Source organism: Pogona vitticeps, chromosome 5, assembly GCF_051106095.1.
Source record: "Pogona vitticeps strain Pit_001003342236 chromosome 5, PviZW2.1, whole genome shotgun sequence".
Classification (NCBI taxonomy): Eukaryota; Metazoa; Chordata; class Lepidosauria; order Squamata; family Agamidae; genus Pogona; species Pogona vitticeps.
The window spans coordinates 26,858,061-27,002,239 of NC_135787.1; the positions used below are offsets into that span (position 1 = coordinate 26,858,061).

General features: G+C 39.1%; 2 protein-coding genes across 7 annotated transcripts; one reads left to right on the forward strand and one right to left on the reverse strand.

Annotated features, from left to right (window-relative positions):
- Positions 1-8,975: 8,975 nt before the first annotated feature.
- Positions 8,976-59,189, reverse strand: ZGRF1 (zinc finger GRF-type containing 1). The gene is made up of 30 exons (XM_078376651.1): positions 59,021-59,189; positions 56,098-56,171; positions 55,880-55,960; positions 54,549-54,605; positions 53,781-53,966; positions 50,911-53,080; positions 48,238-48,311; positions 46,401-46,499; positions 44,894-44,977; positions 44,143-44,340; positions 42,351-42,444; positions 42,164-42,267; positions 40,233-40,389; positions 38,270-38,919; positions 37,023-37,155; positions 34,821-34,996; positions 33,296-33,486; positions 32,461-32,600; positions 29,155-29,301; positions 28,190-28,304; positions 26,367-26,620; positions 24,235-24,394; positions 21,535-21,612; positions 19,922-20,069; positions 18,692-18,819; positions 15,355-15,478; positions 14,285-14,461; positions 13,717-13,851; positions 12,384-12,645; positions 8,976-9,783 (listed from the first exon to the last, which is right to left on the reverse strand). The coding sequence occupies exons 2-30, from the start codon at positions 56,116-56,118 to the stop codon at positions 9,671-9,673; spliced, it is 6,456 nt and encodes a 2,151-aa protein (XP_078232777.1). The 5' UTR covers positions 56,119-56,171; positions 59,021-59,189; the 3' UTR covers positions 8,976-9,670.
- Positions 59,190-59,236: 47 nt separating this feature from the next.
- On the forward strand, positions 59,237-95,332 carry LARP7 (La ribonucleoprotein 7, transcriptional regulator). 6 transcript variants are annotated; one of them, XM_020802142.3, is made up of 13 exons: positions 59,237-59,369; positions 65,654-65,869; positions 67,147-67,247; positions 67,344-67,427; positions 68,683-68,847; positions 69,807-69,915; positions 71,241-71,612; positions 74,376-74,514; positions 81,324-81,481; positions 84,254-84,372; positions 88,212-88,371; positions 89,382-89,473; positions 94,949-95,332. In XM_020802142.3, the coding sequence occupies exons 2-13, from the start codon at positions 65,662-65,664 to the stop codon at positions 95,027-95,029; spliced, it is 1,788 nt and encodes a 595-aa protein (XP_020657801.2). In that variant the 5' UTR covers positions 59,237-59,369; positions 65,654-65,661; the 3' UTR covers positions 95,030-95,332. The 6 variants fall into 6 exon arrangements, with proteins under 6 accessions (XP_020657801.2, XP_072857898.1, XP_020657800.2 ...); XM_073001797.2 differs by having other exon boundaries at positions 71,244-71,612; XM_020802141.3 differs by lacking the exon at positions 59,237-59,369 and adding an exon at positions 60,383-60,588.
- The last annotated feature ends 48,847 nt before the right edge of the window (positions 95,333-144,179 follow it).

Sequence of the window (144,179 nt, forward strand, 5' to 3'; positions counted from 1 at the left end):
GACTCAAAACAGCTGGAAACCAGTAGACTCTGTCTAGAGGGGCGGGGTATAAATCGAATAATAAAGCCACTGGCAATGGTGCGGCTAAAAATATTGTAAATAAATAAAATAAAATAAATAAATAAATAAATAAATTGGCAAGGAAGCAGAAACAGACTAATCTTTCCGTCCCAGAAAGTTCCAAAGGTTTGGGATTGCAAGAAACATGCCTCTTTTTTTTCTTTTTCCTTTATCGCCCCCCCCCCCAAAGTGCCCCTTGGCAAAGCTCCGAGATCTTCCCCCCTTCTTATTTGCACACCGTTTTGCCCCGGCCGGAGGAGGAGGAGGAGGAGGACGGATGTCTTATTTGAGTCCTTCGTCCTCCTCAGGTTGGAAGCCAAACGTGACGGAAGACAAATAGACTCGGCGGGAGTCTGTGGCCGTCTTTTTCTCCCTCTCGAGAGGCCCTTGTGTGGTCTCTCCAAAGGGCGGCCCGGCGAAACGAGGCGGAGCTGGTCGGCACAAATTGGGGGGGGGGGGTTAGGGTAGGGTCGGAGGAGCAGCCGGTGCGGGAAAGGCCCGGAAGGACGGCAGTCTCTCCGCGCCGCCCGGGGTCCAAACTGCCCGGCTACCAGGCCCGGGCCCTCGGCTCGGCCCGGCCCGGCCCTCCTTGAGGGGAACAACAAAGGGCCGGCGCAAGAAGCGGGGAAGCCCAAGTGATTTAAGGGCCGGGAGCTGGGAGGAGGGGCCGGGCGACCTTTGGAGAAGCCTTTGTGTGGTTGAAGGAAGCCTGATCGCTGGGGTGACGACCTCCAGAGTTTGAAGGGGAGGGCGAGGAGAAAGAGAGAGAGAGAGAGAGAGAGACCAAATATAAGGATGCTTGGCTGTCAAAGATCATAGAGAGCATGAAGCTACAGTCTGATCATATTAGTGGGTCATAGTAGTAGTAGTTGTAATGATGATGATGATCACGTTGATTCCGACTCATGGCAATTCTTTCCAAGGCTTTCTAGCTAGAGAGTGCTCAGCAGTGGTTTGGCATCCCCTTCTCCTGAGGGCCCCCCGGGACTGTGGATCTTACCCAAGGCTTACACAGGCTGGCTCTTCTCCCTGGAGGCACAGGGGGTAGAGGGGCAAAATGTCCACTGTTTCTAGCAGAAGGCTGTGGCTCGAAGTGTAAGGTGGAAACTGGGCTAAGGCTAGTCTGTTTCTTAGCCTCTCTGGCAGGGGTGTCAAGTGCTAAGAGAGAGGAAGAATCACTTTGCTAAACCCAAGTCACACTTTCAACATGGGACTTCCCAACCTGACCCCATGACTGACACATCTTTGGACTTCCATGCTTTGTCCCCTTCCCCATTTAAAAAAATCATCTAGATTTGTGGGGAGTTCTTTTGTGCATTTGCAATTGATTCTAATAAATATATAGTGTGTTCTACTTTTGGATTTTGGATTTATTTTTGGAGCACAATGCTCAGAATACCCAGGAGTAGTATTGAAAGCTGTGGTCTGAAAAATAGAATTTATTATCTCTGCATTCGGGCAAGACTTTGGGGGAGAACTGTCAATTTTACTCTGCAAAATGAACAAGAGGATACCCAAAATGTGGCAAGGCAGGCTTGACACATTTAGAAATGTAGTAATGCATATTTGCATATAAAAGGTGAGATGGGGAGATTATCTAAAACCATTAAATCCTGAGTCTGAAATTGTGTGACTACACTAGTCTTTGTGCCTACATTCTCATTGTTGAATATAAATCCATGATGAGTATTTCATGACCTGTCTCCTGTCCTGGTAAATGAAAGAATTTTTTTTCTTGACTGGTGAGAGAGAAACAGTTGGGATAGTGCTGGTACTTCAAAATAGGCCGAAATATTGTACAGCTGGAAGGGAACCCAGCAGTCATCTAGCCCAACCTACTGTGAAGGCAGGAATCCATAGCTAAAGCATCCCTGACAGATTCCTATCCAACCTTTGTAAAAAGAAAAAAAACCCTACCTCCTATACAAATGGTAGGTAGGGTCTTTTTCATGGTGGCTCCAACTTTATGGAACCAGCTTCCAGAGGAGCTTTGCCTAGCCCTGTCCCCGTGGACTTTTAGGAAGCAATTAAAGATGTTGCTTTTCAGGGAGGCTTTCCACATGGACCCCAGCTGACCACCACCCCCCGCTTTTTCTTTCCTCTCCTTTTCTTCCCACCCCTCTTTTCTTTCATCCACTCTGGGATTAGTCAGTGTGGACAGTGGCCCCTGCTTGTTTCACCAAACACAGAGCTCACAAAGGTATCTCAACACACCCTTTACCTCGCTGCCACCTGTTGATCTCTTTACCAGCTCTGTTTCCTATGAAAGACTGAGGTCCATTCAGTACTTAACATTGAAATAAAAAACAGGCTTATTGATTACATGTTGTTTTAGGAATAGTTCTTAAGCACAGTCTTAAAATTACACAAAGCTTCAGTATTGTATTTTCCTTTAACCGTTTCTATCTTAACTAATACCCACAACACTCTGACTATTCACTCCTTAAATTCTCTCTCAGCCTCAAACCCAAACTATCTCCCCTCAAAACTCTGTCTCTGACTGAACTCCCTAGACTCTGACTCACCCCTCCCTTCTAGTTTCTCTGGCTCTGCCTCCCAACAGCTTTCATTGGTACATGCAAATAATCATCTACCTGAACCAAAGCAGGGTGATCGCTACAGTCAATGCCATTTGTGTGTTTTTTAGGATTATTGCTGTCAAGCATGTCATATTTTGATGGAATTATCCTTGATCATTAGTCAGAATTTCTTTCCTGGTAGTTTGTATGTATCTGTTGGTTTGGGTCTATGCTGTGATGCAACAGAAAACAAATTTGTGCCTTGTCCCATGTGATAGTCCTTTGAAGATAGATATCAAATTAATATTCTCCTTTTCAGGCTGGACACATAGTGCTTCAATTGTTCCTCACGGGGCAGGATTTTCAGACCCTTTATTATCTTGGCTGTCCTCTAGACACATTCCAGATTATCAGTCGACTTCTGAAACTGTGGTGCCCAGAACTGGACACAAAATTCCACACTAAGTCTGGCCGAAGCAGAACACAGTGATAGTATTACTTCCCTTAACTCAGACACTGTACTTCTGTTGATGCAGCTTAGAATTTCATTAGTTGGGCTACAACATGTATTGACTACTGAGTCATGTCTGGGTCATTGTTTATTGCATCCTTTCCACATATGCTCCTGACAAGCAGAGTGTCACCCATCCTATATGTGTGCCTATCACCTATTGTTTTCCTGCCCAAATGTAGACTTTTACATCCTGTCAGATGAATGAGAATAGAGAAAAATCTTAATCTGGTTCTGCAAGGATAGTAATGGAGCCAGGTGGGTTTCCCTGGAGAAGGCACAAACATATGGAGAACTCTCTTGTCACTGTCCACTTAGTGTTTCCCTGTAGTAGCAATCAGAGGCGGGCCATACGCAGTGTCAGGTTCATGGCGAGAGATATGTTCTGTCAAGTCCTGAGATCAGGAACCATATAGAAGGCCTTAAAGATCAAAACAGCACTTTGTTGGGGGATAAAGTGAAACGTGTGAACAGCCAGACTAGATATTATTTTGGTCCCAGTTGCTAACCTTGCTGCATGGGATGTATGAAGAAAAGATGCATGAGAGTTGTTCCTACCTGCTTACTGGTAAAGGAAAAGGCATTGAATTCTTCATACTTCAACATTCTGCTTGCTGTGATTAAGTTTTGCTTATATGCCTACTTCAGTTTCCAGTGCAATGGAAGAACCTCAGCAGGACCTGGAAGGATCCATCCTGGGGTTGCCACATGTCCGCCTAGCTTTTTAAATTCTCTTGATGTCTACTGATGCTTGTGATGATTTCGATGGTTTTATTGTTTAATGATGTTTTTAGCTATGCTTGTAAGGTGCCTTGGGTGGTTTTTTTAAAAAAAGTGAGAGGGGAGAATAAAAACCTTAGCATACAAATATAATTTTTTAAAAAATAAAACATATCAGGTCTTGGCCCAGAAAAATATTTCATCTCTATTTTGTGTAGAAGGCCTGCACACCATAGGACCCAATCGTCCTAACCAGACTCTTGGCCTGCCTATATTCTGGACATTTGTGTCTTAATTCAGAAAGAGGAAAGCTTGTTTAATTTCTGAAACCAGTTGGTCTTTAAAATGTAAGCAGACTGACTGACTGACTGACTGACTGACAGACAGACAGAGACAGATAGACAGACAGACAGACAGATAGAAGAGTATGCAATGATAAATTTGCTGATCTTTAAGGGACCACAATACTCCATTGTTTTAGCAATCCAAAAATCCCACATTTCCTCTCTTCTTAGTGGTGAAGCACCTGTAGTGGTGTAGTATCTGGAAACAAGCAATGGTCTGGCACACTGTAGCTATATTAAGTAGATGCAGTGAAGTATATACTTGCAAACTATTAGTCTTAGAGAATGTCATGTATTCACATATGGGGTGATCAAGGTGGGACATTATTGCTAGTCTGTGTTGGGGCTGATCTTCTGTCTATGGGAATATATAGGCGCCGCTCAACAATATTGATTTTATGTGTACAGAAATGGGATGATCCTTGTCTTTCCATGAAAAGGAAGAGTGCGTATCTTTCTCATGGGATGTTATATGTTCATAAAGATGTGCAGACATCATCAATATCTGACAGGACTAGCATTATCAGGTCATATCTATGAGATAAGAAAGATTTCCTATTACTCTGAAAAGGTTATGTTAAGAGATGCTACCGTATTTGCAATCTTGAGTACTTGAATGAACCCAAAGCTGCTTAGTCAATACGATCTAGAGGAAAATTTTTTCTAGGTTCCAAGTGGAGACAAGGTAAATCTAAGTGTGAAACGAGGTTTATCCTCTGGCTATCGTACAAAGAAAATTAGGAGAGAATAGCGTTAGGAAGGATGAAGGTAACCCAGTGCTTGCTCAGCAATGAAGCTTACTGGGTGGCCTTGAAGAGGCCCTCACTTGGTAGGCTTAATCCATTTTGCAGGTCTCTGGGGGAGAAAAAGAATGAAGGCTGTGTCCCAGCAAAGGAAAGGGCCAGAGACACCTTTTCCTCATCTAACAGTATCTTTCCGTTTTATGATCATCATAGATAGCCGAGTACAATGTCTATACCAGCCTTCCCTGAACTTTGTGTCTTCTAGTTGGGTTATCATGTACAGAATCCTCCAGCCAGCTATGCTAGTTCTGGAAGCTGTATTCCAACATCTATCTTTAGGAATGAAAGTGCAAATGCCTTCAAAAAATTTCCACTGTTTTTTTTTAATACATAGAAGCACTACTTGCACACAAAAGAAACACCTTCCTGTAGTCCTATCTACTTTGCATGTTCAAGAAGCAAGGAGATACTTTTATTATTTATCATAATTATTTTTATTGCATCCACTTGCATCTGGAATAATAAAGGGCTCACTTCAGCACAGGCATCCGTAGAACCAATCCTCAAAATCCATGTTTCTTTCTTTATAACTGGGCGAATAACACAGGCAAACCTCCGTCCCACATTAAAAAAAAGAGTACACACACAGGTTACCCTGCTGAATGCTTTGATTTTTAAAAAAATACAGTACCTGGTTCAAGTTAGTAACGACATAGCTATTTTTACACTGTCTTGGCACTCAAAAAGTGTATGAAGTGGAAGGAAGTAGCCAAAGCAGAGACATATCTTCAACAGAGCTCCAGAGGGCACAGCAATTTCTTACTTTTCTTAGCAGAGAAACAGCTTGACAGATGGGTGCCCCTTTTGGGGTCTCACCAGGAGATGCCTATACCCATGCAGCCTGGAGGCATCTCTGGCTTGTAGCTACTCCCCCCACCCCATGTTGTGGTTCTCTTGATTGTTTTGTTTTCCCATTTGCATGGCAGGTGCAGGCCTCCACATAGTGATTTTAAATTCCAGCCCTCCTCTCCCTCCCTCTTTTTTTAGGGCGGCAGCCTTTTCCCCTTCTCTAGCCTATAAGCTTCCCCCCCCCCCCCCCCGCTTTCCCAGAAACTGAAGGACTGCATGACGAAGATGCAGTTTCTCTCTCTCTCTCCCCCCCCCCCCCTTTCTCTATAGATGTGGCCAAAAGAACAGCCGATTGTGAGAAGAGAAGCAGCAGAAGCCCAGAGACGAGCCTGCAAAAAGGGACATTGAGCAGGCAGGCGAAGGTGGGAGTGAGAGAGCACTAATCGCTGAACCAGGAGACAAATACGATTACCAGCTCCGAGCCTTGAGTCAGAAAGTCTCATAGACTTTAAGATGTTAATCCTCAAGCTAATCCTTCCTTTGGCGTGTAGGAATAGTGCAGCCACAAGAGTTGTTTTGTTATTTATATTGGCGTTTAATAAAACTCAGGCAGTGGTGAATGGGTTGCCCACTCTCCAATGGTAATTAATTCCCTATTTCAGTGACCCAATTGTGCTGGGATAGAGCAGCGGGACAGTCCCACTGCCCCAACCCGCCTTTGTGCAGCTTACACGGCTCTCGTGCTTCAACAGCTATGGAAACCCATTCTTTTGATGTCATTCAAGGAGTTTTCCTTGGGCATCTTCTAAACTTCAAGGACTCTTTTCTTTTCCCAAATGCATGAAAAGCAGGCCTGGCTTGACCACCTCTGTAGAATTTAATGATTTGTTGAAAGGGCCTTTGGGGAAGGAGGGGGCACAAGAAAGGAGAAACACACAACTAGAGAAAAAGAGTAAGGCGGGGTGGCGGGGAAAGTGACAGGCTCTTATCAAAGAAATTTCTGTACATCAGAGTTCCTAACACTGATTTAAACACCTCCGGAAGATAGTAGAAATATTAATAGGGCTTACCATCAAATGGCACTCAGCAGCAGAAACTGGTATAAATAAAATATAGCTGCAAAGACTTAAATTAATACATAAAAATCATGCAGCACCTTCAGCAAAGCTGTCCTGGCACAGATAGTTCTTCTACATCTTTATACATACTTCCAAATAAGAGGGGGAAAATCCCTTAGCAAGTCACAGAAACAATTCAGAATTCAACTAAGAAAATACAGAGTGAACCATATGGCCAGGGAAGCTTGAGTTGGCTGCATTTTCCTTCAGACAAAGAAGGGATTGAGAGTTGAAGGAAAGGAGAAAAAAAACCCAACTTTCCGGCTGATGAAGCTGTTGTCTGGAGGCAATGATCCCAAATCTCAAGGCTTTATTCCAAGCTCCGACTGAGACGTGATATGTCATATGATTAGCATCTTTCATATTTACAAGAGAAGTATAGGCTGCCAGCCTTTAGAGAAAGGCGAGAGAAAAAAGGGGCATATGCTGAAATCGACTTAGCATTTGAAAGAGAGAAAGGCGATCGGATAAATACACTTAAACGAGGATTTAGTTTTACTCCTGTTGAGTTCTAATGGATTGTTGATTGAGATTTTAGGGAGCTGGAACAGGGGTGTCACGAGTAATTTAAAAGATGCTATTCATCCCTTGACTATTTCTTCTTCTTCCACACTTTGCTTATTAATGGCTTTAAGCAACAGCTTGAGCTAAAACAAATCCTTTAAAAATGACCAAAATATGATAGTGAAGCTTGCTGTTACGCTAGAAATACAAATAGCCTGCAAAGTTTAGTGTGCAATAAAGTTTTGTTTTCTTGGTCACAGCTTCAAAGTCTGTTGGCAACAGACTTGCATCACATCTAAATAATTGTGAGGTTCTGAAAATGTTCTTTCTTCACTTGAAGAAAGTTAAGATCCTCTTGCTAGGTCTCTTACTGGCACATGAGTGGCAGAGAGTACACTGGCACCACCTATTGGACAATTTTTATTTTAAGTAGGATTTTAATATTCATGTATTTAATATATATTTAAAGTTGAAAGCCAATGTTCAAAGACATTTTGAAATGTGAAGTCCGTGTATTAGCATTTCCTGTCGCATATTCTAATAGATATAAAATCTTTTTTTTTTTTTAAGGGATAATACATTTACACAGCAATCGGAAAGATGATTGTGATATAAGTTAAGAGCAAAATAGTTTAACTGCAATTTGCAGTGGAACTATGGCACTAGAAGAAGGGGATTTCTCTTCAACACTGTTTTCCCAATGAGTACTGCCTCTCAAATGTTACAAAATTTCTCTTTGCTGTGAGGAGAGAAACAACAGAGGTTTTTCAAACTCATTTTTCTGTGGGTTTATCTACAAGTGAAAACACAACTCATCTAAAATTTAGAGCAGCAGAGGAAAACCTGTAGCCCTCCAAAGGTTGCCATACTACACGTCCCATGAGAACTAGCCAGTAAGATGGAATTGTAATCAGACAGAACAAGAATTCCCACCTCTAGATAAAGTGGCAATTTGCACAGTTACAATTAGCCACCTAAAACTATAACAGTTGGTTTCATCTACATAGTAGCTTTATGTACCTCTCATTTTAGGACAATAAACTAGAAGTAAAGGATGCATAATTTCGGTGGGTGGGTGGGAGGTTACAAAACTACAGGGGCTTTGTATGCCTATCCATCATTTGATTAGTAATCTATGCAGATTTTTAAAAAACCTTCACCAGTCTAGCATTTGCATGTGTCTTATGTATGTGAGAAATGGAAAAACCTAATGTAAGCATTGTTTATAAAAGCCATAGAATACTTTCAATTTAATTGAACCCTAATTCCAAACAAGTATGCTTTAAATTATGTAAGAACCCCAAACATTACTGGCATTTCATGCTTATAAAGCATGTATCAGATGAATAAGCCCCTTGCTCACAGTAGATTTGCACCATAGTAATGTGGGTAGTTTTAGAGATCCAATTTGACTGTTATGGTTACAGACAGAAGCTATAGGCAGGCATATTCTACATTTATCTTATCAATAGAATCAAAAGCTTAAAACAGAAACTGAAGCAAGAAATTGTGCTCTATACACACTAAGGAAAAATTTTCAGGATTGAGAAGTTTGCAGAAATGATATTACTTACACAAAGCATGGCTAGGATAAAGCTAGAAACTCATTAGGCATGCACTGTCAAAATTGTTCTTGAGAACTGACAGAGATCACTGTTTTTATTTCAGATAGCTAAACAATAGATATCTGAAGTTTTAGTAGTAGTTACAATTACAAAAAAAAAAGTTACTGACCTCATGTATTAACTGTCCCCCCACGATTTGAGTGTTTCAAAAAAATAGTTATGATTATGCATATATTCTTTAATGATCAGCAGTGTATATAAAATACTCAAATTAGCCAATATGCTTAGAAAGCAGACTTTTTAAAAATCAGCACTTTTTAATTTTTTTACAAAAACACATCAAGACTGTGTTATATAAAAATATAACCCTTTGTCAGCTACAATTCAAAATATACATATATCTAAACATTTGATTGAAAAATACACAATCAAATTGAGTTTTTTTAAAAAAATCTCTTTATTTTGCTTTAAAGTAATTAAGACACCAGTATAGTAAAAATAACTATAATAAAAATGCATGTTGAAAAGGAAGGCTCAGTCACTATTGGTGGTATCCTGTTTACCATGCCCTAATTATATGGAAACACTTTACTAACCTTTTAATAAATGTAACTGGAATACTGGCGGGATTTTAAAAAGCAACAACTATATTCTGATGGTATTCAAGGTATTTTACATGTTCCACATAGAAAAAGCACATGTGTATCCATTCATTTTCTGTGAAAATTGTTGATTTTTTAGACCTTGGGTCGGTTTATTTCTTCTTCCTTCTTCCTTTGTAAACAAGATTTAATAATATCACTCAGTAGCTGCTCACATTCGCCAACATGCTGCAATCCATTTTTTCTTTCTAGAAGTAAGACAGTACAATTATATACTAAAACGTCAGTCTTCATTTTAAATATTAATTCTCAGCATACACCTGCCTGCATTAAAAAAAATGTTAGCCACCGGTCTGCACAACCAATGAAGATTTAGATTTATTTCCTAAATAGATGCCTTGTATGCCTGCCTGTTAAAATCTGATTTGAAAATAAGACAGTCTCTGAAAGGGAACAGGAATCTTTAAAAGGAAAAATAGTTCAAAACTGAACAAGATGTGCAAAAAAAAATTTTTTTAACTTAAAACAATAAAAATAGTTCGGTTACTTACCTGTAACTTTGGTTCTTCTAGTGGTACTCTGTGAATTCACACATATGGGTTAATCCTGTGCCTGCGCAGGACATCTGGAAGATTCTAGAGCAGTGGTGTCCAACCTTGGCCCTCCAGATGTTCTTGGACTTCAACTCCCAGAAATCCTGGCCAGCAGAGGTGGTGAAGGTTTCTGGGAGCTGTAGTCTAAGAACATCTGGAGGGCTAAGGTTGGACACCACTGCTTTAGAGCTTAAGAAAAAAGAGTCAATTAGCTCACACACACCCCGACGGGGTATATAAGCCCCACCTCCTCCATCTTCCCTTCAGTTCCTCTTTTTCCACCGTTCCTGTAGGACGTAGGAAGAGCAGAGCTACCAACCGTTAAGTGTTCTAGCATTAGCTAGCCTTTGTTATTCTTTTATTTTCTTATTTTCTCGGTTGTTTGACAGAACTTGTTGTATTTTATAGTTATATTTTCGTTCTCTCGCGTTCCCCCCAAATCAACAGATCCCCCTTTTTTCTTTTGTTTATGGCCCCTCAGGGCTTCAAGCAATGTGCCGTCTGCTCCCGAAAAATCCCCTTATCAGACGGACAAGATAAATGCTTGTTTTGTTTGGGAGAATCACATCTTGATCAGTCTTGCATTGCCTGCAAAGTTCTTTCTAAGCAAGTGATCAAGTTAAGGCGCCAAAGACTTTGATCTTTCTTTTACAAAAAGACTGTCTCTAGCTATGGAGAGCGCCTCTCTTATAGCACTGTCTCCTCCTTGTGGCGCAGGATTAACCCATTTGTGTGCATTCACAGAGACCACTACGAAGAACCAGTCTTTTCACAGAAATTCAGATCACAAGTTAAAAACATGCAAAGACATGGGTGTTTAGACTTGGTGTTACAGTGGACCCTCGACTTACAGACAGCTCGACTTACAGACTTTTCGAGTTACAGACTTCTCTGGCTGCAAAATTTAGATTCGACTTGCAGCCAGAGAATCGACTTACAGACCAGAAAAAAACCAAAATGGAATAAAAATAGAATAAAAACCGCTGGTTATGGGATTAATCGGTTTTCAGTTCATTGTAGGTCAATGGAGATTCGACTTACAGACTTTTCGACTTGCAGCCACCATTCCAGTACAGATTAATTCCTTAAGTAGAGGGTCCACTCAAAGACTCTTATCTCTGCATATCTATTAGGTCTTTCTGACATGACAAGAGATAGTTTGCAAAAACTAGGACCTCCCAGAGATACAGCAGGCAGAGAGAGACCCAAGAATGCTACAAACATATGCTTATTCAAGTTCAGTGGTTTAGGTATCTGGGTGTGGAGCCAGAAGTTGGGAGTTCAATTCCCCACTGCCAAGTACAGCCAGCCTGTGTGACCTTTGGCAAGCTGCACAGTCTTGGGATGGTTCCAGAAGAAGGGAATGGTAAACCACTCCTGAATACCCTCTACCTAGAAAAACCTGAAAAATCTGACATACGTCAAGATTGACTTGATGGCACATTATTATTCTTATATTCAGTCCAGGAGCTCTTGTACCCAAAGGAATCCAGGTAGCTACGATCTGTCCTACCTCTAATATGAAAGCAGGCAGGCAGAGACGAAAAGCAAAATGTCACCCAATCCTCCTCAGACTCAGGATACAACTGCATGAGACATCAGGAAATCTGTCTGCCAGTCACAGATTTTTAAAGTATCTTAATAGCCTGTATGTGAGGCTGTTTCTGTGTCTAAACTGACTGCCAAACTACAGGTACAAACGTGGTGACTAGAAATTTAAACAGGAAAAAAGACACACCGATGAAAGGGTTCTTAACCTCCCAACAACATACACATATTGCAGTAACAACCTAATTCAGGGCCTTAGAGTTATGAATCTCACACATCACATCCACTTTAGTCCCAAACTAGTACGTCAGTTGTGAAGATTTATTTGGAGCCTATATTCAGTTGCATGGTTCATCATTCCAAACATGTAGGTTTTCTCCCAATTGTGCAGGCCAATTAAAAATAAACAGGGGGTTATTGTCTGGAAGAGGAATTCATGACAGAGAGACCAAGTGGTTACAGGGACAGTACTTTTCTAAGTGCTGTTCTTTACTTACACATTGCCTAGGATAAGAATCGAAATAAGTAGATGAAAGAAGGACTGTTGTACTATGCATACTGACAGTAAAACAGTTAACAATATATAGATGTACAACACCATAGTGTAAAATATGTAGCTATAAAATATGTAAGTAAGTGAGAAGGTGAATTTTTATGCAGAGGAACTGTACAGACATAACTGGTTACATCAAAATACTCTACCTTACCTGAACAATGCTGAATGACACTTCCCCATAATTTGTTCTTTCTTAAACAGTTCAGATTTCCCACTATCAATAAATGTCTCTTTCCTCTTGTCAGTGCCACGTTCATTCGCTTTTCTGAATCAATGAAGCCAACTTGTTTTGTCCTTACACAAGATAATATAATGATTTCCTTTTCTGCCCCTTGAAAAGCATCCACAGTGGACACCTGGACAGCTTTAATTTGGAAAGTGTCTGAGTTTATAGCACCAAGTAAGTTACAAATCTGAAGACAGAAACAAATTCGGACAGTCATATTTTATAGCATTAAAAATCATTACTTTAAATGAAATTATCATCATTTATGTGCTTAATATTGTCTGTGAAGTATCTAATCTGAACTTACTCATAAAAGACAAACCTGAAAAACACAAATATCAAACAACACATATCAATTCTCCCACATAATGTCTGTATTGCCATGATGTTTTCCTGTTATGGAGAAATAATGACTCCAACACTGAGACATACCACCATCCTACTTAAATATAACTTTTCTGCATACCAATTAGTCATCAGAAATTACTGACCAGTATCTGACTGGAGATTTATTCTGGTGTGAATATAACCACACACACTGTGGCAGCAAACTGCCTCTAATTAGCGAGCTACTACTTGCATTCCTGGTTGTATGTAAAGTGATGTAACTGGCACATGATCAGGGATGTGAACAGCAACTCTTTGATTAGCAGCAATTTGCTGACACAACTTGTGCAATTATAGCAAAGCCAGTATAAATATTCAGCAGGATTTTGGCTATTATCTCTTTGTAACAGAAGAGGGTGAATTAAATTATTTTAAAATATACTGAGATTTATAGTTAGGACACACGTTTCAAACTTTCTGAGTTTCTGGGCATTTCTGGAAATTTGAAAAACTGATGTGAGCACAATGACAAAAAAGCTTCTATATGCCAAAATGACTACACTCGAAGCTTGCTGAGACACAAATATGAGTGCAAGTGTGATGTCCCACACATATTTTGTATCAAAGCACAACAGAATGCCAGTTGCAAAGACAATTATTAGCTGTCTTCAGCCTTCCTGTTTGTCTTTTAATGCCTCTGGGGCAAAGGAAGGAAGAGAGGCAAAATGACTAGATGACAATGCCTTGCCTTCGAGCACTTCCCTTGAGTAAAATAAAACATAGAGATGGTCTAGAACCACCATGCTGGAGGAGAGTGTGGGTGTGGGGCAGAACAAGTTATCTATGAAAGACTTATTCATTTGAAATGAGAGGGAAAGGTTCAGGAGAAATTAAACTTCCTATAGATCATAGTCCGAGGTGCCAAATGTACCTTGCTCATTTGTGACTTATAGAGGGTTATCACCCCAATCATAGATCCTTCTGCTCCACTTGCAATCAGAGCTTCAATTAGCTTAACAGAGAAGGAAGCTTCTGCCATATTATGGAAACTATTGTCTCTTTCCATCTAGAAAACAAAAAATATATTTCAAACTATGCAACTCAAAAAAGCCAATGAGAAGTTATCTAAACAGCTTTTGGGAATATAGAAACATGATAACTTTGCTCTAATTGTCACAGTATACTTATGATGTGGTTGTCACTGAGATACTGAAACACATGCATTTGAATGATTTTGAAATGCTGTATGCTGTAGAGACCCTCCCCCACACAAGTCGAGCCATTTTAAATAAAATGTTTCTATGGCCATCTTTATAGCCCCAAACCTTTTGTTTTGAGATACTTTTGTTTTGGGATATGGGAACTGCATACAATCTTGGGGGCAGGCTGCACTTTGCTCAGCCTGCCTTAATCTGAAATCGTCTGCCTCAGACTGGCATCAAGTACATGCAGAATAGAATTTAACATTAACAGTTACAAAAGTTAGTAATAATACATACCTGCTCTAAGCCATTAACATTATAAAAACAAAGTGTTGGTAACCACTCCATCAGAGGAGTGCGATCCATTTCAGAAATGCCATTCAACAATTTCCCCTCATAAAATAGGTCACTGGCTATGGCAGAGATAGCAGGATGACAACGATACTGTGTCCTAAGCAATATTGGCTCATGTCCCTATGAATGAGCAAGGAGAAAATAAGATCACTTAAATAAATGAAAGGGTTTTCATACCATATATGAGAACCATCAGCTACTTTAAGTTCTTACAATTATATTACACATTTGACACATTTGAGTGAGTAAATTCAGATTAATCTTCCTGTGTCAGATCTGTAGTCATATATTGTGAATTCAGGAGAATCTGGAACAAGAAGAGCATCAGGAATCTTCAAAAAAACTACATGCTAAATAGAAAAAGTTACTTTCTTCCATATGCTCAATATTGTGATTTGTATTTTTATATATACCACATCTATCCTCCCAAAAGCCCATGATTTTCTATATCCAAGAGATTTCAGTCAAATGTCTCCCCACTTAAAAAGAATTAGCCCTTAAACAAATCATATTTTCAAACACCTAGTGTGCAAACCAAGGGAACAAGCAGACTCACATGATGCTGCATTTATACTTCAAATTCTGTAAGGAAGGAATCTTAGCAGATTAAAATCCCCCCACTGGAGTCAAATTATACATTCCTATGCTCTAAACACAACATATTGGAACAGACAATTGACATTTACTGTATTTTTCTGGGAGGATCCTTAAGCAGATGGTAACAGGAATCGAGTATTTTACTTGTGAGATTTTTCCACAAAATCACCTAACTACTTTTGACATTGTATTTTTACATGCATATTTTCTTAGGAAATTGCAAAGTGAATTTATGGTAGCAAACAGCAGATAGTAAAAAGTTCTAAGAAATCTTTATTTATATATGTTGTTAAAAGAAATAACAAGAAATGTGTCTACAAAAAGATTGAGACATAAAATTCTGAAGGTAAAATGCTACCATATAATACATGTAGCATCAGAGATGCAACACCTTTTTTGGGATATATATTACATACCATCAAACCTAGTCTATCAAAGAGGGTTTGCTCCAGACCATGACTGTGTGTACTTTCAGATCCTTGAATCGTGGGTGGCAGTTGCTTTGAGTCTCCAACTAGAATCAGCTTTTCACATCCAAACCTACAAATGTAACACAAATTTCTGGCCATTTTACATTATTTTATTTTAAATCAACACATACTGCCTTTAGCTCGGAGATTCTTAAGGCAACTAATATATTATACATTCTGGCTTGTTCTAAAACCAGAAAAATAGTGAACAATACTTGCTACAAAATGATACAAATTTGAGCTTTCAGTATTTTTTTTAAACCAGACAAGTTGAAGAGAAGTGTAGGTATTCTTAGGAATATTTTAATACCGGTACTTATTTCTTCATTTTAATTTTTTTGGAGAACTTTATACAGTGGTGCCTCACTAGACAGTTACCCCGCATGACAGTTTTTGCGCTAGACATTGACTTTTTGCGATTGCTATAGCGATTTGCAAAACAGTGATTCCTATGGAGGAATTTCAGTGGACAATGTTTGGTCCCTGCTTCGCAAACCGATTTTCGCTAGACAACGATTTTGACAGCTTCCTCCGCGCTCACAAAACAGATGTTTTCAGGTCCTAAGCTTCGCAAGACACTGATTTAAACAGCTGATTGGCAGTTCGCAAAGCGGCTTTCCTATGGCCGATCTTCGCTAGACAACAATTCTTCCCCATTGGAACGCATTAAACAGGTTTTAATGCATTCCAATGGGGAAATGCTTTTCGCTAGACAATGATGTCGTTAAACAGTGATTTCAGTGGAATGGATTATCATCGTCTAGCGAGGCACCACTGTAGTCTGTATATATGGAGCTACCTTATACTGAGGTAGATCATCAGTTTGTCTTGCACATTTTTTTTGTTTTTCCTGTCTGATAGTTGTCTATTTGCCTCGCATTCTGTGTTTTACTCTTATAATTTATGCCTCCTGAAGTTTTTGTTGTTTTTAACTGATCATTTAATACATTGTTATTATTTGTTTTAACTTCTATAAACACCCAGGATAGTGCATGCCACTAATGGGGTGGGGATATAAATCAGATTAGATAGATAGATAGATAGATAGATAGATAGATAGATAGATAGATAGATAGATAGATAGATAGATAGACAGACAGACAGACAGACAGACAGACAGACAGACAGACAGACAGACAGACAGACAGACAGACAGACAGACAGACAGACAGACAGACAGACAGATAGTCAACTCTGACAAACATTGGCTTTCCAGGGTTTCAGGGAGTATTTTTTTCCCCTAGCATTCCTTATGTTACTACCTGGGAGACTTCCATTCAAGTACAAACCAAGCCCAGGGTGTTCAGGGTGGTATGGTGGAATAATTATGAACATAAATGTACAAAAATAAAATACCAACACTAATAACACAGTATAATAATTTCTCAAAAATTCCATGCATACATTCTTCTTCCTCGAGAACCTGATAGATACATGTGTTATGTGTGTGTGTGTTCAGTCATTTAGTCGTGTCCGACTCTTCGTGACCCCATGGACCAGAGCACACCAGGCCCTCCTATCTTCCACCGCCTCCCGGAGTTGTGTCAAATTCATGTTGGTTGCTTCGATGACACTGTCCAACTATCTTGTCCTCGGTCGTCCCCTTCTCCTCTTGCCTTCACACTTTCCCAACATTAAAGTTTTTTCCAAGGAGTCTTCTCTTCTCATGAGATGGCCAAAGTACTGGAGCCTCACCTTCAGGATCTGTCCTTCCAATGAGCACTCAGGGTTGATTTCCTTTAGAATTGATAGGTTTGTTCTCTTTGCAGTCCAGGGAACTCTCAAGAGTCTCCTCCAGCACCACAATTCAAAGGCATCAATTCTTCGGCAGTCAGCTTTCTTTATGGTCCAGCTCTCACTTCCATACAACACTACAGGAAAAACCATAGCTTTGACTATTCGGACTTTTGTTGGCAAGGTGATGTCTCTGCTTTTTAAGATGCTGTCAAGGTTTGTCATTGCTTTCCTCCCAAGAAGCAGGCGTCTTTTAATTTCAGGGCTGCTGTCTCCATCTGCAGTGATCATGGAGCCCAAGAAAGTAAAATCTGTCACTGCCTCCATATCTTCCCCTTTTATTTCCCAGGAGGTGATGGGACCAGTGGCCATGATCTTAGTTTTTTTGATGTACATGTGTTATAGAAGCCATAATAAGCAAAAATACTGTAGTTCTGCCAACATGCAAAATTTTTAACAAAGATGGTTAATATAATGCAGAAAAAAATCACAATAGTATATAGGGACACATCATATTAAGATGAAAGCATAGAGGTTTCATGAACGTGAAGCTTAAAAAATCTCCAGCAGAAACGAGTGATACTATAACAAGTGAAGCTGGAAATAAAGCCATCAAAGAAGGGTGTTAAGTGTGTAGTGGATTCTTCAAATCAAAGTGTATCTAAGTGTCCAACACCTGGTTCTTCTCATATTTCATTTAGTGGTTCTGGCAGGTACCAACAGGACATTTAAGAAGGTGCATCTGGCAAAGGGAATAACCGGGGCAAACAGCAAGCACCTATAGTCCCTGACAGAATTAAATAAGTCATTTCACACCCATACCCAAAGACTAACCCTGATTCAAGCAAGGTAAGTGGATAATGATGTCACAAGGAGTTAAAATGGCAGTTGGGGCAAGAAATCTTCTCCTTTTCTTTTTTTAAACAAGGAAAGTAAGAAAAACAATTAAAAGAACCCCATTCCTGAATTCTGCGTATCCCTCAGAATCTTCAAGAAGTATCTTGAAAAGTATCCCTAAAATACTTTTCAAGAATATGAGGACAAATTTCTGAAACGCTGGCAAATGTTCCAGAGATACAGTATATCCCACTCAGAGACAAGTGTTAATGGCTTTCAACTCGAGGGGACTTGTTTGTTTGTTTGTTTGTTTATTACAGTGCTATACACATGATTCCATACACATGATTGCATATAAATCACATATATTTAGTCAAAAAAGTTTAAATAACAACATATTGAAAATATTTTTATGGTGCTGTTCATCCAAATTGATTCCAGGGCACTTCAAGGATTCATGTACAAAGCATCCCAAATGAAGGATGAAACTAGAAAATTAAACAGCATACCTCTGAGGTATTAATTTAAAAGCCAAGCAATGAGTCATGTTAAAAGGAACAACAACAAGGTATTTCTAGTTAGTTCTAACAGATTACCTTTGGACTGCATACTTATAAAAACAGTTTAATGTACCGCATAAATCCATAAACCAATATAATCACGGACAAGCAATTTAACAACAGGCTAGATGGGATACGAAAAGAGAGTATACCTTGCAACAGGAAGGAGAGATGCAGGTTCTGTCATTTGGCTGCACTCATCCAGAATCACTATGGGAAATTTAAGATTTTTCATGCACGGGAATGGGCATGCAGCACAGGTAGCTCCTACGACTCTCACCTGTGTCATCAAGGAGAAAACAGAACCATCTATTTACTTCCAAAGTCACATGGATAACTTTCTTATATCCGTAAACTCTGCAATCCAAGTTCACAGTGCTAATACTTTAATAAATTACAAATGATACTTGAAAGATTATTTCCCCAAACTTCTAGCTATGCTTCCCCCTCCCCCAAGGTTAAAATGCTTGGCCCTGGAGAAAAGGCAGGGTGACTTAAAAAACAGAGATCAGTTTCTGACAGAGTTTTCTAGGAACTAGGAACGTAATTGCTATTTTGGTGGCCCCATGAGAAAGCTGTAACACAGAGAAAAAAAATGAATGAGTAAAGGATTTGTCCCTCCAGCCAGGAAGACTGGTGAGGACAATAAGTGAGGATACACAGTCTGCTTCAGCTATGGGCACTGTTTCTAGATGAAACAATGTAAATGGGAATAAAAATGCAAAAAATGGTGTAGGGGATCCCTTTCCCCCTACACTTGCTAAGCCCCATTTAGATTTCTTAATTTTGGATTAGAAAAGTGGGGTGGGGATCTTATACATAGGGGTGTCTTATACACCGAAAAATATGGTAGTTAAGATGTAAATAATGCCTAGCTTGATGCATTGGCACCAAGCTCGTCTTCTAAGTTCTTTAAGCAAATGAAGACCTAATTACTTTATGATATTGTCTCACAGTCCTTGCTCCCCTCCTCCCGCAGCAAGTTGCATTATAGAAATACGACTGATATTTTCTAAATTCAGTAGATGTTAATACTCTACCCTGGCAGAAAACTGTGCCACTCAGATCCATTCAATTCAAGGGAAAGTGCACTCTGAAATTATGTCATGAAGATGGATTAAATTGTTTTTCAAAACACCCAAAATAATTCACCTCAGTCCACTTTACCCATTTGCACATCTGAAGCAGGGATAGTCTATATTACAGCATTAATAGCTGAGGCATATTTTGAAAGAACAGTCTGTGACAATTATTTTTGCATCTAGAGTTTAGTGTTTAGTGTACTATTTCCTTATAATATTTTTTACACTGACATAGTCCAATATCCAATTGTAAAGTAATCTACAACACTTGTCAAACATTTTATTTCACTTGGCCAGTACCTGTTGCAGCAGAGCTTTGTTGGTGCCTAGTTTATGGTGTTCAATAGTCTTTCTTACATAGACTTTTTCTGCTGGGGTCAAGTCCTCCTTCATCAGAGCAAGCAATTCTTTCACTTGTTCATTTTCAGATCCTGAGCCAGCATGCAAGCTTTAAACATATTGGGCAGATTAATAGTCAATGAGAAACAATAACAGATTACAAAAATGCAAAAGTTCTGTACAAAAGGTCTTTCATTTTAGAGTGCTGGAGTGCAGATCTCTAAGGAAAAGTCCCCCAAGCAAATCCCCATGTGCAGATGAGAATCTTCAGAGCAAAACACGCCAATGGTAAGAAATTACATGCACAATTCTAACTACCTCAGATGGCTGAGAGCTCACTAAGCTGACACTCAACTAGCTGCGCTTGTCCTGAATCCAAGACCACCCCAGATTATTTAGGACTACTTTGGCTATAGATGGATAGCTCAGTGAACCTGAGTACCTGGCTGGAGAGCCACAGGTCAGGAGTTTGATTCTGTGCCCTAGGGAGAAAAGCCAACTTGTGTAGCCTAGAGCAAGCTGCACAGTCACAGGAAATAAGGAAATGGTAAACCACTTCTGAGTAATATATACTATACTTAGAAAACTCTTGAAAAGGGTCACTGTAACTCAGAATCATACACACCTGGACCTAACATTGTGTTGGCATAGGGACTGTGAATTCGGACAGAGAGGGGTTTAGGTCTGGCAGAACATAGTAACTCCTCCCTTCTTCACCTTTTTGGGCTCTTAAACTGGCTGATCTCAGCGAGAACATCAGTTGTACCAGCAGATCTGAACAATCCGCACTAGGAGAGTTGTGCTGATGCAAGATACTTGTGTCCTACCAAACACACTACAGCCTGAAAATCTTTGAGTTTAGATTGCACTTTAACTATCTCTGTCTTGAATCCCTTAAAAATACCACCCTGCACATCAAAATCGAGGACATCAAAATGCAGTCTAAACTAGAATCTACTGTTGTTTGTACAGGAAATGTATTTCAGAACGCATCTTGTATTTGTGTGGCCCCTTCCTACCAGAAGTTGTTTTCAGAGAGACTTATAAGCACTGAAAAAAATCACACAATAAAATCAAATTCAGCTGATGTTTAAAAAGAAAATTGTGCTGTCACAAAGTCATAAATAGCAGTGAAGCTCCCTTGAGGACAGCATTCAAAGTATTTATTTTTTATAATTTATACCCCACAGTTCCACTGGGATTCAAAATGGCTCATACCACTCACAATGCCTATAGATACAGCTCTTGTCACAAGGATACTTATTTATAAATATTCCTTCTGAGTTCAATCAGATTTGGGTACCTGTGATTGCCTGTAGCCAAGCAGCAGACCAACCACAAAACACAACCTCAGAATGCATTCATATTCTTGGCATTTTGCTTACATTTTTTCTCAGAAAAAACACGTCCATTAAAAAATACTTCAACAATGATTAAATCTGAATGAACAATTATTTGAGGCTCACATTAAACACTGCATTTTAATCACTTTCAAATAGCAATATATGATAGGATATGTTGTCTATTTTATATTACAGAACTACTGGGCCGTCTAAAAATTTTAGACATGTTACCTATGGGGAAGAATGGACTTCGCAATTTTTCTAATGCTTCCCACTCTAATGAATTCTTCAAATCCAAGATCTAGGAGACTGAGAAAGGGAATGAGGCATGAGTTAACATTTACTGAAAGAAATTTTAGCCCTTCTATATTTCATCTAATATCTCCACATGTTTTCAACATTTTAAAATCTGTAATGCCCACAACTAGATTCTAAGGATGCCAAACTACGGTTGAAATATGAGTACCAATGGTAGTCCTCCCTTTGATTAAAAATGTTCTCAGAGAGAAATTCCAGTCAGGGACAAAGGAAGCCTGAATTTCCCTTCCAAGATAACTGTGGTCAAGAAGGCATTTGGTACAAGTTCTCTTATGTTGTTGTTATGTGCCATCAAGTCACCTCCAACTCATGACAACCGTATGAAAAAGCAATCTCCAAAATATCCTGTCCTCAACAACCTTGTTCATCTCTTGCAAATGTGAGCCTGTGGCTTCCTTTGGAAGTCAATCCATCTTGTATTTGGTCTTCCTCTTTTCCTGTTGCCTTCAATCTTTCCAAACATTGTCTTTTCCAGAGAATCCTGTTTTCTTGTGATGCACCCAAAGTAGGACATCCTTAGTTTCAACATTTTTGCCTCCAGATATAGTTCTTTGACTATAGTTTTTCATTCGTTTCTTCTATTATTCTCTGACCATTTCCCACTTCTAATTTCTCAGGCCTGAAAGCCTGGATTAGTTAGAAATACAGTACCTTACTTTTGTTTTGGCTGATTTAGATCTCCAGCTCTACTGTTTAAGACAATTTAAAGCCAATTAACCCTAATGTAGGCTGAAATCTTGTTGCAGAGCTCCACCTTTGCAACAGGAATTATGGCATCTGAAGTAGGAGATAGCCGCTGATTTGCAATGTCAGGGCTTGCACCCCAAAGCTGTACACACCCCAAAATCACAAAAAAAGTCTTTAAATATTTGCACTACAGGTGATATTATTCCCACTGCAGAGGCAGATCCCACCAAACAGGGTTTGTACCATTGTCTGGGAAATAACTCAGATGAAGCGATAAGTCTGAATAGCTGAGCAATAACTGAATAACTCCGAAGATGCGAGCCACAGAGTGCTGTCCTCTGAAGATGCTGGCCAAGGAGACTGGCAAAACATTAGGAAGAACAACTTTCAGAACATGGCCAAAGAGCCCGAAAAACCCACAACAACCATTCAGCAATAAATTCAGTGGATCAACTCAAGCTAGAATTAGCAACTGGATTCAGGGCTAGGATACTAACGTCTGAAAACACGAGGAATGCATCCATTGCTATCTGCATATGATCACACCTGACATTTCCAATGGCTTCCTCAACTTGGATAGTTATCTCTGATTCTTGGAAACAAGCTAAAACCGCTGTCATTCTGACTGAAGGTTAAAGTTCAATGGCTGATTCACACTGATTTCTTTCACTTTTAAATACAGATTATGCCCAAGATCATATGCAAAAGTGCAATGAGAAATTGGTGGTACTTTTAAAAAAGACTGCATAAGAAGGCACCCAGCACCTCCTTATGAAAGTGGTTCTCTTGATGCACAGGCACTAGGAAATTCCTGGTTGGCTGCTGGAACAGCCACTACTGCCAAGTTGGGCATCTCATAAACCAAGACTACCCACCATCACAGGCAGTAACAAAATCACTGTGCAGATTTTCTTGCCCCGGCACTTTCATTCCAATTCTGACACCTGCAAACCTCTATAAGAATTCTGGTCAAACTTTCTGCTCTGCTGGGATGTTCTGGAGGAGCTTTCCACTCCCATCATGGTCTCCATAATCTCTCCTCTCAAAATTGCCTTAACTTTTCCCCTACTTCTGCCAGTTTTTTAAAAAAGTATAGTCAGCAGTTCTGTCCATTTCTCCCTTCTACTGTAATAAGTGGCTGCCTGTAAGCTTCCATGCTAAATTCAAGGTACTTATGTTGACATATAAAGCCCCAAATGATTTGGGACCTAAGCACCTCTCAGAGTTCCTCTCCCAAAGATCTACCACCCATATCATCTGCACCTTCCAGGCTTTGATGCTGCAGGAAGCCACCCCGATGGAGGCCAGGACGTTCATGACTAGGGGCCAGGCCTTCTTCGTGGTGGCTGCCTCTTTATGGAATGCTCTGCTTGTGTACATGCACCAGGTGCCTACATTCAAGAAAACACATACAGGATATCACAGAAGTGAGTACACCCCCTCACATTTCATAAATATTTTAGTATACCTGTAAAACGTTTCAGAAAGGCATTTCAGGACATTTTCCCTTTGTAATTGTTATCTGTATGATTTTCTTTTTCTTTTTAACATGTATTGTTGTCTACCCATGGTCGCCATCTTGTTTCTTCTCTGAATTGTTTTTAATATTATTGGGGGATTGGGAGGGGATATATGATTTCATTATGTTTATGGTTATGCGGGAAACCAGCCAGAGTAGTGGCACACTACTAGACTGTACAGTGTAGAAAATATGTAAGTTAATTTAAAAAGTTTTTTTTAATTTCCCAAATTAGGTCTTTGCCTGCTAAACAGAGAATGAGATGTCAGTTTTGCACTACAAATTGCACTGGATTATTTAGTACAGTACAGTAAAAGCAAAGGATTACGCCTCAAACACAGTTAAACAATGCAACTATGTTACTGTAGCAAAGCAGTACAGAGAGAAATCTGCAACAAATTACTTACCACAGCAACACTCTGTCTACAGCCACATTTGTAGAAGAGGAAATTAGTACTTTCCATGGCACTGAAATTTTACCATTAGTTGCTTCACTGGTTTCAAAGATCTGAACCAGGAATAAGATAACAACAGCCAGCAAATAGCTTTTTCCAGATCCAAACACACCTGGGGATCAACAAAGAAACACAGAAATTATCAACAGAATCAGATTTCATTTCAAATCATGCAAAGCTTTAATGGATAGACACATGAGAAACTCAACATAAGCCAAAAACAATGCACATAAATCCCTTGCCATGTACAGTGGTGCCTTGACTTACGAACGCCCTGACCTATGAACAATTTGACTTACGGACAGCTCTGGCTGCAAAATTTTGCTTTGACTTGCGGCTAGAGCTTTGACAGCGTGACCTACGAATGGAAAATGGCAGGGGAAAAAGGCAGGCAATTCAAATTTCTAACTGTAGGTGGCGAAAGAAGCTGCTTCTCAGTAGCTCTTTCACCCCAACAGTTAGGAAAAGGTGGTGGAGGAAGGCCAGGTAGAGTCCCGGAGGGCTACGGGGATGGCGATTTCGGCCCTGGTGGCCCCGCATGGGGGTGCAGGAAGGCTGGGAAGGGTCTGGGAGGACAAGGGGGTGGCGGTTTTGGGCCCGTCCAGGGGTGCAGGAAGGCTGGGAAGGGTCCGGGAGGGTCAAACCACCCCACCTTGCCCTCCCGGATCCTTCCCAGCCCCTTCCCGGCCTTCCTGCACCCCTGCACGGGCCTGGTGCCACGGCAGTGGAAGCCCGGGAGGCTGAGGAGGCTTACCTTTTTTTTAAAAAAAAGTTTTTGTTTTGTTGGGGGGGGGATTGAGGGTTAGTGTTGTTTTGTTTTTGGTGATTTTTTTTTTTGCAGTCCCAGCATGGAACTTGTATTTTCTTTCTTTTCTTATTTATTTATTTATTTGGCTGGAATGGATTAATCGGTTTCCAGTGCATTCCTATGGGAAATGGTGCTTTGAGCTACGAACGTTTTGACTTACAGCCACTGTTCCAATACAGATTAAGTTCATAAGTCAAGGCACCAATGTATCAAGTCATGGATTTGTTTGTGTCAGAAGCAATCTGGTGGTGCCTCTGAATTGCAGGGATCAGCCAACAAGGTGCTGTCATTGCACAAGCAATGCCCAAATGTGTTTATAATCCTCATATTCTTCTGGAAGGCACCTTCCACTATGAAAAGCTGCACAACCCAGTTATATTAAAATGATAAGCAATTAAGAAGTAAAATAATAAAGTGGCCAAGCACTACTAAAATTAGCAGACAGTAGGCCAACATGAATCTAAAACAGTAGCTAGATTCCAGCCCTTTATAGATATACCAAACATTTTACTAATGGAATGAATTTCAAGCTTGGAAGTACGTATCTCTTGGATCCCATCAGCAGATTTCATTTGTGTTTGACAGGCATGCTGTGCATAACCAGTTGAAATCTTCTGCTGAGCTGAACTGTCCAAATCAAGAAAACTGTCAGAAAATAATAATCAGACTTCTTTGATGCATTGTTGACATTGATCTCCCAACAGATCCTGTAGCTACTCTTCTAAAAAGAGGAAGATTAAAGACTATGATTTTGAGTTCTCACTTGAAAGAACAGTCAAGTTTCGTCACGGTGAACCAAAGTTTAGTAATCTGAAAGAGCTTTGATGAGCTTTGGGTTTCTGCACTTGTTCCTTCTTTTCTCTGGATGTCCAGTATATTTAAAAAGATTAGATATATACAGAAGACAAATATAGAGAAAAATCTATCTAGAGAAACATTTTTTGAGAATGAGAAGAGATGAACAATGTCAAACAGACGGAGGACAAGTCCTTAAGGATAGTCCACTCAAAATAAGGACTTGAATGAACAGCAGTAGAAATGAATGCCAGTTTGCTGTTCAGTATTTATGCATGTGCAGACCTCCAACTGTGGAAGATGCTTCTACTCTTCTACTGCTTCTATTCTAATAATCCGATAAGGTGCTGGTTGTACATGATCCGGTGCATTAAAGACACCTAATCTGGTCACTGTGGCAGCTTCTGTAGATGCAGTTCCATTCATGTAAATACCAAAAAGGATTCTGGCCAAAATATTTAATTCATATAAAATAATTTACCATGAATTATGGTTATAGGAAGGACATGCTTCTCTACTTCTGTATTAACATTCTGTGATGCCATCATGGCACCTATCTGAATCAATGCTGTGGCCTGATCATTATTCAGCTGAAATGTCTCAATCATCTTGTTTGCGAGATTCATAATAGTTTCTGGATTCAGAATTCCAGATATTACTGTATTTGTATTTAAGGCTGGTGGTTTAAATTTTTGTTTGTTGACTCTATCACTGGAAGATACATCTTTGAAATTCCTAAAAAATACAAAAGAGGGTACCATGATATATATTCAAAATCATACTGCTGAATAATTAAATTACATCTATATTAAAGGTTTCTAATAAAGAGATTCAAACAATTGTTATTTCCGCTACTAAATATACCAATTCCCATTTTGAAAATACATTGTGACCTTTCTTTGTGATTCACATTTCAAATTTGGCTTGTAATCTAAACAGTCTTCCATTTCTGCATCTCCTTCCCTATAACTAGTTCAAGATGTTTGGTGTGTATAATAGAAATTTGCATTAAAGGCAACATGTCAAGTATGGATGATGATTCAAAATTTCAGATATGAGGAGCAGCAGTCACTAAGGAATTCAGAATAGTGACAGTACTTGCTAATTGCCCTCCTTTGGTGAATCTTTTTAATTTTTTTTCTCAGTTGAAAGAATGCAAGCACAAGGTCTGCCGGCTCTGAAACTGGAAAACTTTCATACTAACATTCAGTATTAATTCTTGCTTTTTATGAGCAGAAAACAGTTTTTGCCACAGCACCAATCTGAGAGCTACAGAGGCTGTTTGTGTAGTCAAGCAAGAAGCATCATTTGGACACAAGAAAACTAAGCCATTTCAATACAAGTTTTGATCTGCGTATTTGTTCTTTTATTTTTGAGATCACCACTTTTCCTTGTCAGACACATGAGAGTGGAGGAGGGAGGCAGAAAAAAGGCTAAGTAAAGAGGACTGAAAAGAAAGATTCTTTTTAAACAAAAGATAGACAAAGAAGTGCAGGAAATATAGTGGCAAAAACAGACAAAAGAGAAACGAGTGGGTTAAGGGCAAAAGAGAGCTGATACCACAAGCTCTAGACTAAGTTGGGGCAACATAAGAGACTGAAAGGAGAGACAGTATGCACCAACATCTGATCATGTCTACCAGCCTCAGTTTGGGCAGTGGAGCATGCAACCCACTGCGTGTGGAATTCTTTGCATTAATCAGAGAATCTTATTTTTCTTAAAAATAACTACAAACAGAATAACATCACAACCTGCAGTAGCCAATTCTGTAGGTTGAAACTGTATTACAGAAATTTCAGCATGAAGTACCAAGTGACTTTGACCAATTTTGCAGAAAATTTTACTACAGAAATTGACCGTAAACCTGGGGGAACAGGGATTGCCTTTTTTTCTGGTCTTTTTAAGACACTCTGGGAACGTTTTAAGTTAAAGAGTGGGTAAAATATTAAACAAAAGAACATTTTATTTATATAATTTTTTAAAAAATCACAATATTCTAGATATACCATTAATTTAGTTTTCCATCTATCCGAGTATAAATAAATACTGCAAAAAGATACATTCCAGTGTAATTTAATTGCCATAGTTTAAAAGACCTGGAAAACAGAACAAGGGCAAATTATACATTTTTGATGAGATTTCACTTCTGTTTCCATAGTCTTGGCTTTTGTATCCTAGAGGGATATTAGTCTGCAATATTCATATCATGCAGAAAAACATCAATGTTCCTACTTCTAAAAGCATGGCACAGTCTATAGATATTCTTAAAAACTACACAGAAATATAAACAGCAAAAATACATACTTTGTGAGTAGATGCTGCATTATTGGTAAAGTGGCTGAACTGAAATTTTCTTCTATATTCCTCAGAGTTGTGAGTTCAGCACTAGCATTACACACTAGCAATGCATGAACAATCACTAGGGTAAACATTATAAGAAACAGGAGTTAACAAGTTAATCCAAATACAGAAAACTGTACAAAATAAATTAGAGCCAAACTAGACAAGGCATAATCCATGCTAATTCTATAAACCCTCTATAACGCACTTCCATCAAACTAAAAAAAAACACTTATTTTTATAGGGGAGTTGCTGCAATCATCAATTAACTTTTTTTAATGCTCCCTGCCTTTGGAACACTGATTGGTGCCAATGTTGCCTTTACTGTGCTGTGAAATTAAAATCTATTTACACCCAAGCATCTGGCCCCTCAAGACATCATAGTTTGCTTTCTAATCCTTCTCTCTCTCTCTCTCTCTCTCTCTCTCTCTCTGTGTGTGTGTGTGTGTGTGCATGAGTTTTTCACGCAAACCTATTTCATTTACAACAGAACATAATGACAGCAGCTAATGTTTTATATTCTGCCCATTTTTTTAGGGCACATTAAATTTCTCAGCTCCTCAGTCCACCAACTGGGTTTCCAATACACCATACAACCCAAATTAAACCTGCCCACTAATAATCATAGAAAAAGTCCAAATGGTAAATGAATCTGTAATTAATTATGTATGATCATTATACAGAAGTTCCAGGATATTTATAAACTGTGCAACCACACAAAAAATATGATAACAGGTAATTCTCTGTTCAATACACAAGATTATTGAAGGTAAATTATCAAAACATTTTGGTAAACAATGAGCACATTAGCCTATCCAAAACTTTAACCTTTTATTCTCAAAAGTACTCATCCAATAAAAAAATAACCTCTGGTTGGAATCATACGTTCTAAGATACTTACTGAAAAACAATCTTTAGAACAAACTTACTATTTGAACACCAATTTGAAGGGCTGTAACCTTTGAGCAGCTCCAACTCCACCTCATTAGTAGAGGATGGTCCAAAGAAAACACTGCATGCAATGAAAGTGTCCAAGGGTTCAAAGGTTAGCGTCTTGGAAACAACCCAAAGATCATCTGTCAACATAGTAAAGAGGTCTTGGTAAGGTGCATCAAATTGTTAGCTTCCTCAGTGATGAAAAGAAATCTGAAATAGCTCCTTGGAAGAAAAGAAGTTATTTGTCCCATTATTTTTCTTTCTTTTTTCGGTTTATTCTTCAAAACTTATGTTTAATTAATTAATTGTATATACTCAAGATTGCTATTCAAGTTGCAGAACTTTCTAACAAGGTTTAATTCATGCTGTACGTGATATTTCAATTTTGTACTAATGGAAAACAAACTGTTTTATTGAAGAAGTCAAACAAGAAAATAGAAGATTTGGACAGAAAATAATGGGTAATACATAGCAACGTGAAAACTAATTTTCAAATAATTTTAACTGAATCAGTCATTGCAAGCGAAAAAACTCCCTACAGAACAACAAAGGATTAGTGTTAACATAATGACATATTAATTCTTCAGTTAGTTTAGTATGGATCCATACACTTGAAAATGGCTAGACCAACTGGACAGAGAAGACAACAAGTGACTTTGGGTGCTTTCAGTATATGTTCCATGAATTCTGCAGCTGACTAACACAGACAGAGTGAGATACAGGGAAGTTGTTTATATTTAACATGAGCTCATTTAAATTTCTGTAAGGAGCCCTTCAGAAGCATCTTTTTATTAATATTTATATTCTGCCTTTACTCTCAATAAGTTCAAAGTGGAATACAAGGTGGGTTCTCGTCTACTCCACTATCTTCATAGCAATACCAGGTGTGGATTTTCCCTATGGACATTCAAATGAGGGCATGCACAGCAGGGTGGGTGTGGAGTCTACTGCTATGATGTGTCCTCATAGCAGTATTCTCACCCCCCCCCCATTAAAAAGAACTCTATGTGATATTCTTTGATGTTTGGCTTCTAAAATTGATGACAGAGCTTTGAATTAAAAATGTAGATGCAAACAGCCTGTATAACTTTGTTACAAATTAGAGATGGGCACAAACAACAGTTCAGTGGTTCGGCCAAGTTTGGCACCACAGCTGCATAGGTGTTACGTGGGCACCACACATTCCCCTCTTCTGCCTCCTCTGCACGCTCGTCTATTCCCTGGGTGGCGCATGTTCCTCTCCCAAACTCCCCAGTGTAACTGCCTGTCATGAATTTGCTTAGGAAAGTTGAATAGAGATTTATTTTTATAGGAGCAAAGTTAAGTTAGAAATCCATTTGTGACCAGGTGCGAGTTAGAGAGATTAAGAATGGCCAAGGTCAGTTTCTTTTTCAGTAGAAGAAAAAAGTTATGAAGAACAAGGTGACCGTTATCTCGTCGCCAGGCAACAATCTCAGCCCAGACGGAACAAGGACATAACTTCTTGACTTAAGAGAGAGAGACGAGAGAAGACAGCCTAGAAGATGGACAGAGAGACAGCCTGGACGTCTGCCCGAACACAATGAGAAAATTCCAGCAAGGAGGAATGAATTCCAGAGGAAAAGCTCTGAATGAACTTTTATTTTTCAAACTAACAGTAAGACAGATCTCTGTTCTAAAATGTAGTTAGCTGTTTATTATTTTGGTTTTTATAGAGGAAAATGCCTTGTGGTGATGGCTGGGGTTTTTGGAAATAATTGATTATGTTGATATGTCTTATTATGCTTATTTAAATTCATTTACTAATTTCTATTTTTCTAATAAAATATAAAAAGTCTAACTGTCTGAAAATTGGTTTCTTGGATAGACCCTAAGCTACACCAGTTAATTGGCTACTTTAAATTGATGTGTTTAATCAGGCCACGTTCATGCTACCAATTTAGGGTCCTATATATTAAAGAGTACTAAGATGATTAGATCTCCTAGAACTCATGTAAGTGTTTTGTTCTTTATTTAATTTGGATCAGACTTGGGAGAAGGGGTGAAACAGTTGCCTAGGGTAAAATTAAAGGACCCAGTTTTACCTGATAAGGAACTGATCATTCCGGACACCTCTCTGTTCCGTGTAAAAGCAGATCCTTAGGAAGCTCGCTTTTACGGCACGGCCTACTTACAGATTGCAGTGCATGCTTCTCTCCTCTGCCTCCTCTGGCAGCTGCCCATTTAAAGACTGTGCTGTGTGCTTCCCTGCTCTGCCTCCTCATCTGAGAGGCTGGCTGGTGGAGAAGGCAGAGGAGAGAAGCATATGCTGCAATCTATGAATGGGCAGTAGCACTGGGGAGGCAGGAAGGGAAGCACACATTGACCAGGAAATGGGTGAGTACACAGAGAAGGCAGGAGAGGGGAGTGTGTGGTACCTGCATAACACCTGTGCAGGTGCAGCACCAAACGTGGCCAAACTGTGTTTCATGCTTATCTCTACTACAATTGTCTACCAAACAAGCTTTGAGGCAGAAGCAGACTAGGGAACAAAAGAGCATTTCAAAAGTAAAGTTCACTTTTCTTCTTTCTGTAGAGATGGAACTGAAGATCTGGTTCCAAATCTTTAGAGGTATATCCCAGATAGAAGGTTGCAATTGAGTATATCCTCCACCAGAGGTGGATCTGAGCTTTAAAAAATTCCCAGAAATGTAAGCAGCATAAAATACAATAATTAATAACATTTAGTCTCTCTCCCTACTGCCTAAATAGACTGAGGCATAGCCTGTGGGTCATTAACATTAGGTTGACACCTGAAGTTAATAAAGATCTGTTGCATCTTTTATGCTATGAAAAGAACAGAATAATACTTTTTAAACCACATGCAACAGAAAAAATAGTCTTTAAAAATTAAATACTAAATACTATTGGCTACATAGTTTCATCTCACTAGCAACAGGTGATATTCATCATATTACAACACCTTTAAATAAAAATCCACATATGAATTATACATCAGCTTGTGGATTACAAGGAGTGGCAATCCTTCCCTCTTCAAATCAACATCCTGCAAAAGCAAATATGGAAACACAGAGTATTTCATATGAAAAATCCTGGTTATGGGTGTATTTCAAAATAAAAAGGGAAAGAAAAGGCACTGACAGCAACCAATGCTCAGTGGAGAAGCAGTTCTTAGAAGTGCCTAAATCTATTAAGACTTCAACAAAATGAAGCACTTTCAAGAACTGTTTCTCCTTTATTCACTTTCTTCTCTTTACTACAAATTGCTTTACAGTATATGCATTTTGCCTGGTTTTACAGCAATAACAGAATTAACTAACCTTTGCTGTACACAGAGGAGGACTCCTTTCGGTTCAATTTAAGATATAATCTGCTTTTTGATTCACAGTCATAGTTTGTTTTTGCAATATTAAATTTCTTCAGCTTACCAAATTGTCTTCGTTGAACGTCAAAGGCTTTTCTGGATAAAATGATAGCATCAGGAATAAAAATTTATGACATAAATACTCAAGGCAGCTTACTCTAAGACTAACACAGAGATCTATGAAAAACTGAGATGCATGAACTAATAACACATAAAACTATTAATACAAAAAAGCTTCAAAAGTGAAAAGTAACAAAAGGGCATTGCTAAACTATTCATCAATATAAATGGATTAAAACAACTGTTTTCATGCTATGAAGATGCTTTGCAAATGTGTTCTTGAATGCAGCTGTTCTCTGTGCTACATGTTAACATAAATGTTAAATTGAGGCAAAACAGCTAGTGTCTTGATCTTTGAACCCTGTTTTGAAGTTCAAGTGTCATACTGTATTTGTTAAGAACTGCTGCATTTGCAACTGCATTTGAAAAGTCTGCATATGAAACTGAACAGTGTCCTTTTGCAACTTGCTCTTCTCTGCCAACTGTAACCATTCTCTGTAACTCTTCTCTGCCCACTGTAAGTGATGAAAGATCATCAAGCATGCTTATACATGGGGGTGGGGGGAGAGACAAAAATATTGTGGCACCTTAAAGACAAACTGCTATATTTTAATGTGGGCTGTCTCATGAAGAAGTCCACTTCCTCAAACATAAGACTGGGTTCTTACAGTAGTTCCACTTCCACGCAAAATATGTAGCTGTATTATACTTTATTCAGCATTCGAACGCACCTCATCAAAAGCTGACATTCTTCATAGAGGGGGATTTTTTGACCTCTCAGGTAGGTTCCAATGCTCTTCACATCATGAAATGCAACGCTAGGCCTACACTGTAGTACCTGCCCAGAGTGCACATCTTCTACCCACTTAAAAAAATCACACCGATCAGCTTTAGGAGCCTCACAGGCATAGAAAAATCGACCCTGAAACAAAATTCAAGCCGTATTAAATACATATTGCTATAAAAGAGATCTACCACATGTAATCAGTAGTCGTGCCCCGCTGGACAATTACCCCATTTAACAACGAATCTGCTTTACGTTGAAGTTTTTGCGATTGCAAAAACGATCACGATTGGGTTTTTTCGCTTCATGTTGATCAGTTCCCTGTTTTGGGAACTGATTTTTTGCTTTACAACGATCAGGAAACAGCTAATTGTCGGGTTTCAAAATGGCCGCTGACTTTCAAAATGCCCCCCCGCTGTTTTCTAGGATGGATTCCTCGCTATACAGGCACCGAAAATGGCCGCCGTATGGAGGATCTTAGCTGGACAAGCAGGTATTCAGCCCACTGGAATGCACTGAACGGTTTTCAATGCGTTTCAATGGGTTTTTTAATATCGTTTGACGTTTTCGCTCTACAGCGATTTTGCTGGAACGAATTAACGTCGTCAAACGAGGCATCACTGTATTTCATTTCAGCAGACTGGTAGGTATAAGAACTGTATGCATTCCTAAACATAGGATAGACTGACAATCTTACAGCTAATTTAAAACATTAAAACTTTGTGTGTGTGTTTAGTCGTTTAGTCGTGTCCGACTCTTCGTGACCCCATGGACCAGAGCACGCCAGGCCCTCCTGTCTTCTACTGCCTTCTACCTTTACTTCTTAAATAATACACTTTAGGCAGGTAGCTTTCTTTCCCTGTCTTTGTTCTTAAGAGAGTTTTGAATTGGCTTTTTCTTCCATCTGTTTATTCTGGTGTTTGTATCTTTTGTTTAAAACGAATTCCTTCTCCAAAGGTTGTGGGAGATTTCCAGTAATAATTCCAGCCCTTCTGTTTTGCTGTTCTTACTCCTGCTGAATATTGATTTCTGCTTGGGACTGTAAGCAAGGAAAGGAGTTCAGGGTTTGGGGCCTTGCTCGCGTAGTAAGCAAGGCCCCAAACATCTGGCTCCCTGTGTTTCTCCTGGCTTGACTTGTTGGACTAATACACAGGTGTTGTCAACCTATCTATTTTGTAGAGTTGATTTAATCTGTGGTATGCCTACCTAGACCAGAATCTGCAAATAGTCAGATATACTGGCACTTGTTCATGAGTGGCTGTGGCATGTGCGAGTGCTGTTGTTGTGCAAGTGATGGTCTCCAGAAAGAAAATTAACCTTCTTTTTTGTGCCTTGTCAAAGCTTTCACCAAAAACATATCCTGTATTCCTACACTGGAAGGATGTACTGCTCAGTGGAAGTTCAATAGGATACTACCCACCATAATTGAATAAAACTTAAAATTGCTTTTAATTAAACCTTCAAAAGCATACCTTATTTCGACCTTCTTTTTTGACCATAACTACTTTTGTTGGAATTTTGTGGTTGCAAAGTGGTGATGATTTCTTTTGCTCTTGTCCTTTCATTGAAGTATAGAAAGATATATCCACTTTTTCAAGAGCTTTATGCAGTTTTTGTGACAATTCAAACAGTAATATGTTTAAATGTTCTTTATGTAAGAATAAAAAACAATGATTAAAACTTAATTCATTTTTTCTGTTCTAACAAACCACCAAGTTTCACTATAAACCTGTAGATCATTACTTGAAGGAACAAGGAACATCTACTTCAAAATTTTCTTCTTGTTTTTTTCTTTTTCCTCCAAAGAGAAATGATTATGTAAACATTGGGAGATTTGTGTAAGCGGACTACAAAAGAAGCATCCTACAAACATAACAGTTTGTTAAATATCAGGGAAATAGAAGAGACTATTCTTATTAAACTGCTGCCAGGAAAAACTAATGGTTGAACAGAGATATCAAAACAAATTTAGCAAGTTGTAATCTAATAGGCTGAAGGAATATTCGGTGTCCAGTCAAAGTTTACATATCCTTGGCGTCCTGTAAACATACTGGAATACATCTTCATCACTTCCTTGGCTGGCATGGCCAAATGAAGCAAGTGTCTGGAGGACACTTTGACTGGCAAAGGCTGCATTATAACATAGACAGTTGTTGTGTGTACTGTATTCCTAAAATAGCATAGTCTTCAAACTTGATTTTAAAACATTCCTATTAAAAACAGGACTCCTGAAAAGTCTGGTAATGTTTGCCATAGAATGTCCAAAAAAGTAACAATTTTACTCTATTTCACAGCAAAAACTCTCAGTTGATGAAATGAGATTCAGTCTGTGAAATGTTATCACACAACTGCTAAAATCCTGTTGCTTAGCACAGTAAATTGCAGTACGGTAGCCACATTGATCCAATGGGGATGAAATGATTCAACTCCTCCATAAGTTCCATTGATTCAAATGGGCCCTCTCTGTGATTTACTATGCTAAACAACAGGATTTTGGCCAGTATGTATATTGACATAGGATATGTATAGTGTCAGTCTTTATGCCACAACACCCTTCTTTGTTTCTGTCAGATACTATTTCCAAACTTTGCAGTGAACTGAAAATTCTACTCTTATAAATTAATGAATTTTAAGGACCTAGAGGCCAGATTTTGAGACTGATGCAGGCTGAATCTCCACACCAAAATGGAGAATCAGCTGCAACTTGAATACTGGACAATGCTGGCATATCACACAAATATATTATCTGACAGTACTTGTTTTGAGGTATATCCATGTGGCATTCCATTTTCAGACAGTGAGTTGCAAAAGAGACAGTACAAAGAGCACATTAAAGCACTCAGAGAGTTCCCAGTCTTTGTATTTCTGTTCTGTCACATACTGTATATGAATTGTTTAATTGAATTTCAGGACATTGATTTTCTTGTCCAAGAAAAAAACTATATATTACTAGATCTCATGGCATTTTTATTTGTACTGCTTTGCAGCTAAGGGATGAGCAACTGTGTGGTGTCACTTTTCCAGTTTCAAACAAAAAAACACGGTCAGCCATGTTAGCGCATAACAAATTCCAAAATTCACATCTTTATAGGTCAAGCTTTCAAGAATACTATCACTTCATCAGGCAATGTGTTGAAAGTAAATATGGGGGGAAGAGAGGAGAGAAAGAAAAAGTTGGACATCCTAGAAGTTCAGGTATCTTCATGGAAAGGTAAAACACAGGAGGAGGAAAATACAAGTACCTACATTTTCCTCCCTGCAGCTGCAGCTAACAATGGTTTGGAAGGGACAATTAGATTGGGACAATTGTACAGAGTGAAAGGGTGAAACCCATTTCCCCTACACCTCTACTTTACCATAATTTTGAACCCCTTTTGGCTGATTTTAAATAAAAATAAGACCAGCCTGTCATAAGCCTCTCATACTTGTATGATATAAGTTTCTCTGACCTGGAGTAGTTTGGACTGTCAAGATAATAATGGGGTGGTATATAAACCAAATAAATAAATAATAGCAAAGCAAACAATGGAATTGAATATGTTGTCACAGCATAAGTTATAACAGACAGCATACAAGGGTTTCCTTTCTCTGTGGCTGTTGTTGAGAAAGGTGTTCAGGGTTTCACACATATTTTATCTCAAACTCAGCAGTGAAATGAAAAGTATTTGGCATACCAATCAAAGCAGAAGTAAAAACTTGCTTATAATGTGCAGGAGACTGAAATTCAGCTGGAATATGTATTTGCCTTTTAGGGACAGTAGCACATTCTACCATTTCAGCACCAGGAAACAACAATTCTGAAGGATTCTGAAAAATAAAACAGTAAAAATTATATCTGCACATCCCTTTGCCACCCCACCCCCCAATTTTACATCCAAGCATTACATGTTATGTGCAATGTTAACCTAGTACTGGAGCACAGACAACATTGTCAGTCCCTCTTATATTTGTGACCATAGACTTTCATCAGAAAATTAACAAAATCTTCTCCACTCCTGAAACATCTACAGTATTTATAAGGTGTCATACACATATGGCTCTAACTAATCTGAAAGTATATATTCATAACATATTTGTATTACTCATCCTGACCTAACTCTGTATAAAACTTTTGAATGGGATCTTAGTTGCACCCACAGATTGCACCCACCCTGCTATGTTAAATGAAAGTATACCTCAGTTACATGAAACCTCTTCAACACCATGGAAGGGATATCACATCAGTCTTTAACATTACTGAGCCTGAAATTTAGTGCCTTTGAAAATTCAACATCTTATTTCATGTTTACTGATTTAAATATCACACAATTTATTCCAAAAGAGATTTTTTAGCACTTTGTCACAGACTACAACTAGCTCCCAGTGTATATGGCAGCTACTGTAGATCTTAGGAATGACTACAACATTTATCCAGAGATTCCAACAAGATCAGTGATTTTATCCAATCTGGCCATCAATATGTATCAGTTAACTAAAAGATATACATCAGTGATTACCAGCTTTTACATAGCCCAGAACATTAAAATGTGAACATATGGTTTATTAGCCTTGCTTGCTTCCAAGCTGGAAACCCTAGTTTTCCAGTTTAGCCAACACAAGAAGTTCTGGTTAATTGACAGGTTTCTGGTTTATTTCTGGTTTGCAATAAAGGGAAAAATGAAGGGGCTCTAAGCATATCTGGGTTCAGTAAGCTGAAATATGGTTGTCTCAACTGGCTCAGCATCTCAAACAAAGTTACAATTACCTGTTGCTTTTTAAAAGCCCATTGACACAGTATATCTCAGTATACCTTTAAGAATATGTGAAAATAACATCAGAAGAATGATCAGGATCTCATATCTAAGCTAACGGATAATTACATGAAATACTGAACTGCTAAATAATCAGGAAAGTCCTAAGACTTTTATGAACAGTTGCATACCTTAATGTGCCTGGTCACGCTGTGGCGGTTCAACTGACCTAACACCTTTGGTGCTTCCTCAGTGCAAAATTTATTATTTAAGTGCAGAGAAAGTTTCCTTCCTTCTGAAACAGAATCTTGGCTGCTCAAGTTTTGTGACTGTTTACAAAGCATGCTTTCCATTGTCTGTAGATGCACCGAGCCCGGAAGGCTATTACCAGTGGCATGAGCCCAACTCTCTCCTATGTCATCCAGTGGCATTCCTAAGAAACTCTCAGCTCGGATGTCACTAGTCATGGCTACTTCATTGCTATTTTCAGTTCTCAAATCACTGCAAGTTGTGTTTTGGTATTTTTGCCACTTGCTTGGTCTCTTTTGTTCAGACACATTAGGGAACGCACTGCGTATAGGAACCCCTTGTCTGTCTCCTATACCGTTGTCAGCCACAAATGTTTCATGCATCCTGTCCTCAGGCCTTAATGTTTTCAGGTTGTCAGAGATGGTGACTTCTGAGAGATCTAAAGGCTGCTGGACTTGCTCAGAGGTCATTATACTGCAGCAAACATCTGAATCAGCAAGTTCTTCATTGACAGGTACAGTCACAACTGGAGTTCGCATTCTAGGAGTGGGTAGATGTCTCAACAGGTCAGATTTTGGACAACTGGACTCCTCTATCCCGGTAACATAGAGAAAAAGGCTGTTACATGTCTTGGGCATTTCAAAGCAAAATCAAAGGAATAATACAAATAAAAAAGTAGTATTTGGCTTCTCTACACTACCTAACATAAGGACCTTTCTGTGACTCTTACCCTTTACACAGCAAAAACTTCCAGCTGGATCCATATTTAGAATGGACCATTAAACCAATAGGACTCAAACTCATACCCCATATATTCCAGTGAATTAATTAAATGGGGATTCAACCCTTTTGCTGAATGTGTTACTTCTACAATATGCTTATATTTTGTTTTCAAAACCTGAAAGAAATTTAACATAACCAGTTAGCTGGGAAAAAGGTCTTTATGTGGATTATAGAGGTATGCTTATCATATCTTCCTCTGAGGCCACAGTGTTCTAATAATCAGCCTTGAATCTAAGATCTTTAGCTTTATACATTTGTATGGACAAATAGGAAGTTATAAGAAGTCAAAATAATAGTCTTGACTCTGAGTGGCAGCAGCTCTCAAGGGTTTTAGACAGGATTCTTTCCCAGCCCTATCTGGAGAGGTTAGCATTTCTTGATGTCCTTCCATCCAAGCACAAATCAGCAGATGAAGTTATTATGTTTGGACTAGTATAGTGGCATATACTTTAAGATGTAACATAGCATACTATAGTACAGTATGGTATAAAATAGCACAGTATAAAGACACATGCACTATGATAGGGGGGAGTGGAGATTCCAGAAAGATGGAAAAGAATACTGATATCAGTTTTCCTGTCCTGAAATATTTTGAGACCAAACTGTGTTACAAGCCTCCTTTGTTAGGACAGGTACGCTCCTGAACAGGAGTAGTCCATTTAGTATCAGCAATTTTTGGTGCAGGTATACACTTGTTAATACAGAATGTGAAGCAAGATAATAAAAGTTGTTACCTGTCTGGCACCAGAGATAGTAATATATGCATCTGGGTAGAGAAGAATGCTTGCTTAGGTCCTAGGCTTTTATTCTGTTGATAGATGAAGCTTCCATGTATGAATAAAAGGTCCCTTCATGGATCAGGTCCCTTCATGAGCAGAGGGACCTTTTCTGTTCACTAATCTAAGTCAGGACTGCCACTAAATAACAGCCCTGGTCTGCAGGCAGAAAACTACCTATCCCTAATGTAAAAGATATGTCCTTTACAATATATTATGCTAAAATATTCACAGCATACATGTGAGCTAAGTGCAATGCCATAAGAAGTTGGAAGAAAATAAAGGTTTGTGATTTTAACCTTCTTACATTCTCTTTTAGTTACAGTAATAAGAAATATGTTCTTACTGAAAAAGCTTTTTGAGTCATCCATAGGTAAATTTGGAACAATTCCCAATGGCTGGAATTCTTCTTCATGCATGTCTATTGCTGTTTTTTTATTACTCTGACTTGGAGAAAAATGATAGCCAGACAACTGTGAAGAAATCCATGGTAATGATAATATCTGCACATAAACAATTGAAAACTAAGAAATCAGTATATGGTAGAGGGGTAAGAAAATGAGTATCAACATAAATACTGGTTGAATGTCTAAATTATTACAATGGGAGGGTGGCCCTCAAGAGTACACGCAGCACTCCAAGGCTGTTTTGTGAGCCCTGCTGTAGATGCTTGTTTTTTCAGCCAAAAAGAAAATGAAAAAAGAAGAAAAGAATTGCTGTTTTTAGAAGCCTTCAAGAACATCAGATCTTTGTAAATATATCATGGGACTCTCTGTATTGATTAAGAGGAAAAATAACCCACTTTCTTTATTACAGTGGGGTCTCTACTTAAGAACTTAATCCGTTTTGGAAGGTGGTTCTCAAGTTGAAACGTTCTTAAGTTGAAGTAAAATTTCCCATAGGAATGGACTGAAAACCAATTAATCCGTTCTGGCTGTTTTTTTGTTATGTAGAGGTGCGTTTGTACATTGAAGCATTAGTTCCCATAGGAACTAATGCAAAGCTGGTTAATCTACCACTAGGGGGAGAATTTTTTTTTAACCTAAGATGACCTAAGGTTAAAAAAAGAGCAGGAAAGGTTTTTTTTCCTGTTCTTATCTTGGATTTCTGTTCTCAAGTAGAAGCAAAATTTAGCAAATGGAGCTGTTCTTAAGTTGGATTGTTCTTAAGTAGAGACGTTCTTAAGTAGAGAACCCACTGTATTTATTTAGTTTAAATAATAATTTATAAATTATTTAATTTAATAACTAAATAAATATTTATTTATTTAATGCCTGAAATACCTTTCTCCTCAAGGGAATGTAAGGTGGCTTACAATATTATAAACAAACAATATAAAAAGGGGAAGAGAAAAAAAATACCAAAGCAAACCTAAATACTTTAGCAGCCAAACCCTTAGGCAGCCAGTCGTTTTGAAAAAGCTTGCCAGAAGTGAAAAGTATTTGACTGTCTGCAGGACAGCAAAGACGGGGCCAGCCTGACCTCCAGTGGAAGAGTGTTCCACACCTTGGGAGCAGCAACAAAAAAGGCCCTCTTTCCAGTCTTCACCAAATGCACTTGTGAGGTGGCAGGATGGAGAGAAAGCCTTCCTGTGATAATTTTAAAGTCCAGCAAGGCTCATAAAGGGAACCTGTTGTCTTTCAAGTAGCTTCTGGTTGCCTTGCTTCTTTTTAGCTATTTTCTTTACATTTTTTTAGAAGGTCCAAAGGCAGTAAAATGGCCCAACCCCTACTAGGAGTGATTATACCACATATCTCCATAGTTTGTGGAAAAAATCAGAATTTTTCTATGATGTTCTCCCAATCTCCAATTATGTGAACATGCTTTTAACTCAAAATTACAAACAGATCCATGACATTCCAATTCTTGCAAAAGGAGGACGAGGAGGAAAGGAAGTAAAGGGATATGAGAAACAATGAAAGACAGAAGGCTCATATGAGTGCCTATGAATGAGTAAAGGGGATCATATCTTAAGACTATAACCATCCCACACGGTTTTTCTCTTATGACCATCAGCATTTTACATTGCCTTCCTCTCTCATTTCTTTCCTAAGAGCTGAGAAAGTGGGGGGAAGTGTGATTGTCTTAAGACAGAAAAAGGTCCGACTCTGATATTAATCACCACTTCTACATGGCCTCTGACAAACTTCTTCTGATAGAATATAGTGCTTGATAGGAGGAAAAAGCTGTCAACTACTAGTACAAGGGACACTTCGTTATGTCATGGCAATTCTCTACAGTACTGATAGTAAGGGGAAGTCAGTTGTTCAGTCATACCTTATTAAGTTCCCTTGAAGCACATGGTGTGAAATCCAAAATTAGATTAGAAGGAGAATTTGTCATGATCTTGTTTGAAAGATTAGAAGACTCGCTGAATGTAACTGTTAAGAAGGAAAACACACACCAAAACCTCAGATCAAAGTTACAATTTACTTACAATGAGTTCATATTTCTAATTACTTACAAAACTCATTGTCTTGCTCTTCAATTAAATCAAATTCCCTGTTAACAGTTGAAATGTTGGACACATGTTCTGAAATATCACTTAATCCTAGAGGCTGGAAAGAAAATGTTAGATTAATTTTCTTCTCATTCTATAGACACAATAACATTTACATCAGTTCTGAGTATTAGTTTGACTAAAACTTCAAGGAAACAAAAAGAATCCCATTATCCAGATTTAAAACTCTTATTCAAAGTTACAGAATCTATTGTTGTTGTTTAGTCGTTTCCGACTCATGACCCCATGGACCAGAGCACGTCAGGCCTTCCTGTCTTCCACTGCCTCCCAGAGCTGGGTCAAATTCATGTTGGTAGCTTCAATGACTGTCCAACCATCTCATCCTCTGTCATCCCCTTCTCTCTCAGAATCTATATGTCCTGTTAAATAATTTCCCTTGTACTAAAGCTGGATTCTTAGATAACCAAATTGTGATCCTAATGGTTTTAATTTGGAAGAAAAAAGGTTTCATATCAGTCATGCCAACACAAAAAATATAGATGTGTTTGTCTTAAGATCGAGTTGGGCCATCATACTCCTGGGTACTTCAAGTCAAGTTCAAGTTTATTGTATTAGCTAAAAGCCGTCACAATTGTTTAAAATACAGATATGGACAATTAAAATCATGATAAAACCACAGACATATAAAATTATAAGAGACCCCTCATATCTGAGAATCTCCCACACAATTGATCGCAATGGCTTTCAGAAAATTAGCCCGATGTTTCTGGCCGCTTTTGCGAATAGCGCTGTTCTATACGTAACATAAGGGTCACAATCCAAGAGCAACCTGACCACCTTTGTCTGAGGGCTTTCCTCCTGTAGAGCAGCCAGAATGTTACCCAGGAGCTTTTCTCGAGGGTTCTGATATAGCTGACAATAGAGTAAATAATGGAGAAAATCCTCTATCTCACCTGCTCCGCAGATGCACACCCTTAGATGTTTAGGGACATTTATGTACCTGCCATCTAAGACAGCGGTTGGCATGGTTTGAAAGGGGAGTTCTATGAAAGCAATTCTCAAGGGGGCAAAAGTAAGTGCATCTAGGTATTGCACCCTTGTGAGTTTGTCTATTTCACATGCCATGATAACCTCCCTAGACTTGAGCACTAAGTGCGTAGACTTGTATACTTGTGTGGGAGTAAAGATTTAATTGAACACCTGCGGAAAGAATTCAAGAGGTAGTGCCACTACTTCTTCATAGTGGAAGGGAATTCCATGAATGCACATGGAATCAAATTAATTTATAAAATTGATACAATATGTCTGGAAAACGTTTGATACATCAGGAAAACGTAACAGAAAAGAAATCAGGAATCTTTTCTCAAAAACCTGACATGAACTTACAATGGTATAAAAATGTGAAGCATTACAAGTTCTAATGGTTGTTGTGGGTTTTTTGGGCTCTTTGGCTGTGTTCTGAAGGTTGTTCTTCCTGACGTTTTGCCAGTCTCTGTGGCCGGCATCTTCAGAGGACTGGAGTAGGAACTCTGTCCATGCTCCAGTCCTCTGAAGATGCCGGCCACAGAGACTGGCAAAACGTCAGGAAGAACAACCTTCAGAACACAGCCAAAGAGCCCGAAAAACCCACAACAACCATTAGATCCCAGCCGTGAAAGCCTTCACAAATACATTACAAGTTCCTTTTCTATAGTGTTTCAAACCAGCTATTTCGTCTTGATTCTTTTTACATTAATATTTTCACAGTATTATCACAGAGTAAAGCCGTCTAAAAAGAAATGTCTCCACAATTTACCTTAAAAAAACCAGACAGCACAGGGCTGCTCAGTTCTTGAGCTGAGGAAAAGGAAGAATCCTTTGCGGTGATTTTAGCCTCGGCCATATCAATAGAGGGCTCCAAACTAACACATAAGCTGGATTCTCTTGTCATTGTTTCACTCGCTGCAGATCCTTTCAACTGGTACCCATGAAATTCAACTTGCTGTACATTTTTGAATATTTAAAGGAACCAGAGATGTAAGAACAATGGAAGATGTTACATGAAAGCAAGCTTATTTGCTCTTTTTAAAGGCACATTGGAAATCACTGTTGTGGTACAAAAGGAACACTGGCTCTACTTATTTCAGTGAATAGATTGTGAGCAAGCCTCAAGAATGCACATTCCTATCCCCACAAGCCCTCTCCAGAGCTACTTAAAATTGAACAGGGCTCCTCATAACCCAAACTACATGTTAGTATGCCTGTATTAGGTCAAACTAATACAAAACTTCAGCTTCCATAGAAAATTTGATTTACTTATTAATTTAACTTATTTAACAATAATTTTCTTTAAAACTTTCCCCTTCCTTATACAGTTCTCTTTCTAAATCAGTCCAGGGTTTGATCAAGGTTTTCACACCCATGGCTAGTGCAGAACTAGGAATCTTTGGAAAGAAGGGACACAGATATGATTGATATTAATTGAAAATTTATTGTTTTTGCTTTCCCCTCCTATTTCACTGTTGATGTTCTGATGTAGTTGGATCTCCCCTTGACATCTAGAGAACGCTCCCATTAATTCCATTCCGTACCCGACAACTGGAACCTGTAGGCTCACAGTCTTCAGGACATTGGTCAGGTATTAATTCAAGCTGAAATAAATAAACACACAAATAAAAGGACACTTGTTTCACAAAATCTGGAAGCTTGACATTATGACATGCTTCCAGAAATCAAGTGTTTATACGAGTAATATTCTGGAATGATAAAGGTTAAAATATTGTTCGTTGTCTCTTTTTTTAAAACATTATTATTCTGCATACCTTTATGTTTCATACAAAAATGTTACAATAGTTATGAAAGAAAAGCAAACATTTGGGGAACATATTAGATCTTAAAGTTAACTTATTAGGACTAAAGTGTATTTGGTAGCATATTAGACCTGCTCTTGTTGTGTTTTGTTACTTGAACTTCATAATCAATAATTAGCTACTGAATTCAGTCTTTGTCTTAAAATAAAATGGAATTTTCACTTGAGTCTAAATGCTCAATGCTCAAATGATTAGTATGCAAACCTTTACGTTCCAATTTAAATCGAGATCAGATTTTGTAATCAAATCCTACAGTAAATACACTGTAAAATTATCATCTCCATGGCAAGATGCAATTGAATTCACCATCCACATGAAGAGAGAAATAATATATAAGGTTGCTTGCATTGGAAGAGTGTAATTCTGTGAATGTAGTCATTAAAGACCAGTATGGTGGGGACGACAAATTTTATAGCATGAAATATGTTTTAGGGAAATTTTTTTTCAAAATTAGGAGTATAGTAGTACAGTGGTGCCTCGCATAGCGAAGTTAATCCATTCCGGATTAACCTTCGCTATACTGAAGCATCGTTGAACGGGGCAGGGAATTCCATTGGAATGCATTAAACATGGTTTAATGCGTTCCAAATAGGCCGAATACTCACCGTTCAGCGATGCTTCTTAATGGCCGGCAGCCATTTTCGCGCCCTCCCCTCGCTTAACGAGGGCGCGAAAACGCTGCGCGCGGCCATTTTGGGCCATTTCCGGGCTTCCGGTGGCCATTTTGGCCACCGAACAGCTGATCGTCGGGCTTCGTTTTGCGAAGATCGGTAAGCGAAACGCTTACCGGTCTTCGCAAAGCGAATTTTGCCCTATTAAAAAAACGTTGAGCGATCGCATTAGCGATCCGAAAAAAACGGATCGCTATGCGATTTCGTCGTTATACGGTGCGCTCGTTAAGCGAGGCACCACTGTATATATAAGAATAATGCAGTAAAATTGTCTTTGCATCAGGGATGAAGGAAGACAAGATGATATCTTTATTCATACAAGAATTAACTGGAATCCAAACAGCTCATATAAATCTGTGTTGAAGCTTAGCATACTGTGAGACTTGTTTTTTTCTGAACAGCAGATCCATTTACCATAATGTAAGTAGCTGATGAAAAAATGTTACAAACACATAAGGAAAATACAAGCCCTTCTTGCTGTTTGCAGGGTCCTTGCTGTTAGCTTTGCTACATCATTTATTTGTAGAATTTACCTCTAGTGGACTATCAGGCTCTTTATAATCACTGTGGTCATGTAGCCTGTTTATGGTTGCTGTTGTGGGCTCGGCCACATCACTGCTTAAAGAAGAATTCTAGAAACAAATAAACAAACAGATTGAGAGAAGAATGTGTCCTTAAAGCTATGCTGCATTTAGTTTTGACAGAAAAACATAACTATGATAGAAAAACATGCCATTTTCCAATATAACAAATTTTTCAAAATCATGTGCATGCTGATCTCACAAGCCTTTCACTATTACATAATGGCTAAAAATCCTATTGTGTTGATTATGCTGCATAAGACTGATGACATCATCACTTGTGGCAGTTTTTAAAAACCAGAAAGTTATCCTATTGGAAGCAATTTTTGGTAAAATCAACCTTACATGTAAATTATGACAACAAGCTTTCAGCCAACAGTTATTGCAATGTTCAAAACATCACTTAATCTTGCTTTCATTTCAGTTTAGCTAACATAGCCACACAATACTTTATCAAATACTAAAAAGAATAAATGTCTTTTGTCTTAATCTCTAAAGAAACCCCAGTAAAAACATTTATTGCTCAGTTCAGTAGCTCAACACATTAACAAGCACCAATGCTTATAAATCTACCTTTGCTATATAAGACACATACAACACACAGCAAATAGAAAGAGTGTAAAATAATTGCAAAAAATCCCTACTTTTAATAATGAATTATAATACAGTTTTTAATAATTATTATTATTAAAAGTAGCCCAGACAAAGCCAGGCATTCCTAAATACACATCAATTTCCCCCTCTTTTTCTGCTTTTTTTTTTTTTTTGGTAATACATTAGAGTAAAACACAGACCTATAGCATTAGTCAATTCAGAAGCTCTAGAGTCTAGAATGTGTGTGTACTATGTATCTTCATAAGGCATGTAAATGGCATCTGATCAGCTTATAAAACATACTGCTACCCAGAAAGCATTTATAAGACTACCCAGATTTATTATAAAACTATAATATTTCCCCGAAAATAAGATAGGGTCTTATATTAATTTTTGCTCCAAAAATGCATTAGGGCTTATTTTCAGGGGACGTTTTATTTTTTTCATGTACAACAGTCTACATTTATTCCAACACAGTCATGTCATCTTTTTCTGGTTGCTGCACAATGGTGGAGAGCGGGGTTTCACTTAACTGGGGCTTATTTTGGGGGTAGGGCTTATATCACGAGCATCCTTAAAAAATCATACTAGGACTTATTTTCAGGTTAGGTCTTATTTTCAGGGAAACAGGGTATTACTCATAATGTGAAAACCAAGTAGAGCACCTCAAAAACTAATCAGTTTTATTTGCCAGAAGCTTTCAGGGACTACAGCTCCCAGAAGCTTCCATCAAATAATATGAGTCTTTCAGGTATCAAATGATTGTGTTGCATTTAATGTAAGAGTAAAAAGGCAACTCGTCTCCTTGGGAATAATCACTTGCCAGGAATTGTCTGTCTCAAGTATGGGATAATGCTGGCCTAACATATATAGATACATTGTAAGTACTGCTGATATAAGGTGTCCAAAAAGAATTTTATAATAGCCATATGCATTGGCTTGGATTCAGTGACATCATTATACAAGCAGAAGGCACTTCGGCTCATGTGGGGGATGGCAGATTTCCCCTCCAGAGCCACTGAACCTTCTTTGACGGATCCCTTAAGTTAAGATATGAGAAGCAGTTTTCAGGGAGCCACAGACAGGGGCAGGAGGAAAAGCCCAAGCAAGTGAACAGATCTTCAGTTTGCACAGCAGCATATTTAGTTTTATGCCACTATTGTACTGATTAGTTATCGAAGTCAAGAAAGGTTACCAATTTCGGAGAACCAGAATATAGAAAGGATGTCTGCATCTCTTCAGAAGTTACTTTGGCAAACCTCCGCTTAGCTACAGGAAGAGAAAAGCACAAGAAGCCTCAACTACTAATTTAAACAAGGACATTATTTTAAAGCGCAAGAGCATAAAATGAGAACACCTTTCACAGGGTCCACTAGCAATTTCAATCTTAAGTAAAATCTTAAACATGGGCCTCTGTAGTTCATAATTCTTAGGCAAAAGGCTACACTTTATTCTAGTATTACTGGCATTTTGCCTTTTCCTTTGCTTTGTGGTATCACAGACTGATGTACAGCTTCAAAGGAAATTCTGCTAAAATTTCCCTTGAAATGCTCAACTGATAATTTTATTTCTGAAAATGTCTTACCAATCAATGTTCTGGAACTGGGAAGACATCTTAGATTTAACAATCTATTTGCTGAGTTCTACCTTGTCGATTCATCAATAAGTCCTTGTAACAGGATATTACTTAGCCACTTAGCACTTCCCAGTTCTGTTGTTGCACTAGTTTGCTGTCCATTGCTCTTTGTCCCCCACATAGAGATTAAAAACTTTGCAATGTGTGAGTTGTGGGGTATTTTCTGAACACAATGAAAATTTCAGCATATTATAGCATTTGAACACTCTGATGTCTAAAGAAGCATGTGTCTGTACAGAACCAAGTGTAGCCCACCTCAAATATCTAGTCAGAAGCAAAGTGGAAAAATAGAATACTGTAGAATAAAGTTAACATTTCTTGTAAAAAAGCAAAGTGTGCTGCTTATACTGTATACCACCCCATAGCGCTTCAAGCACTCTCTGGGCGGTTTACAATTTAATTATGCAGGCTACACATTGCCCCCCCCCCAGCAAGCTGGGTACTCATTTTACTGACCTTGGAAGGTTAGAAGGCTGAGTCAACCTAGATAGAGCCGGCTACCTGGGATTTGAACCCCAGGTCGTGAGCACAGTTTTAGCTGCAGTACAGCGGTTTTACCACTGCGCCACGAGGCTCCCACTGAATCCCATTGTTTCCCCAAGAGTAGATATCTTGATTTCCTCCAAATGGAGTCAACTCACTGGCAACACCTGTTTTGTTTTGCTGCATCATAATTCACCCCAAATGGCATGAGATCTCCTCTTCTCGAACCCCCTCTCTCATACATTACCTTGGTTGGGACAAAGATCTACCCCAGTAATGAAAATCAACAGCCTTGCTGGGATATTTTTGCCCAATAGTCCTCTGCTTATAGAAAAAAAAACACTGCATGTTAAGTGGCAAAAAGTTGAAGTATCAAATAAATCTGCAGCTGACAGCGCCACAAAACACTTTGATGGTAAATCTACTTAAAACATTCCCTTTCCAATGCATGAGGGTTAAATCCACTAGGTTACTTGAAAGCAAAAAAGAAAAAAAGAAAAAGAAAAAAAAGGAGAGAGAGTATTCTGGGGATCTCAAAAAGAGAACTTTTAAAATTAGGTCGGTTTGTGATAGAGTGGGCTTGCTGCAAACAGAATGACAATAGAATATGCAAAAAGATGAAGTCATAGTCACACCATGAGCTATTAAGGCGGCAACCATGAACCTATGAAGACATAAGCTCTGTTCCATACAGTGGACTTTTCATGAAAATATGCACACAATTGCATTTATTATAATGTTCACAATCAGATTTAAGCACAGGCTGAATACATTACAGATGCAGAACAGGTTACCAAATATCTTGTAAGGATCAGTGTGGATGCCTGTGTTTTTTGACTACAAGAAAATAATGAGAGAGTTTAAAGTAACTTTGCATTTGTATATATGGATGCCTTTCATTTGCTCCATGCAACTGCTTTATGGCTGGTTTTAGCTACTGTATTCCATTACAACTGAATCACTGCAATACTTCCCTTTTGAATTGCTTATCTTTACTACAGTGGTGCCTCGCTTTACGATTGCCCCGCATTACGACGAAACTGCATTACGATCTAGATGATGGTCTAAATGGGTTTTTTTTTTGCTTTGCGATGATTGGTTCCCTGCTTCGGGAACTGATTCTTCACAAAATGATGGTTTTTAAACAGCTGATCGGCAGTTTCAAAATGGCCACTGGGTAAACAAAATGGCTCCCTGCTGTTTTCTGGGATGGATTCCTCACAAGACAGGCAGCGAAAATGGCTGCCCTATGGAGGATCTTCGCTGGATGGAGTTTTGACCCCATTGGAATGCATTGAAGGTTTCAATGCATTTCAATGGGTTTTTTTCGCATTACGATATTTTCGCTTAATGGCAATTTTCCTGGAACAGATTATCATCGTTAAGCGAGGCATCACTGAGTTTGAAATGGGCTTCCAAAGTTCTAAATGCAACTATTATCACAAATATCTTCAAGTGTTACCTGGCTTGTTTTAGTATAGTCAAGCTTGAACCACACATAAGCCAGGTTTTATTGAAGTTATACAAGTTTTGCAATGTTTGTGGGTTTTAAATTTAACATAGTAAAGTCAAACATACACTAATGTCTTAGTTTTGCCTGGAAAATTTGATGGAGATGTTTTGCATATGGAGAAGACTATTATTAAGACTGAATTTTTGACACTCGGCAGTACGTCTTCAATGTCTATATGGAGAAAAAGGCACTATGTAAACCAATGAAGACAATCAAAAATATAATACTCTAATAACCTTCAGTTCCAACTGACTCAAGCTTTTTTCTTCGCCTTTCTTTCTCAGGCAAAATGCCAGTACTTTCCTCAATTGTTTGTAGACTTTCTAAGGCTGTCCTATGTTCTGTCAATGAATTTAACAGTCTGAAACCGTCTGTCAGTGAAGTATGGATTAAAGAATTAACTGAAGGTTTAATGCAAACAAAATTATCTTTCTTATTTTCATCAGATTTGTTAAAAGAGCAGATATTCACTGAATCTGCCAGTTCATTTTTACCTATTTGTAATTTATCTGAAGTCTGGCAATTTAAAGAATAGTTATTTGACCTGAAATCCAACTTATGATTTTCTGCAGGAACAGAATAATACTCTTGGGAAACATACTGTGAGACACCATCAGAACTGACATCATCTGAACTGATAGCCAGTGGATTAACTGATTTCATGTTATCACAGATACCTCTAGAACTAGGCTGACTATCATCTTCTTGAATCTCCATGTCTTTCTCATTATTTTTAGCCACAAAGCAAATGCTTGAAGTATGAGAAACATGTGGAAGCATGCTCATTTTTTTAAGATCAGTTCTTCGATTCATTTTGCAGGAAACATCTTCTTCTCTTAACAAGCCTGTACAAAGAACAGCTTTGTCATCATATACATTTTGATAAATTGCTGCATTTGTATCTCCCTTCTCACCGACAGCTAAAGCTTGAGAATGTTGTAACTCTTTTATGAAAGGAAGAACTGAACCATTCTCCATTTTATTAGACTTTTCAGGGAATTCATCACAAAGCTGCAAAGGCTGAGATCTTGAAAAGTAATTCATATCTCTGTCCTGTTGAGATGCTGGCTGCACATTATCTTTCTTCCCATTATTATATATTTTTGCATTATGGTTCGTTTCAACACTGACCTCAAGTTGTATTCCAGTGTCCTCTTCAAAAGATTTTGAGCCTTGTGAAAGCATGTTACTTACATGAAACTCTTCATCCTCTGTGTCACTCAAATCTACTGTCTCCAATAGATTGAAGTTAACCTCTGTTAACTGCTTATTTGGGTCACCCAGGTCTCCACACACAGAGGCATTTGAAAAACACTGAGAACCAACTGGATAAGATTCATTTGGTGACTCATTGCCAGACTTTGCCAAATTATCACACATCATATGTTTACTGGATTTGGAGAGTTCATCTTCTAATATTTTTGAGGCACTAATACAGTCTAAATAATTAATATGATCAAAAGATGATGTAATTTCAGTGTCACTATTTTTATTGTTAATGGAGTCAGGTGATATGAAGCTATGTTGTTGGTGTTTGACAGAGTGTTTACTAATAGGAGACATATTGATTTCCAAAGAAGATACTTGGGGAATTGTTCTCTGGTTTTTATTTTGCTGACTTCTAATGGTGTTGTTCTCTTTGTCTTTCAAAACTGCCTGCACATCACTAGCATTCTTGCTTTCTGCATCATCTATGTTAGAAGACTCTTCAGCGAAACATGATGACAAGTATGCATCACACTGGCTTTTTGTTTGAACATTTCTTTTTGAGGAGAACAATAACTTACTATATTCTGTATTCTCTTGGATAGTGTTGTTTGTGGATCCTAACAGACATTTTGTCTTCTCTCTTAACAAAGAGTCTGTAGTTCTTGGTGGCTCAGATAAAGACAGACCTTCCTGATGAGAGTCTAACTTTACTGATGCCAGTGCTAGATTTTTCACTGAAACTGTATTTCCCACTGGTGAGGTATTGAAATCCTTATGCTCCTTGCTCAGAAGTGCTAAAATCTGAGCTTTACTCCTGACATTCTGTGAAATCGCTTTATCGGTACTTTTCTGGCAGTCTGAACTGATTCTTCCATCATCCACATGAAATGCAAGTTTCAGACATGTATCATCTGCACTATTAGTACTATGGGCTTCCCTTTGTACCACTTTATATTCATCAGCATAAGGAATGGAAGCCAGTACAGGGACAGAATCAGTTTTCTTCATACAAACATCCTCAATGATTGGAAGTTGGCGAACGTTCTCCTTCTTCTTGCAAGGAGCAGAAAATAATGGGCAGGAATTGTAGAACTGAGAAGGAAAGACTGAATGAATATCCTCAGGCGCTGGAGATACTATTGAGCTAGATTCTTCCATTATCATTTTCTTTGGCATCTGACGTGGCACTCTGAAACCCTAAAAGAACAATATTATAATTGCCATATTCAGGAAACTTTCAGTCTTAAGAAGTACGGTTGTGTACTACTATGTTCTACATTCGTGGTGTTAGTGGAACTCCTTGCCACATGATGTGGTGATGGCATCTGGCCTAGATGCCTTTAAAAGGGGACTGGGCAGATTCATGGAGGCAAAGTCCATTGCAGGTTACAAGCTGTGATGGGGATGTATAATCTCTAGGCTTAAAAGGAAGGTACCTCAAAATGCCAGATGCAGGGGAGGAGTATCAGGAGACAGCTAACTAGTTGTCTCGTATGCTCCCAGAGGCATCTGGTGGGGCCACTCTGAGATACAGGAAGCTAGACTAGATGGGCCCTTATGTTCTTATTCAAATTTCTAAATGTCTTAGACTTGAAGGAAAGCATCTTGCTGTATATACCTTCATTAGTATTAAAATACGCTGGGAACAGTGGCGCTGCAGAGAAGGTCCTTGTTGTGGAATCCATTCTCTGTGGAAACCCAGCTAATGCCAACTTTAGCCTAATTTTGGCACTAAATTGAAACCAAACTTTTAGGATTAAAGATTACAGCTTGGTTTTCACCAAATAGACTTCAGGCCTTTCTGCTTTTTTATTATGTTAAATTGCTTACATTATTTTTGCACTTCAATTATTTAAGCTATTTAAAGAAATTAAAAGAGAGAGAGAGAATAACATACTGTATATTTTCGCTTTAGACCAACTGGCTGGTGGAAGGATGAAGATGCAAAGGACTTTAAATTATTTCTTCTTAATACTTCTCTTTCCGTGACCTTTTGCTGATCACTAGAACCCATTCCAGAAACCTTTTCACCTTCTATCGTGATTAAATATCGTTCACATTCTAAGTCATCTCCAGGTTTTATCTAGGTGGGGAAATAGAAATGTGGTGGTAAGTTTATGTAAACAAATGAATCTAAACTTTTATGCAAATTATATGACTTCCACAATTTATTGTTTTTGCAATATATATTTCAGTTACGATTCCATGGTTGAAATCCTGTTGGTTGGCTTAAAAAATATTCTTAACTTTCAGTACATTCCTAGCTGGCAAATAAAGAATGCCTGTTATTCTGTTCTTGTTCACAAATTGTACAGCCTGACCATCACAGGCATAACATGCTGATTTCAGACAATATTGTCATACATTAAGTTTTTTTGTACATGTTTGTCCTTGGATCACACTTCTGAGCCAGAGGGTATCAATATATTTTAGCCTATTCTTACATGAATATTGCATGCATGCTTATGAATTTGTGAAGTTTAGTTTTATACATGAGATGAGGCAATTAAAGCCAGATATGATTCAAAATGGACTGAAATGTGTACAAAGACTAGGCAAATGCAGCCAGGATAAATTAGCAGAGAAAAATTTAAATCAGCAGATAACCCACTGTCTAAAACAACTTACCAAATAATATACACAGTAAGGAAAAGAATGTATGTACCTGAAACTTCACAAAAATATTATCCAAAATCTGTCCTTTCTCATCAAATAAGATAGCCTGCATTAAGCAAGAAAATAATTAATTACAGATATTTAATCAAACATAACAACAACATATTATGGTCAGTGACCAGGAAGAACACCTTTTCCCACCTAGATCTACTTGAGTCACTCGGCAGAGCCAGGAAAGATAGCTGAGGGGCCTGACGCCGAGAAAGGCCCAAAAAGAAAGAACAAGAAATCGGGCTTTCTCGGCGGTGGCCCCTCGACTTTGGAACAGCTTGCCACCAGAGATTTGCCTGGCATCCACGCTGGGTGTCTTTAAGAGTCAATTAAAAACTTGGCTCTTTAGGCAAGCCTTCCCTCCCACGAATTCTTGATTGTATTTTCTTGTTTTTGTTATTTATTCTCCCATCTTGATCATATTATTATTGATTATTGTAGTTTTTAATTGTTGTTTTTATTTGTCTGATGTTGTGAGCTGCCCTGAGTAGACTTTTGTTTGTCTAGACGGGCCGGATATAAATCCAATAATAAATAAATAAAAAATAAGATAAAAATACATTTAGGGAAATAAACTGGCTGCAATGTATGCCCACATTACTTGCACTTAATATCAAACATTGGTGAAGACATGACATGACACCATCAACACACCCTCTGGCTCTTTTATGACATTCAAGTTAAAAATATGTTCAGAGTTAGCCAGCAGCATGGAAGGATATAAAAGCTTTTAAAACATCACAGAAGTCACATGATATAGGTTGAGATTAGGAGACACCTATAGCCATCAGTATGGCACCCCAACTCTCCTAGAAAGTAATTTAAACAAAACATCTCTAACAAGGACAGGAGCACTCAAAGACCTTACGTGGTCAGGAGGCTGCAGCAAGCTATTATAGCAGCACAGTATTTGGCCACTTTATTAGCAATGTAATAAAATTTACTGGAGAGTAGCAAAAGAATATAAAATTTGTTGTATCTCCCCAGAAATGTTTGAAAAAGAGGGGAGAAGATCTTGATAGAAATGACAGTATAAGAGGACATGCCCAACTGTTTTTACTTCACCACCATCGCAAGGACATAAAAGATCAGAATAGAGTTTGCTTTGAAATCTTCCTTCCAGGAGATTAGAAGGCAACACATTAAATCTGGCTAAGGAGCTCTTCTAGATTTAAGTGCTGTTATACTGGTCATATAGGTGGGAAGTATAAAAGTGTTGTTTTTTACAACTCTGGATTTGTCCAGTGAACCTAAATGTTCTTGAAGTTTAAACAACAGTAACTGTCATAGATCCTGTCAGTATAAAACTGGACAACTTAAATATTTTACCTTATTCCCCCCAACAGTGGCCTTCAAAATACCATCTTGCCATACTTTGGATTTTTTAGTCTTCTGATGTGTGTATAAAACCTATTGTGATATAAAGAAACAAATATTTTAATTGACATTTTCCACATGGATGCAATATTAATACATTATATTGGTAATCTATGATTGTTCTAATATGTATTAAAGAATCTGAAATATTAAGTTAAAAGTAAACTCACAGTAAACTCCTGACAAGCCATCACGTTGGTGAAATAATATTATACTACTGTTGTGCTTTCAAATTCCATACTTCCTGTGGGGAGGGAAAAGATCTATTTAAATCATAATCTTAGAACAGCAGAGCTGGAAAGGAACACAACCAATCATCAAGAACTAACTTTAAACTGTCCTTAACACCCGAGATCCAGGCAGCCACGTACATCCTATATTTAAATAATTAGTTTCATATCAATTTTAACTTTCTAAAGATCAAATCAATTCACAGCACAATACTACGCCTGTTAATTGAGACATTTCCTAGTGAGACCAGGATTTATTCCAAGGCAAGTGAAACCTATGCTTGTCTCTTCAGTGCCACTTTTATTATTTTTATGGACTGTGTCCCTAGTAAGGAATGCCATTTGGGTAACTAAGCAGAAGAATTCTTTAATAGCAATATCAATGACAAACAACTATTAATTTATTTTATTTATTGTATTTATACCCCGCCTATCTAGTCATTTCGACCACTCTAGGCGGCTACTGTACAGGTAATTTTAAAAACATACAGCTTGGGCTTTTTTCAAAATCGGCAATTACAAAGAGGTACCACAAGGTGTCTCACTTGTATTAAAGACTCAATAGTTCTTTCAATAAACAACTATTAAAAAATATTGTAAGTGGATTAATCTCTAAATTAAATTCATTCTACAACTGTAATTTTAAAATCTGGATAACTGCTTTTAAAAGAAATGTAACTTGCCAAATATATACAATATTGGACAAGTTACTTCTCTATTTTAAAGCAGTTGTAGAAGGAGTAGCCATGTTAGTCTGTGCAAGCCTTATACTGTAGGTGGAAATAAAATAAAAAATAAAAATAAAAAAGACAATAATTGCTTTGTTTAAAAGCAAATTTTGTATAAATGTCAAACACTGTATATGTCTGGCAAGTTGCATTTCTATTTAAAAGCAATTAACCAAATTTATCCAATACAGAGACTATTTATGCAATCCATGTATATTTAGGCAGATATAAAAAAATAGCTGTGTCATCAATTCGTCCAAGCAACATTCTGGGTTAGACAATACCTTTATTGGACCACTAGAAAATTGTAAAGAAAGCGAGCACTTGAGTTCTCACACATTTCCATAATGCACAGAAATTTTAAACTGTCTTTGCCTTATAAACAGTTCTGTAGAACTTGAAAGCTTGCCTTATCTTTAACAGTAAAGTGCTTCAATAAAGGTACTGTCTAACCCAGAACTTGGTATCTGCAGTACACTTACAAGTCTCTACTTGAACAGGAGGTAGAACAGGTACAGAATCTATACCCCAATCTTCTTCTGCAACAGAAATGCAGCTTGCATTTCCCCTTGACAATTTTTTGTCCACTCATGTTCGACTCATCCCCGTTTCCAAGCCATAGAGCCAGCATTTTGACTGAAGACAATCTTTCGTGGTCACATGGCCAGTGCGACTTAGACACGGAACGCTGTTACCTTCCCACCGAGATGGTACCTATTCATTTACTTGCATTTGCATGCTTTCGAACTGCTAGGTTGGCGGGAGCTGGGACAAGCGACGGGAGGGCGCTCACTCCGTCGCGTGGATTCGATCTTACGACTGCTTGGTCTTCTGACCCTGCAGCACAGGCTTCTGCGGTTTAGCCCGAGCGCCACCATGTCCCTTCGTTAATAGCCAACCAGCTACCAAAAAAAATTTAAAAAATACTAAGAAGCCAATAACCTTCAAAAACAATAGGGTGAGGGGAAAGTCACAGCTCCAATGGCACAAGCATGATATGAGATGCAATAGTTCTCTCCCCCACCCCCAATTAAAACCAGGCTACTCAGATAACAGCACTTAGTAAGCATATTAAGAGAGTACCAAATTGTATCATCTCATCTTGCCACTTTTCCTCGTAGTTCTACACAGAAACTTAACATGTGTAAGCAAATAAAGGTTTGCTAAACATTGTTGGGGGTTGTTTGCTAAAATTTCTACATGTCTGGTTGCTGTTAAGCCCACTTAAAAGTTGGCACATCCAACCTACTTTTCCGATTCTAATGTTTATCCTGCTCTTTCTGTAAACAACCAGGAAACTTTGGTCCTTCAAAAGTGTTCCAACTCTTTACCATTTCCGCTACCTTTATGCCACAACCCTTGTAACGCCAGGAAATAAACTGGCTGCAATGTATGCCTACATTACTTGCACATTATTACATTTATACCTTCTCTTCAAAGAACCTCTCCTTCTCCCTCATTTTATCCTCCCAACATCCTTGGTAGAGAGCCTTGGCTAAGAAAAAAAAACACTGAATGCTGGTTTATTAGTGAGACGGGCATCTGAGGAAGACTTTGAATTTTGATCCCCCTCATCCAGCTCCAAATGTTTTTACCCCAAAAAGGAGAAAGAGGCAACCCCCATGGCCAGGTTTTTTCCTCCAACTCACCAAGTCTCAACTGGATGAGGGAGTCTTGCAAATATATTTATTAATTGCTTATTCAATATATTTTTAAAAAGCTCCCAAGGTGGCTTACAACAATTAAAACACAATATTTAAGTTAGTAAGAATGAGTGTACAATGCTAAAAGATTCAATGAATACAAAACCTAATAATCATAAAAACATATTCAGGGAGTAAGGCACAACAACCCATTTAAAAAACCCCACTCAGGCTGCCAGCCATTAAAGGAAAGTCTGCCTGAAGAGAAAGGCCTTCGTCTGCTTGCGGAAGGACAGCAAAGATGGGGGCCAGCCTGGACTCCAGTGGGAGGGAGTTCCACAGTCTGGGGGCGGCGACAGAGAAAGCCCTTTTCCGTGTCCCTATGAGACACACCTGTAAAGGTGGCGGGACCGAGAGAAAGGCGCTCTCTATATCAGACAGGCAAGCGACCGTCCCTAGCCAAGCAGGTACAACGCTTTATGCTCCGCTCACCTTCCCTCCGTGGCCGCTTTACCAAAAGCAAGCGACTCGCCCTCAAGCGGTGCCAAAGCGACGCGCGCCCAGGTCACTTTCTCTCTTCAGCGTCCGAACTTTCCCGCTCCAGCAGCTGGCGATGACGGCATCTCTATGCGACACGGAAGCCGCCATAGAGTCCCAACCCTCTGAGGCACTTCCTGCGTCTCCCAGGCTCCCATTGAACAACGTTCCCAATCGAGCGCGCACCATAAAGTAGTAAAGGCTCTCACCATAGAGTCGGAGTGGGTAGAGCGGTACGAGCTGAGAAAGAGAGAACATGGCGGAGTTCCAAAGCACTCTGTTATAGATGCAATCCCGATTTCAGGTACCAGTACAGTATCTGTATACAGTATATAGAGAGCACGTGGTGGGGTGGTAGGTAGCTGTGGTGAGAGGAAAATTATGAGTAGAGAGTGCTGGCAATGATAATTGCATCGTTAACATTAGACGATTTTAATTATTTTCTACTGTTAAGTGTGCATCGACTTATAGCGACCCTCATAAGCTTTTTTAAAGTGAACTATTTCTGGAGTGGTTTTACCAGCGCCACCCCAAAGGCATTTCCGTGGCCGAGCGAGGGTTCGAAACCAGATACCCTGAGTTCGTCCCTTTGCCCACTACGCAACATTGACTGTCTATAAGTTTAATAATAGGCAACTGTTAACACCTGTGAGCGAACCCAGTCCTGTGCCTCCACATGCGGAGAGGAGTTGCCCTACTGAACTCAGAAAAAAAAATCAGGACAAGGCCGTATGATCCTCAAAACGATACAAATGCAAGAACTTTATTGGACTATTAAGAATTTAAGACAGAAGCTAACCAACTAAACAAAAACAACAGAGCGAACTCAGCGTAAAGAAAGCAAACACACACAAGGATTTTTTTAAAATCAGGCTAAGCTGCAGTGCACACATTTGCTGTTCACTAAAGACACTGAAACCAGAAGTGTGTGTTAAATTGCGCCGTAAGAAGTCATTGACAAATCATCTTATTCTGGAATTTCAGACTTAGAACTGAAGGCGTTTATAGAGACATTAAAAGCCTGTTAAAAAAAATCTGACGTGTTTGCCAGTAGAATTTGCAATGAACATGCTATAACTTAAAATTATTTCTTCTAAAACTACGTACTATTACTTTGTTGCTTTTTGTTGTTTTAGCCCTATATGCATGCAACGGGGCCGGTTCATGTGTGACCACAGAGAATCGTGTCCCATGGGTTTTGAAAGTTTTGTATTTCTACAGGATGCTTTGGCGTCGAAGTACACACTCGCTTATCCGTCTGCACTTTTCCTATCTCTATGACATGAGAACCAGAAGGCGGGGCTGAGAGCCGTTTTTTTTTTTTTGTCAACGCGAGCGACAAGCGTGCTCGCGCCTGCGCGGAAGCCAAGCCCGCTTATCCTCCCAGGCAACCAATAGGGCCGGAGAAGAGGGGGGCTCTCTGGTTTCTCGCGCGAGAATTTAAGCCTGCAATGAGGGAAGGGCACAGAGGGCAGCTGCTTCGTCTTTAACCCTTCACTTCACAGGCTGTGGCGTGGGATTCGGTGAGTCCGTGAGCCGAGGCGGTGTCACAGAAAGGCGGCGCCTATAGGAAAAGGACCCTCTTTAACTCTTTGCGTCTTGCAGTCCTGGCCGCGCGGGAGGGGGAGGGGTTTTTTCTGGGAGTGGCGCGTGCGCTGGTTGAGGGCTGGAGCCCCCTTTCCTCAGAGTGCGGGAGGGATGCTGCCCTATTCACGAGGAGCCTGTGGCTAGTTCAGGTGCTGAGAGAGAATCACGCTTTTCCATGCTCTGATGCCCCGCCTCGCCTTATGATGCAAAGAGCCGTCTGTGGTGGCCTGGGAGTTGCAATAGGAACTGGAACGGTGGTTTCTTCACTTTATATATATATGGATAGAGAAAAGCAGTTGAAACAGGTGGCTGATTTCTGGAAAAGCCTTTCTGACAAGTATTGAGGTCCTAAACCATTAATGTAGAGGTGAAACTTTAAGGGACAGGTGCAGCACAGTCCTAAGCAACTCTAGTCAGAAATCAGCCTTAATTCTAAGAAAATAAGCATATCTTTATGCTATCAGTTTACATATTGTCAAGTCAAAAATATGGCAATTTAATTTCTATATTTGTTTTATCAAAGCCCACAGTGCTGCTAAACAATATGTAATTTACTGAAATTTTTAATATCATGTTTCTCCAAAAATAAGACAGGGTTTTATATTAAGTTTTACGCAAAAAAGCATTACGGATTATTTTCAGGGAAAGTTTTATTTTTTTCCATGTACAGTGGGGCCTCGCTTAACGAGGATAATCTGTTCCAGCGAAATTGCTGTAGAATGAAATCCTCGTTAAGCGAAATAAAAAAGCCCATTGAAACGCATTGAAAACCCTTCAGTGTGTTCCAATGGGCTGAAAACTCACCGTCCAGCGAAGATCCTCCATTTTTGCTTCCTGTAAAGCAAGGAATCCATCCTAGAAAACAGCGGGGGACCATTTTGTACACCCGGCGGCCATTTTGAAACCCGATGATTATCTGTTTTAGATCGTCGTAATGCGCAAATCGGTTCCTGAGGCAGGGAACCGATCACCGTGAAGTGGATTTTTCCCATTTAAACCTAATCGTGAAGCGATTTCCTCATTAAGTGAAGCAATCGTTAAGTGAGGCACCACTGTATAACAATCTACATTTATTTAAATACAGTCATGCAATCTTCTGGTTGCTGCACAAAGGTGGAGGGCAGGGTTTCACTTGACTGGGGCTTATTTTTGGGTTAGGCTTCTGACTTATTTTTAGGGCTTATATTACGAGCATCCTGAAAAATCATACTAGGGCTTATTTTCAGGTTAGGTCTTATTTTAGAGTTTCGTTTGTTCGTTTAGTCGTTTAGTTGTGTCCTACTCTTCGTGACCCCATGGACCAGAGCACGCCAGGCCCTCCTATCTTCCACTGCCTCCCGGAGTTGTGTCAAATTCATGTTGGTTGCTTTGGTGACACTGTTCAACCATCTCATCCTCTGTTGTCCCCTTCTCTTGCTTTCACACTTTCCCAATATCAAGGTCTTTTCCAAGGAATCTTGTCTTCTCATGAGATGGCCAAAGTACTGGAGCCTCAGCTTCAGGATCTGTCCTTCCAGTGAGCACTCTGGTTTGATTTCCTTTAGAATTGATAGGTCTGTTCTCCTTGCAGTCCAGGGGACTCTCAAGAGCCTCCTCCAACACCACAATTCAAAGGCATCAATTCTTCGGCGGTCAGCTTTCTTTATGGTCCAGCTCTCACTTCCATACATCACTACAGGAAAAACCATAGCTTTGACTATTTGGACTTTTGTTGGCAAGGTGGTGTCTCTGCTTTTTAAGATGCTGTTGAGGTTTGTCATTGCTTTCCTCTCAAGAAGCAGGCGTCTTTTAATTTTGTGGCTGCTGTCTCCATCTGCAGTGATCATGGAGCCCAAGAAAGTAAAATCTGTCACTGCCTCCATATCTTCCCCTTCTATTTCCCAGGAGGTGATGGGACCAGTGGCCATGATCTTAGTTTTTTTTTAATGTTGAGTTTCAGACCGTTTTTTGCACTCTCCTCTTTCACCCTCATTACAAAGTTCTTTAATTCCTCCTCACTTTCTGCCATCAGAGTGGTATCATCTGCATATCGGAGGTTGTTGATATTTCTTCCGGCAATCTTAATTCAGGTTTGGGATTCCTCCAGTCCAGCCTTTCACATGATGTATTCTGCATATAAGTTAAATAAGCCGGGGGACGATATACAGCCTTGTCGTACTCCTTTCCCAATTTTGAACCAATCAGTTGTTCCATATCCAGTTCTGTTGCTTCCTGTCCCATATAGGTTTCTCAGGAAATAGATAAGGTAGTCAGGTACTCCCATTTCTTTAAGAAATTGCCATAGTTTGCTGTGGTCCACACAGTCAAAGGCTTTTGCATAGTCAATGAAGCAGAAATAGATATTTTTCTGGAACTCTCTGGCTTTCTCCATAATCCATTGCATGTTAGTAATTTGGTTTCTAGTTCCTCTGCCCCTTCGAAATCCAGCTTGTACTTCTGGGAGTTCTCAGTCCACATACTGCTAAAGCCTACCTTGGAGGATTTTGAGCATAACCTTGCTAGCATGGGAAATGAGTGCAATTGTATGGTAATTGGAGCATTCTTTGGGTATTTTCCATAATACCCAGCCACAAAGCTGAGTTTGATTAAACAACTGTTTCCCTTATCTCCACTACTGATAGTCATAGGCTGCCTCTGAAACTGAAAGTGTGTAATCTCTGTTTATGATCTGTTCTGTTTTGCTAATAACCATGACAAGACTAATCTTCTGTATGTTTCTAACCCTTTTTCTAACGTTTTAATAAAATGTCTATCAGGAAGATGTTTTATGGCCCATCTTCCTGATAATCAGTCCCATGCTGTTTCAGGAGTAATGAAACTTTAGGAGAATTATACAAATGCAGGAACATATGATACGTTTATTGGACCACTTAAAACAAAACAAAATGAAATGAAATAAACTGAGCTTTTGATGATAATGCATCTTCATGTTGTGCAGCAAGTTTTTGTGGGTGGTTCCAACATTATATGCTTTTATTAAAGTCCCAAAGTTTCATGGCCTGTTTTGGGGCCAAGTATAACTTCTCAGATGAAAATGGCTGTAGTCTGCAAGAGGTGGTGGTTGGTGGGGAAGGTGTGGCTTCAAACCTCTCCTCAGCTAGTGGTTTGGAATATATCATCTGACTATATAAACAAAGGCCCACCAAACACCCTGAACCCCCCTCATTTCCTCCTTCCACCTTCTTTTTGAAACTGAAAGAATTTCTATTTGCGTAGGCAAGACAAGAGAATGCAGAAGCATGGCAAGCCTCCATCACAGTTGAATGTGATTCTTTTTCCCTTGTTGATGTTGCTTCATTCAAGGAATAGGTGCCGCTTTGGGTAAATGCAAATTAGCCCTGTGTATAATGGGCAGTGTAGTGCCCAGTCTCCCCAAGGAACACTTAGCACTCGGTGAGAGAGTTCGACAGGCCACTTACCTACTGCCTTTGCACTGAGGCAAGTCCCAAGACCTCAGCAGTGTGTAGCGTAAGCCCCTTGAACAAGTCTGACTTTAAAAGAGTACTTTACTTTTACCCAGTACTTTGCAAGTACAGTCACATGGGCTTTGTGATTCCTTAGAACCCACAACAGCTCAGTTAGGTAGGACTCTTAAAGATAGCTCGTTTGTGGCCCTCTCCATCTCCTGGATTTAGCCAGACCGTGCTGTTCAAGAGACCAGTCCTTTGTAAAGGTTTTTTTTATAATTAATTTTTATTAGAAAAATAGAGTTTCAATGAATTAGTTCATATTGCTCAAGCTTTAACATAAAGAACATATTCAAATACCATTACAGTTAAATAGCATAACTAATCCCCATTAAAATAATAAACACTACTAAGCTGGGCTAGCCCCACCTCCTTCTTTCTCTGCACTTAACATTCTTTCTCCTTCAAACCACATAAACCACCAGGTTCTTTTTCTCTCCCATCCTCAGAATAAAAATGCAAATGTTTCATGTCATACCTGGCAACAGAGTCCCTTTCCTTCCTCTCTTCCTCAGCCTTTTCCCCCCGCTTGCTGTCTTAGGAAAGCCACCTCTATTTCTCCTTGTTGACCAGGTGTTGGTGGTGATGCCTTATAGGGAGAGTATACTGTATTGATTTCTCATAGCACTTCCCACAAACACTCTCATAGCACTTAGAAAAACACATTCCAATGTCTCTCATATCATCTTCACACAGAACCTGTCTGACTCCCATCTTACATTTCTCTGACTACATATCCTATACTGCTTCAACTCCATCATAGGCAATACTGTACTTATATTTCTTAGGGATTTCTGTAAGTTGATTATATGATGAAATAGTACTGTTGACATTTTGGAAGACAAATAGTTTAGTGGTAGTGTCACATCTCTGTTGCCTCACAGTTCTGTGTTGTTATCCTTACAAACTATAATTGGAAGCACATTAACCTTAATCAGCTTGAATGATCAGCTCACAGCAGGAAGAGACCTGATTTGCAGGAGAGGTTTCACTTTCCTTGCATTTTTGTAGTACTTTTGTTGCATGCTTCTCTTTGAGAAGTCATTAATACGTTTGTATCTCATTTACAAATACTGTAGAGCAGTTTTCTTTACAAATTGTGTGTGATAATACCATATTGTTTTCAAAATCAACATGGTTATGCAGAATTGGAAGCATTTTCTCTTCTGCTTAAAAAATAATGATGCATATTCAGTTCCCATGATAAGAAAGAAATGTAGACTTTGAAATGATAAGGATTTATGTTGAATTATTCATTTTGCAGATGGATGTTTTAATATCTGATTTCCTTTTACTGTTTTATATCAAAACTTTACTATAAGAGAGGAAGCAAAATAATATTGTTGTGGCTCTCTTCTGAGTACTGTAGAAATAACCAGTGTATTTCGCACTTACAAAGAAAACTAGATTAGGGTTCTGATTAGAAAAACACAGGAAATGACTGAAGTTCTTATAAGTTTTTCTGTTATGAATGGTCAGGAGACCACTGGAATCTTTAAATCCTAAAAATAATGATCATGTTATGTTCATATAGCTGACCAGATGTCAAGAATGGAGATTGAAGCTGTAAGAAGCAAAACAATGGAAAAAGAAACAACTGAACAAAGAAAGGAACGAGAAAAAAAGAAAAGGTCCAGAGTTAAACAGGTGCTTTCAGATATAGCAAAGCAAGTGGACTTCTGGTTTGGAGATGTGAATCTTCACAAGGACAAATTTCTCCGAGAACAGATAGAAAAATCTAGAGATGGGTGTAAGTTCATTCTTTACTTAACTAGTGATAAAATTCATGGTTATCTGATTGCAGCTCTTCAAAAAAGAATACTTGCTGTTTCTTGATTCTAATTCTGGCAGCAAAATTTTTCATACTAGTCAAAATGCCACTGAATATCGTTTTGTGATATGTTTTTATATGTTTATACAGTTGTATCTCAGAAAACTGAATAGTTTCTGCCTTCTTTTTACTTTAAGGTTAATATTTTGGTGACTACTCAGATTTTTATTATTTGTATTTTTCTGAAATGATCATTAAGATACTTTAGCTGAAGTCCTGTTGTGTAGCATAGTAAATTGCAACTAGAGTATACCAGTTGCATCAACTGAGATTTTATGAGTCAACTCTGTAAGTTCCATTGATTCAATAGCTGTATTTAGTTGTGTATTACTGTGCTAAACAATAGAATTTTATCCACTGTAGTAAAGAATGCAGTGCTACAATGCTTATGGTTGTAGGGTAAGAATTTTATGACCCCATCAGAGGCTGATAATTTGCTACTTGCAGAGTGGTCTGTTCTGTGTACCAGGTTATTGTTAAGGGAGGTTCTCCAGTTCTGGAGAAAACTGCTGATGTCTGCTTTCAACCACTGTTGTAACTTTCTGGTGAATAGTGTTAATTTTAAGAGATTTGGAAATGCTCTTAAGATCTAAAAATGATATTGGTCCTGTTAAGACAGTGCACCATGAGGCACTTACAGAATCCATTGAATTTTTTCAGTGCTCCTGGAGTTTCCAAGTCTGTTGCTCCTCTTGATGTCCTGTTCTCGGTGTGGGGAAAGTGAGATATAATGGACTGTTAATGTGATAGATGACTAGAATGCAGGTAGTATACATTTCACACGAAATACAAGTGAGAACTTCTCATGGGGGCTCCCTTGTGGCAGAAATAATAGCAAAATGAAGGATAACACGGAACATCTTTCAAAAAGGAAAACGTATTTAATAAATTTTGTGTGTATTGTATGCCCCTCTTCCATACTTATGAATATCATTAAAAGAGTGAGACAGGGTAATATGACAGGGCCCAGTGCATATGCCAGATCAGCTAGCTCTGTTTTGAATGTCTCTCCTTCAGAGATCAAAGGTCCTCACGGTCTCCTGTCAAAGATGTAATTACCAAGTCTTAGTTGTCCATCTTCTGTATTCAGCTAAGGAGAAGTGGCTCCTTTCCTTACAAGGAATTCCTAATCTCCAGCCTTGTCATTTTTTTCTTTTTACATTATCTTGCCTTAATTTCAACATTCTTGTTTTTAGATGTTGACATATCACTTCTAGTTTCTTTCAACAAAATGAAAAAATTGACCACTGACAGAAAATTGATAGCCCGAGCAGTTAAAAGTTCATCTGTTGTAGAGGTGAGTTAAAAAAACTACTGTTTTTTTTTTAAAAAAGGCTGAATGAGAAAAAAATGCTGTGGAAGACTTTTACCTAATTAATTTTTTATTATACAGTTGGATTTAGAAGGAACTAGAATACGAAGACGGCAGCCACTGGGTGAGCAACCAAAAGATGTGGACAGTCGTACTGTGTATGTGGTAAGATGTTTAATTTCAGTCTCTCTTTCTGGTTCTTTAGAATGGAGTTTCTTAATTTTTTCCCTATTATTTCCATTTTTTTCTCCTCACAGAAGGATAATGAAATACTGTATTGTTGGTTCTTGATCATGTTGGTTCTTGATCATGTGAGGTGATTTTCTAACTTTGGCTGTTAAGCATTTTAGAGTTGAGGTGTTATGAAGCACAAACCCAAGGATACCTTGTACTTATTCCTCTTGTAATCCAAAACTGACAGCATTAGGAAACCAATCTTTTTATTTGCATTGTTAGCCACAGTAATGTCTTTAGGCCAGCATATCTCTTTACATAAAAACCTGTTTGTTGGAGTCAAATGAGTAAGATGATTCTGGTAACTGACAACACTCAGGAACGTGTACTCTATAGACTGGAATTCCACTGATATATAATTAGAGACCATTTTGTTGAGAGACTGTCTCAAAAATTAACATTCTACCAGTGCCAGCTTTCCAACTGTCTTTTTGCCATCTTCCTCTCTGGAATTATAGCACAATTTTAGTGTATCAGTCACATAACAAGACAAGTTAGCTTCACAGTAACATTGAGTTCCTTAGATCTTGGTCAACTGCCAGTTGAAAGCCACATACACCTACTATCTTACTCCCCCAGTTTATAGTCAAAATTGTCAGTTTTCTTCAACTTGTAAACCATTCATGTATCAAATAGTTCTTTACACTGAAAGCACTTATTATTTAACATTTTGGCAAATTTATTTATTTATTTATTTATTTATTTTATTTCTATCCCGCCTATCTGATCATATTAGACCACTCTAGGCGGCTTACAGTAAAACAACAATGTAATTTTAAAACTTTACAGCAGAAACTTAAATAAAAAATAATAATAATAAAGAACAGAATAAGAAAAAAGATCGTCAAGGGTTTTCTGTTGGGAAGGCCCGCCTATACATCAATGTTTTTAGTTGTTTCTTAAAAATGCCCAGCGAGGGAGCCGCGCGAATCTCAGGGGGCAAGTTGTTCCAAAGGCGAGGAGCCACCGCCGAGAAGGCCCGGATTCTGGTCTTTTCCTTTTTACCCATAATATATATGTATCAAATATGAGCATGTGGCATGGATACAGAATTTGTCAGCAAATGCTACTAACATGCACCTGGTGCTTTAGAACCTCCGAAAAGATAGTAATACTTGACATCATGACTTTGTAATGAAGGTATGTACAATAGTACTAATGTGTATCCATTATGTGCTTTGTTTAGGAATTGCTTCCTAAAAATGTCAATCACAGTTGGATTGAACGGGTATTTGGAAAATGTGGCAATGTAGTTTATATCAGCATCCCTCGCTACAAGACTACTAGAGATCCAAAGGGATTTGCATTTGTCGAATTTGAAACAAAAGAACAAGCTGAAAAGGCAATTGAGGTCAGTTATGGATGATGTAAAAGGCTGCTTTTATTTCATCACTATGCATGTTTTTACTTCTGTAGCAGTACTGTTTCTTAATTAATAACATAATTCAGTGTGATTGAGTGAATTTGGAAGTTATTTGGAGAAGTATCCAATGTACACATTAAAAAAATGTCCTAGCAATGTGCAGTAAACTGGGCAACAATCTGTACTTAATGTGAAGAGATGTTGAACTGTGTTACACAGCACTTTTCTCCTTACTGCTGCTAACTGTATCTCATCTCTTGATCAGTTTACTGTAAACCAGCATGCTTTCCAAAGATTGTTTAGGAAGATTTACTAAATACATGCCCCACTAAATTCAATGAAATTTACCCATTCAGTAGGTATAGCTCTGAATCTTAAATCTTTTCTCAAACTTATAAATTATTTAAATTCAGCAAGCCTTCAAGATAAATGCACATTTGCTTCATTATCTTGATTTACTCCCACTGAAAAATTTGGATTTTATTTATATTTCTCAGTGAATGTGCCCAAAGGTAGAAGTGGAGCAGGAGGTAGCCTTTGCCGATTTCCCTCCTCTCCCTTTGGCCCACTATACTCCAAAGTCTGTTCTGGAGGGATAGACCTGATGCAACAGTGTGAGAATGGCTCTAGTGACTTTCTGGGGGGAGTAGAATTAACTAATTGTATCCCTGTCCCCTCTTTGGGAACTTCTACTGAAGGAAAACCTGTTCCATGAAAGGAAGCAGTTTTTCCATTAATGAAATGCCAAGTGCGGGGGCAAGCAGTTCATTTTGCACACTTGCATTTTTCCTATGTCCCACCACAATATTCATCTCAGCCATCTCTTGATGTTTCATGTAACTAATTCTAGATTTGACGTTTTATAGAGGCATTCAAGCTTTCATGGAGTCCAGTAGAATTTTGCTTGGTTAACGACTCAAAGCTTTTATTTTATTTTTGCATTTAAGTTCTTGAATAATCCACCAGAAGATGCACCAAGAAAGCCTGGTATATTCCCCAAAACTGTAAAAAACAAGACTGTTCCTACATTGCCTACAAGTGACTCCAGTGTGGTTGGTATGTAACAATTAGATTTACTTCTGCTCATGGACTCAAATGATGCATTTTAAGTCATTGTTGGAAAGTGGCCATTGGTTTTTAATTTCAGCTCTGGAGACCAGGGTTCACATCCCCACTTGGCTATGGAGACTCACTCGGGGATGGAACTGGTAAAACCTCCCCTTAACTGTCTCACACTTAACTTGAACGCCCTTTTTAGATACATAACCATAAGTCAGTTCTGATGTGCAACGAGGAGATGCTTTGAATGGAGTTTGAATATTAGTCAAGAAGACCATTCATAAAATACTCACCTTGTTCAGTGAATGTATTGACAAGGGTTATCCTGACTCAGTTAAATCAACTACTAACACTTAATGTACCTACAGCTATCCTTGCATCTGCATGTTTGCCTATAATGGAAGAAGCCTCTTGTACATCCTTCTAGCAGATGTATGTTTGTACAACTCCTCCCCCAGAGCAAGAACTTTACTGGGTAGGATTCCCATCTACATTTAGTACCAATAATCATCTGAAGCCATGTAGGCATCCTTTCACTTGAATACTAAAGATGCATTTGCCAAGGAACATTGCTAGTGGATATGTTGGTGTTAGAGGAGTATCTGAAGTATTCCATTCTGCTCTTATGCTTTCATGAAGCACATAAAAATTATTTTGAAATTCTGTCTGCTGTCTTTCCTATTTCCTTTTTCTGAGCACTCTCCTTTAATCAAAGTGGTGGTATGAAGCACAGTTTATAAGCCACTATTGTAAAAGTCTTAGTCTTTTTAACAATGATGTTAAACAGTTAATATAAGTAGGCCGATTTGAATAATTTGTCCATTATAACCATAGAAATATATAGTGCGACAAAGGATTTTAATGACAAATTCTTGAAGAGCCATCTTAATTGTTTACAGCCATATCAGGTTAGTTGTAGCATGTTTTCACAGGATCACATCTGCTTCATCAGATGCATGCAATGTTTGTCTAGTCTAATTATTGGGACAGCAATACCTGACCTCAGTAAAAATACCTTAATTTTTTTCAGTTATCTTTACTGGCTTACCAACTTCTAATTTCTTTTAGTTAGACAAGTCTTCTTAATCAGTATGGTACAAAGGAGGGTTTGTTAGATTGTATTGAAATTCCACTTAACTTCGAAGCTCAGTGGCTCTTCTTGGGCCTGTGGTGTAGTCTGTCATATTCTCCCTCACACAAGGGGTTGTGAAGATAAAATATTGGGAGGGGAAAAGACAGTTAGCTATCTTGAATTTCCTGGGATTTACAGTGCAATAACGATAAAAATAAGAATGAAGCAAAACCTTATTTTATTTGTCTAGAAGAAAAAAAGAAAAAAAAGAAAAAGAAATCAAAAACAAAGAAGGAAAACAGTCAGCAGTCATCTGCAGAAACAAAGGACTCAAATGCGGACATTATGGCAGAACACACAAGTAAGTCAAGGAGACGCAGGACTGTGTCTGAAAATTCCGAGATGGAATTATCAGAAATCCAAAGACAATCTTCAAAGAAAGAGAAAAAAAAGCTTGATAGAACAGAGCACTCCAATTCAGCAGAAAACAGACATGGAAAAAGGAAGCGAAGTCACTCTGGGGATTCTGAGGTGTCAATTGTGAAAGTAAAGAAAACTTCTCATAAAGATAACGTTCATTCTACAAAAGAAGAATCAGTAGAAGGGCCAGAGGATTCTAAAGGTAAGAATTGAATCACTTATTTAAAAAAAAATCCACTTAGTTTTTGATCAGTGATGGAAGTCACATTTAGCAGATGAAAAATTATGACACAATATACAGTTAGATACCATCTTTCCTCTCTGATGTACAAATAATATACAAATAAAATAAAAGGGGGTGTGGGGCTTCGTGTCATCAATATGCCGATGACACCCAGCTCTACATTTCCTTTTCACCAACTGCAGGTGATGTCGTCCTGTCCCTACAGCGCTGCCTGGGGGCCGTACTGAAATGGATGCAGGAAAATGGGCTGAGGCTGAATCCAGACAAGACGGAGGTTCTGAGGGTGGGTGGCCCCGTTTTTGGTGGCTTGGGTGACTCACGTTTGGGGGGTGACCCTGGCCATGAAGAGTGGGGTCCGCAGCCTGGGCGTACATCTGGACCCGACACTCACCATGGAAACGCAGGTGGCATCGGTAGTCCACACCGCCTTTTTCCACCTCTGGCGGATTGCCCGGCTGCGGCCTTATCTCGACACGGGGGCACTCACTACCTTGGTGCATGCGCTCGTAATCTCAAGATTAGACCACTATAATGCGCTTTATGTGGGGCTGCCTTTGAGGCTGATGCGGAAACTTCAGGTGGTGCAGAATGTGGCGGCCAGACTCCTCACTGGAGTGAGAAAATACCAACGTATATATCCAACTCTGGCTGCATTGCATTGGCTGCCCATTCGTTTCTGCGTCGACTTCAAAGTCTTAATGCTTACTTACAAGGCCCTAAACGGTTTAGGACCTCGATATTTGGTGGAACGCCTGCTCCCACCAAGGTCTACCCGGATCATCCGTGCGAGTCAGGAGGTGAGGCTGAGGAGCCTGACGCTGAGAGAGGCCCGGAACGAAAAGACACGAAACCGGGCCGCCTTGGTGGTGGCTCCTCACCTCTGGAACAACCTCCCTTCAGAGATTTGTGCGGCCCCTACGCTGGGAATCTTTAAAACCCAATTAAAAACATGATTGTACATCCAGGCTTTCCCTCCAGTTAATACCTGATTTCTTTTCTATTCCTTCTTATTTTATTCTCACTCTATTTTATTGTAACTGTATCAAATGATTATGTAATGTTCTTGTATTTTATTGTTTTATCCTATACTGGAAGCCGCCTAGAGTGGTTGAGTAGACCAGATAGGCGGGGTATAAATCAAATAAATAAATAAATAAATAAATAAATAAATACAGAAAGTTGAATAATAATAATAATAATAATAATAATAATAATAATAATAATAATAATAATAATAATAATAATAATAATAATAATAATAATCTTTTTATTAAGTCAGTAAGTTAATTGAAAATGTTGCATTTAAATAGTGGGAGAAAATGGGAACTTGGTGTATTAAACTAATTTGCCTGGGTGGATTAAAAGCAAGGATTTTTTAAATTCATGATTTAAATTTTTAAAAATTATATCATTAAAATTCCAATTTTAAATTTAAACTATTATTTATATCAAATTGATGTAAATCAAATCTACTCTGTAACTTGCCTCATAGCCAGAAGAGAATATGCATTTGGATAAAGCAAGTCGTTTCTGTGAACTCCAAAATGTAATGAATAACATTTAATATTGATCAAATACTATGCAAATTAGGCATATACAGTATTATCATTGAACATTGTTGTTAATGCTAGTAAGACATAGTATGTTGAATATCTCATATATCTTATTATGTTAAGTCATCTGTGTCAGAAGCCACTTGACTACACATAGCAAAACAAATACATTATTGGAAGAGAAAAAATATTACTGAAAAAAATCAGGATTCAAAGATTTTCATGGTCATAGAATTCAGTATATGATCTTGTGTCTTTTACTACTCTTTTTCTTGGTTTAGTTATATGGATGTTGCTGTGAAGACAGATGGATGGTGAGATAGAAATAAAGGTAGAAGCTTTGAGTTTCATGGAGAAAGATGATAAAATATAATAAAATCCACTAAGTTACTAAATCTAGATTTCACCTGCATATCAGGAAAAACTACCTAACTTGTAGAGCAGTAGAACAGTGGAAGTACTTACTTTAGGAGGTGGTGAGCTCTCCCAAAATTGGGAGAAAAAGAAAAATCCATCTGTTGGATGTACTGTGATATGGATGCCTGCACTGAACAGAGTGTTTAACTTATTTAACTTATATGCCACCCACTCTACCCAAAGGTCTCTGGGCGGCTTACAACAATTAAAATTCAATTAAAATACAATAAAAGATAAAATGATTAAAATACAATTAAAATAGATACTCTAAAAATTGCCATCAGGACCCACAGTTGATGTTATTTCAATTAAAAGCCTTCTGGAACAGGAAGGTTTTGATCTGGCGCCGAAATGTCATCAACGCCGAAATGTCATCAACATCAGACGGAAGGGTATTCCATAGCCTGGGGGCAGCTGCCGAAAAAGTCCCTTTGTCTACAAGCCATCCCTCTTATCTCCTTGAGGGAGGGCTCTTTCAAAAGGGCTCCCTGGCTAGATCTTAACTGCTGGGTAGGCTCATGTGGAAGGAGGTGGTCCTTCAGGTATTCAGGGCCCAAGCCGTTTAGGGCTTTATATGTCAAAACAAGCACTTTAAATTGGGCCTGGGCAGCAACTGGTAACCAATGTAACTTAAACAGAATCGGCTTGATTTGTTCTCTAGCAGTTCCTTATAGGCTCCTTCCAACTCCCATTATTATAGAATTCTATGAAAACATCCATAAACTTATAAGTCATTTTAATTTTTGTTTAGAAATATCAACTGAAGAAGAGAGAGAGGTGGGAGATAAGAAAGATACATCCCTTTCGAAATCTAAAAGGAAACATAAGAAGAAACATAAAGAGAGACACAAGATGGGTGAAGAAGTCATTCCACTAAGAGTCCTCTCAAAGTATGTTAGAGCATGCAAACTTGCTATTTTGTTTTTTATTTATACAGTAAAATGCTACCACAGCATAAGCACTTTGTGATTTTCTTTGTTGAAGTGATAGCATGTTTCCTGCCTTCTTGATTGTTCTAGGAAGCTAGCATTTAAAATAACAAAAGTATAGTACTTCCTATATCAGGGTAGATAGTCAGACTATCCCACTCTCTAACCATAGCCATGCTGGTCTAGGTGACAACCAGCAGTCAAACATCAGAATTACTGCATGAGTTTTCCTATGAATTTGCCTTTGATATAGACAATGTTGCTGCAACACTTGATATTCCATGTTTTCAGATCAAGATCCAATTTAACAGCTAATGGAAATCAAAGTCACCTCTGCAGATCTTTTATTATTTTACATTTGTAAAACACAATCATCCTACATTTTCCTGAGAAAAATCACAAAGTTCTTTGCATTGTATTTGCATTGAGCCTTTTTAGCATAGTTTTCATTTTAAAAAAATGTTTTGGAGGGTTACATGTTGTACCAAAACCAATTTGATAGCACTAAACCTAACTGGACAAAAAACTTGCAGAAAGCCATATTAAAGTCCCATGGATGCTATCAGGTTTACTCTATGACTGACTCCATCTGATTAAAATGTCCAATCAGTTTGTTCTTATGCATTGAAAATTCTATTCATGAATTCCAGGATGGCACAATATTGCCATATATATTATAATATCAGTTTACATGACTTTACATTAATGGGGCAATGCTGTTTAATCCCTAACAATGTTTTTAAAGGTGGGGGGGGGGAAGGAAGGACAACAAGGAACTAATGTAACAATAGTGCTATATTTATCTTGCTTGACTGGCAAATTAGGGCTGATCATCTTACAAAATCATTTTAAAATACATTTGTGAGCCAATGAAAGATACAGAAAAAAACTGAATTCATGAAAACCTCCTAACAAGGATTATGGATAAATAATTCTTTATCCTTTCATGAGGTATCAGATTTTCAAGGAAGGGCATAAAGTTTGAAAGGATATTAGAGAAAAAAACATTTAAGTATCTGTTGCCTATTATATTAATCTTTCTTCTGTAGCGATATACTTCTGTTTCCCCTTCTCTCTTTTATCTGAGAAACCTGGAATAGAAATTTTATAAATAGTACCACTGTGAAGCTTTAAAAGTTGTCCTCAAAAAACCTCCTCCTCCCCTCCCCCATTAGACTAGATTACCTGCTGGTAAGGAATTCTCACTTACTGTATTGTTGCCTCTGCCAAGCAGATTCTCCACCAAACAGCAAGTCTGAAGGAGGTGTGTATTAAAAATGGTTAAGAAACACTGCCATTGATTACAAACCTTATTTTCCTTTTTTTAAAAACAGTGATCAATGAACTGCAGAGCTGGAAGGAACCCTATGGATCATTAGGTCCATAGGCAGAATCAAACCATTTAAGCTCTGAAGTCAATGAAAATGAGAAGGCTTTCCAATTAAAACCAATGCAGTGACTATTTTTGCTTTGGTCATAATTTTAGTTTTATTGCATGAGCTAAGTAATTTTGCCTAAATCCAGCATAATAGTAGTGCACTTGTGCTTTATTATACTGTTGTACCAGCAGTTGAACAACAAATATGTGTGTAACAAAAGCTATGAAATGTTACCCCCGACTTAAATCAGAAAGCAGGTCTTCACCTAGCAAGGTGACATGCATTTATTTCACTTGTATCAATCTCTATTTTAAAATGATTCTATATTCTTTGCAACTATGTATCACTTTGATAAGAGCATTTTGAAAGCTGATGAAAATAGAATTACTGTAAGTACTGTATCCCCTTTTTAAAAGAAACACTGCCATATGCAGCATGAATACATTGTTATAGCTGTATTGTATCACATGTTGAATGAATATTATAAATGTTCTATAGCTTATAGTCCCTCACCATTGCTAAAGTGCAATTCCAGATTTTACAGGACAGAGCTGCATATTAGCAACAGTAAAAGATTACAGCAAAGTACGTTTGCAGAATATTATGTGTAGAAACACTGGTGTGCATTTCAGTAAAATAATATATTTTTGGTATAGCTAAAACAAAGACTGCTTCTTTTTGAAGCCTTCTGAATGTCATCCATGTAGTTACAAATTTCTGGATCCTTTTCTAATATTCTTCCAGTGTTGAGTAGTTGATTAAAACAGGATGCACCAGCACTAGAATATGAAAGCACTTCTTAAGAAACAAGACAAGTACTCCCACATTATAGTGGTGGATGGTCCTTTCTCAGAAATCTTTTCCTGTGAAATACAAAGTCAGGTTTAAGTTGTTACTTTTTGAATGCTGATGCAGCTTTATTGATACTATTATGAAAGCACTTCCGCCAGTTGTTCAAAAGAATTTTTTATAACATCTGATAAATGCAATAATAAAAATGCAATACATATGTCCACATTGAAGTTTTACTAGCTGATTTATGTTATAGTCCTAAACACATTTCCTTGAATAGTAATCCTATTAAAATGAGATTTGTTGCCAAAGCAAATGGGTTGAAGATGTTAGTCAATAACAAAGTTTTGTTACCAGTGAAGCATTTGAGAACTTATTTGGCCTTGTGCAGTGGGTTCTCTATTTAAAGGCAGTAATGGTCATTTTAAAATACCGGTAGCCACACTTATGCTTCTGTTTTTAAGGGCTGCAATCAATGGTAGACGTTCTCCAGAGAAACAGCACAATCAAACCTATCATCTTGTAGTAATAAATTGTAGAAAGAACTTGCTTTACTTGCCTAGTTCCAAAGCTTAACCCTTTGCTGATTATTCAGATAAGCATACCAGTTATACAAGCAAGCATATTTTTGACAAGTTATTTCCTCAGTGAGCAGTTCAGAACACTTGAATTATGCTTCCCCCCCCCCCCAAAAAAAAGAGATTTAAGAGTAGAGTCCAGGATTCACTTCTACCAAAACATGGAAGCACTTACTTTTTGTATACACAGAAAGCACCTCCATGTTAAAGTAGAAGGGGTCCATATAAGTAGCACATTTCAGCATTCTGTTTCCCCATCCATCAATCCAGAGCAGCAAATAAACTTTAAAACAGCCACCACCACATAGAAATACTTGAACAAAACATGCTTCCCCCCCTTTTTTTAAAAAAAAAAATTACCTTGTTCTGGTCTTTTTACATCCACTAACAAGCTGCCTCCTTGGGTGTCTCTTTATACCACATCCTAACAAAGAGTAACACTTATGCCAAACAGACATTAACTAGATATTTTGTTATTTAATTTTTACATTCCAAAAGGGTATGTTCCTGGGTGGGCCTCTGTGAAAAAAAAAAAGAGTTGTCCCATTAATAGTTAAAATCTATTACTTCAAGCTTCCTTTACCTATTATAAATCCTGTATCTACTTATTTGATAGCACAGATTAGGTTAACAGTGACACATTTTGAACAATTCTTAACATTAACAATTCTCTTATCCCCATTGTGTTTCTGTTTTCAAAGCTCTTTTGTTGTTTAGTCCTTAAGTCATGTTGTACTGGACTCTTCATGACCCCATGGACTAGAGCTGGCCAGGCCCTCCTGTCTTCCACTGCCTCCCGGAGTTGGGTCAAATTCATGTTGGTAGTTGGGTCAAATTCATGTTGGTAGCTTCGATGACACAGTCCAACCCTCTCATCCTCTGTCATCCCCTTCTCCTCTTGCCGGCACACTTTCCTAACATCAAGGTATTTTCCAAGGAGTCTTCTCTTTTCATGAGATGGCCAAAGTACTGGAGCCTCAGCTTCAGGATCTGTCCTTCCAATGAGCACTCAGGCTTGATTTCCTTCAAAATGGATAGGTTTGTTCTCTTTGCAGTCCGGGGGACTCTCTAGAGTCTCCTTCAGCATCACAATTCAAAAGCATCAATTCTTCAGCAGTCAGCCTTCTTTATAGTCCAGCTCTCACTTCCATACATTGCTACTGGAAAAAACATAGCTTTGACTATGCGGACTGTGACGTTCCACCCAGTGTTCCCTGTTTGTTTCCCCAGGTTCACTCTCTGGATATGTGTACTCTTTCTTCTGCTACCACCAGTGGATCTCTCATTCACACTGCACCATATATGCATCAGACACATGCTGCCAATATAACTTGTTTATTTATCTTCTGGTTTTTAAACCACAGATGTTTTTTTATTATTGTTTAGGATCACTCATTAAACTTCTTATATTTGATTACACGTTTGCTTATTCAGGTGTTGTATTTACTTATTCACATTAACCAACTCCTTAATATTCTCTATCTATTTAGCTTTACTATTCCATTTAGCTCCTCTCATTCTCTCCAACTTTCCAATTCTCTCCTCTCCTCTCTCTCTCTCTCTAACTGCCTCCCTTTCTCTAACTGTCTCTTTGACTCCGCCCCTCCTGTCTTCTCCTACGCTCCTGCACATGAGCCTCAGCTATGATAGACAGGAGTGACATGGGCATTCCACCACACAGACCTTTGTCGGCAAGGTGATGTCTCTGCCGTTTAAGATGCTGTCTAGGTTTCTCGTTGCTTTCCTCCCAAGAAGCAGGTGTCTTTTAATTTCGTGGCTGCTGTCACCATCTGCAGTGATCATGGAGCCCAAGAAAGTAAAATCTGTCACTGCCTCCATATCTTCTCCTTCTATTTGCCAAGAGATGATAGGACCAGTGGGCCTCATCTTAGGTTTTTTGATGTTTGGCACTCTTTCACCCTCATTAAGAGGTTCTTTAATTCCTCCTCACATTCTGCCATCAGAGTGATGTCATCTGCCTATCTGAGGTTGTTGATATTTCTTCCGGTATTCTTAATTCCATTTTGGGATTCCTCCAGTCCAGCTTTCGCATGACGTTTTCTGCATATAACTTAAATAAGCCGGGAGACAGTATACAGCCTTGTCATACTCCTTCCCAAATTTGAACCAATCAGTTGTTCCATATCTAGTTTTAAGTGTTGCTTCCTGCCCCACATATAGATTTCTCAGGAGATAGATAAGGTGGTCAGGCACTCCCATTTTTTTAAGAACTTGCCATAGTTTGTTGTGGTCCACAGTCAAAGGCTTTTGCATAGTCAGTGAAGCAGAAGTAGATGTTTTTCTGGAATTCTCTGTCTTTCTCCATAATCCAGCACATGTTAGCAATTTGGTCTCTAGTTCCTCTGCCCCTTCGGAATCCAGCTTGTACTTCTGGGAGTTCTCGGTCCAGATACTGCTGAAGCCTACCTTGGATGATTTTGAGCATAACCTTGGTAGTGTGTGTAATGAGTGCAATTGTACGGTAGTTGGAGCATTCTTTGGCACTGCCCTTTTTTTGGAATTGGGATGTAGACTGAACTTTTCCAGTCCTCTGGCCACTGCTGAGTTTTCCAAACTTGCTGGCATATTGAATGTAGCACCTTAACAGCATCATCTTTTAAGATTTTAAATAGTTCAACTGGAATGCCATCACCTCCCGTGGCCTTGTTGTTAGTCATGCTTTCTAAGGCCCACTTGACTTCACTCTCCAGGATGTCTGGCTCAGAGTCAGCAACCACACTATCAGAGTTGTCTGGGACATCCAGATCTTTCTGGTATAATTCCTCTGTGTATTCTTGTATTCTGTGTAGTCTTCTCTATGTATTCCAAAGCTCTAGCTTTTTACAAAAGATCTCCCTGTTAAATGAATGTAAATATATAATTTGAATTCATGCCATGCTTTCACCTGTGGGGTATTCAAAAACATCTGGGTTATTTAAAATATTCCAGTTTTCACAGATTTTGGGATTTTTACCTGGTTTTCCAGGCATTTTTTTACTCATTAATATAAAAATATTAATTTAAAACTAACCAGATTTTCTAGTTTATTCTTAATTATTTTGTAATTATTAGTATCTGTGATACATGCTTCACAGCTAAGCCATAACTAATCTCTGTATACTGACTATGAGTAGGTACTATTGCTAGGCCCATCCAGTCCAGCATACTTTACAAGCTGCCACATGTATCAAAGGCTATCTTCTGTCTACTAGTTTGTAATAGCAAGTTAACAATACAACTTAAATTAAACAAGTGGTTTATTTTTAATTTATTTAAAATGTTTTACCCTACCTTCTCTTTAAAAAGGACCCAACATGGCTTACATCATTATAAAACAATATTTAAAAGGTAAAGACAGTAAGTGTACAAATATTAAAAATAATCAAATACCACACTAAAAGTGGTAAACAAAATCAACACCAAAAGTAACAGTTTTCAATTGGCTCTACACATTTTCATGACTAATAATACACTAGTCTCAGCAGTTGCATCTGGTGTTTGAATAATTCCTTCAGGTTTATGACTGTTTGTATGCCTGTTTTTTAGGCGTATGTGCTTTCAGTACTCTAGAACTGTACAGTCTATTGATAACTTTTGTCTAATTTTTAAAACATGCATACAAAATTATGTATACCATAAGAAGTAGATCCAGTTCAAACACAATCTATTTTCAATCTAATTTTTTTCTGAAACCTGCACTGCTATAGCTGTCTCATATTTTTTAAAAAATGGGCAAAATAACCCTTGGACCTATCTAGTAGCTGAAATCCAGCAATATTATTTATGCTGCATAAGGCTAATTATGTTAACAGCTATGGTGAGTTTTTGGAAACTAAATTTCCAAGGTCCCTGGTATCATCAGTTTTACACAGCATATGTTTGCTAATTGATTTCCATCATTGTCTTCTACCCTTTTTTCTCTTTTTTTTGGCCTTGTTTATGATAATTTTAGTTAGATTTCTTTTTTAGAATGTTGTTTCTGCATATCAATACTGACATTTCTTTGTTCTGGTGTTTGTAGAAATGAATGGATGCAGCTGAAACAAGAGTACTTGACCCTGCAGAAAGCGAGCATGTCATCCTTAAAAAAAGCGATGACTCAAACAAAAAATATGACTGAGGGGGAAATGGAAACAAATGCCTCTACACCAAACCATCCTGCAGCAAAAAATGGCAAATGTAGTGTGTTTTAAATTTAATCATAATTTGTGTTGTTGTTTAGTAAAGTGTCTTATATTCTAGTGGTGGAACTGGGATTTGAGCAAAATTCGAGAACTGTGGTGATTTTAATGTTTTCATGAGAAAAGAAAAGAAATTAATGGACAAATGGTTTTCAGATGCTAAAAATATCTTGTACTTTATATGTTGCAAAATTGATTTATTATAAGGTAAAACCACAGTTGATATACATTTGTATGTTACTTAGATAAAGAAATCCTATATTACTATAGAACTTAAAAAATAAATATGTATTAAGTATCCAAGATCATTTTTATGAGATCTTTAAAGCCGTACTAATTATTGGTACAATACTGATGCATATAAATACATAGATTTGCTGATGTAACTGGAGGATTTGTACATAAAGCATTGCCTTCACGGGCAGCGGTCTCACATGCTCTTCCCCTGCTGTGTTGCGCTGCTGAGGGATGAACAACATAGCACTTGGTATGACTTGCTTAATTTGGGGGCTATTGTGTGAGAACAGCAGTCATAGCTTAAGATAAAATCTAGATGAGATTTTTCTAACTTGATTGAGTCAGTTGCTAAGTAAGGAATCAGAAATCCTTAATTGCATTAGTTTTCCTCTGTAACAGGCTGTCTTTGCTTTTAACGATCATTTTGCATTGATACAACAAACCAAGAAGTTTACAAAATAAAGCAAATGGTCTCCCTGACTCTGGGAGTAAAACAGGACGGGTGCCAACATGGGCTTTTTAAACTCATGCCCATAGTACTAAATTGAGATTATTGAAACCATTAAAACATTGCCAAAGTTTGTACTTGCCTTGTAACCATTGCTGTCTAGAATTCTTCTCCAACACAACTGTTGAGGACAGAATTCTGATAATATTCCTAAATAGCTCTGTTGAAGAAAAGTAAGAAATTTTCTTAAGATGTATGCCTTTCCCCAGAGGACCATTTTTCTAGATCATAAGATTCTAACAAAAGATAAGAGATCCTGTAAGCCTGAAATACACAGCTCCATGTAGAACCATAGAGTTGTAGGACAGGAAAGTATTCAAATAATCCAGTCCTGACAATGCAGGGAGGCTCTCAGTGGTTGTCTGATGCACAGGCTGTTCCACATAGGGAGTCTGTTTCACAGCTAAACAATTCTTATTGCAAAGAAACTTTTCCTAACATTAAGTCAAAATCTTCTTGTTTTAAAATATTTAAGAACTTAGTAAAATTGAAGTACTTTCAAATCCAGGAGACTATTTCTCTACTGATTCCACTGAAAACTTCATTATTCACCATCTGTTAACTTAAGAGAATCAAATTAATCTAAATTCACTTAGCTTTACATTTACATTCAGAAGGATAATCTGTATGCATTTTATAAATATTTCCTTTTAGAGTCATTCAGTTTCATCAATTAACAGAATGTGACACAGTCATGTCTAACATTCCCTCTTAATTTTCCACAAGCAGTGGGTGGGGCCCTGCCTCACATGCACAGGTTTCTGTCTGCAAATGGAACCAAATGGGTGGCAACACTGGCTGTGGTGGTGCAGCCCCAGTATAGTGCAGTTATGTCCAACTATTGACTATGCTGACTAGAGCTGATGGGAATTGTAGTTTAGAATATCAGGAGAGGGACAGCTTGAGGATACAGAAAGACAAGAGTAAGTTTATGGATACTTTCTCATGGAAGATTTAGGAATCATAGTGGCACTTTAAATTAAAATCTGTAGATTGCTTAGGTGTCATTTGTAGTATATATTGCTGCCAATCATAGCAATTTATATATCCCAAATTGTTAAAGAGAAAGACAGGTGTATTCCACAGTTTTTCCTACCCAGCATAAGCAATACTGATAACATGTTCTGTTTGTGTACAGTGATATGGGGCAGAAACTTTCCATAGCCTTTTCTCATTACTTAACTTTTGTGTAGAAATTTCCTTTTTGTAAAAATGGTTTCAAAAAATTTCATCAGTAAGATTGTGTTATAGGTATAAGATTTGCTTCAGCCTGAATTAAGCAGTGCGAGTAGTTCTACACAATGACTGAAATCCTGTTTCTTAGTTGCACTAGACAAGGCCCATTGAATCAGTGGGTATTTCATGAGTCAGCCCCTCTGTAAGTTCAACTGATTCAAATGAGCCTACTTTGGTTGTAACTTACTATACTAGAGTAAGCCCATTTCAATCAATGGAATGCACTGGAAGAGGTGACTCATCAAATCTCTACTGATTCAATGCACCTATTCTATCTAGTGTGACTTATCGTGCTAAGCAACAGGACTTCAGCAAATTACAGTTAAATTGCAGGTGCCTCTTTTACTTCAGGGGAATTATTAAATTATTTTGAAAATAGTTGAATGAACAACTGCAGCGTATAATGCATTGTTACCTGAATAAGTTAAAATGTTTGGTATCTTTCCCCCTGAAATTTGGAAGAAAGTTAGAAAATTATATATTTTTATCATTTAAAACAACAAATAAAACTTTGGATTTATCTGAATAACATACTGTATTTAAATTACACTATGCTTCTTCTCTAATCAGATATTTCCGTTGAAATATGGATTATAGGGAATACAGAAGTGTTGTTTTATAAATATAAATCAAAGACACATAGGAAATCAGATCACTATTTAGAACACTGGAATTTTTTTTTTCAGTTCAAAACTATAAAATCCACATCGCCAGCCATTTTGAATTTGACTAGTGTTAAATTGTTACATATGAATTTTGTTTATTTTCTTTATCTTTTGAAACATGCAGCTGGCCAAGATGGGTTAGCCCCTGTGGAGAAGGCTCATTCAATGGGACCCCAGTTTGAGAGTGGAGTAATTGTGAAGATCCTTAGTGCTGAACCTTTGCCAGGCAGAAAGCACATCAAGGTAAAGTCTCTGAAACCTCAGGGTACAGTGGGGTCTTAACTTGAGAACTTAATCCGTATTGGAAGGCGGTTCTCAAGTCAAAAAGTCTGTAAGTCAAGTCTCCATTGACCTACAGTGCATTGAAAACCAATTAATCCCGTAACAGGCCGTTTTTGTTCCATTTTTTTTTCTGGTTTGTAAGTCAAATCTCAGTCTGCAAGTCAAACCTAAATTTTGCGGCCAGAGAAGTCTGTAACTCAAAAAGTCTGTAAGTCAAGCCGTCTGTAAGTCAAGGGTCCACAGTAGTAGTTAGTTTTTCTTGGAATTTTTTTTTTGTCTTTTTAACTGCCCCTTTGTTATGCATTTTGGATTGTCAGCTAGTTCTCTTGAGTAATATCTTTGAGTGGATCCTTTCATTGTAGGACAAGGCTGAAGAAATTTATTTCTTTGTGACAGTGTTTTCAAATACAGAAAAGCACTTGTCTATGAAAATCACTTCTTCGTAATGTTCCATGGGCTTCCAGAAGTGAAATCTTACATCCTTATCCAATACATAACTCTGCTACCAGAATACATAAGTGAAAATGCCTTAACTCTCTTATTGTTGAATAGAAGAAAGAATAATCAGTTGCTTGGTTGTTGTAGGTTTTTCGGGCTGTTTGGTCTTGTTCCAAAGGTTTTTTCAAAGGTTTTCTCCCGCCCCCCCCCCCTAAGGTTTCGCCAGTCTCTGTGGCATCTTCAAAAGACAGCAGTTAGAACTCTGTCTGTGTTCTGAGTTCTAACTCCTGTCCTCTAAAGATGCCAGCCAAAGAGACTGGCAAAACGTTAGGAAGAAAAACCTTTGGAACATGGCCAAACAGCCTGAAAAACCTACAACAACCATCGGATCCTGGCTGTGAAAGCCTTTGAGAATACAATCTATTGCATGTATCTAATTATATTATCCATACTGTATTTGCATAATTAAAACAGTTTATATTTCTATAGATACACCCTTCCTTTGTCTATTTTACTGAGCCCAGTAAAAGTTGTGTTTTACCATTTTGATTTTTGTGCTTTGGGATCTAATCCTGTTAGACCTAACTGTCATAAATTTTGAGGTCGTAGCATTTGCTCTAACTCTACTCCTTGCTATTTAAGTGTTGGGTTTTTTTCACACTAGCAATGTAATGAGCTTGACAGTCACATGACTAATTATTTCTTTTTAGGTCGGATATAGGGTTGCTTAGAATAGTATCTACAAGGCTGATCTACAGAATTCTTCCTCTACAGCTAGCTGGGTAAAGATGGCTTTACACTAAGTGTAGGAAGCCTGCTGCTTTCCAAAAGGTAGACTGCAATTCCTACAACATGCCCAGTCATTGTGGATTAGGAGAGTTTAGTCTAAAATTCTGAAAGGCACCAGGCTGCCTCGCTCTGCTATGTCAGTAACATCTACCAGCCTCAGCTTCCAGTCATAAGAACGTAAGAACATAAGCCCTGCTGGATCAGTCCACTTTCCTGTATCTCACAGTGGGCCCCATCAAGTGCTTCTGGGATCACACAAAACAACTAGATACCTGTCTCCTGATACCCCTCCCCTGCATCTGGCATTTTGAGGTACCTTCTTTTTAAACCTGGAGATTATACAATCCCAACATCACTTGTAACCTACGATGGACTTTTCCTCCAGGAATCTGTCCAATCCCCTTTTAAAGGCATCTAGGCCAGATGCCATCACCACATCCTCCGGCAAGGAGTTCCACAGACTAACAACACGCTGGGTAATGAAATTGTTTCTTTTGTCTGTTCTCACTCTTCGAACACTCAATTGGAGTGGATGGCCTTTGGTTCTAATATTGTGTTAGAAGGAAAAGTACTTCCCTCTATCCACTTTATCCATCCCCTGCATAATTTTATACATCTCAATCATGTCCCCCTCAGGCGTCTTTTCTCTAGACTAAAGAGCTCCAAACACTGTAGCCTTTCCTCATAAGGGAGATGTCCCAGCCCAGTCATCATTTTAGTGCTCTCTTCTGCACCTTTTCCAGTTCCACTATGTATTTTTGAGGTGCAGTGACCACAACTGTATGCAGTACTCCAGGTGCGGCCTTACCAGCATTTTGTACAATGGCATTATAACGTTGGCTGTTTTATTTTCAATCTCCCTTTTAATGATACCTAGCATGGAATTGGCATTCTTCACTGCTGTCGCACACCGAGTTAACATTTCATTGAGCTGTCCACCAGCACACCAAGATCTCATTCCTGATCCATTACAAACAGTTCAGTACCCATTAGCTGATAATTAAAGTTTTGATTTTCTGCCCCAATGCATTACTTTACATTTTCTTATATTTAAATACATTTGCCATTTTGCCACCCATTCTCCCAGTTTGGAGAGATCCTTCTGGAGCTTTTCACAATCCCTTCTGGTCTTCACTACCTGGAAAAGTTTAATGTCATCTACAAACTTGGCCACCTCACTGCTTATCCCTGTCTCCAGGTCATTTATGAACAGGTTGAAAAGCACTGGTCCCAGGACAGATCCCTGGGGCACACCGCTCTTCATCTCTCTCCATTGTGAAAATTGCCCATTGACACCTACTCTCTGTTTCCTGGTTCTCAACCAGTTCTCAATCCATAAGAGGACCTGCCCTCTTACCCCTGGTTGTGAAGTTTGATTTCCCACTGTGCCTCTTTGACAGGGGATGGATTAAGTTCATAAGAATCATCTGCGTTTACACAGTCATTTTAAGAATTTCAACAAGATAATATGTATTAAATATCTTGAATAATTTAAAGCATTACACAAAGTGTTAAGTTTTATGAGAATTGAATTAATATTTGAAACACATGCAATGTGTTTGTGTAAGTGTTGTCCTTCTGAGGAGGCAGGAGAATTTAAGATTACTCAGGAAATGTCAGAGCTGAAGAGAAATTAAAACATAAGCTGTATTCGCGAAGGCTTTCACGGCCGGGATCTAATAGTTGTTGTGGGGTTTTCGGGCTCTTTGAAGGTTGTTCTTCCTAACAGAGTGCTGTCCTCTGAAGATGCTGGCAACAGAGACTGGCGAAACGTTAGGAAGAACAACCTTCAGAACACGGCCAAAGAGCCTGAAAAACCCACAACAACCATAAAACATAAGCTCCTGTTTCTAAAATCCATATAACCAAATTATGTTTTACTTCTTTTGTTCCATGATAATTACTGGATAGTCTTTAAGTAAACTTTCCTGCCAAACCTACTTAACCCTAAGTTCCTTAAAACAAAGAGCAAGATACAGGTATATAAAATAAAATTATTTGCCTGATTTGTATTGTACTATTCTAGTAATCCTGCCAACCTAGCAGTTCAAAAGCATGTAAAAATGCAAGTAGATAAATAGGTGCCACCTCAGTAGGAAGGTTTCATGTCTAGTCACGCTGGCCACGTGACCACGGAAACTGTCTATGGACAAATGCTTGCTCTATGGCTTGGAAACGGGGATGAGCACCACCCCTAGAGTTGGACACGACTGGACAGTTGTCAAGGGGAACCTTTACCTTTTTTATCCTAGTAATAGAATGCCTGTAAAAGGGAGGAAGTTGCCTATGGTTTTTATGTATTTTACAGACACACATTATGTGATTACTACCACAATTACTTACTCCCTTTCCCTGTGGCCCATAATTGTGCTTCCAGAGAAGTACTGTAGGAAATACATAGCATGTCCTGATACCCAGTAGGATTATAACTGCTATTATGTGAAAAATATTGAATTCTCTTGTTTTATGTAGAGGTATTTCCTTGTGGCATATGAGGTATCCCCTATTTAATGTGTGTGTGTGTTTATGTAAAACTGTTAAATTGTTTTGGGTTATTTGTTTTCTTATTATAGGATGTGTTAGCAACAATTGCTAATGTTGCTTATGTTGACTTGCTGGAAGGAGATACAGAATGTCATGTGCGGCTTAAAACACCTGAAGATGCCCAAACCCTAATAAAGTCACAGAAAGAGCTGCAAACGAAAAACAACTGGAAACTTGAGATCCTGTCAGGTGAGGTTTATTTGCTGGTCCAATCTTCCCCATATTCTTCTTTCCTTTCTTACTAGCAGCACTCCACATGTTTTGTAAATTTGCTCTAGAGGATTTCTAAGTCTTCAAGAAAGATTTCCCTGTGCGGGGAAATCACTTTTTGATTCCATCAGCAGAAGCAGTCCCAGTATATTCAGCTTGAGGAACATTTACAGCAGCCCCCTGCTATATGTGTAACCAGCTGGATAGAAGATAGTGTGTTTAACAGCACAATGAGTCCCAGTCAACACATGCATTCCCTTGTTCTGTAGCCTGTTCTGAAAGTACTCTTTTAAATTAACACACAGAGCCTACTTCATTCGTCTCAGCGACCCATTTCCCTGTACATTGTGAAATAAGTAGCAGCTAAGAGTTCATATGCTTCCTTCTTGCCCCTGTCCCCACATTCTTCAGACAGAAAATACTCTGTGAAATCCTCTGTTTAGTTGGAGCTCAGAGCACTTGAAAAGAGCCACTGAGTGCCCTCTGATTGTGCCATACAAAACCTTGTAGAAAGTGGAGGAAGAATAAGGTGCATGTTCAGAAGTGACTATTTTTTTTCCTTTGATGGGCTCATCATCATCTTAGAACTACAGAGCTAGAAGGAAACCCTAGAGATAATTGAATCCAGCCCTCTCAAAGAGGCTCAGTGGGAAATCAAACTCCCAACTTTGGTTCAACAGCCAGATATGCTAACAGACTGAAAAATCTGTTAGATTCCTCTGTTGTGCAGATGTTTGTGCAAGTGGCTGAACAGGCAGTTGCATGACCTTTTGCTTAACAAAACTAGTACTTAAGCTAACTTGGAAACTTTAGAACTACTGCTGTGGTGGGCCTTGTCCTAGCATAATCACAATGTCCGATTCAGGCCAACATGACCTCTATAGAAATAAATTATTAGTTATTAGACACAGTTGCATTTCATCCATGATACACTGACACAGCCATTGCAAGCTAAATTGTGTGCACTTAATTTTTTTGCTTTTTTTTAGGTGATCATGAACAGCGATATTGGCAGAAGATCTTGGTAGATCGACAGGCTAAACTTAATCAACCACGAGAAAAGAAGCGGGGCACAGAAAAGGTAAGATTAAATACTCTAGGACTTCTTGGATTTTCTGGTCATCTAATTCACTGGTTCTTAACCTTGGGTTACTCAGGAGTTTTGGACTGCAACTCCCAGAAGCCTTCACCACCAGCTGTGCTGACTGGGGTTTCTGGGAGTTGCAGTTCAAAAGTATCTGAGTAACAAAGGTTAAGAACCACTGATCTAATTCAAAGGCAAGAGTGTTTTGTTTTTTTGTTTTTTTAATATCAGTACATCTCAGGTTCACTCCTTTTTAGCCAGGGAAATTAGATCTCAGCTAGACTGAGAACCTAGCCACCAATTGGAAGACTGTGACCTCAGACAATGGACCTAATCATTTGGGTCATTATAAGCCTCTTTCATATTTTGCACATGACTGGCCAGTTGTTCTGATGTACAGTACAAGTTTTGTGCTGTATGAGAAGGAACATGTCCATCTCATGAGAAGAGAAGACTCCCTAGAAAAGACACTGATGTTGGGAAAGTATAAAGGCAAGAGGTTAAGGGGACGACAGAGGACGAGATGGTTGGACAGTGTCATCGAAGCTACCAACATGAATTTGACCCAACTCCAGGAGGCAGTGGAAGACAGGAGGGCCTGGCATGCTCTGGTCCATGGGGTCACGAAGAATTGGACACAACTAAAGGACTAAACAACAAAAGTTTTGTATATGTTAAATCTCCAGTTCTAAGATTGCGTATATCCCTGCAACAAATATAATGAAAGTGTGTAAAATTTATTGTTAATTTAAGTAGACAATATTGCATTAATTTAGCAGTTAATGTGACTCAGCATAAAGGAGCTGCATAAATTTGTATGATTTCTATGGAGCTTTTTTGTTTTCATTTGGTTTCTTTGCAACAAAAGCTAGAGCCGTAGCTGTGAGAACACTTTTTTTAAATGGATTGATAGGTTGTCTTGGTAGTAACATTTTTTGGTCAGAACACATGCTTTAAACCAGAGTGGCCAAGTATGGCCCTCACAATATCATCAGAATGCAAATCCCAGCTTTCCTTACCATTAACTTTGCTGGCTGGGATTGATGGGATTTGCAATTCATTATCTGGAAGGCTGTATGTTGCCCACCTCTAGTCATAATAATCAGCTTTTCTACTTAAGGAGTTGGATATTCAAACTTCCCATTGCTGCATTGGAGAAATTGGGGGTTTATTACTAAGACCAGTAATTTGTAAAGTTTTATAAACTTTACTTCAGCATACTAAAAGTGGCATAGAATTGAACAATTTAATTCAATGTACAGTGGTGCCTCGCAAGACGAGCACCCCGTTTAACGACGAAATCACTAGACGGGGAACTTTTTTCGATCACAAAACAATGTTTCCTATGGGAGAATTTTGCTTTGTGATGATCGGTTCCCTGCTTCGGGAACCGATTCTTGCAAAGTGACGATTTTCGGCCAGCTGATCGACGGTTTCAAAATGGCCACCGGGTAAAAAAAATGGCTCCCTGCTCTCTTCTGGGACGGATTCTTCGCTGCACAGGCAGCGAAAATGGCCGCGCTATGGAGGATCTTCGCTGGACATTGAGTTTCAAGCCCATAGGAACACATTAATCGGGTTTTAATGCGTTTCTATGGGCTTTTTAATTTCGCATTATGCCGTTTTCATTCTACAGCAATTTCGCTGGAACGAATTAACATCGTAATGCGAGGCACCACTGTATTATTATTATTATTTTAAAATCATCTATTCCAGTGGCCATTTTTTCCTTTATAGTTCTCCAGTATTAGATTAGTTAGCCTTAGTTAGGGAAGGTACAGAGAAGAGAAAAATTGTTGTCACATAACAACATTAGCAGCTGAAAAGGAGCAGTGATTTACAAAAGAAGTCATGGCTATCTGAAAAGAAAACAAGTCCAACATCTACAAATCTTTTTGGCATTCTGCCAGACAAGCCTGTGCACTTCCTATGGAATCAAGTGGGTTAAAGCATTTTTGATCTTAACAAGCTCAACAGCTAGTCTCCCTAGCACTCCCAACGTATTAATCTAAAATTAATAGAGATCCATATTACTAAAAGCAGACTTTTCAGAAAACTTGTAGAAATACCTGAAATCCATGGGAAGTAAGGACCAAAGAAGACAAATAGTTTAAGAATCTTAACTGCAGGCAAGTTTATCCTCTGGTATATGAAATTCATGTATCTAAACTCTGCATGTATCTAAACTCTGCCCTATGTCACTAAAATTCAATTTTATAAATACAAGAATATCTTAAATTTTACTGAAGTTGAGATAGATATTAAATGAGGTGTGTTCTATACGTACTTAATAAAGTCTGTTTAACTTTAATTACTCGGCTAAATTAGAATAAAAAAGGAATTGCTTCAACCCGCATATAAATGAACTGTAAAACATATAGTTATAAATGAATTACAGACTTCATTTTGACATATGGTTGCCTGATGCAAAACTTGACCTGAATTACTTGATACATTTTGAATGAGTTAGTTTCATGTCAAAAGATCCCAGTTGGAAGAGTGTTACATCCTATTAAGTATCTCATTACTTCCTTTGAATATATGCAAAAACAAACAAACCCTAAAGTACTTTAGGGTTGGTAATCCTCTTATGTTGTTGATCTCCTTAAAGTAATTTTTGCATAACCATGAACTACTTTAGTGTTAATGGTTGGATTGAAATCGTGTAAAGGATCCTTTTAGAACACTTTGGCTGGGTGGAGTTCATAGGGACTTTTGTAGAGGATGTGACCCAAGACTTCAGAGCCTTTCCCTCTTCTATAGCAGGTTTCTTATACCTGGTATAGAAGAAAACATGGTGCCTTGCCAGTCTGAAGTAAGCATGTTCCTTCTTTGCTATGATTAGATTTCATAGCTGTAAGAGCAGTGGCGACTTGGTCTCTAACATGGAGGCTATAAGGACAGACATAAGCTTGAGTTGTGGTGTTGATAGGTTGTGCCAGCAGAGATGTATAGCAAACTGCCTGCCTCTCTGTAGCCAGATGACTTGCAAGTACTCAGTAAATTGTCCATTCATTGCCTTTTAGTTGAAGTACATGGCTTCTGTGTTGGCATTGAACAGAAGCACTAAGTCCCTATATATCAGCCAATATGGAGATTGACACTAGGTGATGTGCTAGCCAAAGCAATCAACCAAAGCCAAACTGTTATATGATCTGGTGTTTGCAAGAAGATGCCGTCTGCAGTTCACTGCAGTCCCTCTCTTTGTTGTTGTTTAGTTATTAAGTTGTGTCCGACTCTTTGTGACCCCATGAACCAGAGCACGCCAGGCCCTCATGTCTTCCACTGCCTCCCAGAGTTTGGTCAAATTCATATTGGTAGCTTCGGTGACACTGTCGAACCATCTCGTCCTCTGTTGTTCCCCCTTTTCCCTTGCCTTCACACTTTCCCAACATCAGTGTCTTTTCCAGGGAGTCTTCTCCTGAGATGGCCAGAGTATTGGAGCCTCAGCTTCAGGATCTGTCCTTCCAGTGAGCACTCAGGGTTGATTTCCTTCAGAATGCATCAATTCTTCGGCAGTCAGTCTTATTTATGGTCCAGCTCTCACTTCCATACATCACTACTGGAAAAACCATAGCTTTGACTATGTGGACCTTTGTGGGCAAAGTGATGTATCTGCTTTTTAAGATGCTGTCTAGGTTTGTCATCACTTTCCTCCCAAGAAGTAGTGTCTTTTAATTTTGTGGCTGCTGTCACCACCTACAATGATCATGGAACCCAAGAAAGTAAAATCTGTCACTGCCTCCATATCTTCCGCTTCTGTTTGCCAGGAGGTAATGGGACCAGTGGCCATGATCTTAGTTTTTTTGATGTTGAGCTTCTGACCATTTTTTGCACTCTCCTCTTTCACCCTCATTAAGAGGGTGTTTAATTCCTCCTCACTTTCTGCCATCAGAGTGGTATCATCTGCATATCTGAGGTTGTTGATATTTCTTCTGGCAATCTTAATTCCGGCTTGGTATTCATCCAGTCCTGCCTTCCGCATGATGTATTCTGCATATAAGTTAAATAAGCATGGGGACAATATACAGCCTTGTCGTACTCCTTTCCCAATTTTGAAAGGAGTACGACAAGGAGTACAAGTCCCTCTCTAGCCAGCAGTAAAGTTCTCTTTTCTATGCAAAATTTTGCTCTGAGTAGCTGCTTGTGCTATTCACTATTACAGATGAAGTATGAATATTTCCCCACCCCAACCCTTGAAGCTTAATTATATTTAATTTTCAGGTAAACTGCAATGTATACAGAATTCAAATCTGCATTGATCCATGGTGCAATTAATTGTCTGCATCATAGTCTAGTGTGCAATAGTAGTATAGTAGCTAGGGTGATTGAATTCCCAGAAAAGTTATGATACTTAACAAAATATTCTTAATTACATCAGTCACTCCCCTTCTATCTAATATCCTCTATTGCAAGAATAAAATGGGAGAAGAGCTAACCTTGGCTCCTGGAGGAATAATTAAGTAGTTAATGGTTGTTGTGGGTTTTTCAGGCTCTTTGGTCGTGTTCTGAAGGTTGTTCTTCCTGACATTTCGCCAGTCTCTGTGGCCGGCACAGAGACTGGCAAAACGTCAGGAAGAACAACCTTCAGAACATGGCCAAAGAGCCCGAGAAACCCACAACAACCATCAGATCCCGGTCGTGAAAACCTTTGAGAATATATATTAAGTACTTGTAAATATATAAATCATGGCAACATTCCTCCATTGTGGCTATATAACTTTTGGAGGCAATTTATCTCAAGTTAAGAAATCATTGTCAGTTGCATGCTGAGTCACACAACTCAGTATGCAACAAATAATGTTGATGGTGATTTCTTAATTTAAGGCAATCAATCCACCTCTGAATGTTAAGTCATTTATGTTATGCCAGTGTAATGAGCCAAGAGAATTTGGGCCAATTTATAATTTACTCTTAGTTGGTGATTCCACTGTATTAAGTGTAATTTACCAACAGAAAATTGGTGAAGGATTGTAAACCTAGACAATCCATTGGTGCCACCTTCCATAAATTACTTGTACCTCTACATTATCTTGTGAATATGGTTTTTTCCCAGACTACCTATATTTTTGTGATTCTTAGGAGGAAGAGAATTTTCTTTGCATCTTATCTACCTTCTATTTCAGTTGGTTTTATATTTTAACATCCATGCCTTCCTAAACAAAATCTGTTGAATCTTCTGCCCAAGGCTGTTCAAAGCATGCTAATAATTTCCCCCATTTTTAATAAAACCAAATACTCTCAGGAGTAATTAATGATTGGAAAGCCCTACCTTGTTTAAGAATTTGGGGAATTCCATGGTAGTTAAGTTGACAGTTCTAAAAAAGAGATGATAGTCATGATCCAACAGCTTTTGGGTTTTTTTAAAAAAAAAATTGCTTTCAGCAGCTTCAGTCTCTTCCTTTTGCATTCATTGTAAGTTCTTAACTTTATATTGTAATGCAAACTTTTTTTAACTTTTTTCTTCTACAGCTGATTGCCAAAGCTGAAAAAATGAGACTAGCAAAGACACAAGAGATGAGCAAGCATATTCGGTTTTTGGAAGATGAGTAAATGTCTGATTTATTTGTATAAAATGATGTTATTATTAAGAAAATGATATATTAGACTCCAGTCATCAGTAAGAAGAGATACTGTATAAACAAACACATGACTGTTTAAAAGAGTAGCAGAACTTTTCTTAGCAAGATACTACTTGTTTCATGATACTGTGAGACACAAGATGCTTCTGACCTTGGTCCAGCTTTAGAAGAATGTATTAAACTCCTGTGTGTGTTTTTGAAATATATTTGTACATTGCAGTTTTATAAATTCAGTTGTAAGGATGAACCAAATAAAAAACAGAAGTCATCCTAATTATTTGGTATCTGTTGTTAAAGTTACAAAAGGAAGGATAAGTCTTTACATTCATTCTGAAGGTCTACTAAAAAATGAGGTCTGGTTGTTTTCACTCCTGGGGAAGTCCTTCTGTTGGGACCTTCTCATAGCAAATTTGCAGCTTTAACTATGAAGAATGTTAAAGAAAAGCTCAAGTTTTACATTCCGAGAGTGGAGTAGGAATTAAATATTAGACACAAACTTGTCCTTTGGTAAATAAAGACACCGCCTTCCGTTCATGGAGGGAACTGGGCTCTAGCAGAGGCTTGCACTAGAGGAATGGAAGGAGAGTGGTTTTTTTCATTTACACCTAAGAACTACATGCACCCAGTTCTCAAGAATCCCTGAACTCCGTCTGGGAGCTTTTCAAGAATGAAAGAAGAACTGGAGAAAATTGCCATTCAGCCCACTTTCCCATTACGCATACATCTGGATCAGACCAGTGGTTTAAAAGTGTATTTCTTCTTTCACGGTGGTAAAGTGGCTTATGGACATTCCTCTTTATAGTTTTTGAGCAACATGTCATCCCTGTAAAACATTATTTATGACTTAATGGTGTGTATAAACTAAACATGAATTTGCTGGCAAGTCACATAGTTACCAGTATGTGTTGTTAGGCATCCTTCAGTCTCGAAAGACTATGGTAACGTGCTCTGTATGGAGGACTTGGAACAGCGCCTAGTGTGGCTGAGAAGGCCAATTCGAGAGTGACAATCTCTTCCACACTGAAGACAGATCCAATCTGTCCCCTGTCCGGCTCCCTGGTTTTGCTGCTTTTGTGACTTCCTCTTTGCCTCGGCCTGCTGGGCAAGGGTCTCTTCAAATTGGGAGAGGCCATGCTGCACCACCTGCCTCCAGGCTGAACGCTCAGATGTCAGGTTTTCCCATCTGTTGAGGTCTATTCCTAAGGCCTTCAGATCTCGCTTGCAGATGTCCTTGTATCACAATTTCGGTCTCCCTCTGGGGCGATTTCCCTGCAGTAATTCTCCATAGAGGAGATCCTTTGGAATCCGACCATCAGCCATTCTCACAACGTGCCCGAGCCAACGTAGACGTCGCTGTTTCAGTAATGTATTCATGCTGAAAATTCCAGCTCATTCTAGGACTACTCTGTTTGGAACTTTGTCCTGCCAGGTGATACCAAAAATCCGTCGGAGGCAACGCATATGGAAGGTGTTTAGCTTCCTCTCCTGCCGTGCACAAAGGGTCCAGGACTCACTGCAGTACAGGAGTGTGTATGTGTAATGCCATGTTTTTAAAATAGAAATTATTTTTCCTAAATAGCTCAGAGAAGTAAAGAAAAATAAACTTAAAAATTAATTCTCCCAGTAGTTTAGTAAGGCAGTAAAGATTGTGATGCTTTACATTGGTAAACTAAGTGCCTTTGTTGTCTAAACTGTGTATTGATTAATGTGAGGAATTGTCAAGAGAGAGTTGTATAGTAAATACCCTATTTCCCCGAAAATAAGCCCTAACCTGAAAATAAGCCCTAGTAGGATTTTTCAGAATGCACGTAATATAAGCCCTACTTCAAAAATAAGCCGTAGTTAAGTGAAAGCCCACCCTCCACCATTGTGCAGCATTCTGCAGCAACCAGAAGATGACATGACTGTATTTGAATAAATGTAGATTGTTGTACATGAAAAAAATCCCCTGAAAATAAGCCCTAATGCATTTTTGGAGCAAAAATTAATATAAGACCCTCTCTTATTTTGGGGAAAACAGGGTATATTTTATTCAGATTTGAAGATGCTCTATAAACTTAGGTTAGTAACCTCAAACTGTATATTACATAAGCAAAGACTTTTGGTTAAATTTGGGAGGCTACAGTACCTGAAACATTTTCAATGTTTACACCAAATGGCAAAATCAGGACAGTAGTATGAATAAAAGCATTCACTGCTGTATTAAAATGTTATGCACCAGTTTTTATTCAAAAAGGACAAGTTACTGTTATATCAAGCCCAAGACTACTGTATGTATAAGCAAAAAAAAGCCCAATACTATACTGTATGTATAAGCAAAAAAAGTACTCACAGCAAGAGATACAGTACATAGCACAAACATGTCTGTGAGTGCTATCAAGTTGCACCTGATTTACAGTGACTTAACATGTTTCTCAAGGCATGTGTGAGATATTTGAGTGATTTTACCCTCTCCATTCAATTTCCATGGCTAAGCTCACTGTCTGCAACCACCACAATGGCTTCACATACTAGAAATATTAAAAACAAATGGTATACAATTACATTTACAAATCCTTTACACAAAGTTAGGCAGACAGAAATATATGGAGTTGCAAGATGAAACTAATGAGATAATATGTATTCAGTAAATACAGTATGAGAATTGAGATACTTACCTATTTCATTTAAAGCCTTTAGGTATGTGACTACTCAAGAAAGAAAGAAAAAACACCTTGTATCTTTCCAACCCTATGGTACATCCCTGGCCCCTTTAAACCTCACTAATCCATACATATCTCAAGAGAAACATCCTTTCTTAAAAATGGAAGAAAAGATGCTGAATGCTACTCCTACAGAGTAAGATATTATCTCTATAATCCCTTTGTATTTTCAGGTAAGGTGTTCTGAGTTCTGTTGAACTGACACTCCTGTAAACATGTATGTGGTTGCAGTCTTATTCAATTCAGGTTTCCAAAAGCAGAAATCAAAATTTGCCATGTGACCCATTCACAGAAGCAAAGTTCTGCATTAGGCAGATATGAGGGCCACATCTTTGTCTTTGGTGAAGTAAAGAGACAATAAAGTGTTGCCTTTATCTCAAGTAGAATTTAAAAGCTTGGGTTGAATCTAAAAGTCTATTCTGCCTTCTTGTTAGTATGACTTCAGGAGCCATGGCCATCACATCTCATTCAATTCTTTGAATGTTTGCTTACTCTTGCATTTGTGTAATCTTTGGAACCACACCTGCCCTTTAAGTAAAATTCTGTGAAGCCAACACCTTGTTTGTGTGTGTGTGTGTGTGTGTGAGAGAGAGAGAGAGAGAGAGCAATTAGGAAATATATTAAAAAAATACCACTAACTAAGCCACCCAGAGTGGCCTGGCTGTCAGATGGTGGATGATGATGATGATGATGATGATGATGATGATGATGATGATGATGATGATGATGATGATGATAATAATAATAATAATAATAATAATAATAATAATAATAATAATAATAATAATAATAATAATAATAATAATAATAATAATAATGGTTTCATCTACCCTTTTCTCTGGATTATGCCTATTTATATGTTTCTGGGTGTTAAGTTGGATAACCTTTGGGACAAAAAAGCAAAAGAGACTTTGAGGAGCCAGTAATCAAGTGAGGGTCAACAGTATCTCTGAAAAATTCTGTTTCTGGCTCTTCCAGTTTTGAAGACCTTTCGTGACTAACACAAATGTTTTTAAATTCAAGATACACCATTGATTAAATGATAAAATCTAAACCAAATCTCTACTTGATTAAATGATAAAATCTAAACCAAATTTCTGCTTGATTAAATGATAAAATCTACTGTAAACCAAATTTCTGCTTCTCTTAATGGTGCTTGTTTAAATATTTTATGTATTTTAATTGTCTTTAAAGCACCTTTCTAAATACTGTATGTGTTGCTTTCTCAAATACTTTTAGTAAAATACACTACATATTTTACTATAAATTAACTATTACTACAGTTCTGTATACCAAAAAGAAGGAATTAACAAATAGCAGATTGTGGTTTGTTTGTTTTTCTGATGAGGTTTCAACCCTGGTAAAAAATTACCTCTGGAATATCCTTCTGCCCTCAGTCATTTTAGTTTAAGTAGGGATTTACTAAATTATGCTTGCTTTAATCTGCAACTTACAAATAAATAGCAGCTGCCTGTTTATATTTAAAAAGCACAGACCAAAGAATAGTTAGGTTCCATATTTTATGTGGCAGTGTGTTTACTTTGCATATATTCATAGCGTACAGCAAAGTTACGTAGCTATATATAGGGTTCTCAAACTCCATTTAGATATATGTGTATGTAGCTATGTCTTTCATGTATGTGCTTCAAAAACATTTACCATATTTTTCTGTGTATATGATCCCCAATGTATAAAACGACCCCCTAATTTTGACCCTTGCTTAACAGGCAACTGCTTCTCCACCTCAGACTCTCCTGCTGCTACTGCCTCCGCTGCTGAATCACCTCCTCCAGTGCAACTGCTTTGCCTCCATCTCCTGCTGACTCCGCCACTGGAGGGGACAAGGTGGACGTGAGGTGGAGATCCCACTGGAGGAGGTGGGTGGGCGGGCAGGGGGAGGCAGTAGCAAGAGGTGCCTGAGCGCATGCGAGTGCTCCTTTGCCTCCGTCTCCGTCTCCTGCTGCTACTGCAGTCTCCGCCACCGGAGGGGACAAGCCGTGAGCCCTGGAGGAGGCGGCAATTGGGCAGCGACAGTGGCACCAGCAAGAGGCGCCTAAGCGCACGTGCAACTGCTCCTTTGCCTCTGCCTCCTTCCGTGTGTAAAACGACCCTCAAATTTTTCCTCTAATTATGTTAGGAAAGAGTGTCATTTTATATATGGAAAAATACGGTATATGTATGTACGTATGAAGCTGAAGTTGGCCAAATCCCATACCAGTAGTTTATTCCTTCACAGAAAATGGTAGTGTAACAATCATTGTATAAATGAAATGTAACTTCGGTATATTTGTAACTTTGGTAGTCATCAAAGAAGCTTTCTGAAACCATTCTGTTAGTCTTATTTACAATAAATCTTATTTGCTACAGTATGTTGGCATGCAGCTTTCCTGGATCCCAAACGCAGCCCACAAGGACTCCTGGGGCATGGTACCCCATGTCTCCCCAAATGTTTATAAGCTGTTTGGCTCAAAAAGTCTAATTATGCACTCCTGACAGCATGTAGAACAATCTTGCCATATTTTGAAACTTTAAAAACTTTTTATGCCTTACTTTAGTATAGTAAATTGCAACCAGAGTAGTTCCATTTTAATCAATGGAATTTATGGAAAAGTTGACTCACTAAGTCCCCACTGATTTAATGGGCCTACTCTATTGTGAATTACAATGCTAAGAAACAGAATTTCAGCCAATATGTACAGTACAACAAAGTCTTCAGCTGTGTGTATCATGACAAATTGTGTATTACTCTAAATATGTAACCTTTACTCTGGACAAGAGGCTATAGTTAGGACACAAAATGGATAAACAATTGTTTCTGTTTGGCACAGTTGTAAGATATGGCTGCATTTTATCCCCTCATGCTGTTTAACCTATATGCAAAGCATTTCATGATGAAAACTCAATTAGATTCAAGATGGAGTGAAAATTGGAGGAAGAAACATTAATAACTGAAGATCTGTCGGAGTATTACTTTATTGACAGTAAATAGTGGTTATCTGAAATTATCACAGATAACTTTCCTTCCAATTATCAACCCTGCTGGGTGGGGCTCTGCCCTCGGATGCACAACTTTGCTCCCACATGTACACAATCCCCCCCCCCCCAGTGCATGCAGGATTACATTGCGGAACCAAAGGCACTGAAAACGATTGCTCTCAGTGTTTGGTACTGAAGGAAGGCTTCGCAAAGAGGGGCAGAGTGGCATGTGCACACACAGGCATGCACCTGGGAGGGAACTTTGATCACAGATGAGTACAGTACAAAAGCAGGGTTATAGTTGAACATTAAGAAGAGAAAAACAATGACTGAAGAAGAATCTCATACCATTAATGAAGACAATGAAACAATCAAAATTAGATTTTCTGTGCCTTGGTTTGATCATTAACTAAACTGGAAACTAGGTAAGAAATGTGGAGACTGAGAGTTGGAAAAGCAGGCATGAAAATATCTTAAGAATGTATACATAAGAAGATATAACTGAAGACCAAAGTCAAAACCATTCAGACTCTTACATTCTCAGTTTATTATGTGCCATGGAAAAGTTTAACAGTGAAGAAAGTTGAAAGTGGAGGGGAGGGAATAAATTCATTTGAAATATGTTGTTGAAGGAGAATTTTAAGGATAAACGTTGAGATCAAAAAGACCAGCAAGTGGTTTTTAGATCCAATCAATCCTGAACTCTCATTAAAAACTAAAATGACTAAAAAATGTATCATGAGAAGACATGACTCATTGCAAAAGACAATAAAGTTGGGAAGAACTGAAGGCAGTAGGAAAACAGGAAGTGTTGCCATGAAATTGATTGATTCAGTAAAGGAAACCTTGGACTTTAATTTTCAAAATTTGAGCAGGGCTTTTAATTATAGGACCTGTTGGAAGTCCTACATTCATAGAGATATGCAAGTCTGTAGTGAAGTGATGGCACATTAACACACAGGCAGTTTAACATACTATATCCGGACTATGTAGGGTTGCTTTTGTATTCTAATGTTGCAGATGACATCATTGTACTTCCTCCTTTGCACTCTGAAAGAGGTTCATTAAATCTTTTCTTGCTGTCACTTTAAAATGCAAATCATAAGCACTCTTCTTGATTAAAGGGAACAAAGGAAACAGCAAGTGGGCTGCATTATCTTTCTGATTTTCTTCAAAAGTACTCAAAGGGTCAGAAGATAAGGAAATACAGTTTTCTAAAGAGAAATAAGGTTGATCTCAAGAGGAAGATATTGCTCCATAGATTTAATTTCATTAAATAACAGGACAACCACCATATGAAACAATCCAAAAGCATACATAGATTGCCTTACCTGCGTCATTTAACAGAAGAAACCATCTACTTACCTAGGAAAACAGTTTTAAAAATACCTCTCAATAGCACAAATGTGCTGGAAAATAAATGCCCATACCTTTCATTGCAGGTATTTAAAATGAGTATCCAAATGTTCTCAGTAACTTACTTTTCCTAAATTGTACTAAATGGATTTAAATGCTCATCTTCAAAATAAAACACCTTATAATACATGCTAATGTTTGTGAGGTAACTTGTAAGGAAGTGTGGAATTGTGTACCTCACAACTATTTGTGATGATTAGGGTTTTTTAAAAACATATAGAATCCATACTATAGAATGATAATATAGAAGGTTGGCTTGTTTTGATGGAGAGACTTAACTTGATTTTTTAAAATGTGGTTTGTTAGATTTCTGATTGTGTTTTCTAATAAACAAGTGCCAGTGTTGTTTGAAATGAACTATATTATTAAAAGCATATTTGTCTGTACAGGTGGTACTGTTGCATTTTCCCCTCTATATTATTTTTCCCAATCATCAGATCCATTCACTTTATGTACTGATCAGGGTTTCATGATGCACTTTACGAGAAATGAAACAAATTTAAAGAGATGTATGAGTTACGCTGCCAAGGTGCTGGGAAGTTGAAGGGATTTCTAGAAAGCCAATTTTTCCCCCTACTTGGCAAACAGTAAGTGAAACCATTTAAATTCACATCTTGCCATCTTGGATTTATAGTATATATTTATTGGTTTAACTGTTTTTAAATTTGTAATGCCGCCCAGAGGAGACCTTTGGTCTAGATGGGTGAGGTAGATGTCCAATAAAATAAAAATAAAAAACAAATAAATAAATACCACGACTAGATAGGCGGGATATAAATTAAATAAATAATAATAATAAAAATAATAATAATAATAATAATAAATACCCTTTTTCATGCCAAAGCTGATAGTGTTTTAATGTACATTTGTTCAAAGTATCCAGCATTTTAAAGAAAAGTATATAGAGAATAGGAAAGAGGTTGCACTAGAGATCAAAAAAGCCAAGTCTGCACACCTAAATGAAAAATTCTAATGATGGGACACTAATTCTAGGAAACTGGGAGAGAGCATATTGTCTGAAATGCAACCAGACAGAGGTGCTCCTGGTCAATTGAAAGGCAGATCACGGAATAGGGATGCAATCTTTGTTGGACAGAATTACACTCATCCTGTATCCATTTTTCAAAGCGGTAGACTTGTTGGTCTGTTTCAGCATGTGTAACCAAATAAACAAAACTTGGGACATCTTTAGAACTAGCAGATTTATTTCAGTGTGTGCTTCTAGATTACAGCTTGCTTCTTCAGTCACATTTCCCCCTGAAGTCTCAAGGTCACACACTGGATACAACCTGGAGCATGGATGACTTGGTTTCTATTTGACTTTAATAATTTGCACTCTTAAAGCTAGTGCATCAGCTGTGCCATTTCCTGATCTTGTGATTCATGCTTCAGTTACATCCCCTTATCGATTAGTATAGCATCCTGTACATGGGGCTGTTTTTGAAAACTGCTTAGAAACGTAAGCTGGTCCAAAGGCCTGCAGACAGACTGTTGACTGTGGCATGTAGCCAGGAATGGACAACTTTTGGATCTGTTTCCAGGAGCAATGCAGTATGACATAATGCCCCCTTTAGCTTGTATCAAGACTATATGAAAGGCCTTATTTTCACACACAAGTCCGAGCTATTTGGGGGTAGTTGCTTCAGCCATGCCTTTATCAAAGGAACACTTAGAGGTGGGACATGACATAGAGCCAGCTCCTAGGTTTGTGGAACTCCCTGCTACAGAAGGCAAGGCTGGTTCCCTTCTTGTTTATATTTCCAGCTAGATTTTGGCAATAGGCAGGATGCTAAGAAATTGGTGCTTTTTATTCATTGTTGCTAAAGTGTTGTTTTTAAAGTGTTGTAAAAGGTTTAAACCACTTTTAAACCACATGCCCATAATATAATTGTTTGCGCAATTAGTCATTGTCTATTGAACATTGTTAGGCAATGGAATCACCAGGATTTTTCCTGTTGCTGACTCATCTGATGTCTGGGATGTGCCAGAATGATATATTAGAGGACCTCTTGACTGTAAATATATCAGTGCAGTCTCTGGAACAATGAAAAGATTTTCTATAAAGGATAGCTAATATTAAATTTTTTAGCTTATTTCCATTTGGAAGGGGCAGCAGCAAAAAGTGGGCCTGATATGAAAATCAATATTGCCTTTCAGCTTGTCCCATTTACCTCTCAGATAGTATAAAAAGATCAAAATAACAATGCAATGTTCAGTTAAAACAAAACTATCACCAGTACCACACATTAATAATACTACCAGACAAAACAAGTCCTTCTCATCTGGTTTTTACCTTGAGATTGGTGGTGAGTTGTAAACAATGGCTTTTAATTGTAACTTAAACGAATTGTTGTTGTTGTTTGGTTGTTAAGTCGCGTCGGACTCTTCATGACCCCTGGACCAGAGCACATCAGGCCCTCCTATCTTCCACCGCCTCCCGGAGTTGTGTCAAATTCATCTTGGTAGCTTCAATGACACTGTCCAACCATTTTGTCCTCTGTCATCCTCTTCTCCTCTTGCCTTCACACTTTCCCAACATCATGGTCTTTTCCAGGGAGTCTTCTCTTCTCATGAGATGGCCAAAATATTGGAGCCTCAGCTTCAGGATCTGTCCTTCCAGTGAGCACTCAGGGTTAATTTCCTTCAGAATTGATAGGTTTGTTCTCCTTGCAGTCCAGGAGACTCTCAAGAGTCTCCTCCAGCACCACAATTCAAAAGCATCAATTCTTCGGTGCTCAGCCTTCTTTATAGTCCATCTCTCACTTCCATACATCACTACTGGAAAAACCATAGCTTTGACTATGCAGACCTTTGTCGGCAAGGTTATGTCTCTGCTTTTTAAGATGCTGTCTAAGTTTGTCATAGCTTTCCTCTGAAGAAGCAGGCATCTTTTAATTTCGTGGCTGTTGTACCCATCTGGAGCCCAAGAAACTAAGATATGTCACTGCCTCCATATCTTCCCCTTCTATTTGCCAGGAGGTGATGGGACCAGTGGATATGATCTTAGTTTTTTTGATGTTGAACTTCAGACCATTTTTGCACTCTCCTCTTTCACCCTCATTACGAGGTTCTTTACTGTAATTCCTCCTCACTTTCTGCCATCAGAGTGGTATCATCTGCCTATCTGAGGTTGTTGATATTTCTTCCAGCAATCTTAATTCCGGTTTGGGATTCCTCCAGTCCAGCCTTTCGCATGATGTATTCTGCATTTAAATTAAATAAGCAGGGAGACAATATACAGCCTTGTCGTACTTCTTTCCCAATTTTGAACCAATCAGTTGTTCCATATCCACTTCTAACTGTTGCTTCCTGTCCCACATATAGATTTCTCAGGCTATAGATAAGGTGGTCAGGCACTCCCATTTCTTTAAGGAATCACCATAGTTTGCTGTGGTCCACACAGTCAAAGGATTTTGTGTAGTCAATGAAGCAGTTGTAGATGTTTTTCTGGAACTCTCCAGCTTTCTCCATAATCCAGCTCATGTTAGCAATTTGGTCTCTAGTTCCTCTGCCCCTTCAGAATCCAGCTTGTACTTCTGGGAGTTCTTGGTCCACATACTGCTGAAGCCTATCTTGTATGATTTTGAGCATAACCTTGGTAGCGTGTGAAATGAGTACAATTGTACGGTAGTTGGAGCATTCTTTGGCACTGCCCTTTTTTTGGAATTGGGATGTAGACTGAACTTTTCCAATCCTCTGGCCACTGCTGAGTTTTCCAAACTTGCTGGCATATTGAGTGTAGCACCTTAGCAGCAGCATCTTTTAAGATTTTTAATAGTTCAACTGGAATGCCATCACCTCCACTGGCCTTGTTGTCAGCCATGCTTTCTAAGGCCCACTTGACCTCACTCTCCAGGATGTCTGGCTTAAGGTCAGCAACCACACTATCTGGGTTGTCCGGGACATCCAAATGTCTGGTATAATTCTGGTATAATTCCTATGTATATTGTTGCCACCTCTTCTTAATGTCTTCTGCTTCTGTGAGGTCCCTCCCATTTTTGTCCTTTATCATGTCCATCTTTGCACAAAATGTTCCTTTAATAGCTCCAATTTTCTTGAACAGATCTCTGGTTTTTCCCTTTCTATTCTTTTCCTCTATTTCTTTACATTGTTCATTTAAGAAGGCCCTCTTGTCTCTCCTTGCTATCCTTTAGAAGTCTGCATTCAGCTTTCTGTAACTTTCCCTATCTCCCTTGGATTTTGTTTCCCTTCTCTGCTATTTGTAAGGCCTCGTTGGACAGCCACTTTTCTTTCTTGCATTTCCTTTTTTGGGGGATGGTTTTTGTTGCTGCCTCCTGTACAATGTTACGAGCCTCCATCCATAGTTCTTCGGGCACTCTGTCCACCAAATTTAATTCCTTAAATCTGTTCTTCACTTCCACTGTGTATTCATAAGGGATTTGGTTTAGATTATACCTGACTACCCCAGCGGTTTTTCCTACTTTCTTCAGTTTAAGTTTGGGTTTTGCTATAAGAAGCTGATGATCAGAGCCACAATCAGCTCCAGGTCTTGTTTTTGCTGACTGTATAGAGCAGGGGTTTTAAACTCAATTTACCTGGGGGCCGCTAGAGGCAGAGTCTGGGTGAGGCTGGGCTGCATCAGATTTTCCGCCAAGCGGAGCAAGAGCCCGAGGAAGCTGCCCAGGAATTTCCTTAGCCGACAGACAAGTGGGCTGGCTGGCAGGCTGCAGTTCTGGATGGAGGGTGCAAGAGGTGCTGTCTTGGGAGAGAGCTGGCGAGCGAGGCAAGGCTTTTTTTTACTCTTGACAGCAGAGGATGTGCGGGCGCTTTGGGGGGGGGCAGGCAAGGCGAGGGCCACAAACTATCATCTGGGGGGCCGCAAATGGCCCCCGGGCTCCATGTTTGAGACCCCTGGTATAGAGCTTCTCCATCTTTGGCTGCAAAGAATTAGTTACAATCAATTGTCATAACTGGTTCTGCGTAATTAATTGCCCTCCCCAAAAACTAAGGTATAACTCATGTTATTATTGTAACCCATCAAAGCATAACTGTGCTCACATGTGTTCACTGGAAGGATTCTTGCAGGATCCAGTAATATAATCTATAGCATTAGAGATTTATACACATACCCCTATGGCTTTTCCAGAATGATGGGGATCCCAGGGGAGTCTTGGCACCTTCAGGAGAGGGAAAGGGAGTAGAGAATTTATAATACTCTCGAAGGTTTCATGGCTGGGACCCGATGGTTGTTGTAGGATTTTCGGGCTCTCTGGCCATGTTCTTAAAGTTGTTCTTCCTAATGTTTTGCCCAGCTGTATGGCCAGCGTCTTCAGAGGACAGGAGTCAGAGCAAACAGAGTTCTGATTCCTGTCCTCTGAAGATGCCAGCCACAGAGGCTGGCGAAACGTTAGGAAGAAAAACCTCAACAACACGGTCAAACAGCCCAAAAAACCTACAACAACCAATTTATAATACCCCCCTATAAAACAAAAAATATATATAATATTAATACCACTGTGGCTGATGATAGGTTTCAGAGCCAAACTAATCATTACTTATTAGCCAAAGTAATCTGAAGCCTACTACATCTGAATTAGAGGTGCTTGTAAATGGTTACAGGCAAATCATGTCTGGCAAATCATATAAACAAGTTATATGCACATATTTTTCCAAAAACATGCCTGGAAGTGAAAATACAAAGATTTCTAAAAAAAACATGACACAGAATACAAAATCTCAGCTTTAAGATGCCAGTTATTTAAGAATATGCTCAAAGGAACCCTCAGGCGTCACTGTGTGAAGGAGGGGAAAATCCAATAAAGCACCAGTAAGAGCTTTGAAATCAAAATGGGGCAATAAGAATATATATACGTTGAATGTATAACACATGATTGCCTTATTTCTGGTTTTAGTTAGGTGCCTCTCTAAATCTATAAATTTGGAGCCTTAGCGTTTTTGAAATTTGAGAAATCGCTGTGACCACCACCTCAGAATGGTAGCCATAGAGGGCCTGCCTAATTATAAAATGATGGTGTGAGAGGCTATCTACTTGAAAAGGATAAGCAATGTTCTCAAGAAACATCCAGAGCAGAGGATGGGCTTTGCCTTCAAATACTACACCATATGTTTCCCTTGCAAACTAACGAAGTAATAATTTCAAAGAAGATGGAAGTTGCCTGGCTAGGCATGCTACAAAACCAGCCACTAGCTTCCAGATGCCCTGATTTCTTCCTTTACTTTCTTTTTATAAAAATGCCTTTGAGCTGAGGAAAGGACAGGTTATTTGGAGGCCATTTCTTTGCATTATCCCAAGTGTTTTAAGTGTGTTTTTTAATGAAAAGGTTTGGGAGGAGTAGGAGGCCTGAGAGACAAGGCTGGCTCAACTGTAAGACAAAATGAGGCAGCAGCAGAGGAGAGAAGATAGCACTGGTAGTCTCCAGATTGTTCATCCTGGACTCACCAGCTGGAGGCCCCTAAAGTGGCCTGCCCCCTTTGATACTGTGGAAGATGTTATCCCATTCTCAGTATTAGAGTAATACAATATTAAATTACAGTGTCCTCAACATGGATTAGAGAAGTGCATGGATTAGAGAAGTGACACTGTAACCCCTGACGAAATATTGGTTCAGCCTAAAGGGGTGGGGCTAAGAAAGAGCAGGACTGTGAGTAAGAAATTTGAATCAGAAAGAGCAAGAGAAGAGGCTGGAGCTGCTGATGCTACTTGGACTGCTGAGACCCTTGCCAACTTGGTTTAGGTATCATTTCTATATGTTTGTGTGCGAGGGGTGAATCCTCATAGTGAATTCATGAATTGCATACAATTGAATTGATATTTTATTTTAGAGTTTTAAAGATTTCATGTGTGGAGCTGATTCTTCTACGTACTGGACACCCAACACAGTTGAGGAAGATGTCTTGGATTTTCATCTGAATTTTAATTCAAAGGGACACTTGAGCTTTTCAATTTAACAAGCAATTGGTGTTGTTGCTTAGGACTTGGGTGCACATTTTGTTGTTGTTATAATTGCTCATATAATTGTCAATTATATAACTGTGAATAACAAAAGGCCCATTTTGTGAAATTGTGTTTGTAAGATTAATCAATAGGTATCTAAGTAAGCAAATAGTCCCATAGTGTTACACCACCATTTCTTTGTCTTAGGCAACAAAATGTCTTGGTCCAGCCCTGCTTGGAGAGTGCCATTAGAGTTGTTTTGGGGATTCAATTCCACACTGGGCAGCTACAAAGCATCTTTAAAACAATTCCAGTATTCTTCAGACATGGAAGTCCACAGGATATTTTCTATGCAAGGAGCAAGGTTGAATGATGGGTTTCATGCACGCATACACGCATACACACACACACACACACACACACACACACACACACACACACACACACACACACACACACATACATACATACATACATACATACATACATACATACATACATACATACATCTCTAACTGGGAGGAGGTCACTAGTGGGGTACACCAAGGCTCAGTCCTGGGCCCGGTGCTCTTCAATATTTTTGAATAATGGATGAGGAAGTGCAGGGAATCCTTGTCAAATTTGCAGATGATACCAAATTGGGCAGAATAGCTAATACTGTACCCTAGAAAGCAGAAACAAAATTCAAAATGACCTTGATAGGATGGAGCTTTGGGCTGAAAAGAACAGAATGAAATTCACCAGGGATAAGTGCAAAGTACTGCACCTCAGAAAAATTGCACAGTTACAAGACAGGGGATACCTGGCTCAGCAAAACTATAAGTGAGAAGTATCTTGAATTGTCGTAGATCACAAGCTAAATATGAGCCAACAGTGTGATGTGGCTACAAAAAAGGCGACTGCTATTTTAGGCTGCATTAATAGAGGTGCAGTTTCTAAATCTTGCAAGGTGCTAGCCCTGGTTAGGTCTCACCTTGAGTATTGTGTCTAGTTCTGGACACCACACTTCAAAAAGGATGCTAACAAATTGGAACAAGCTCAGAGGAGGGCGACAAGGATGATCAGGGGGCTGGAAACCAAACCTTATGAGGAAAGGCTGAAAGAAATTGGCATGTTTAGCCATGAGAAAAGAATACTGAGGGGTGATATGATCGCACTTTTATTTATTTATTTATTTATTTATTTATTTATTTTTTATTTATTTATTTATTTACAATATTTTTTAGCCGCACCATTGCCAGTGGCTTTTCAAATATTTTAAAGGCTTTCGTGAAGAAGAGGGGCAAGATCTGTTCTCAGTCATCCCAGAGTGCAGGAAATGCAACAATGGGCTCAGGTTAAAGATAGCCAGATTTCAGGAAAAACCTCCTAACTGTTAGAGCAGTACGACAGTGGAACCAGTTACCTCGGGAGATGGTGAGTGCTCCAACACTGGAGGCATTCAAGAAAAACTTATATAATCACCTGGCAGATACACTTTGATTGTATTCCTGCATTGAGCAGGGGGTTGAACTTAATGGCCTTGTAGCCCCTTTCAAGTTCACTTTTCTATGATTTTATGATTCCTACAACATTTTCATTATGTATGTGCACATATGCTTAATTTGTTAGAGTCATATTCACTGATATTTAGAAATCCATATGTGCTTGGAGAAAATCTTTGAAATTTGGCACCACAAATTCAGAGCACAAGTGGCATCAATAAACATCAACAAACCTTTACGTGGCACAAAATAATAATAATAAAAAGAACCCTAAAACTATATTGGCTCGAATCCTATTCCATAAGTTACATTGCAAAAGGCTGATGACATCATGAACCATGATGACATTTTCTTTCTTCCCAAAGCTCCTGAGGCTCCCATTGAACCCCTTTTGTTGGGGAAGCTAAAATCTTTAATTATCAGAACTCAATAGTTAAAATTACCCTGTCAGAAGTTATTTTCAGTCATTGAAGACTCCATCCCATCCTGGGACCCCCAACAGCTTATATCCAATGAAAGGGATTCCACAGGAGCTACAGGACCTTCAGGAGAGAGGTCAGAAATTTTTTACAGTACTTCCAAAAATGTGTGACTGATGACTTCATTATCCTTATGCAGTGTAACTTATGAAACAGGATGTCAGCTATTAGTGTGATTTCTGTTCTTAGCATTTCATTGGCAGCTTCATATGACTTCTGGAGAAAATGTTCTGCATATTTAAAAATGAGTTCCTTTGTCTTGCAGTTGCTTCTGAACTCACTGTAAGGAATAGTGTTATCCGCCAATGACATTAATTGGCACAATAATTGTTTGAAGCTGCTTACTATGCTTTCTATTTTCTCTTCTTTTTTTAAAACAAGACAGTGATCGCAATGCCTTTCAAATGAACCAGGAATTTCCTTTTCCAGACTGAGAATGTGTCAGTCATTACTATTCTTAATTCATAAATTATTGCTCAGCTAAAAACAGTGAAATACTGCAGGAGAATCAAGCTTTAATCGCCTTGGCACAGAATAATGGGCATACATTTTGCCCCATATCTCAGCTTCTATAAATAGGGGTTGCACTACAGTAAGGAAAGCTTGGGGTCTATTACAAGACTGCCTATTATTATAAAATCCCTACCAACACTGCATTCAGGCTTGTATTCCATTGAGATTTTGTCTCCCTGAGTTTATATTAATATTGGGTTTGTAGGTCCTCCTAATCTTGTAAAATTTGCTGTGTCGCCATCATTAGATCAGAAAAAGAAACATTCCTCTGAGCAGCTTGCCTGCTAAGGTTCTCTCCAGAATAGTGCAGAGAATCTGAGCCTAGTACATGAATTTTCAACAGGAGTGGTGTTGGAGACCATGGTGAATCTCTTATTGACTAACTAGCTGCATCTCTTTCTGTGTAATTAATTTGGGCTTCTCAGTTGGCACTAGTGTCTTCAGTGTTAAATTTAAAGGAGCAGCTATTCAGTAGACATCCATGATGAGAAATGTGGTCCTTAGCTCACATTCTCGAAGAGTTGTCTCCATCTGTATCCTTCAGAGTAGTTGGATTAGAGCCAACATGCCTAGGCAGGCTGGGATGATGGAAACTAGTCTAATAAATCTGAGCTGCTTAAATTGAGGAAGAGCAGTCTGAGAGTAACACAGTTGAACTTACTGTTGAATGAGCATCCTTAGGATCATCCTGCACACATCCATATAGAACTATTTTTGTCAAAAGCAATAACAACAATTCCCCTGTTAGAGGGTTTGTCAATGTCTCAAACAACACACTGCATCTAGTTAGCTATAAGGGGTGGGGAGGTGCTTGCTACAGGCAGATGTTTCTGATAAAGTCTTCCCCAACGTCTGCCATCACGGAATCACCAGACTACAATTTCTGTCATCTCATGATCGGAGTTGTAATCCGATGACTCTGAAGGACACAAGTGGGGACAGCTGTTCTAGAATGTGAGCTAAGGAGTGCATTTCCATCAGGGATATTTACAGAATGGGTACTCATTTAATATTAAAGACATGGGTATCCACCATGTCCACCAGTGTAATTCTGTGCACAAGTAAATCCCAGTTTAGTGGGAATTATTCCCAGGTAAACATGTATGGGATTGAGGTCTGTGTTTGAAATGGGTCTCCTATATAAAAACACATTATAAGAAAAAGACTAGTATCCTCTTTGTTTTTGCCACGATGACTCTGCATTTCCCCCTGCCAATCTTCAGCTTGCAATTAAACAAGCTGCAGATCTCTCTATTGCTTTGAATTGAGCTTTCTGTTTCTGTAAGAGGTTAATGGTCTGCTCCTTGCACAAAAAAATGGAAACGGAGGAACCAAGCAGAACAGAGGGTTGCACACAAAGTTCTTCAAAAACAGGGTATCAGGCAAAATGTTCTGGTGCTATATACAAAAGAGCCTTCCATTATGGGATACAAGGATAAGTGGGAAGAAAAAAAGATTTAGATTAAGAGAGCATTGTTTGTGACTATGTAAATATTTCATGCACAAAATCATTTTGAAGCAGCTGATAATGGCAAGAAGGTTTTTTTTAGAGACCGATAATTAAATGGTTCAGAACAAATGTCTTCTATGAATGTTCCAGGCCACTTGGACAAGTGGACTGTGAAATTGTTCTGTTGAAACAAGCAAGTAAATGGAAAGGTTTGAATTAAAAGGAGAGTTTAACTTCCAGGCACAAATAATGTGGAGTATGCAGTGGAAGGCACAAATGACATGGTGGGGTGAGGGGAGAGCATATAGCTAAATGCACTCTGGGAGAGCAGATTAATCCCAACTGGGATGAAAGAATTTTTCACCTGATGTAATATTTATAAACCAGGAAAACTCCAAGGTATTCACTCAGTGTGAGTATTCTAGATAATCAGAGATTTGCCAGCATTTCAGATGTATGTTAAGAGGATTTATTCATTCCCTTTAAAAATGTCTATCTTTCATCCTGATACATTCAAGATTGGCATACAATCAAAATACTGTACAACACATTAAAAATAATACAAGGATAACAACAGGACTGAAAGATATCAAGACTGTAAAATCCCTAATAGATTAAATCTGTTTAGTGCTTGGGCAAACAGAGGTATCTTCGTCTCCCACCAAAAGTATTATAGTGTTGCTGCTGTTCAAAGCTCATGAATTGAGGATGTTTCCAAGTTAAAGGTAAAGGTAAAGGTTCCCCTTGACATTTTTAGTCCAATCGTGTCCGACTCTAGGGGGCGGCGCTCATCCCGCTTTTCAAGCCATAGAGCCAGCGCCTGTCCGAAGACAGTTTCCGTTGTCACGTAGCCAGTGTGACTAGGGAACGCCGTTTTATCTTCCCACTGAGATGGTACTTATTTATCTACTCGCATTTACATGCTTTCGAACTGCTAGGTTGGCGAGGAGCTGGGACAAAGCGATGTGGATTCGATCTTACGACTGCTGGTCTTCTGACCCTGCAGCACAGGCTTCTGCGGTTTAGCCCACAGTGCCACCACGTCCCCTATGTTTCCAAGTTAGACATCCACATTTTTTAATTTACTTTATATATTTATCAAATATACCTGGAGAACAACCCATCAGTCATGAAGCCCTGGCAGACAAGTGCAAGATCATACCAAAAGGCTTTCTTAGTCTAACCTGTTCTCACATGGCCATCCAGATAGGAAGCCCACATCCAGGACTTTAGTACTTCTCTGCTGTCATTCATTAATGCCATACTGTCTCATTGGTTTGGGAGAAGATGCTCCTTGGGATTTTTGGGTCAGAGACATTCAGGCCTTAAAAAGTATTGGTGCAATGGCTCCACCTAGCTAAACTAATCAGTATTCTCATGGATTAAGTCTAAACTAATTGCTTCCAAATCTTCTTCAAGGCCAGCCTTGCATATCATACTAAAATGGAATGGGAAGATTACTATAACTTAGTTCATTGTAGCTTAGTTGCAATATGCTAGTGGTAGAATGACTACTATGTAGCTGAAACTGACAGTTACTGGGTTGGAGCAGGGACTCAGAGCTTAAATACTGACTATGCCAGTCAAGGTCACTCAGATGGTGGGATTATGCGCTCTGCTACTTGGGCAGCCTTAGGCAAGCTGCAGGGTCAAAAAAAACACTTCCAGAAAAGGGACTGATAAACCACTACTAGGGTATATTGTACTTTGAAAATCCTGAGAGGGTCTCTTGAGTCAAAATCCACTTGACAACACATACTTTTTGTTAATTATGCCAGCAAGAGCACTTTGTTCTCCCGTTACAGTAAAAAGAGAACCCTTAAACTGCATACAGCTTGCTGGATAGATCAGTGGTTTAGGTATCTGCCTGCAGAGCCAGAGGTTGAGAATTCAATTCCCCCTTGTGCCCCCTCTGAGTAGAGCCAGCCTGTGTGGCCTTGGGCAAGCTGCACAGTCCCTTCTTCCCCAGAAGAAAGGAATGGCAAACTACTCCTTAGTACTCTGTACCTAGAAAACCCTATAAAGGGTCACCATAAGTCTGAATTGACAGCACATGATTACTATTATTAAACCGCATACCTGCTCTTTTAGGGGAAGTAACCCCATCTCCGGGAGGCAGTGGAAGACAGGAGGGTCTGGCGTGCTCTGGTCCATGGGGTCACGAAGAGTCGGACACAACTTAACAACTAAACAACAACAACAAACCCCATCTGCAAATGACTGAAATTTCTCAGATGGAAATCAACTACTACCTACAGCACAGTGCCTTATACTAATTGTTAGTTTATTAGCTGTCATTCAGTGTATTACTGCATATAGAAACCAGTTCAGCACCTGCATAGCTTCACCTGACCCTGATGGTGAATGAAGAGGTGTGTAAAGTGCCTTTGTCTATGTAAGTGTGCTTGTAAAAACAAGTCTGCAGATCATCTTCACAAGCATCAAGTGAGTTGTCTGCGGAATGAAAGCCATTTATATCCCAACATAGCCCAAAGTCCTGTAATGACTATTGATTTTTGGAAACAGGATAATGTGATCTTTAAAAAAAAAAAAACCTTGATCCAAGTAGTTCTGGGAACCCTCTCTGCTGATTCAAGCATATGCTGCCAATAACACCACAGCCTGTTGCCTGCCTCTCTCTTTACTCTGGCTTAAACTAGGCTGCAAAACTATAGGATACAGTACATTGTCTGTTGAAGTCAATGCAGCACCATTCTTACCACGTATTTCTGAGATTCCAGGCCACTTTTCATTCACTTGCTTACTACCAATTTATTTCCTCCCTTCTTTATTCCTACTCAGCCCTATATTATATTTTCACATTTCTACTCATGAAGGGAACTAGAAGCTGATCATCATCATCATCCTGTTTTCCTCCTTATATTAATGTATTCCCTCGCAGCTCCTACTGCATTTTATCACATTCTCTTCCACAAGTTTTACTGTTTCCCTTTCCCTCCTTTTTCATTCTTAGGACTCGCTATACATTGGTTGTAATATCTGCCCATCCCCATGTGGGCTTATCAAGTGACTCAGCAGGCAAAACTAGGACAAGCGTATATTGGCTGAAATTCTGTTGTTTTGCATGGTAAGTTGTACTACAGCAGGCCCATTTGAATTAACAAAATTTACAGAGACGTTGACTGCCTAAATACCCATCGTTTCAATGGGTCTATTCTAGCTGGGACTCACTTTGCTAAGCAGCAGGATTTCAGCCATTGTGTGCTTTCTAAACCAAACTGAAACCAAACCAAAATAACAAACAAAAATTATATTTTAAAAAGCAAGGCAAAAGCATAACAACTCCTCTGAACTCCTCTTCCTGTCTTTTCTCATTTGTATTCTTCCACTAATCTGTTTGTTTGTTTGTTTGTTTTTAAACACATTTCATTGTTAATTTGTGTCTCCTCTGGAAACATAGCAACATAATAGCCTTGCTGTTTGATTGCCTAACAAGTATGTCTTGTCATGTCTTAACTGTTAAGAGCATAAATGGCTTGGGGAGAAATATTATGCATTATACTTTTCCCTTGAATTGCAAGGGTCCAAGCACAATGGTTTGTTTGTTTGTTTGTTTGTTTGTTTGTTTGTTTGTTTGTGTGTTTATTTATTTATTTATTTATTTATTTATTTATTTATTTATTTATTTATTTATTTATTTAATATCCCGCCTATCTGGTCGGTTAAGACCACTCTAGGAGGCTAACAGCATAAAATAGAACAGTGAACATATATAGTTTTACACTTTTTAAAACAAACAAACAAACATTTCAGAAAATACATAAATGAATCAACGGTGCACTGCTGTTCACCTCCCAGAAGTGGCCTGAGAAAAGTGAGTTTCATACTTACTAAGGCCCTTGGTAGTGGTGGGATGGTGGCCCCCGGTCCGATGGCAGTGGCCTGGCTGACTCCTCTCCTAGTATAGTGTCTCCATGTGGCGGCCAGGGAGTGTTGGAGCATGGTGAGAGGCTGCCAGAGGGTGGGAGAGGTCTGTATTGTCGGAGTATAAAATTTACAGGCCTGAGCAGAACAAATATCCTAATGAGCAGCCATGATGTTCAGGTCTGTCAAAATGCTGAGTCATTGTGACTCAGGAGGGCTGGCTCAAAGATGATGCAACATCTGTGCTGATTGGACAGCACCACAAGTTACTCTGCTGAAACTTTTCCGCATGTTTACGCACTAACATGTATACAGTATGTGTGTGTATGTTTTAATCAACTATTTATGCTTTATGTTTTGGGGGCACTAATTTTGAACTATATGTGGGTCTGGCACCCCTAACCCCAGCATTGTTTAAGGGACAAGTTTGTCTGTCTGTTTTTTTGTTTTTGTTTTTTGTTTTTATCCTGCCTTTCTCTTTTTAAAAAAGGAACCAAGGTGGCGTACACTATTAAAAACACATCTTAGGCTTAGTGTCTATCCTAGGCAAGGTTGGCATTGGTAGTTTCCTGGCAGTCCTTCCTTTGACCCATCTCCTGCCAATTATTTCCTTTAATCTGGCACCTAGGTCTCATTCCTGCATCTGCCCCTCTACTGGACAAAGATAGCAAAGGGCCCTTGACTAAGTGACGGAGCAAAGAGGCAGTCATCGTACGGCCTGCTCTTCAGGGATATTACCAGGCATACTCATTTGATGCACACATTGATACCATCACTGCTGTATTGACACTAGACAGAGCTGTGCATGTCCCATGCCTCCAATCTCGTCTGCTATCCTTAAGGCAAATCTTGGAATGAAGGGGAATTGCCATTAATTGTTTTCTTTACACAGAATGACATTGACTGGCATCTTTTTATTTGACTTTAGTGGCAGAATATCTTAGACTAGATGAAAGACAGACTGCACCCAAGGCAGCAAAACAAAAAAGGGGAAGGGAAAAAAAACAGTTGATGTATTGTGGCTTCTCAAAGGCTAATAGATTTCTTTCAGTGTGAACTCTGGTGCATTACAACTCACTTTCTGAGAAACTCAAAATATTTAGCCACAGATTTATGTATAATACATACTCTGAGGATGGGGACCCAATGAAAGTGGATGCAAGTACAGAAAATGAAATTTCCATGCAAAAGTAGGATTATTAACGCAAGTAATGAACTCTGGTGAAAGTGTTGCTTACATAAACTTGCAGGTCATTGTTAGTCTGAATGTTTTTGTATCTGGTGAATAATGGCTAGTTTCTGATGTGCAGAGATATTGAATTAGAAAGCATCTTGGTGTTTCTTTTTCTTCTGAGACAACATCTGAGGCTAGAGTCAGGAATTTTGTATAGAAGATTGAGAAGAAAACTACTGTTAAACATACATAGTAAGCTAAGAGTGCTTGGTCTGTATTTAAACCTTTCAACACACTTTGGAATTTGTATATGTAGCTTATGTAAGTGATCTCCCTTACCCGTCTTCCTTTGTAACTCCTTAAAAAACCAACAACATTCACTTTCAGATCGGTAACAGAGTGTTGTGAGAAACTGAAGAATTTTGAAATTGTCTTTTGTGTGTTATCAGTTCTGCTGTCAGGCTTGTGCCCACTTACCCTCTTGCATAGATTGTCTTGTTAGCCCCGTGCAATAGTTGGTTGCAAGTTTAGTCACACTCAGAGTAGATCTCTTGATACTAATAGATTCCTCATAACTAATTCATGCCCTATTGAGTTAAATGGGTCTGCTTTGAGTATGACTAACTCTGGAACCAATCCAGTTATGGGGGGGGCAAACAGGAGATGGACCAAGGATGATTTACTCCTGATATTTCTCCCCTTTGAACTATGAATGTGACTCTCCATCTGTGAAACACTGGATTATTATCCACTAATTATTGTCATGCTGCCATCAGTACAGAGTTGAGTTTGAAAATGTGCAAGTGATACAATTGATTTAGAATACTGTACTATATATTGATGAATCTGCATAGATTTATATGGGCTATGTTTTAAATGTCAGATAAGTATCACTTGCCACAGCAGGAGCAGCTGGCTAGTTTAGGGGCAGTAACATAGTTTTGTTTGGTGAACGTGATTCTGTCTTTTAGCAGAGAAGGGAACTTAAAGGAATATCTGGGATGTTGTCACTGCTGCCCCTCTCAGAATCAGCCACCTGAGGGAAGTGTCTTGCTCCTTCTACTGGTAAAACAAGGCTGGGCTCCAAAACAATCTCAGATTGCAATACACACACCCCATACACCTTTATTTGGATTCACCGGGTGAGCACACCTTGGGACTGCTCTTCTAGGTTGCACTTCTGTACTCATGTAGGTGGGTATAGAAAAGCCTCACTCCACTCAGGACTTCAGAATGGAGAAAGAGTGTGGTGTGGTGATAGACAGCCTGGCCTGAAATCAGCCTCTAGAGTAGTGGTCCCCAACCTTGGTGTTCTTGGACTGCAGAAGCCTTCACCATTGGGCAGGGATGGCTGGAGTTTCTGGAAGTTGAAGGCCAAGAACACTTGGGTTACCCAAGGCTAGAACATTAAAATCCTTGGAACAGGCACAAGCTTCCTCCACCTGGCCTACCTCTCAGGACGGTTGTGAGGATAAAGTAGGGAGGAGGAAGAGGAGAACCGTGTACCCCTCATTTGGCTGTCTGGAAGAAAGGTTGAAAATAATTAACTATCTGTACTGTAAATAGGCTTGCTCCACGGATCCCTTAGTGCCTCCTCCCTGCCTAACTTAGGGACATAAGAAGGAGCTGCGTGGGAGAAAGCCTTGCTCTGAGGATCACACCTCCGCATTATGCCTCTGGGGAAGCGTCAGGGGCATCGGCAAATCAGGGGGACCGGCTTTAAGAGACAAAGCCATAGCCCCGATTCCTGCCGCTCGGCAGGTGTCAGTCAAGCAGGCTGGCAGCAATTCTCCGAGATACTGAGAAATGACGGCATGTGCGAGCGGCGCAGGGAGAGGGAAGACGGGAAGCGTGGTTAGTGCGCTGTCTGGGTTTTTAATTTAATTAAAAGAATTAAATGATTCATTTCCGAACACGCCTGTGCCTCTTTTTCTCCAATCACCAAGGACCCTCCGGCGGCCCCACCGACACCTTCTCTTCCTTCCCAGCCACATATTGCAAGGAGCTGTCCATATGACCTCATCGCGAGCTCTGCCTTCCTTGTTTATTCCCCTCGCTTCCCACCCCGCGCACCTCACTCCGCGGTTGCGTGAGCGCGGGGTGTGTGTATGTGTGTGCGTGCGTGCAAGAACAGAACCGAAGACGAAGGCTCTTCTCACGTCTCCTCTCTCTTTCTTCCACCCCCCCCGCCCGCCACCCCACCTCCGCTCCCCACACCCTTCGTAAACCACGGGCGCGAGCGCGCGCGCACCCAAACCCTGCCACGGAGTCGAGCGGGAAGCGGCCGCTGCACCAAACCGGGCAGGAACCGAAGCGGCCCCAAGCCCCCCTTGAAGAAGACACGCCGCAGCTCCCGCCGCCAGAGTGCAGGCAAGCAGCAGCGGCAGCAACACCAAGCGGCGGCGTTGTCTCCCGACTTTCCCGGGGAAGGTCATTCATTGACCGGTCGCGTGCCCTTCCCGCTCTTCTCCGCCTCTCCCGCCGCCGCCCCCCACCCGCGCAACTGCAGCGTCCCAGCCCATTGCAGTTTCGGAGAGGCAGGCGAGCGGGGGGGGGGGGGGAGTTGAGCGCGGCGGCGGCGGCGGCTGAGGAATCCGGGACGTGCTTTTCGGGCCGGCTTGGAGGCAAGCTTCTCTTTCTTTTCGTTCGCCCGCCCGCCGTTGGAGCGGAGGCGTCCGCAGCCCCGGCAGGACGGAGGAAGGTGAACCGACCAGCCAGCGAGACCGTCGGGCATGAGGAGGTGCCCGCCCGTGTCTGCCTCTCGTCGGCGCCGTCCTGCTTAAGGCCGGTCAGCGGCGGCGGCGAGACCTCGCATTCCCCAGCGCAGCGGGAGTGAGGAGCGGCGCGGGTGACACACACAGAGAGAGGGAAAAAAACGAGGAGACAAGACGCGGAAGATGGCTTCCCCCACTTCCCCCGGGCCCCCCGGAGGCGGGACGTCGCCCCAAGCTAGCCAGCCACGCCTACGACAGGTGGGTGCGCCTTGACGACCTCCTGCCCCCCTCGGGGTGTGTGTGGTGGAGAGACAGGCTGGTAGGAAACGTCCTCAGGGGTCGCTTTTACCTCAGGCCACAACATAAACCTTCCACCCACCCGCCGGCCACAAGCGCGCGCGACCCCCGTGCGCACTCAGTCCCACACCTCGAGGCGGTGGTCTCCATTGCACCTGCTTGGAAGGAGCCACACGTTGCAACCCCGCGGGGCGTCGGTGGGTGGGTTGCCACAAAGAGTCCTGTGGTGTCTAAACGCTTAGCGCGTTGGTTATGGTGGCATCAGCTTCCGCGAACTAGAGGTCAGCTCTTCAGATGCGTTTAAGGGCTGGGCAGGGAGGGTGACCAACCCTGTTTAGGCTGGCATTCAGAGCTACTGATTCACACCTACTGCTTTGTCATCCTTATCAGGAGACAAGCTTGTTGCTAACCTGAGAGCTAGTCTGAAAGGTGTCTTCAGGATGGCACGCTGCTTGCTAAATGAATCCCCTTAATGGCCACGTTTTGTTTCACACTCCTTGTTTGCCATGGGAACCAAAACTGGATACATTTTTCACAACTTCGTGTGATGCCAACCAAGCCTTGCAAAAATTGACACTTAACCAGACACTGCATATCCAAGCATGTTAACTTTAATTATCACACCTCCTCAGTACAGTACACACATCAGGGACACATAGTTACTTTTAGGCAGGCAGCAACAGAGATGTCTCCTTGTTTGAACCTATAGATTTTGTGTTCATACAAAGACCAACGGCATAGTGTTAATGTAGTGCCTGACACACATTGCAGGCCCAAAGCACTTTGAATCGTTCTGACGTTTTCACAGCTGCTAAAATCCAGACTCAGAACAGTGTACAGCATCACATACATCAGGCACTGCCCTCCCTCCTTCCATTTAACTCTGCTTATACTATATAAGCATTTCCAGTGTGGTGCAGTGGACAGACTAGGACTTTGGAGAACAGAATTTGAATCTCCATTTGGCCTTGGGAACTCTCTGGGGGAGTGGAACTGGTAAAATCTCTTACTTACCTTGAAAGCTGTATTAGGGTTGCTATAAGTCCATTCTGACTCAAAAGCACAGAATATATACATATACTATATAAGCATATATACACAGGAGTCATGCTGATTATCCTTGTGGTCACCAACATGTAATGAAATACCAGCTTCTGCTTTTAGATCTGGGGTTTGGTGATTGTGCAGGCAACTAAGTTCAAGCGCTAGATGATCATGTGAGGAACGAAACTGTCATTGGGCAAATGGCTTGGTGAATGAAATCAAAAAGCCAGAATGGCCACTACATATTTTTCCAGACCCACAGATGATGAGTAAGCAAAAGGAGTATGGAATTCTATCCATAAAAGCTTGCAATGTGTTCAGTTTTTAGTGGTCCAATAAAATATATCACCGACTTGTACAGTTGTGCACACTTCTTTAAAAACACACACTTAATTTTGAGATGATAAGCACTTCACCTTCCCACAATAAAGAACTATCCAACTCCATGGTGGTAATGCCAAATAGGTGGATGTGAGGTGAACACTCACTATCTCTTGTGGGTGGAAAACCAGCGTGGAATAAAAAGGTACTCTGGCTACAAAACACATTGGTTGGAGATCACAAATTCATGCTGAAAAGCAAACATTGTTGGGCATGGCATAAAGGAGAGTAGGCAACCTGTGTTCTGTGGGCCACTGGTGACCCCAGTGCCATTTTTGAAGCTCCCAAAATCTTGGGGTCTCTCAGCATCCCACCATCCTCAGTTTAATTTTTTTTTACCCCCTCTCAAAAAGCCATTTTGCTCAAAATCTCCACTTATGCCCCCTAGAGGTGAGAAGATCACATTAAAATGCATTCTTGGTGGTACAAGGCTTTTTGTTTGTTTGTTTGGCTGAGCCGGTGATACTGTAACTATTTTTGTAGTACATAACCACTGGGGTAATGTTAAAAACCCAGAAAGTTAAATACGCATATTAGCCTGCTTGGCATGGCTTTCCCAAGCAAATCAGAAAAAAGTGGCCCTCAACCCCATTGAGATCACCCACCCCAGCATAAAGGAAGTCTGTGCTTTGACAGAAATGGTGTATTATTGAAAGCCTGTAGAATACAGCAATGTGCTGCAGTTTAAGGTATTCATTGCGTTGTAGATATTGTGCCTGCAAGTGAAAATGAAAAAGTGTCACAGAGTTAACAGTGCATTGCTGATGATTGAGTAGTGCAGAGGTGCAAATGTTACCTTTAATTGCCTTTGCTATTATTCAATGTTTCTGTGCCATGAAGACCATGAAAAATGTCTAGCAGAGGAAACAGTATGGTGCTTTCTTTGGTTAACAGCTCAGCTTGGATTTGGTCATCAGTAAACAATGTGGAGAATGAAAAGAGGAGAAATGTCATTTGCAAGTGGCTTTAGCTGTAGCACCACCACCATAGGAGACCAAAGGGAGATTTTAGTGACTGTGTGAAAGTTTTAGTTTCTCAAGAAATAGCCAGTTCGGCTTTGCAAACATAATCAGGCAAAAGCAAAAACAGGGCAGCAACTTTAAGAAGAAGTGGGTGTATCCATAAAAACTCATATTGAAATATAACAGTCTTTAAGGTGCTACAATGTTTATGTTTCCTGTGGGTTTTCTGGGCTGTTTGGCCATGTTCTTTAGGTTTTTCTTCCTAACCTTTTGCCAGTCTCTGTGGCCAGGATCTTCAGAGGACAGGAGTCAGAACTCTGTCTGTCCCTGACCCCTGTCCTCCTGTCCAGAGTTCTGACTCCTGTCCTCTGAAGATGACGGCCGCAGAGACTGGTGAAACATTAAGAAGAAAACCTTAAGAACAAGGCCAAACAGCCTGGAAAACCCACAACAACCATTGGATCCCGGCTGTGAAAGCCTTCGAGAATACATTTATGTTTTCTATTTTTTGTTGCATTTTTGTTGATATTTTTGTCTAGATACATATTTAAGTTTATGATGATAATTGCAAAGACTGTCAGGTTTATCACATTGTCATTTACCCATTTTAAACCTGCCAACCAACCAACCAAACACATCAACAAACCAAACACAACTGAACCTCCTAGAGTATGTTGATGTTTTTGATGGTTATGGGTGCATCTTACATATGCAGCTTATTTGATTTGAACATAGCTTCACATTGTCCTTGAGGTTTTATTTTGTTTCATAACTAAATCCCGACCTAAATCTTCCTTTCTGTTTCCTTGTTTCCTTTCGAGTTTGCTTTTTCATATTGATTGGCTCTGTCGTGGCAAAGGTAATGTCTGGCTATGTGATTTGTGATCTAATGAATGCTGTTTCCAGTGACATCCATTCAATTTTCTACAATGAATATGTATGCTGCAGAGAGCAGAGCCCTGCAAAATTATATTAGGATTCTAACAGTAACCACATGGCTTTGGGAAGTACGTGCATATACTTGAACACACACAGAGCTGTGTATCTAAATGCAGTATGGATATTAGAAGTGATATGTCTGCTTTTGAAATTCATCATACAACAACTTTTATCAGCTGTGCTTGGATTTCCTACTGATATGCATCAAAATATATAGGTTTGTATAAGACATAATTCAATAAACAAGCAGGTCATGTACTTGGGGTTGGAAAGTGAACTTCACCTGTCCAATTTTAATTGTGAATTAAGAATCTAACACATTACGTAATCTTACCTCTCCAGATTGTTCTTCTGTCTTTATCCTTGGTACATATATGCGTATACACACACATGGATATACACATAAAGGTACAATAAAAAGATAGACTAGTGTGACTTGTTGATCCAAATGGTGGAGGGCACCCACTGTTCTCGTCATGAGATGTTTATGAAGAAAGATTGTAATTTGTGGAGCTGGTGGATGAATTTTCATACATATATATCTTAATACCAGATTGGATCTTGCCATATGAGGAATGCCAAACAATTCTGGCAGCCACCTAAATATATGTATTGTGTTTGGCATTCCTCATCTGGTATGGTCCAATCTGGTATTAAGATGTACTGTCAAATTCAAATTGCTAAAAGGTATATACTTGAATTTGTATGCATACTTTGAGACTGCTTTAGACAATTATTAGAAAAGGCAGTAATACTGCAGAGTAGCACTCTGCTACATTCTCAGGTGATTGTTTTAGAAGTTTGTATGTGTCATGTATATGTTGGTTAAAGTGCATAAAAGACTTTTAAAAAGAATTTGCTATAAAATGTGCATTGTTTTTCATATGTGTATACATGTGATATCCTATGACAGCTCCTTATTGGTACTTACCTTTATAAGAAAGGAAAGGATTTATATAGCAGGTATCAGTTAAAAAGGTCACATGGTTATGTAGATCTCATTGGCTATTTTGAAAATCAGCCCAGAACTTCTAGGTAGTATTTCATTTTGCTTCTTTCTTTGATTAGTTGGTTCACCATTGGGTGGAATCTGGTAGTATAAGAAGAAAACTGGCCTTCAAACAATTCCATTTGAATTTAGTTTTAGAAGTGGGGAAAAAATGGATGAAAATGTGTGAAGTTGTTTGCTGACCTCAAGGCTGTAAAGAGAATAGAACAAACAAATAAAATCTGAATTTACCAAAGGTATTTACTTAGTTGAAGGTTTTTCCATCTCATGTTTTTAGGATAAGGATCAGTTTATGGAAGAAATAGAACAGAGAGATAAAAACTCTGGATGTTATGATTCCAGGTCAGTTGAAGAAAGTTGCATGTCTGAATGCTTGCTTTCCTTTGGAAAACAAATGAAACATTCCCTTCCCTTTACCAGGCAAAGTAGTGTTTTAATTTTTATACACACTAGGAGGTCCTCCATCCCTCATTACAGCATTCAGATATGCAATCTCCTTGAAAGCTGAAGTAATAATAGACCAACAGCAACTTTTCCCCATACATTTCTGTTTATTATATTGTTGTTGTTTAGTAGTTAAGTTGTGTTGGACTCTTCGTGACCACATGGACCAGAGCACACCTCCTGTCTTCCACTGCCTTCCAGAGTTTGGTCAAATTCATGTTGGTAGCTTCAATGACATTGTCCAACCATCTCATCCTCTGTCGTCCCCTTCTCTTCTTGCCTTCACACTTTCCCAACATCAGGGTCTTTTCCAGGGAGTCTTCTCTTCTCATGAGATGGCCAAAGTACTGGAGCCTCAGCTTCAGGCTCTGTCCTTCCTGTGAGCACTCAGGGTTGATTTCCTTATTATATAACCTGACCCTAAGCCTTTTGTCACAGGTTTCTGTCTCATCTCAAAGTAGAACTGGTTATTACATGTGCACAGAGCCCTGTCTCGGATTCTATTGATTTAAAAGTGTGGTGGCATTTAAGACAGTGTCCTATGACTAGTGGTGTAATAGAGTCATGGTTTGCAAAGTTTAAGACCTGGGACATTTTTTTTAATCTGAGGGACTACGATATCATTGTCCACCTGCTTGAGATTTTCCTGTTTCCTCTGAGCGTAGCTACAGTCTCTTCAGTGACTGGGAGAGAAATGGATTTTCTAAGGAATGGATTATTTTTGCAAGCTGGTCCTGTTGTAATGCAAAGTGTGGTTTGGTCTTGAATGGAGAATTAAGAGACATTAATATTATAAAAATCTGCTCTTTATTTGTTGATGGAGACTAATCCAGCTGCCTGGATTTTTGTTTGAATTCGTGTTATACAGAGTAGCTAACTATGGGGAATGTCATGATGAGAAAAGTTGGGTGTCAATACACATTGTGAGTGCTAACACTAGAAGTAAGGGGAAAAACAACAAACAGGTCTCAGTCATAACGGAGTTCTTGTAGTTATATACAAAATATGTTATTTTAAATTGAAAACATTCTTTTTCTCAGGATGTTGGGAAAATTGGTTTTTATTTGCTTACAAGTTTGCTTTTTATTTAACTAGTTCTTGAAACTAGCCTGTGTTGAGTAACATAAATATTATGGTAAACACATTTACTGATTTTGGAGCATTTTAAGATGCTGTTAGATGTTGTACTCTTAAACTGGGAAAATATGCCCTTAAGGCTGAGGACCAGAGGAATAAAAAATGTGTGTAAGTGCAGAAATTTCTCATATTTTGCTTGGTTCCTCAATGATTCCTCAAGCTCTGATTGGATCCCTGCCCAGTCTTTTAATTGGCTGAGAGCCATGCAAAAACATTATTTAATTTGAAGAGCTGCAGTCTTAGACAGTCAAGTGGTGATCTGATGCTACCAAGTCCTTGTTTGACCATACTATGGTTTCTTTTTGATATCTGCTTTTCTGTCTGTGGTTCTTCTCATTTTACTATGGACTGCTGCTTGGAGTACTAATTCTAACCCACAACAACTTGACAATAGCCGTCATCTCTTCCTCTGCAAAATGCTGGACGCTAGATCTTGGCCAGCTGCCCAAGAGAGCTTCATAACATGAGTGGGCAACTATTTGTAGGATCAAGCTTAGACATTTATTTTGTAAGTTTAAGTATCATCAACTGAAAATTGTTTTGTGCATTATTACATCAGGGTTTAATAATATTTAGATAATGGATCAGAAGATGTAAAATAAATCCTTTGCTTGCATTTTTATTTTATTTTATTCTGAAATTACATTTTGAAAGAATCTGTTTTTTGAAATCTCAAATGTAAATTATCTGAATGTTTACTGCCAGTTGGTTTTGGGATCAGCAATTTATGGGGGTGGTGGTGGTGGAGGAGAACATGATTCTTCAAGATATCGCTATTGAAACTACACTTATTATTGATTCCTCTGTGAGTTATGTCTGTGCTTCATCATATCCCTGAATCTGATTTGTTCTTTAGAAAAGGCAATGCCAGGGACAGGAATTGTTGGATTATGATCTTTCTCTTTCTTTGCTACGCTCACCAGAAATAAAGGATGAACAGCAATTCTTGCAGATTCTACTGTGTCCTGCTGCTGGGATTTTTCTTATAGCCTTTTGCAGCAGAGGAACAGCATTCTCAGTGGAGTTTGCTGTTGCTGCTGTGTTTGTGTGTGTGGCTAAATATTTTACTGAATCCTACTAATCCTGCTGCCAAGATTATTGGTAGGTGGTAGTGGCATAACCTTTTCCCAAACTACAACGATCCCATTGGCATTAGAGATACAGTGGTGTTGGCAAATACTGCTAACATACATATGTGAAAGCTTTCACTTCCATCATTTTCCTACATCTCAGCAGGCAAGATGAGGGGGGCATGCTAATGTGTCTTTATAGTAGAGCAGCAGTATGCGCATACAACTTGAGGCCTAAGGGCGATGTGTGGATGTTTCAATAATGTGTATACATGTATGTATGTAGTATAGATTTTATTTAAGTTGGAGTATTTGCTCTCTTGTTTAATGTTGGTTGTTTATTGTTGAATTTTAGTTTATTTTGTTGATAATCTTATTGTAAGCTGCCCAGAGTAGTGGCCTCAATACTAGATGGGTGGGGCAAAAATTGAAACAAACAAACAGATGAATGGACAGACAGACATGTTGGCCTCTGTCCGCCAGACAATTCTGGATGTTTCCCTTAGGGCTCAATCAATTGTGCACATATGTGTGTGGAGACTGAGTATTGGCTATTACATGATTCCTTCCCAGTCCTGGAAGGAAAGCTGCTACCTGTGATGTAAGGAAACCTCTCACCTTCAAGGAGCAGATTAGTTCTCAGGCTCCCCCCAAATTAGATCTGGCTCAGAGCCCATAATGCTGCAGGGAAGGGACAAAGCCCCTGCTTTGTTGTCAAATCTTCTGAGCTGCAACTAATCGGCCAGCTTGGTCTAAATATCTTGCAACTGCAGGTCAGCCAGGTCGGTGCCTTCAGGTTGAGGTAGCTGTAGCTATCTCAAAGAGTCTTCTAGGGCAGTGGTCCCCAACCTTGGGCCTCCAGATGTTCTTGGACTTCAGCTCCCAGAAATCCTGGCCAGCAGAGGTGGTAGTGAAGGCTTCTGGAAATTGCAGTCCAAGAACATCTGGAGGCCCAAGGTTGGGGACCACTGTTCTGGGGTAATTAATGTTTTCTCAGCTCCATAACCCTGCAACCCAAGATCTTCTGCAATATTCACCTCTTGTGCTATGCACCTTTTTGGAGTCACATCTCCCACCACTGATGTTCTCTAGGAGTTTGGCTTATGTGATGGTCAGGTCAGGAAATATTTAATGCAGTCTTCAACATGCATTAAAGCTGAGATATTTCCATTATCCTAAGTCATTTATCCGAGTGGTGAAACTTCAGGGCTTCCAAGCTGTGTTCTCCATGCAAACAGCAGACAGCCATTCCTCCTATAATATATCTTTCATACTCTGCCATGTCATCTGAAGTGAAGCAAAACACAATCACCTTAACTGTGTTTAGCTGCATAGGAGATGATGACACTATGACCATATATCAATATATTTTTCAAGCTAGCTGCTGTGAGAAAAGAAAACATATATTGACAAGTAACCAGGCCCAATTTAGGCACATGCTGCAGTCTTGTTATGTGGCTTGGTGACAGTCCAGACAGAACTTCCCACCACAATATATCATAAATAAATATGTAGATAAATAAGAAAGGCCTAGTTTTTGACAGAGATGTCCAATATGCCTATATATATATGCTTGTTATCTGTATCTGTCTGATCATATACGTACACACTTTCAAAGGCAGATGGAGAGAACTCGTACTAAAAATATACTGAAGACAATGAACTGGAAAGGGCTAAAAGATTACCAAATAGATGACCACAATGCTTTTGTAGGTGTTTTCCTCCAGGCTGCCTAATTCATTAGCAGTGCAAGAGCTATCATGCACAGCACAATTCATAGTTAAAGGAGATCAGTGTGGTGATGTGGTTTGAGCTGACTATGCAATATAAGAGAGGTACTGATTAGCAAATATCCAGGGATAAAAATAGTCCCTCAACCTGTTAAGTAGTGCCACCTTTGGATTAGATGGATGACTAGGGCCAAACAGGCTATGACATAGTGTTCTTTCGTTTCTTCCTTAGCTTGACTTAAAAGGAAAAGAAAATCATCTTATATGAATCATCTTATATTCATAATACTTTTGTGACTTGGTAGGCTGCAGTAGGAAATAGAACAGAAGTAAGAGAAGGGGCAGCCCAACAATTTCCTTCTTATTTGTTCCCTAAAAATTGTTTCTCCAGTGGGAGGGAATAGATACATTACCTGTAACTTAAGCAGTCTCTCCTTGTTTGCCATCCGATATACTGAAATATGCAGCCTATCAAGGCAGCTTTTGGCTAACAAGATAACGGAAGGGGGAATAAAACATTCTGTATCATGTCTGGTTTGGTGATGAAGCATCTCTGATAAAATTTGTTCAGTACCTTGTTACAAGAATGGAAGATTTCCCTAGAGTGTTGAATTTAACAAATGGCTTTGTTCTTTTCTGGACGTGGTAGAAATGAAACTGTGAAGAATGAAGCAAAGGTGTCAGGGTGCATTATATAGTGTCAGTAACTCAATGTTGAGGGTCAGACGGAAATTACTGACACATAATATTGGCATAGTCAATAACTTACTGATAATAAATAAGTCTGCTCAGAGGGTAATCTTCTCTTCAAAATGATTTTCTACCCTTAAAAAAAACTTCATTGTCTTTTGCTCTTCTTATTGTTTATATGTAAATTGTGGGTGTGCTTAGATTGTGTGTGAGAGTGTGGTATATTCATATTCTAGTGCAGTGCAGACAAAAAGTGAGATTAAGGATCAAACTACAGTAAATAATGTTTTTAGCACATTACTAGAAACAGAGCTACATAAAAGAAATCTGCTTGTTCTAGCATATGACTTACAGCATCTACATGTTGCAAGTTATTTTACTTTTGTGTTATTGCAGTGGTTCTCAGCCTTGAGTCCCCAGATGTACTTCAACTGCAACTCCCAGAAATCTTCACCAGCAGCTATGCTGGCAAGAAGTTCTGGAAGTTACAGTCCAAGAACATCTGGGGACTCAAGGTTGGCTAACATGGGGTCCTGCTTCTAGACTTCTCAAAGGTGTCTGGTTTGCCGCTGTGTGACCAGAATGTTTAACTAAATCAGTTTTTTGTCTGACCTGACAGGAATCATCTTATATTCATAATACTTTTGTGACTTACAGTCATGTGAAAAAGAAAGTACACCCTCTTTGAAGTCTATGGTTTTACATATCAGGATAGAATAAATATCATCTGGTCCTTAGCAGGCTTGAAAATTAGGTAAATGCAACCTCAAATGAATAACAACATATGACATATTACACCATTTCATGATTTATTTTACAAAAACAAAGCCAAAACAGAGATGCCTTGTGTGAAAAACTAGGTACACCTTATGATTCAATAGCTTGTAGAACCATCTTTAGGCATAATACAGTAATTTGAAGAAGATGTTTTCTGTATGACTTTATCAGGCTCTCACATTGTCGTGGAGGAATTTTGGCCCATTCCTCTTTACAAAGTTGCTTCAGCTTATTTAGGTTTGTGGGTATTTGTTTATACACAGCTGTAGCAGGCTACTCTCAAGCCTCTACCAATCCAGGCCTCTAAGAGTGCTCACTACCTCTCACCAAAACTGCTGCCACCAACCTATCCTTTAAATCACAAGGACAAGTGTTTCTTTCAAAACAAATAAAGTGTTTATTGATTACACAAAATAAAAGGAGTAAATCACAGGTATAAAATCAAGTTGTCAATCACTGTTTATAAGACACTAGCTCACACAGACTTTCCCCTCACTGACAGGCTCTTTCTCACTCTCTATCAATCTCTCTAATCACTCATCTTCCAAACTGAATCTCTTCTCACACATCACACACACCTTACATAACCCAGCTCCTCCCACTTCTGCACCACCCTCCGTCCTCTCATTGGCTGAGGTTCCCCTGCCCAGCTATGACGGATAGGTGAGAGCAGAGCTGAACACCACAACAGCTCTCTTAAGGTCCCACCACAGCATTTCTAGACTTTGACTGGACCATTGCAACACCTTGGTTCTTTTCTTTTTCAGCCATTCTGTTGCAGATTTGCTTGTGTGCTTGGGATCATTGTCCTTTTACATGATCCAATTTTGGCCAAGCTTTAGCTGTCGGACAGGTGGCCTCACATTTGACTCTAGAATACTTTGGTATATGGAGATGTTCATGGTCGACCAAATGACTGCAAGGTGCCCAGGTCCTGTGGCTGCAAAACAAGCCCAAATCATCACCCCTCCACTACTGTGCTTAACAGTTGGTATGAGGTGTTTGTGGTGATATGCTGGGTTTGGTTTTCGCTAAACGTGGCACTGTGCATTATGGCCAAACATCTCCGCTTTGATCTCATCTGTCCAAAGGATATTATTCCGGAAGTCGTATGGTTTGGCTAGATGTAATTTGTCAAATCAAAGCCATGCTATTACTTTTAGAGAGAGAGAGAGAGAGAGAGAGAGAGAGAGAGAGAGAAGGCTTTCTCCTGGCAACCCTTCCAAACAAACCATACTTGTTCAGTTATTTTATAATTGTACTATCATGAACTTTAACATTCAGCATTCTAACTGAGGTCTCTAGAATCTGATATGTATCTCTTGGTTTTTGTTGTTGTTTTTGCAATTTTTTTGGAGCACTGCACAGTCTGACCCTGTGGTGAATCTTCTGGAAAGATTGGCAACTGTCCTGAATATTTTATACTTGTGAATCATCTTCCTCACTGTAGAATGATGTTCTTTAAGTTGTTTGGAAATGGCATTATAACCCCAGATTGATGGGCATCAACAATTGCTTCTCTACAATAATTACTGATATGTTTCCTCCTTGGCATTGTGTTAACATACACCTGAATGCTCCAAACCAGCATACTGCTGAAACTTTGATTTTTATAGAAGTGGTCATACTTTCTGATGATCAGTTACTCAAGGGCATTTGGTTAGTAGCACCTGGCTGCTATTTAGCCTCTTAATTTCTAAAGAAACAGTAAGGGTGTACTTAGTTTTTCATACACATTCTCCATTTTTGCTTTATTTTTGTTAAATAAATCATGACACAGTGTAATATGTCATGAGTTGCTGTTCATCTGAGGTCCTGTTTACCTTATTTTCAGACCTTCTAAGGACCAGATGATTTTTATTCTATCTTGATACATAAAACAATAGATTAAAAGAGAGTGTACTCTCCTTTTCACAGGACTGTAGGAAATTTATCCTGAATATACAAAATGGTCTTATACTGATGGGTTGCTATAGTTTAATGGAATGTATTTAATTTGGTGATCTATATATCATATACAGATGTCCAGTGTGGTGTAGCGGATAGAGTGATGGACTGGGACAAAGAAGGTTTGGGTTCAAAACCTTGCTCAGCCATGGAAACTCACTGTGGGCATGACACTAATACAACCACTCCTTAAATATCTTGTTTACCTTAAAAGACCTTTTAGGATCACTTTGAGTCAGTTCCAACTTGATGGCAGGTAACAACAACATTACGTACAAGTCTGTTTCTCAGTATGATCCCAGATAAACAACTTTGTTTTAAAACAATAATATTTTGATTCTTTTAGTGTGGTGCAGGATAAGCTTTAGATTAATCAGGAGAATAAGGTAGTTATTAGTCAGGATGAAGAAAAGCTTTTGTGACCAGAAGTACTTCTAGAACTTGCATGGCCAGTGCAGAGTTAAAATAATGACAAGGCTGTCAGAGCCTTCAAATTAATTTGCTGATCTCTCTCTCTCTCTCTCTCTCTCTCTCTCTCTCTGTATAGTGCTAGGAATTGTGAGGGAGGCATTGAAACAAAATATACAAAGTACAGGTGCCTGGCATGCAATATGATTCCTCTATAGCGCTCACAAGTAAACAATTGTTCAACTATAATTTAAAAATAAAAATAAATTTTTTTAGACTGGTAAGCTTAGAGTTCCACATACAGGAGTCAGCAGGAGCTCATTAAACTTTCTCTGGAGTTTTCACAGAAAAATTAAGTGATTATTTTTTTTTTTGGTCTACTGCCCTGTTTTTGCCTTTCCTGTTTGCATCCCAAGTTTAATCATCTTGAATCAGGCATAAATCCTAGTTTATTCAATACAACTTACTCCCATGTAAGATTTCAGGGGAGTTCAGCCTTAGCTTTAAACCTCACAAAGTTGATGCTCTTCCTTTTGTATTTGTTAGCTGCCTTGATTTCCTTTACACAAAAGAAAGGCAGGGTAGAAATCAAATTAAATTGAATTGAATTGAATCAGATTGAACCGAATAAACAAACAAATCGATTAATCTTCTGATATATTCTTAGTAAAGAGAAAAGGGAAAATTGAAATTACTTAACAAATCCACAGTGACTACCAAATTCATGATAAGCAATAAATGGTTCTAATAATGTATAAGTAATTTGGAAAATCTAGTCTTGGGATTTATGTTTGGAGATAGATATTCAGTAAGCTGTCTGATAAAACTGTGTAATAATAGTTGTTTGTTTTTCTTTCCAACTGCTTGGACCTCTGTGTGTGTGTGTGTGTGTGTGTGTGTGTGTGTGTGTGTGTGTGAGAGAGAGAGAGAGAGAGAGAGAGAGAGAGAGAGAGAGAGAGAAAATCAAATCAAAGCTGCAGCTGAGTCATACATCACCGCTGAGATTCCCACTGTGGGGGAAGAAATGACTACAATGACTTTGAGCAATTGCAGAACTTTATAAAATATATTTCGTTGCATCACTTGTACAATCTCTCCCCCCCCCCCACACACACACATACTTTTTTCTTCTTCTTCCAAACAAAATCCTGTGTGGTTGTAAAGTATTCTGGCTTATCTGCATGCCTTAATTGCTCCCATAGAGTATGAGAAGTACAATGGGGGCAAGGACTTGAGACTTCCCAATTCTAAAGGAATCTTTGTTTGTGCAACAAAAGATTCATTCATTTTAAAAAGCCTGTAGTATGTTTGAGATGAGTGTTTGCTGTGTTAACCCTTTAAATTCAGTTGTACTGCTGTTTCTAGAGCATGATGAACAACAAACCTGTCTGTTGTCTGGGGTATACCTCAATGGCCTCATTTCATGTTATGTTTTTTTGATGACTGCTGGTAAACAGAGCATTTACTGCTCTCCTGCCTGGCCTTTTAGTTTATATTTTGCCAAAGAAAATACTGTGTATTGAATGCTTTAAAGCGTAGGTTGCTAATGCTGATTTTTCTTTTTCTTTCTTTCTTTCTTTCTTTCTTTCTTTCTTTCTTTCTTTCTTTCTTTCTTTCTTTCTTTCTTTCTTTCTTTCTTTCTTTCTTTCTTTCTTTCTTTCTTTCTTTCTTTCTTTCTACTTTGTGGCATGGCTTAGGGCACAGTTAAATTAATGAAATAAATTGGGTTATGGGTCAAGGTTTTAGAATTCAGTTTAAAGTCATGTGCTAGTTACACATGGTTATTGTGCTGATGTGTGTATCCTCTTGGGAAAACTTTTAATCTGTTGTAGGCTATGTTGTATATCGATCAAGGAAGCTACATGGACTTTTATAATTGTTGCATTTTTAAGATTTGTCCTGCACCCACCCACCCTTGCACTTGCTGCCTCTCATAGCCTCTACCTGTTGCTGCTTGGTGTTATTTTCAGATATTTAACATTTAAAAAAATTCTTGCCATCTGGAAGGTGCTAAAACAGAATTACAGGCAAAAAATTAAAACACACACACACACACATATGCACACAGAAGGAGAAGGAATAGGGAACCACCAGCTGGGACTAAAACTGACCAGAGACATTTTGACTAGATTGGCACTTCTAGGCTTGCAGAGGAGGGAGATGTGCATGCGCACATGCGCACACGCACACGCACACACATGCACGCGCGCACACACAAACAGACACACAGATACAGACAGACAGACAGACAGACAGACAGACAGACAGACAGACACACACACACACACACACACAGAGGGGGGGGCAGGGAAGGAGTGAATGGCAAGCCCCGCAGACACAATTTATACCTACAGAGGTTTCATAAATGTTGAACTGATCCAAATTAGATTGATTTGACATCTGAGGTAAAGTAAACAACCCTTTGGCAGAAGAGAAAAAACAAGAAACCGAGCCTTCCCGGCAGTGGCTCCTCACCTCTGGAACAATCTGCCTGTGGAGATTCATGTAGCTCCCTCGCTGGATATTTTCAAAAACCAATTAAAAACATGGATGTTTAGGCAAGCCTTCCCCCCAGTTAATTCGTGATTCTCTCTCTCTCTTTCTCTCTCTCCCTTCCTTTCTCTATTTTGATTTATTTTTGTTTGTTCTCCATCTTGTAGAATTGTTTAATTGTGTAATAATTTTTTTATATTTATCTATGTATTTGGTGTTGTAAGCTGCCTAGAGTGGTCATGATGACCACATAGGTGGGATACAAATAGAATAAAGAAATAAATAAACAAACAAACAAATATTGAGTGTAGCACTTAACAGTGTCATCTTTTAAGATTTTAAATAGTTTGACTGGAATGCCATCCCCTCCACTGGCCTTCTTTTTAGCCATGCTTTCTAAGGCCCACTTGACTTCACTCTCCAGGATGTCTGGCTCAAGGTCAGCAACTACATTGTCTGGGTTATCCGGGACATCCAGATCTTTCTCATATAATTCCTCTGTGTATTCTTGCCACCTCTTCTTGATGTCTTTTGCTTCTGTTAGGTCCCTGCCATTTTTGTCCTTTATCATGTCCATCTTTGCACAAAATGTTCCTTTCGTATCTCCAATTTTCTTGAATAGATCTCTGGTTTTTCCCTTTCTATTGTTTTCCTCTGTTTCTTTGCACTATTCATTTAAGAAGGCACTCTTGTCTCTCCTTGCTATTCTTTGGAAGCCTGCATTCAGTTTTCTGTAAAGGTAAAGGTAAAGATTCCCTTTGACTTTTTTAGTCCAGTTGTGTCTGACTCTAGGGGGCGGTGCTCATCCTGTTTTTCAAGCCACAGAGCCAGCACTTGTTCGAAGACAGTTTCCATTGTCTCGTGGCCAGCGTGACTAGGGAAGGACATTTTACCTTCCCACCAAGGTGGTACCTATTTATCTACTCACATTTGCATGCTTTTGAACTGCTAGGTTGGCGAGGAGCTGGGACAGAGCGATGGGAGCTCACTCCGTCGCATGGATTCGATCTTAACGACTGCTGGTCTTCTGACCCCGCAGCACAGGGTTCTCCGGTTTAGCCCGGAGCGCTTCTGTAACTTTTCCTATCTCCCTTGCATTTTGTTTCCCTTCTCTGCTATTTCTAAGGCCTCGTTGGACAGCCGCTTTGCTTTTTTGCATTTCCTTTCCTTGGGGATGGTTTTTCTTGCTGCCTCCTGTACAATGTTACGAGCCTCTATCCAAAGTTCTTCAGGCACTCTGTCCACCAAATCTAGTTCCTTAAATCTGTTCTTCACTTCCACTGTGTATTCATAAGGGATTTGGTTTAGATTATACCTGAGGAGCCCAGTGGTTTTTCCTACTCTCTTCAGTTTAAGCTTGAATTTTGCTATGAGATGCAGATGATCAGAGCCACAATCAGCTCCAGGTCTTGTTTTTGCTGACTGTATAGAGCTTCTCCACCTTTGGCTGCAGAGATCATAATCAATCTGATTTCGGTATTGCCCATCTGATGATGTCCACATGTAGAGTCACCTCTTGTGTTGTTTGAAAAGAGTGTTTGTGATGACCAGCTTGTTCTCTTGACAAAACTCTATTATCCTTTGCCCTGCTTCGTTCTGAACTCCAAGGCCAAACTTACCCGTTGCTCCTTTTATCTCTTGACTCCCTCCTTTAGCATTCCAGTCCCCTGTAATGACAAGAACATCTTTCTTTGGTGCAGTTCTAGAAGGTGTTGTAAGTCTTCATAGTATTGGTCAATTTCAACCTCTTCAGCATTGGAGGTTGGTGCATAAACTTGGATTATTGCAATGTTGAAAGATGTGCCTTGGATTTGTATTAAAATCATTCTTTCATTTTTGAGATTGTTTCCCAGTACAGCTTTTCCCCCACTTTTGTTGACTATGAGGGCTGCTCCATTTCTTCTTCGGGATTCTTGCCCACACTAGTAGATATGATAATCATCTGAAGTGAATTCACCCATTCCTGTCCATTTTAGTTCACTGATGCCCAGGATGTCGATGTTTATTCTTGCCATCTCCTGTTTGACCACCTCCAGCTTCCCAAGGTTCATAGATCTTACATTCCAGGTTCCTATGCAGTATTTTTCTTTGCAGCATTGGACTTTCCTTTCACTTCCAGGTGCGTCCGCAGCTGAACATCCTTTTGGCTTTGGCCCAACAACTTCATTAGCTCTGGAGCTACTTGTACTTGTCCTCCGCTCTTCCTCAGTAGCATGTTGGATGCCTTTCAACCTGAGGGGCCTCTCTTCCAGCGTCATATCTTTTAGCCTTTTGTTTCTGATCATGGGGTGTTCTTGGCAAAGATATTGGAGTGGCTTGCCAGTTCCTGCTCCAGATGGATTGCGTTTAGTCAGAACTCTCCACTATCACCTGTCCGTCTTAGGTGTCCCTGCACGGCATAGCCCATAGCTTCTCTGAATTACTCAAGCCCCTTCACTACAACAAGGCAGCAATGCGTGAAGGGGGTGTATCATGTAGTCACCTTTTTAAAAAATGATTTTAAAATGCTAAATTCAATTCAGATTTGGCTCCCCTCCTATCCCTAGTATAGCCATACTCTTAAATGAACAAGCTAGTCCTCTTTATTTGCTTTATTGGTCTTTAAACTCCTTCCATTTTTGTCTGTTGTGGAATGCGGTGTTCACTTCTGTCTCTAGTTCAGGCATACAGTCTGAAGGATAAACTTTAATCTATAGAAAAAATATATAGGATACATGTGTTAAGTCAGGAGGTCAGACCAAGTGACTTCAGGATATTTCTTAGCTCTTTGAGAGGTATTAGTGTAAAGGGTGGTTCACAGACAGCATCTCATTGTTTATAATTTGATCATATGGCTACGGTTTCCCTGTATATTATGTATAGATTTGTAGCTACAACAAAACCTCTGAAAGGGAATATTTTGTTTTTGTTTGCCACCTCCATAACATAGAATATGTAGACTTCCATTTCTGTTATGCACATTCCTCAGTGGAATTTAACTGACCTTTGTTTGCTATTTTGCTCAGAAATTCCTGCTTTGTTCCAACATTAGGTTTCAGATGAGAATGCATTCACTGTTATTGGTGCACTTGTATTTTATCACAACTGAGATAAAATAAAGAAAATACTGACATTATTGGGAAGCTGCTGTTGAAACAGCTGACATTTATGCTAATAATCTCAAGGGATAATTTTGTACGCATGTACTGTACTTCAGAAATCAAAAGGCAAAGCTTTCCACCTCTGTGATTACCTTCTGGGAAGCTTTGTCTCTATAAATTTTTAGACTGAAGTTGTCATAACTGGTTCTGGTTGATCTTTGCTAGAAATAAACAGGTGGCAAGTGATCTTGATGATTCCTTTGGACCTCATAGGTTTTCTGTACTATTAACCAGAGCTTGGAAATTCTGGAGGTATAATGATACATGTCTCCCCAGTCCTGGTTCACCTGTACTGGTTGCCTGTATGATTCTGTGCTACATTCAAGATTGACATATAATGCCCTTAATAGTTTGGGACCTCTTCATGTGTTGGAGCACCTCTTCCTGAGCTTTTCCACCCATACCCGAGAGTTGATGCTGCAGGTGGCCACTCCAAAGGAGCCCTAGAAATCTATAACCAGGAATTGGGCCTTCTCAGTGGTGGTTGCTGCTTTGTGGAATGCGCAGCTAGTGGATGTATGCAACACCCATTCCCTCTCAGCATTCCAAAAGCTAATAAAAACCCAGTTCTTTAGAGAAGCCTTCTAAGATCTCCTCCTCTGTGTTCTTTTTCGGTTCTGTTGTTTGACTGCTATTGCCATTTGGTGCTCTTTATCAGGGTTGTTTTTAGATTATCTGTGGATAATTGAGGGGTTGGGGTGCTTATGTTTTATGTGTACACTTGTAAACTGCCCAGATTAGTGGCATGACACTAGATGGGTGGGATGAACATTTAATAAATATATTAAAAAATAAGCATTTCTTTTTTGGGCTATGACTCTCAGAACAGGCAAGCCAGGATGTCCATTGACCAGACTGACTGGGAGATTCTGAGAGTTGTAGCATGGGGAGTAGCTTTCTTAACGCCCTTGAGGATACCTTTCTGTGGTGCATTAATTTGCAGGTAATACATATATATTTCAAAGATGATCAGTATATAGCATAATATATAGTTTACTAGAATCAGCTGAGCATCCTAAAACATTGAGCTAGCAAAATAAATATTTGACTTTGGCTGGAGAGACCTGAAATTACATAGGAAAGGGAAAGAAAAGGACACAACATGTTTCCAAACAGTGTGAGTTCGCCAGTTCAAGTGTGTGGTCAGTTGAGATGGAAGGCAGGTGATGTTATTACCCATGATCGTACCATTCATACCTGTGGGACTTGACTCCAGCATATCACTGAATTCATGAAGTATTTGGACGTACATATGTGAATGGGACAGTTTTCTTTGAGAGCAATCATGTATGGCTGAGTTCAAATTTAACAGATAAGCTAAATTGCACCTTTACTGTTGAAATTTTTTAAAATTTCATACCTTAAGGCAGAGGGAAGGAAGATGAAATTGCTTGGCTTTAAATGAATAAATTACAGAATAACAGATGGATCAAAATGGCTCAGAAACATTATCAGATTGTAAAATATTGGCGGGCATTCTGTTCAGGCTGTTTAATTCATAACATAAACAAATACACACAGAATAAGTCTTCCATTATCCATGCTGGGTGGGCATGATGGAAACTGTAGTACGAGAGCCTCATGGCGCAGTGGTTTAAACAGCTGTACTGCAGCTAAAACTGTGCTCACGACCCGGGGTTCAATCACAGGTAGCCGGCTCAAGGTTCACTCAGCCTTCTATCCTTCCAAGGTCGGTAAAATGAGTACCCAGATTTCTGGAGGATGGGGCAATGTGTAGCCTGCATAATTAACTTGTAAACCACCCAGAGAGTGCTTGAAGTGCTATGGGGCGGTATATGAGCAGCACACTTTGCTTTTTTGCTTTTAGTACAGCAAAACAGAAAGTCATTAGATTGAGGAAGACTGGTTGATGCACTTCTGTATAACTCAGTAATTTAGGTATATGACTGTACAAAGTGTGTGTATAAAGACACAACGAGGTGGCAGCATTTCCTTTGAATAAGCATACATAAATCCACTTATTGGATTTGCTCTTACTTGAAAAGTAAAAACCTAAAGCTACATTAACAGAAGTATAGTGAACAAGTACTAGTACTCTTACTATGTTCTGCCATATTTGGAATATTGTGTCCAGCTCTTTTCTCCACATATTAAGTTTTTGAGAGTACACCTTGAAAACCTGAATCAGCTGGGGATTCCTGGGATATGTAGTTCAAAAAAGTAATGTTCCCAAACCATGGCCTTTTTTTTTTTTTTTTTGGATTACATATCCCAGGATTCCCCAGCTGATTCAGGTTTTCAAGGTGGACTCTCAAAAATACAGTTTCCAAACTCTAGCCAGTATAGGTGCTAATTTAGTTGATTCTTCTGTTATGCTACATGCTCTCAAGTCACATTGGACTTAGGGTGATCCTAATAGGGCTTCCAAGGTAAGTGAGATATTTAAAGAGTGATTTAAACAGATCCACCCACTCCCTGTGAGTTTCCATGGCTCAGTGAGGACTTGAACCCAGGTCTCCTGAATTCCAGTCCTTTACTCGCTCCACTACATCGCAGTAGATACCCAACTGATCTGACAGTTAACACAAAAACAAGAGTTGGTCAAACTGTTTTCTAAGTTCATTCATCCACCAAAAGCAGGGAAACCAAACATGAAGACTATTTCTAAACAAAACATTTATGAGGGGAATTAAGAAAACAACTCAAATGGTATATATTTTATGAGAGTTAATATTAAATATTAACTTCGAGGCCATCTTCCTGAGATGGGACTTGAAGGCATTGTTTTACAGTGTCTCCTGTCCTTCCTGAAGGAGAAAACGTAGAAGGTGGTGCTGGGGGACTTCTGTTTGACACCCTGGCGATTGGCCTTCAGAGATCCTTCAGGATTCTGTTTTGTCCCCTATGCTATTTAACATCTAACTGAAACTGTTGAGAGTGATTGTCTGGAGTTTGGAGTTCAGTGTCAACAGTAAGCAAATAACACTCAACTCTATCTCTCCTTTCCATCTAAATCCAAGGAAGCTGTTTTGGTTCTAGATCAGGTTCTGGTATCAGTAATGGAGCTTGGGTTGCTTCTGGATTTGTCTTTTGAGTCTGGATGCTCAGTTTTTGGCAGTGGTCAGGAGTGCCTTTGTGTTTTTAAAACTCGTGTGCCAGCTGTGCCTGTTCCTGGAGAAGTCTGATCTGGGCACAGTGATACATGTGTTAGTTATATCACAGCTTAATTACTGTAATGTACTCTATGTGGGGTGCCTTTGTACGGTGTTCAGAAACCTTGAGTCCAAAATGCTGCAGCTAGGTTGTAGACTATGGTGGATTACTGGGATCAGATAAACACACACACACACCAGTTATGTCAGCTCCACTGGTTTCTGATCTGTTTCTGGGCACAATTCAGAATGCTGGTTTAAACGTATGAAGACCAAAATGGTGTGGGTCCAAGCTCTCCAAAAGGCCACATCTCCCTTTATGAGCCTGTCTGAGTGCTAAGATCAACATGGGAGGCCTTTCTCTTGGTTCCACCACCCTCACAGATGCTCTTGGTGGGGACAAAAGAGAGAGGCTTCTCTGTTGCTGCACCCAAATTCTGGAATTCTTTCCCATGGGAGGCCATCTTTGCTGTTCTTCTGAAAGCGGAAGAAGACCTTTCTCTTCATGGAGGCTTTCCTTTAGTAACTGGCTTTCTAAGAGGGCTTCTTATAAAAAAATTGAATGATTTAAAATTTTTTAGGTTTGTAGTTTTTGTTGCTTTTAGTATTTCATCAAGTATTTTAATATAATGTTTAATTCCTTTTAAATGTTCATATAATGTAATGTTTTTAGCTTTCACAGTTGTATTTTTAATGATGAAAGCTGCATTGAGTCCTTTTTTTAGGAGAAAGGTGGGGTCAATTTTAAATAATTACAGCTCCTATGGAAACTCCAGCAGGTCCAGAATATGGCAGCCAGATTATTGACTGGAGTAAATAAATACCAACATATCTCCCCTACTCTGTCTGCTTTGCACTGGTTACCTGTTCATTTTTGTGCCAGCTTCCAGATGCTGCTGCTGCTGACATACAAGGCCCTAGACAGCTTGGGACCTTGATACTTGGCAAAATGCCTACTTCCAGTGAGATCTGCCTGACTTACTCGATCTTCCCAGGTTGGGCATTTGAGAGCATTGACCTCAAGAAGGCTCAGAAAGAGAAGACCAAAACTCAAGCATTCTTGCCGATTGCTCCCCACCTATGGAATAATCTTCTGCCTGAAATATGCCTGGCCCCTACACTGGAGAATTTTCAAGAGATTTTTGAAAACTTGGCTGTTTAGACAGGCTTTCCTGGATATTATTCATCAGAGCCCAGAAGTGCTGTTAACACTTAAGTTACCTGTTATGTTACCTTGTCCTTATTAATTATTTTCATGTTGCCTTTTTTTAGTTTAAGTTGATTGATAAGTTTAATTTGATGTTTGTATTATTATTATGTTTTGAAATTATTTAAAGTGTTATTTGTTATTTTATTATGTTGTAAACTGCCCCAGAGATGTCCTTGTAGCCAGATGAGTGGTATAGAAACCAACCAACCAACCAACCAACCAACCAACCAACCAACCAACCAACCAACCAACCAACCAACCAACCAACCAACCAACCAACCAACCAACCAACCAACCAACCAACCAACCAACCAACCAACCAACCAACCGTTTCACTTATAATGACTAAATCTGAAGCATAATAAAGGAAGAGTTACTTTATGTTTGTGTAAAGGAGATAAAGTTGCCCTCTAGTATTTTTAATTTTTTTAAAGTAAATGCTACAGGTTGATTAATCAGTGAGATTGTTTTTGGCTTCACTTCTGTACTGACCTGGGAGTGAGAACCACTGAATTGAAGGGGGCTTCTTTCTCTGTTGACATATAAAGGATTGCTCTATTTTGTCAGTGAATGTTTTAAAATTAATTAGTGATTTATCAAATAAATATTGTAGCCCTAGTT

What these genes read in the sequence shown, in the direction of transcription:
- LARP7 (XM_020802142.3), top strand. Translation starts at nt 65,662, where the DNA reads ATGTCAAGAATGGAGATTGAAGCTGTAAGAAGCAAAACAATGGAAAAA. An exon ending in AGAAAAATCTAGAGATGGGT is followed by an intron (nt 65,870 to 67,146) that starts GTAAGTTCATTC and finishes TCTTGTTTTTAG; the next exon opens with ATGTTGACATATCACTTCTA. An exon ending in ACAGTCGTACTGTGTATGTG is followed by an intron (nt 67,428 to 68,682) that starts GTAAGATGTTTA and finishes TGCTTTGTTTAG; the next exon opens with GAATTGCTTCCTAAAAATGT.
- ZGRF1 (XM_078376651.1), bottom strand. Translation starts at nt 56,118, where the DNA reads ATGGCTTGTCAGGAGTTTACT. An exon ending in ATATTTTTGTGAAGTTTCAG is followed by an intron (nt 53,967 to 54,548) that starts GTACATACATTC and finishes TTCCCCACCTAG; the next exon opens with ATAAAACCTGGAGATGACTT. An exon ending in AAGTCCATTCTTCCCCATAG is followed by an intron (nt 20,070 to 21,534) that starts GTAACATGTCTA and finishes ATATGTTTAAAG; the next exon opens with CTTGCATGCTGGCTCAGGAT.